Source organism: Homalodisca vitripennis, chromosome 6, assembly GCF_021130785.1.
Source record: "Homalodisca vitripennis isolate AUS2020 chromosome 6, UT_GWSS_2.1, whole genome shotgun sequence".
NCBI lineage: Eukaryota > Metazoa > Arthropoda > Insecta > Hemiptera > Cicadellidae > Homalodisca > Homalodisca vitripennis.
Genome location: NC_060212.1, coordinates 99,957,600 through 100,101,778, shown reverse-complemented (window position 1 = coordinate 100,101,778; position 144,179 = coordinate 99,957,600). Strand labels below are relative to the sequence as shown.

The 144,179-nt window shown below is 33.5% G+C and overlaps 1 protein-coding gene across 1 annotated transcript; it reads right to left on the bottom strand.

Moving 5' to 3' along the window:
* Positions 1 to 24,672: 24,672 nt before the first annotated feature.
* LOC124364644 (synaptotagmin-5) lies at positions 24,673 to 136,792 on the bottom strand. Its single transcript, XM_046820273.1, has 9 exons — positions 136,702 to 136,792; positions 65,997 to 66,176; positions 57,354 to 57,514; positions 56,161 to 56,333; positions 39,804 to 39,911; positions 34,038 to 34,158; positions 30,226 to 30,425; positions 27,562 to 27,679; positions 24,673 to 26,524 (listed from the first exon to the last, which is right to left on the bottom strand). Exons 1-9 carry the CDS (start codon positions 136,707 to 136,709, stop codon positions 26,226 to 26,228), a joined length of 1,368 nt encoding a protein of 455 aa, XP_046676229.1. The 5' UTR covers positions 136,710 to 136,792; the 3' UTR covers positions 24,673 to 26,225.
* Positions 136,793 to 144,179: the final 7,387 nt, after the last annotated feature.

Genomic DNA, 144,179 nt, shown 5'->3' with positions numbered 1-144,179 from the left:
TTATTTATAAAGCAGCTATGGTAGGAAGAGCTGATTTGATGTTAATGTTGATTTTAACTCCAGTTCACCTTCATCTTACGTGCAGCATCTGAAATATGATGCTGTTGCAGACTTGACTCCTGAAATCTGGAGTCATATACGTCTGAAGGGACCCAAAAATCCATGATCAGACAATGGGAATGCTTCTTCACCTGGAATTACACTACTCATTGTAGTCTGGGTGTCTCTGATGTAGAAAAGATGCGGGGAGTTCGTTTTGAGCGTCTTCGATCCTCGTCATCGACTATATTTGGATCCCTTCAGACGAACACAACTCCAGATTTCAGGAGTCAAGTCTGCAACAGCATCATATTTCAGATGCTGCACGTAAGAGGAAGGTGAACTGGAGCTAAATTTGCATATCATTCATATTATAAACTTACAGATGGACACACAGTAAATAAATACTTTTATTCCACTGACCAATATCCTAAGTGTTTGTGGTGAGAATTCTGAAACTCTCTATATAACTGATATATTATCAAACATAAATAATAACTTGTATATTACCTTTTATTGTATTAGATGCACAATAGACGACTCATTCAATGTTTTAAATCAAAACTCTATTTGTTCAGTGAGAGCATCAGGTCGCTCAGATAGGAGAGATTTTAACAGTCAAAGTTTGTGGCGCAGCCCTGGTGTTGGACCTCAAAAAACTAAATGAAATAATCTCCCGGACCTTTAGCACACCTCGTCCTGGTGATGAATGATTTATCCTGTGTAGTTAATACAATCAAAGCATTACTTACTTTGAAAGGATTTGTTTGGATTGATCATTCTAGAACTTACCTGTATAGGGTATAAGCTGTCAGTGTATTCCGTTTTCGTTACACATTTCGTGTTAACTATTAAATTAGACACATGCACTTAGTAAAAATAACCGAGACCTGCATGATTGTAATGCCGGAATAGTATAAATATGATGAGAACTCATAATCTGTGGTTACATATAGGAAGTCTAGTCATAACTTGTTTTGTGAGTTGAGTTAAACGTAGGAAGCGGTCGCTAAAGATATATCCATGTAACGCTGAACGTAGCCGGGGGATACGGTTAATTTATAATGTACTGTATACCAGATTTTATCTTGTGTGCTTTATTGTATACATTCAGATTGATAATAGTTTTAGTTTATACTATCAACCAAAAGTATAACAGCATTACTACTTTTGTTGCCTTGAGGCAACTCTCACATTCTCAACAATCATATCTAAGGTACTATTATTTATTTATTTATTCATCAAGGGTATCCACCATTTTTACAATAATAAATTAACAGTATTTGAATAACTAATACAATACACCAATATAGGCCTACTAATACTATATAAATACACAATAATACGTGCATTAAATATGTGGAAAACTAAGAAAAAAAAGTCAGGAGCTGGTGAGCAAAACAGTAAGTGTAACAATACTAGTGTCTAGACAAGAAAAGAGGGCAACAATTAAAATAAAATCTAAACTATTTGTCTATAATATTATATAGTCTATTCGCCTCATAACTTTATGTAATTTAAAAAATTGGAAAGCAATGCGGAAAATATATGAAAGTAGGAGAAATAAATTATACAAGAAGGTTTTGGAAAGCTTATTACTTGTGAAGCAGAAAAAGTTTAATTTCTGTCTGTCTCGTTAACTGTCCGCACAGTATCTTCTAAACGAACTAACTGACGAAATTGCAAGAAGCTTCTTTCTTTATAGGCAACGCTGAGTTTAGTGTATGTCACTGTATGGAATTTGAGCGTTAGCAAATATTTTTTCCTTGGAATAACCGGTAACCATGACAGCGAAAAAATAGCAGAATAAATAAATTTATAAATAAGCCGAATGAAGACCATCACATGAGATTTTTACATTTGTGACTTATTACCACTTGTAACCTTTTCATACAGTAAAAAGAAAAGTAATAAAGTAGGTAGTACTTGTTAAAATCTCGAGAATTGTTTCATATGTAAACCCAAAATTTTCTATTCAAATACATTTTACGTGTCTAGGTATGAGTTCTATATTGGTGCATTTCCAACCGTAGACTTTGGTTGAGCGTCATTAAAGCCTATCAACCAGTAGACCGACTCAACGTCTCTTTGAGTGCCGCAGTGTTGGTAACATTGCTGGTGTCCATCTGTCCGGACGGTGGATATCTCGAGAATGAAATGAGCTATAATGCAATCTATAAATAACGTAAATACTAAAATATTAATACTAAACCTTTAGAGGAATACTTTTCCACAGGATTTAATTGCTTCATAAATCAGTTCATTCAGAAAATCATTATTAAGCATCCGCTTTTTATTTGTACAATATTATTATCGGTTGTATAGATATCAGAAATAAAAATTGTCTATGAGCCAGTAATAAAAGAAATGTTTTTTTATCTAAATGTGTAAGATTATCATAAGATATTTTTAAGAACTTGATATTTAAGATTACTATTGTGTGTTAAAGTGTTTCTTTTGTTTTAGGTATTAAATCTAGAGTCATTAAAAACCCGTTTTTTTTTGCTGATCTGATATCTGGAAAGGTATCTAACTAGTTCATGGCCGTGCAAATACTTGAGTTGGCTTTATTGAACATTAGTAATAACACACATAATACACAGTAACACAATACTATCACAATATTCAGAAGTAAACAATATATTATTTCCACTGAATTCAAAATTTGGATACCTTGGCTGTTATACTATTTGAGCATTTCCAGTATTAATATGTTTTCAATACGTTCATGGTATTGACTCATAGTCTGACTATGAATCTGTTATTAGGTAAGCTAGTTTTTACATAAGACACAGACAATGTTTCTCAAGCCTAGATTCCACTTATAAATACACTTCATTTACATTATATTCATTTAACAATGGATTCGTATGAAATAAACTTTAAAACTTATGCACCTTTAGTATAATACTTCAGTGATAGGCGCTTATTACATTTTCTTTTCTTTTGAACTTTTCAGGAAAGGTTTAGTTATCAACTTCAAGATGGTGATGGAATAAGAAGTAAAAACGTGCAAAAATATAAATTTATATAAATCTATATTGCTTAATTTAATATAACGTTGGAAATCTAAGATTATTGAAATCTAAGAAATACTATTTATTTTGCCATAAAATGTATTGGTATGAGAATATAAGTATTAAATTGTAAGAGGAAAAACCTGAGTCAATCAGTATGATCGATAGCCATTATCAGAGTGAGGTCTCCATAACAACCGACTGGCGTCGCGCGGCTAGACAACCGGCTACTGTTAGTACATGTGACATACTTGTCATTGTCTGCCTGGCCGTCTTGATGTGACAGCAGAGGTCGTGACGCACCAACTCGGCCACCAACGCACTATATTTCTTATATTACTGTGGCACTTCTTTTGATTAAATCACAATTTCGGGCGTTGAAGTTTCTTATAACCTTTTTCTTAAAACGTTGTCTTTGAACTGCAGATTTTGACATTCCTTCCGGTACAATCAGCAGAATAGCAGTTTCCTTGCGTGACTGTCGTCTCAAAATATCAAACTGAAACGTATATCGTATACTTCCCAAATATGTCGCTGGAATCATGAGATCACACTAAATACCAAAATACTTACAATACCAATACCAAATTATCTAAATACCGGTATTCTAATAAGATTATTAGTTCTGCTCTAAGACGCCTAATAGCTAAAATATGAGTCTTTCCGAACTTTGTTCATTCATCGTCTTGAAATGTTAAGGCATATTAAAATGTTTAAGAATACAAGTTTTTCGATTGCTTAATACTTTATTTTTAATATGTGTAGTAGAAAAGGATAACAAATTTGCTAATTTTAAACGTCTGCAATCTTGAAACTGTTAATTGGATTAGACTCACGTACGTACTCATGCAAGTTAATACTATCTCAATCAATGTTTAGTGTAAGTCTATCAAGAATTACAACATTTAAATTTTACTCAAGGCCATCCGTACAATATAAATGTCTGTTAATAAAGGTTGTTTGTTCTGGTGGCAAAGTTTCTGTGAGAAGGGAAAACAATTTCTGAAGATTCGTCATAAGCACGATTATAAAAGAACTGATTTCTAAGAAATATATCTCAAACTATTGTTTATAAACACAAAATTGTAGTTCCGTCGGATATTTCACTTTGTATATACTAGTCGATTAATAAGCTTTCGCATTTCATTCGAAATGTTAATACGATACTTTAAAGGTTAATACTTATATAATTTATTCCAAAGTTTTGTGTATTTAAAAGCTCTAAGCACTCCTACACTGCCTTTATAACTGTCGAATTCGTACATCTCAAAGTCCTTATAAACTGCGTCTACTGTTATATTGTCCCTAAGTTTCTTTGGAACACTCCTCGTGCCACCACTTGATGACCTGATTGATAATTTCCAAGCTCTTAATGCGGATATTATGGTGGAAGTAATTAGATCATAAATCAGATTGTTTTTCTTTGAGAGTTAAAAACAGAAAGCAGCATTGTATAACTAAATAGTATAACTGCTTATTAGTTTAATAGGTCAATTTGTGAAAATAAACTCCAATCATAGTACTATTTCAATCATTACTATTTCTGTGACAGTTGGAGGGGGCTGCCCCACTCCTCCTCCTGAATAGCTGATTGGGTTCTATAGTGTTGTAGGAGTGTAAACCTACGAGAAAATGGAGGTGTTTACTACGAGAAAATGTTAACCGCGATTAATTAATTATGGCTCATAAGACAAATGTTTTAAAATAATCTTATAATTTTTTTTACTTTATTTAGTTTTCATATTAGAAAGAAATATATACTAAATATAGCCAAACCATACAAGTGAAAATTACATAAGGTTAGTACATAAGGAGCATCACAAACGAAATACAAATGTTATTTTTTCGACAAACCCTTGGAGACTCTCCTGTCCCGACTCCTAAACAAATTCAATTTATATTGTCGCTTTACAAGTCAAGAACAAACTTTCCATGCCCGCATACTCGGTTGCAAAATATGCAAAGTGTAAAGCTTACTTAGATTTATTTATTTCCATTTATTGTTAAAAAAATGATAGGGTAATACTGAATTTTTCAAATATAAAATACAGTTCAAAAGCTAAATGAATGGCAAAATATCTATCCAGGAATATGAAAGTGTAATTGGAAGAATATATACCACTTATAAATGTACCATAAATCACCAGGAAAATACAATTTGCACCATGTTAAAGGAAGGAGAAATAAGAGAGTTCGTTTTTGAAATTTTTAAGAAAAAGATCATTAAAGTGAGGCAAATAATGAACAATTGATTCTGAGAAATAGATTATATGTGATGTAACGGTTAGCATTGGCGTTTATTATTTAATGTAATAAGTATGGTTTTTGCTTGTAGAATTAAATATTTGTATATCTTGTGACAATCTAAGACATACAAAATTCTGTTAAATATGATTTATTACAGAAAGTCTCGTAATGCAGCGAGCAGGGAATCACAATTTAAGTAATAAATAAATTAGAAAACTAGAGGCGGAGAAGTTGAGCACTATAAACGTTAACTTCATGTTTTGACATTACATTATCAACTGCTTTCTTCTACTTAATCGAAACACGTTTGCGATTTCTCTTCAAATATACTTATCTTATTTCTTGAAATTGTGAAAATTGTTTTATGCTAATAATTCTAAGACATTTAAGTCGTAAAGACATTTTTATCTGTATTACATGATAATTGAAAGAGAATCTATCATTGGATATTATTATAACTTCGATTTTGTAGCACATGTACCCCACTAAAATAAACAGGATAACAAAACGAAGTGTCTATTTAAATGGCATTTAAATATGTGGAACACAGAGTTTGATTCTCGGTTATGTCACTCCACGTGTTTTGGCTGAGCGATCGTGAATATTTTTACATGGGACTTTATCTGAAATCATGATGGCAACGACAAATCACAGATAAATACGACAGATCTCAGTTTTAAATGTATAAAACACTGAGTACAATCTTATGCTATCTTAACACTAATACGAGACATTTTTACTCATAGAGTAAACGGAAAATAATAGAGTGCAAAGTCAATGTTAGAAGTCGGTTACGAGATTTGATTTTAAGGTACTCTTGCGGTGTACGTTGCAGCACCTTCCCTAGCTCAACGGAACGTTCATTATTTGAACACTGCCATTGAATATAACTTAATTAACATATGTGAAGGTATAATGTGGAAACATACCCTGAGAAAGAGTTTACCCGTAGACTTTAAATTTCTATGTAATTTGATTTCATAAATGTGTCAATACAAGAATGTTTTCTAGGATTGTGCATGCCCAACCATGACATTTGGAAGAGCAGAAGTATGTGAGAATGTCTGCTCCGTACGACTGTGTGTCTGACTACCTGCTGTAGGGCAGCTCGAGATGAAATGAGTTATAGATTAGAAATGCTGTATGTAACCTCAGCGATGCCTGTTACGTAACAAGTACTATTATTGGACCTGCTAATTATACGACGTTCCCCGGTTTAACATGAATATAACAAAACGATTAAATTAATATAACAGAATGGATGCAAACCGATATTCACAGCTCAGAGACAACAATCAATGTAATTATTGTTCCTGTATTAATGAGATCCCGTAGCACTGCCTGTCCTATACAGAAGTGTTTGTGTTAGCGGGTTACACTATTGAGGGGAGGGTGACTGTAGACTGTAACAGCTGAGTTCATAATCACTGTCGGTCACCGTTGTTACGGGTTGTGCCAAATTAGGTGAGTGCTTGAAATAATGCATCTGATTCTTTCTTGCATACATTAGATTAACCACCATGGTTTTTGACATTACATTCGAACAAAGAAATAAAAATTAATTACTTTTATAAAATATCTTTAATAACGTAGTGTATGTACAATTTGTGTAGGTAGTAAATATTAAATAATTTATGTTAGAACAGTATAGATACACGACTCTCCCTAGTATTAAAAGGGAAATATTCTATCATATTCTAAAATATTTTGAAGATTTGACTTACAACCTTATGGTAACATGTGTCCACTTAACCAAATGTGTGACGTTGGATTGCCAGTACATTTCATTTTTAGGTTTTTAAAGATAAATAGTGTTAATAAATAATTATAATACCCTACAAGAAAGGTGTACTTATGGTTGGTTTTACATTTTAATTAAACTTACAAGGGGTACACCAACAATTATTGTGTCACGTCTGGACAACCCTATTGCCAGGTTTTAAATCTATGTGTTCATTGATATAGGCACATAGGCTTCTGTGTGTTGTTGAATTGCCATTACATTTCATTCTTAGGTGTTTTAGATAAATAGTGTTAATGAATAATTATAATAAGGGTATTATAGAACTCTTATTAAACCAGAAAAAAATCAATTCTGGTTAGTTTTAATTTTCAGTTGAACTTACACTGGGTATACTTACTCTTACTCTTACTCTTACTCCCAGGGCCATTTATATCGGAGGTGATATTTAGCCGCACCAACAAAGCTCCTCCATCTTGAACGGTCCTCCGCATCTTCCTCTGAAGCGCCCACCTTCTCCATATCAGCCTTCACCTGGTTCCACCATCTCACTTTCGGTCTCCCACGGGGTCGTCTTCCTTCTGGGTTACCGTACATTACCCTCCTCAGTTTGCATTTCTCTTCTCTTCTCAAAACATGGCCTGCCCAACGGAGTCTTCTGCACTTTATTTCTCCTATTACATCCGTACTATTGTAGAGCTCCCTGATTTCTCTATTATGTTTTCTTCTCCATACCCCTTGTTCATATGATGGCCCATAAATTTTACGTAAAATTCTATTCTCGAAAACTAGAAGCTTTTTCTCATCCTTCTTATTTAGCCTCCACGTTTCGGATCCGTACAAAAGAACTGGACATATAATTGTTTTGTATATTCTAGTTTTAGTTTTGTGAGAGAGAGATTTGGTTGAAAGTATCCTATTGCATGCATATGCACATCTATTTGCTGAGTTGATCCTATTTTGTATCTCTGGTTCATCTGTGTTTTTATTTGATATTGTGACCCCAAGGTACTTAAAGTTCTCCACTTGTTCGAAAACATGCCCATCAATTTGTAGGGGTCCTCCTCTTTGATTTTGATTCCTTCTAAAGTGCATATATTTAGTTTTTGCATCATTCGTCTTCAACCCCACTTTCTCTGCCTCACTCATAAATAGTCCAGTTAGTGACCTCAAATCATCTACATTTTCTGCAAATATGACAACATCATCTGCAAAAGCCAGGATGTTTAGTTTAGCTCCAACTTCCACCCCTAAATCCCTCTCTGCTACACTCTGAAGTGCTTCTTCCATGGCAATGGAAGAAGCACTTTGGTATACACTGGGTATACCAAACATAAATGTGTGACTTACGTCTGGACAACCCTATGGGCAGATTTAAATCTGAATTATCATTGATATAGTCACCTAGGCATCTGTGTGTTGTTGGATTGCCAGCTCAATTCATTCTTATATGTTTTGAGATTAATTTAAAGTTAACTGTAATTCTAGATTATTTTATCATTATACAGCTTAGATCTTAAGTAAACATGGTCTACCCTATTTTTATATTATGAATTTAATTACATCTTTGAAATATATTGGATGTTTTAACAGGGAATTGTTTCTAATAAGTTGAGATTCTATGTTAGTATTTATTTACTTTTAAAATCTACTTCTGTAATTAATTATTTTTGTTAACCTATGATTACATTTTTTTATAAAAAAAGGAAAGGCCGATCCTCTTTTAAGCCTTATTCTGTCCGTCCTCATGGGCCACTGGCCTGTGCGAGGATCTTATCAAACAGAACAAGGGGGAGAGTCGATACAGTACAAGATCGAAGGTACTGATAAAAAGTGCAACGGCCACAGACAGGATTTGAACCTAACTCAGACCCAAAGTCCAATGTCTTAGACCACTCGGCCATTGTTACTCCCAAATGTGTTCTTTGTTTGTTGTATTGTTGATTGTTTGTAATTTGTTAGAATTATTTTGGAATTAATAAAACATAATAGATCATGTTTAAAAGCATGATACGTTTTAATTGTACGCACAAGGATGATACGTACAATGCTCTGCGACTTATGTGTAATTCAGCTAAGATAAGTCTACGTTGCCTAAAAGCCTATTTTCCGGCTGGAGCCAAAGTAACAGTTGTATTATCTACGTACTATTTTAACGAAAACAATCCATATTAATATTTCCACTCAATCACCGTTTGCATGGGATGACGCGACATTTCAGTGGAACATTCAAACAAATGACTGCAACCATTTGAGGCTTCCAAAAATTACGTTTGTAATCTGATCGACAACAAAACACCTTTGTGGTGAAGCGGGTGCTGACCATGTGGTAGATCTAAAAAAGCAAGAAGAGGAGGATAAGCTATGCATAAATAGTCTTTGAGAACCTGAAGAAGGCAATAAATGCAAATAGAAAGGGGAAAGTAGATTATAAGGCGAGGAAATGGATCCAGAGTATGGCACTGGACTATTTACATTGCTATAATTTAACAACAATATTTTTGATTCGATTTTGGATGAAAAATTGCATAGTTACTCATTTCAGTACTCCCAACAATAATAAGATATTTTTGAAAGTAAAAATAGTTTTTTTTTTCAAAGCGTTTTATGCATATTTGTATACATGTTTACAGAAATTTAAAAAATTTCCAATATTTTATTTTTGAACGTTTTAAAACTTCCTTCTTGTTATTGTTCTTAAGTTACAGGGCGTAAACTTATTGGATAGAATCTCACTTCAGTCTCATAATTTTAAAACAGTGCAGATGGGTATTCACCTTGAGTTCTATAATATATCTCAGATCAAAGAAGATAATTATATTCAATAATAAAACCAGACGTTCTAATATTATGGATGGTACAACATGTTTTTAACATAATAATAAATGTTCAACATTTCTAGACAAAAAAGGTAAATGAACTTCTGTTGCGATATTTTTGTATAAAGTAGGAATCGAATAGAAGGTTGTACATAGTATGACTAGAACAGAGTTTACCGCCTTGATAGTATCAGTTCAACTAATTAAAAGTTGTTTTGGTAACGAAGTAAGGCGGGAAGCTGCACAGAGCTATTACGGTTTCAGGCTCTGAGGTCTCATTAATTATTTCTTCTTTTAATGGCGCATTGCCCTTGCACACTTTGGTCCCTTCATCTCTAGCAGGTGGTTCTTTGTGTCTCACTGAACCATCTATAAACTGTCCTATTGGCTCTCTTAGGAACTGTCTTGTAATATTTTTTTATTGATATATATTCATATTCACTTGCTGCTGCTGATTCCAACTTGACCTTAGTGAGACGATTTTTACAGAATTGGAAAACTATATTATGAGATATATACAAGATAGGTTACGACGCCATACCAAGTGTCGTTTACAGGGTCCGCTAAAGATTTATGCAAAATTTCAAGTATTACGCTCAGCCAAATCATATGGTGTGATATGCTCCATCATAGAACTCGATACTTTATAAGGGTTCACTTCATATACAATTTCAAAGGTATAGGTCAGTTTGTTCTCGAGATATTGTGTGGGCTGACACACAAAAAGAAATGAATGAACTGTCCTTCTACTGGTACGCTTCACTGACGCTCAGCCAAATCCTATAGAGTGACATGCTCCATTATCGAACTCGATACTTTATAAGGGTTCACTTCATATACAATTTCAAGTATATAGGTCAGTTTGTTCTCGAGATATTGTGTGGGCCGACACACAAAAAGAAATGAATGAACTGTCCTTCTACTGGTAGGCTTCACTAACGCTCAGCCAAATCTTATAGAGTGACATGCTCCATCATCGAACTCGATACTTTATAAGGGTTCACTTCATATACAATTTCAAGTATATAGGTCAGTTTGTTCTCGAGATATTGTGTGGGCTGACACACAAAAAGAAATGAATGAACTGTCCTTCTACTGGTAGGCTTCACTGACGCTCAGCCAAATCCTATAGAGTGACATGCTCCATCATCGAACTCGATACTTTATAAGGGTTCACTTCATATACAATTTCAAGTATATAGGTCAGTTTGTTCTCGAGATATTGTGTGGACAAACACACAAATAGAAATGAATGAACTATCCTTCTACTGGTAGGCTTCACTAACGCTTAGCCAATTATAATCCTGTCAATATAAATATTTATTTGGATAAATGCATGTTTGGACTATTAGTAAAAGGCTACAACTCATTAAGCATCACGAAGGTCTAATACTGATATATACACTACCTTTTTATGCACATGCTTATACAGGGTGATTCATGAAGTTCTCCCCCCACTTCTACAGCACATTGTACTAGTAAAAATAATGAAAAAATGTTATATAAACATAGGTCCGAAAACGCTTCGTTAGCGAGTTACAGCTAGCGAAAGATTTCGCCTGAATTCCTGGGTAAAGAGTAAAATAAAGCCATACTGAACTTTTGGAAAGGTTAATTAAGTAAGAAATACCGTGGATTCTTATGTATTTTTACCTGATAAAGCTAATAAAATAGGCTTCAGAACTGTACCTGTAGTAGTTCTTGAGGGATTCAGGGTTAAATGCAAAAAATTGGGGCACGAAACAATGTTTTTTTAAGTTTGATGTACAATAACTTTGTTAAATTGGTAATAAATACATAAAATCAACAAACATTAATTGTAGAGAATTTAATTATGAGAAAATTGATATAATCAAAGTCTAAAATAAAACAGAAATAAGTACAAAAAAATCGATTTTATGCAGTATAATACATTACTAGTTTTAAGCAAAATTAATCAGGTTGGGCCAACCGTACGCACCTTTTTATAATAGATGTTCGAAAATGAGGCCATCATTATCAATACATTTTGCAGCACTTTTGTGTATTGCTTTTGTTGCGTTTCTTAATTTTTCAGGACTTCCCTGTATCTGCATAGCCGAATCCATAATACGGGCAATTAATTCATCACGAGAATTCACTTTTGTCTTGTATGAATACAATGTCTTTCATCCAACCCCAGATGCAATAATCCAATGGAGATAGATCTGGTGATCTTGGTGGCCAAGGGTGAGGCCTTCCAAGACCAATCCAGTGTCCAGGAAATTGATGATTTAAGTAAGCAGAAACGGCACGTGAAAAGTGGGGAGGTGCTCCGTCATGCTGGAAGTACAAATTTTGTCTGAGATGTAAAGGAACATTCTCTAACAGCTGCGGCAACTCTTCTTGAAGGAAATGCAAATAGAACTCAACATTTAGGCGTCCAGGTAATATGAAAGGTCCAATCAGCCGATTGTGCAAAAGGCCACACCAGACATTGACGCTAAATCGGTGTTGAAAGTTCTGTTCCACTGCCTCATGTGGCTTTTCTTCTGCCCATGAGTGTTCATTGTGCAAGTTATTGACACCATCCCGAGTGAATTGTGCCTCATCCGTAAACAAAATACGCTTGTAGAGTTGATTATTAATATTCAAAAAGTTGCAAAACTCCAAGCGAAGCGGACCATCCCCTAGCTGTAGATGTTGAACCTTTTGTTTATGAAACGGATAAAATTTGTTTCGATTAAGTGACCTCCACACCGTTGACTGCGAAACTCCTATCCGCCTAGAAATACGTCGTGTACTTACACCTGGACTGCATGAACAGCATTAATAACAATATCATCATCAAGTTGGACAGCTCGTTCATAATTGGTTCTAGTACTTGGTAGTGGTCCTGTTTCCTGAAGAGTACGAAAAGTTCCTGAAATTGTTTTGGTATCTGGAATCCTCCTATTAGGGTAACGTAGTTCATATTCTTCTACAGCAGCTCTAGCATTACCATTACAGTAACCCAAAATAAAAACCATATCAGCGTATTCCTCTGATGTAAATAAGTAAGGCATTTTTTCGCTGAATAAACAATCGAATTATAACTCACAGAAAAATTGCATTTAATAACAAGATTCACAGAACCCGATCTCCTGCTGTAGCTTGCAAAACACCACTAATACACAGTTCTAACGTAACAGTACAGAATACCATTGTTGATCAGCTGTTATTCGTGCGTTACCAACTTAGAAATTAATAAAACAAAAAACTGCATTTCGATGATTAGTAAACAATAATGGGAAAATGTTTGCTTCATTTATTTTTGAACATTTGATGTAAATTTTTATTTAAAAAAAATACAACGTAATAAAACATGATATTTTTATTTACAAACAAATTTATTTAACAGTTAATCTTGTTTTCTCAATTTATCTCATCATTAAGGAACAAACATTTTGTTTTTGTTTTATTTTAACTAAATTCCGTACGGTATTTCTTTACAGCTAGTAATGTATTATACTGCATAAAATCGATTTTTTTGTACTTATTTCTGTTTTATTTTAGACTTTGATTATATCAATTTTCTCATAATTAAATTCTCTACAATTAATGTTTGTTGATTTTATGTATTTATTACCAATTTAACAAAGTTATTGTACATCAAACTTAAAAAAACATTGTTTCGTGCCCCAATTTTTTGCATTTAACCCCGAATCCCTCAAAAACTACTACAGGTACAGTTCTGAAGCCTATTTTATTAGCTTTATCAGGTAAAAATACATAAGAATCCACGGTATTTCTTACTTAATTAACCTTTCCAAAAGTTCAGTATGGCTTTATTTTACTCTTTACCCAGGAATTCAGGCGAAATCTTTCGCTAGCTGTAACTCGCTAACGAAGCGTTTTCGGACCTATGTTTATATAACATTTTTTCATTATTTTTACTAGTACAATGTGCTGTAGAAGTGGGGGGAGAACTTCATGAATCACCCTGTATATTACACACATGTTATAATAGTACTACGTACAAAACACTAACATTATTGCAGACGATATTCTGGTAGTATTGCGGTTTTACGCAAAATTGTGTTTTTGCCAATAAATGCTATCCACACTGATGGCGGTATTAACCAGATTTATCATAATTCTGTCAATATTTGGATTGCGAGCAATATTACTTTCCTAGCTTAAACGTTTTTTGTTTGTGTGTTGTTTATTCAAGCTTATCTCACTGAACGGAATGTTAGTTTTTTACACTTTTCCTGCCCGGAACCCGGCCCACGAAGGTATTTTTCTCTGATCCTATCCCCTTTGCTACCGCAGAAAACAAATCTTTGAGTTGTCTCCCTTCACTGTGACTCTGAACTATGTGATAATACTCGGCCGACCAATGAAATTTACAATATAGATAAGTTATTCTATGTACTGTTGCTGTCCTATTAACGTTTTGATGTATACCCCTATACCAAGCCGCCTGGCCCCATCCAATAACACTGATGCCAACAGTTAGGACATGGGTCGGATAATTGCGGCAGGCCTGCCAGATGTATGCGATGTGGAGAAACGCATTCGCCCCGGTCTTGTAAAAATCCACTGGCGAAATAGGCCATTGTTGCAATTGTTTATACCCGTCAGATTCTCTGAGGACTTCCACAAGCAGATACGCAGTGATCAGTACGGCTTTCGTCGGGGGCACTCTACCACCCTCCAGCTGTCAAGGGTTGTCAACTTTTGTTGACAACCTCAATATCAGCCTGTTCATCGCTGCAGTTATCCTGGATATTAGTAAGACTTTTGACAGGGTGTGGCACGAAGATCTCCTTTACAAGTTGGCCCGCAGTCCCCTGCCGCGTCATTTGTTCCGACTGCTTTGCTCCTTCCGGACAGGACGCCGCTTCTTGTTCTTTGTCGGGACGTTCTCTTCCTCCGTATGACCAGTGACTGCTGGTGTACCACAGGGATCAGTTCTCGGGCCGATCCTCTTTCTGTAGTACATCAACGTCATCCTCAAGCTCCACCGTCCACGTACATCTTCGTCATTGTTTACCTAACAAATGACAAAGAATGTGAATGTGTGTGTGAATGTGTGTGGTAATTGACTTGACTCCATTAACTACACTTCAGCACTGTACCATTCTCCCTCAGCACTAAAGTGTATGCTGAAATACACTGATGCTTTGCTCTCCAGCAGTCAAATGTTTCAGAAGCTGCTCTGAGGGGAACCACCGTGTCTTCCACGGTTCAGTTAGCTTAAATAATAACATTTTTCCGTTAAAAATATTGGAAGAACAGACTTGCCTAAATTCAATTATAGATTAACTTAATAGTTTTTATACCATTTAAGTATAACAATCAAATTACTACTCAAATTACTCATTCCAATTTTCACTTATATGCAGATGACTTACAAATATACCGCCACTTTTCTATAAGGGACATACAAACTTGTGTGACTCTCATGAATTCCGATATTGACGCTGTTACTCACTGGACTTGGAAACATAGACTAAAATTAAACGTAGACAAAACTCAGTGTATTATGATAGGTCATTCAAAGCTTGTTCGTAAAAATTGACTTTACTACGGCTCCCAAATTAAAACTAAATGATCAAGATCTAGAATACTCTGAGAAAGTAAAGAATCTAGGACTTATTATTGACAAACACTTAAGATGGACTGAACAGGCTTCTTTGATATGTAATAGGGTCTTTGCCGGTGTTCACAGCCTCAAGCGGCTGGCTTCATATCTACACACCAAGTTAAAATAATGCTGATAAAGACTCTTGTACTGCCTCACTTCAACTACTGTGACATAGTCATTAATGACATGACTGTGGAGCTTTCAAATAAACTCCAGCGTGCTCAGAACTTTTGCATTAGGTTCATTTTCAATCTCAGACGTGATGATCACGTAACGCCCTTCTTCAAACAATTATCTATATTAAAATTACAAGATCTTCGAGACTATCACTCACTCATTCTGTTGCACGCTCTTTTAAATACAAATTGTCCCAGTTATCTTTCAAACAACTTTCAATTTATGTCTGAAATAAGTGAACGAAGTACAAGGAGGGGTACATCCTTATTATCTATACCAATTCATCGAACAACTACCTTTAGTAAGTCGTTTACAGTTTCTGCCTGCCGATTGTGGAATGCCTTGCCTATAAACATCAGAGCCATTGATAAGCGCGCTCGCTTTGGGGCGGAGGTCAGGGCCTTGATGCTGGGGGCTCAGGGGTTATAGCGAGCGGTTGGCGGCTTTGGAATGTGTTACTTAGGGCAACTGAATGCAAGTTGAATGAATGCATGCGTGTATGTCTTATTATAGTTTTGTAAATATTTATAAAGTCACATTAATTATAGATGTTGTTTTTTATTATTTTAAAGCTAAGATTCTTTTAATGTATAAGGTAAATAAATAGATTTATTTTTAGTTATACATGTATATGTATGTTAGTTTAATTTTTTACGAAGTTAAGTGGTACAGAGGACTTTATAGTCCTAACTTCGCCTCTAATAAAGACATTTTTCATTTCATTTCATTTCAAAGGGACCTACGCACTTCTTAATGATTGCTATATCAATTTAAATCCAATTTCACTAACTTTCTCAATCCATCATACCGGGTGGTTTCGAAAAGTGCGCAGCATTTTTCAGAGTCGATGGAGGATGTGAATACAAACATCTTTTGTCCAATACACTTGGAGTGGCAAATGTTTTTTTTTTCGATAAACTTGAGGATTTGTGAGGTAAAATTTTATTTCCTTTGTAAAAACTCACACCATAACCACATTATGTGAACAAGAGTGGAAAACACCTTTATTATTACGGAAAATGTTCAAATGTTCACCCGTTTGTATCGATACAAAGCTGAGTTCTTCGTAACATCGACTGTCTTACACTTCTGCTGCCTAGTAGTATTTTTTACATTCTTGTTTCCATGAAGTGGATCTTTTATGTGTTATTATAAGAAAACGCATTAAGTTTCAGGAGCTTGGCGTTTTTTTTTTTGTCGAATCTCAAAGGGACCACTACGCGTTGCCTATAAGGAGGCGTTTCACAAATCCTCAATTTTCACGAAAATAACACATTTGCGACAATAGATATTTTGTGCATTGGACAAAGAATATTTCTATTCACATCCTGCGCACTTTGATCGGAATTACCCGGTATAAATAACTCAATACATATGAAGAATACGTTACCTTTAATACAATATTCTAATTTGTCTAATACGGTGCGGAAGAACAGTATTCATTGTTTTGTAAACAATTTTACTTCCTTTTTTAATCAGTTTGGGTTAAAAACTGGAATGTGTCGTATTTTTAAGAATTAAAGTAGTTATAACAAACTATACTGGTACAAATTCGTACCACATAAAATGTTACGTAGTATGAATTAATGTAAACTATGTGATACTCATATAAAACGAGCTAATCTACTTTTAATGTTAATCTAGGAAATAATGCTTTTATATTGGCTTTCCTTAATCTATGGTCCGGTTCTTCGGGAAGTCCTGACTATCCAGGGTGCAGACCCCCGTGGACTTCATCTACGAATTGAAAATCGAACTATCATGCAAGGAATTTTTAATTACATTATGTCATTTGGTTCATTATGTCATCGCTCAGGAACAAATTGTAGATGTTTTATTTATAATAGACTAGTAGTTACCCGCGGTACATAAGTTTTGCACCTGTATGACCACCTATAGTTCGAGTGAATTTTATTTCCAAAGCCAAAGTTTGACATTTTTTGGGATAAACCCCAAGATCAAGAAAATATGTTATAAAGTGTACATTTATGGTATTATAATTTACTCCGTTCATAGTATCTTTTCCATAGCTAATATCTCCTCTTTCCATAATATATACATACACAGCTCTGAGCAGCCTACTTTTGTCAAATGACAACTAATTAATTTAGGTTTCATTTACTCGTAATTTTTAAATGTAAAGTAAAAGTTAAACTACACTGACCTTTATATCTACACTGCTAGCAGTTTCCAGCTGCTTTGCACGATATTTAGTAGGTATTGCACGTCTTTAACCACTGCTGTTTCGAGCGAATAATACGAGTGAGTGGTTCGAGTGATATTTCCGACGTCAATTTTGAGTTTTCCATATATGTGGGAAGAACCCCACAATCAAGAAAATATGTTAAAAAGTGTATACTTATGGTGATTGTAATTTACTTGTTCTTAGTATGATTTGTTCCATACTTGATTTTGCCTTGTTTCCAGAACAAGAAAATATATATCACAAATTAGAGAAGCCTACTTCTGTTAACTAGTTAACAAAAGTTAACTAAGATGAGTCAGTCTTTAAATTCATTGTAACAGTTGGACAGTAACATTGTCTTTTCGATATAATACTTAGTATCTAATACAACAACTGTATAGTTAAAAATACTACATTACTAACTACACTACGCGTTTGTTTCTTTATAAACCGAAAAATATTGTTTATATTTTAGTACATTTAATGCTATAATTGGTTCATTATTTCAAAAGCACAGTCCAGCGAACTTTCATCTAGCATAGTTCAAAGTCTACGGAGTCAAATTCTGACAATATTATGTTTTAGTACATTTTCTAAGGTAGATGAGTACTTACATGCTGATATTTAAAAAAGTTTAAAAAACATCATTCCTACCATTATTATAAATTACTCATATTAGTATGTACTCACTATAAATGTAAACCAATTGAAAATCATAAACAATGTTTACACAAAACAGTTGATTACATTAGACATGCTCATTTAATTAATATTTCACAAATTTAGGGCCCAAGATGGGCTTTTCCAATACTTTAAAATCCAGTGTGTTGGCTCAGAGGGATTTTTGAAATAAGAATAGGTCTATATTCATCCCAGGGACCGTAGGAATGTCCATTTGAAATTTCACTACCATTTGTTGAATAGTTTACACGTAAATGTAAAACAAACAAAAGCACTTTCGCATTTGTAATATTATTAGAATATACTAAGAACCAAGACACATGTGTCTGTGAGTACTAGTCTGAAAGATATACGGAATCAGAATTTGTTCTTAAGAAGTTGTTTGTGGACATAATGGACACGAGATTTGGAGGTCAAACTTTATTTAGAACACTTATAATTCAAATTAATGTAAAGCAGGTTAAGTTACCGGACCTTAATTCTGACCAAAATTTTGGCATGATTTTGGTGTGATTTAAGCCAAATTAGATTAAAACAACTTAAAAACAATGCTTGACGCCCTATATTGTCTCTTATTTCAATGAATCAATTAGAATTGTTATTTTATCCTAAAAATATCCGTTTAAATGTCAACAAAATGTTCAAGGTCCACATTTTTTTGGGGACGGTTCAGAATTCCCCCCTTCCTTTGTCCGTATTCTACACCTCCCAGGCTCTTTATTACCTTTCCAGTAATCGATGTCCCCTACTCACTCTATAATTGCTAAGGTCATTCGGTTGAATTTCAATGAGAGGGTGGCAAAACCATCGATTGTTAATATCGATATTACCAAATTTAACTAGTATTGCTATTTACATATGTTTAAGCATAACTTATTTACAAAATACCCCATTACCAGTCAATTTGTTAATGTCGCAGTTAATTTGGCTCTGCGAGCAGGTACTAATTCGGCGTAGTTATTAATCCGATTAGAGCTTTTGAACCTTATAAAAACATGTACCAGTTACTAATAGAACTAATAGAATAGTAATAATTGTTTTATGAACATTAATTAATTATAATTAACATTCATTATTTTATATATAATGAACCATATTATTAAAAACACATAAGAAGGCTTATTGGTATTCATATAAATTTGAACTGATTTACGGAAGCCATATTGTTTGAAAAGCTATATTGGTAAAAAAAGTATTTTGATTTATTAAAATAAAGCAGTCAATTTCTTATACAATGAAACACGAAACATCAAGTGATAGTTTTAAGTTATCAGTATTTAATTGAAATTATTAAATAGTTCCATAATAATAATCGCTTATATAATTTCAGCAAATGTTTGAATATCATTAAATGTATATTTAAACACAAATCAGATCTAACATCCCTTAACTATTTGTTTCGATAATGTTTTATCACAATATGAAATATGAATATCATTACTACAGGACTTTATTACGTTTATTAAAATACTTCTGTACATTTGAGGAAACTTTATTGAACATACAGAACGTCAAACACTGTCCCGGTAATACAACATTGAATAGTGCTGTCAATCTTGATTGGCGTCAAACGGAAACCAATTACAGGCTTAAGAAGACGTCAAGTACTGTCCCGGTAATACAACATTGAATAGTGCTGTCAATCTTGATTGGCGTCAAACGGAAACCAATTACAGGCTTAAGAAGACGTCAAGTACTGTCCCGGTAATACAACATTGAATAGTGCTGTCAATCTTGATTGGCGTCAAACGGAAACCAATTACAGGCTTAAGAAGACGTCAAGTACTGTCCCGGTAATACAACATTGAATAGTGCTGTCAATCTTGATTGGCGTCAAACGGAAACCAATTACAGGCTTAAGAAGACGTCAAGTACTGTCCCGGTAATACAACATTGAATAGTGCTGTCAATCTTGATTGGCGTCAAACGGAAACCAATTACAGGCTTAAGAAGACGTCAAGTACTGTCCCGGTAATACAACATTGAATAGTGCTGTCAATCTTGATTGGCGTCAAACGGAAACCAATTACAGGCTTAAGAAGACGTCAAGTACTGTCCCGGTAATACAACATTGAATAGTGCTGTCAATCTTGATTGGCGTCAAACGGAAACCAATTACAGGCTTAAGAAGACGTCAAGTACTGTCCCGGTAATACAACATTGAATAGTGCTGTCAATCTTGATTGGCGTCAAACGGAAACCAATTACAGGCTTAAGAAGACGTCAAGTACTGACCCGGTAATACAACATTGAATAGTGCTGTCAATCTTGATTGGCGTCAAACGGAAACCAATTACAGGCTTAAGAAGACGTCAAGTACTGACCGACAGTGTTATTGGTTTGTTGCAAACATTTCGAGTGTATATTTAAAACCTATCGCAATATATTTAGGAAGACATGAGATTACAATCCTAGATATGTGTCCAGTTTATCAGTGCTACGTAACACAAAACTATGTTCATTGCATTGTGTTTCTGTTCAATAGACCTTTAAAACGACATGTCACACGATAGGGGTAGCAATTTAAAATTTTAAAGTTACACCCCTACCCCTTTTTAAAAGGGGGAACATTTTTTATCATTTAAAAAATCCAAAAAGTATTTTAATAAGTATGGTGAAGGTTTAATATAAATATTTCAATCAGTTTGAAATATATCCAGGCGTATCAGGAATAAATGTACACTCTGTATTTTACATGTATTAAAACTTAAATTAAAGGGAAAGTTTTGTAGAAGATAGAGATTTTGTATGTGTTTATTGAATTTGAAAGTCTACTTCTGTAATTAATTATTTTTGTTTATCTATGATAAATTTGTTAGAATTATTTTTGACGTAAGAGAGCATCCTAATACTATTATAGGTACGAAGTGTCCTTGTTTTTTTGCATTTCCTACCGCAAATGTTAGTGAAGGCTGTTAGTAGCTTGTCCCCAGACCGCTTTAACTTGGAGAAGCTGCTGAAATATATCTGGGAATCCCTTCTTCCAAGGTGACATAATTGAGACATAGTTCCAGCCATACCTCCTTATGGAATTTCAACAGAAGGTTGATCTACGCTTCCTAAATATCCTGTCACTTCGAAAGCAAACATAAAAGTATTTTTAGAGCTAAGTGCAATGAGAACTGCATTCGAAGTAAATTAAACCAAATGATTTAATAGGTACCGTGTAGCATTTGACACATAGGCAATTCAAAATTGATATACTAAATATTTTATAATTGAATTAGTTCTGTCAAAATATAGGTAAAGTAAATAATGTAATTTCTCAAGAAAGGGTCCGCGCATGTAGGAATGGTACAGTAAAACTGCAGTTTTTTCTGGTAGTCTTCTTTGATAAAGCGATTTCAATAGGGGTTGACAATGAATCTCTCTGGCCTTGTTATTGGATAGACGGAGGCCAATCAAAGGCGTCGGTCTTAGCTGGTTAGGGGAAGAGGTCAGTATAAAAATCTCTGACACGCGCATTTCGGCAAGTTTTTTAGTTTCTTTTGCTTTTTAATTGTTGGTGATTATCGATTTCCTTATTATTCTATACGTATGCACGGGAATTTCCGCAAGTAACTCTTTTATAGTAAAATTACAATTTTAATATGGGAAATTTCTTGTTAACTAATGTTTGATATCTCTATCCTTATTATTGTATTATTTTTATACCGAAAGGAAATAAAAAGATTTGAATTTACTTAATAGTCAACTCAAGTATTCAAGAGAGTACATGTCGTTGCAAGTATTGTTCAAAGTAAAGTCTACAATTTTAATATAATTTAAAAGTTACTTGTAATAACCATTTAGTATACCACACTCAAAATAATTTTTACACATCAAGATATAAAGATTTAGTAAATATATTGTTGGTGAAACATATTTAAATTACAGTTTGAACTTTGAGTCTGTACCGACAGTGAAAGGTTGAGACTCAATGCGTTCGACATTATTTTCAGGAAGTTTTTATTTAATCTTTATTCAATCTCGTTTATAATAGAGAAAAGTAGATTTTATGTTGAATTAAATTAGAAATTTGGTTTTAGTTCACAGTTATAAGAAAGTTGAATTTTTAGTGCAAGTTGAATCTTTGAAGCAAGAAGTTAACTTTAATTTAATTTATTTTATTCTAAAGAAGAAAATCTTTTCTTGAGAAAAGTTTCACAACAAAGGTGGTTATGTAAGATTTTTTGAATTTAATTAGAAATTACTGAACTGTTAATTAATAAATAATTTTAACGTGATTTGAGAAAGTATTCCATGGATAATAGTAGTGAATTTTGGAAAGTACATTTGTTATAGTCTATTATTTCAAGATAATTGTGAACACATCTTTTGATGCGGAAAAGTTTGATGTTAAGCAGGTATTATACGTTATCAGTACAATAATATTTTATCATTAGGTATTATATTATAATGGAATATTATATTACTTTTAGAAGGTATTAATTAATATAAAATGCCTTATTGTGTATAATAATGTATAACATGTAAATATGTTTGTTACAAATACGTTCTTTATAACAATTTGTTTCGGGAGTTATTAATAATTAATTATAATTATTATAAATGCAAATTAGTTTAATTGTTTTAACTTAAAAAAATATCATTGTAACAATAATTTTAGTACTAATATCCTTATTACTTCTGCATACAGAATATTTCACAACCTAGATAGAAGATAGACAAAGATATTTCTCAGGAATTCCTAAGCGATTTCCAATATCACTTCCCAGAAACGGGGCAGCGTTGTAATACTGCTTCAATGGCTCGACACAAAATACGGCGGCGTGGCCTCCAATAAAACACAGACTAAAGATATTTTATTTTATTAAACAAATCTAGCTTCTTATATGAAATATGTATGTTAGCCTCCGATAAAACACAGACTAAAGATATTTTATTTTATTAAACAAATCTAGCTTCTTATATGAAATATGTATGTTAAATAACAGTTTTGTCTTCCTATTACATTTGTCCTACTTCAGGTATCAGTAATTGAGAAGGTTTATGAGTGGTACAAACATATGCATCTATGATTTGGTGGCTGATTAAGATCTTCTCACTGATTCATTGGTCTTGTACATGTTTAATATTTTGAGCACTTAAAAAACCAACGAAATAATAATTAATTTAATAAAGTAGACATTAGTAAACAAACATTTTATTTTCCTTCGGTGCAAATTTTGAATGTTATAGACCCCAATTTACCAAGGATTCAATTTTGATTGGTAGTGAAACTATCATTTTAGGTTTCTGGTTCACACAGCGTGAAATACAAGCAAATAATTAACACATCAAACATGAATTAAAAGCAATGTTTCAACGCGATGTGAGTAAGAATAGGCTACTTAGTCCATAGTCTCAACAACCTAACCTTAATTCTGTTAATCGGTTTTCAAAATTACTGCATTCGTAAATAAATTATAGCAATTTTGATTGGTAGTGAAACTATCATTTTAGGTTTCTGGTTCACACACAGCGTGAAATACAAGCAAATAATTAACACATCAAACATGAATTAAAAGCAATGTTTCAACGCGATGTGAGTAAGAATAGGCTACTTAGTCCATAGTCTCAACAACCTAACCTTAATTCTGTTAATCGGTTTTCAAAATTACTGCATTCGTAAATAAATTATAGAACTTTCAGCGATTCTGTAAGTAATTTCGAATTTCTGATGTACTGTGTTATAAGAAACTGGTTTCGCAAAACATACTAAGATTATCCGAGATTTAAATTTAACATTACTTTTTTAACAAGTTTTTATAAGTCGAATTCCAAAAGTTAAGCCCATTCCCAATATTGTCCATATACTTTTTCATTGCTTTTGGTGGGTTTTCAATAATTTACTAAATAAATTTTGATATAAATCCTCAATATTTTAGCCAACATTAAAGCAGATATAGGTAAAGTTTTTAACATATAAATATAATAGAATAATTGTATATGTAAAGTAAATTTAATTATTCATTTACGTTTGTTTTATATACAACTGCATATCTTTAGAGAAAAGGTCTAAAACCAAAAGAATGAATGCCATAAATTGTTGTTACTTAATGTAGTATTGAATTTTCGTCTTCGATTCAAGTTACATAGACATGTGGAAATAAACACACGTTAAAAAGAGCTGAAATTTCCGGAGTAGCCTTGAAATTGTAGGGAATAGAAAATAAATAATGCAACAGTTAAAATCTCCTTCAAAATAAATAGACATTTATTTATTGAAACATTAACAGACAACAGATAAAGTACTTCTGAGTTTATATATAATATCTGAGAATATTTTCTTGGTCACAATTAAAACTAAAATAAATAATTGATCATGTTAAGGCAATATTTTTCTTTTCGCGTTATGACATCTGAAATATGAACTAAAATGATGATAGAATAAATATATTTATATTACACGATACATAAAATAAATACTAATGTTGGATGTAATATCACTAATGATAAAACTGATTTCTCTACAGTAATAAAAACAATACTTGTAAATCATTGGTTCTTATGCATATTGGCTATATACATATTTATGCTCACAAACTTAGTTATAATACAAAACAATACTAATTAGCTCAAATTTATGAAAATGTATGTACACACACTCAAAATAATTAATGAGGATAAATGTAAAAATTATTGAAATTCAGCGATTTTAGGATCGAGACATCAATAAATATATGATTGCATTGGTAACATTAACTTACGCAAATAATGTCATTAAATATAATTTTAAGTTATGGTGTACATTTCGGTAAAATTATTTGTTACATTACAAGTGACTGCAATGTCTCTAGCTGTATTTTTTTGTGATATGAAGCACTTTTTACTTTTAGAAGCCAAGTAATACACATTTAAGGAAACATTTTAAAATTTAGTAATCAACATTAACTGACAAAGAACAAGAAACAATATTAGAGTAGTGTAGAGTTGGCAGCGTGTAACTGACCGCGTCACCAAGGTCTGGCTGGCTAACTAGCAGCGAGATAAGCGGCTCGGCGGCGATGTAACAGTAGTCGATGTTTATAGAAACGCACTTAGTTCACCCTCACAGGCCAAGGTTGCGCGTACAGCTACACGCAGCCTACTGTACACTTATTTTACAATCATATTCCCACAAAATACAACAAATGCTTAAACACTTTCACGAGAATATTAACCAAACTATATATGATGATTCTGATATATCTGTGAGTGGCTAATGTGGATAACGCATTGTTTGTCTTGTTTTCGTATAAAACTATGTATAAAATATATAATATACTATTTTCAATTTCAATTGATCCTACAGTTCATTCGGTCTAGTTGGACAGACTGTACTGCCATTGTGATCTTTAAATTTACAACAGTTCTCTCAAACGTTAAAATATTTGTTTGATTAACAATTACAACATTTTCCTGTTAACACTGTCAACTGTGTCAACTTATCCATTTGTTTACAGAACAATTCAGATCGATTTAGATCACAAGGGCAACAAAGCACTGTTCAAGAGTCATTGTTGATAGTTTTTCATTTTTTAGGAGTAAATAATTTCCTAGATATCAGAACACTAATGAGTCCTTACACCTCTCAAAAACATGCCTTTACACATTAAATCTCATGTGAGGAGTGATTCAAATCGTCGACAAATACATGGTACATACCTCCACTTCTGTAACCAAACTGATGGGTTACAGAAGTGTAACCTGATACTGGTTTGGGACAATAACAGTGTGCTGAACCTTCAGTCGATGATGTCATTGTTCACTCTGGGTCAGATAGAGCTAGCCACTGCGCTGTCGCCGTTTTGCTGTTCAACATCTGGCTGAAGAACTGTTTCTCCGTGTCCGCGCTGACCATGGCTCTCCCAAGGGACTCGCTGGGACCCAGGAGGCTGTCGTGCATCACGCAGAACTCCAGACGACTCTTGCTCAGCGCTTCCTTCACGATGTCGAAGGTCAGCGCCTCGTTAAACACCGGACTGACCGTGTTGCGGTGCACACTGGTCTTTTTTCTCTTCAGTCGGCGCCCGTTGTGTATTAGTGACACTTTCACGTAAGGATCTGTAAAATACATCACGAGTTATAACATTAGATTTATCGAACATTAGGATATACAAACGATCGGAGGGCAAAAGTGTTTCTTGGATGAATCAAAGCCCTTTATCGTTATTATATTTCCATGAAATGTGCAATAAATATTAGATTGCTCAAGATACTATTGGATGAAAGAATAAACTGACACAAAGGTCAATCGAAGAACGTAACAGAATAACGAAAGAGGTAGTGCATAGACGGGCAGACAGACGGGTGAACTTTGTCATGCCCTTAAAGTAAATAGAACTCTTATTTTGTCCACGAAGACCTTATGTTCCAAGTTTCAAGTCTCTAGAACCTTTCCAACGCACATACGAGCACATGGAAAGACAGACGGGTGAGCTTTGTCATGCCCTTAAAGTAAATAGAACTTTTCTTTTGTCCAAGAAGAACTTATGTTCCAAGTTTCAAGTCTCTAGAACCTTTCTACCGTACATAAAGGCACACTGACAATCAGACATACGGACTGCCCTTTGGGCTTTTGACCTTAAAATCAATAAGGCGCTTCCTTGGATCAGGATGACCTGTCTGTGCCCACTTTTAAATTTTCTAACAGACGAGCGGGCAGCAAGTCGGTTTCAAGAAGATTTTATTGGATTCTTAATAATTTAATTAATTGCCTGTTATTTAACTACACAATAATGTATTATAATATTAGAAGGCCTTATAGATTTTTTAAAAATATTTTAATTACCTTATACAATATTATTAAAAGCATCATAATAATAGTTTGTTAGATTTTGAAACACTGTGCTGTTACTATACTCTGACGAATAATATGGCAACGAAGAGTACGATTGTTAGTTAATTATTTCCGTACGTATAGATTTAGATGTAATATGGAAGTATTGTGTGAGGTCAATGGATGATGGAGAACTAATTCGTTGAAAGACAAGCTCATAAGTATTGAAGACGCCGTATGTCGGGCACGCTTGAATGAAGGCAACTAGAAAATAGAGTCTTATTTGAAAAAAACAAAACAATTATAACCAAACGAGGATTACCTGAGGAAGAGCGAGTATCATCCACCACTCTCAGGTTCCTAGCCTTAATGACAACCACTGTGAGTCTCTCCGCTGAAGACAAGTATGCCAGAGACACCATCAGCTCCCCCAGTTCAGCCTGGGATAATACAATGCTGTTATTCGTGACATTGCAGTCAATATAATAATTGGTTGAATAAAAGTGTAACATGATTATGAGTAAAATCAGATATTATGAGAAAACTTTTAATTATCAAGTTCAAAAACTAATTAATTATATTTGTTATAGTAGATAGAGAGGAGAATCTCAAATCAGCAGTTAGAAGTTCAGTAATTTCAAATTAAATTGGAATTAAAAGAACAATCCTTGTACTTGTTAGATATTTCGATTTAATTCACAAAAGCTTACATAACTACCTTCGTTGTAAAAAATTTTCTCATGTTCTTCTTTCAGTTTCATTTTTGATTCCGGTAAAAGCTGTTATACAGTGTCATTCATTGTCATCCATTGTCATTCATTGTTATACTTAAAACATCCGAAATCAAAAAAATTACCGAGATCATCTTAAAAATTGTTAACAAATTTTTATATAAGAATTTATAGATATAACTTTATTAATGATTCCTTTCATAGGTCGATAATTTTGTATGTATACGGTAATAATTTATCAAACGCCGTCTTTCGTAGTTCAATTGAATTGTTTCTAACAATATTATAATTTTCATTTTGCTTTAATTAGAACCCCACCGAATTCGTATTAGATAGAAAGCTATTTACAATGAACTAATACCAGTTAATAATTTGTCAACTTGTTTACATATCAATGTTTATTTAGAGAATTAAAAAAGTTTGATTGCTAATTATGACAAAAAATAAACAGTAATCTACATTACAAGTAACAGCACGCTAAGATTTTAAAATTAAAACTAGTTTTCCAATGATTGTATTTTATCACATATAAATTTAACCAAACCTTTTTGGTAACTCACTAACTCGAATTATTGAACATACATATTCAAACAATATTCTGTATGTAAAACAAAAACATAATGACAAAACACAAACAAAAACACTACAAAAACTATAAATTTTCCTGAGAGACAGAGGGGATGGTTAAGTCTGTAAAGTAAAGTTTCTCAATATAAACACAGCCATTGAAGCCAACCACAGCGTTCCCTTGAGTCACTCTTTGTTCTGGGGCTTCGAGTGTCTTTATTTGGAGCTCTTTAAACCCTCTTGTAACATTTGCTACAGTTTCATATCCACAGTGAAACTGCAAACACAACTGCTATGTCTTCTGTTTCAATACGTCTACTTATCTCAATATAAACACAGCTATTGAAGCCAACCACAGCGTTCCCTTGAGTCACTCTTTGTTCTGGGGCTTCGAGTGTCTTATTTGGAGCTCTTTAAACCCTCTTGAAACATTTGCTACAGTTTCATATCCACAGTGAAACTGCAAACACAACTGCTACGTCTTCTGTATCAATACGCCTACTTATGTTTAGCAGCTACATACTATTGAAATAGAAAAAAATACCCACTTCGCTCGTGTTGCTCGAAGGGCACAAAATGAAATATGTCTCTCGATTCAAAGTTTGATGATTTGGGATCATTCGAGCGACGTACATCGCTTCTCTCACTATTGTCAATTATCTATGAGGTATTATAGGGTGTTCCTCTGAAAAGCATCTGATTATAGGCATCTACCTTAATAAGATCGCCAGGACTTCTCAAATCTTGAAGCTAAAGCATGTATAACACGTGATATTTAAATTCTATCGAGAAAAGATATTTCCGTTAAGGGTTGGAGAGAGTAAAATGGATCGCAACTAAAGATGCTCTGAGTTACCTTATCGAATTTGTGCTCGCTGTTACCTTCTTGTGACAACTAGTCAACTCGCTTAGCTAGTGCTCTGTGTTGTCAAGTCGTAATAAGAAACTGGGTTATAGGTAATATACACTATTGAATAACTAGCATAACATACCCAGCTGGGATCACTTCTGGCTAGTCAACCTTCCAGTTGAGCCCACCACTAAGCACAGCAAAAACCGATGTGTCACTTCAATCTGGGCAACCTTATGGATGTCCAGGAGCGGCACATCACTAACCGCAAATGTCGAGATTCTGGGGTTCAAGGGAAATTTCGATAGGTTTAGTCTACTATGGGAGATGACTGTTGGAGTTGGTGGGTTTGTTCCCTAACCTCAGAGGTTCTTGCTAGCCTCAACAAGAGTGTGCTTCCCCTGCCTACTTTAACTGGAGAGCCTGATTCAGAGCTGGCTTTTCCTTCTTCCGAAGGGACATGACTAGAGATTAGTGCCATAATTCTTCTTCATGGATCTCGATAGTATGCGGCCCCTATCCCTAACCTTACCCACCCTGAATATCCTGTCCCTCCGGAAGCAGCGCAAAGGTTTTTACAGGACTAAGTGCAATTTATGAGCTTCTTGTACTAAGAGAACAAAAAAAAACTAGCATAACATTTATTTCAACCAAACATAACAGTATTAAATTCATATAAATAATATCTTCTTTAGTAAGAACCATTAATACATTGCTTTACTTTTATAACCAAATGTATCTTTAAAACCAAGGATATAAGGACAATCATTCTAGCATAAAATATCCTCCTTTTACACAAACACTTAATCTTGAAGTACTTTAATTCTTCTTATATTACCTTAGAGTCTTGCTCCGAGCACGGTCCCAGACCCTTCCACAGCGTCACCTTGTCCGAGAGGTCAATGTTGGCCAAGGGAAGTTTCACACCGCCTATGCTGTGGTGGCGAGAGTAGGCGTCGAAGTCGTACAGGATTATCTCTAGCGAGCGTCTGCCCAGCGCGGCCGGCCTCACTTCGAACACGAAGTCCTCGTCGAACACTGCAATGCCCCACATACGGTACATTCGTTAATCACATAGTAACAACACTGACTCAGATTTGTTGTCAAATTATCTCTCGTACATTACTTGTGTACAAGTGGGTATGTAGATTGAGGAGAACTAACCACCTGTTCGTGATACTAAATAAATATGCAACAGATAAAAGTAATGGAATATTATGGAATTAAGTAATAAATATAAAATTTAGACAAACTTAACAATAATAATTATCTTAACAATAAACTTAACAAATTGTACATATTTGGAAAATTTTTACAAACTTCAGGTATGGCATTCGATGTACCGGAAAGCCGCACCAGCGTCATCGAAGAAATTCGTCTACTGAGTAGAATATGCCATCCATGAAGAGCTCACGGAGCCTCTTTCTGAAGATTTTATTGGGGGTTCGCTTTTAAGGAATATTGGGAGTTTATTTTAAAGTTTTCTTTCCATATAGCCAGGTGTTTTTTCGTAAGAAGATGTGTTATGAAGTGGAAGGATCATATTATTTCTCTCTTTTAAGGTAGGATGATTGAGTGTGAAAGCTTTGGGGGAAACTGAGACGGTTCTGTTTTACAAATGATAGTGTTTGATAGATATATATGCATGGGAGCGGAAGTATGTTGAATTTTGAAAAAAGAGGTTTGCATGATGTGGCATTAGCAATTACACGAATTATTCTTTTTTGAATTTTAAAAATGGTGTGACTCTGGTGTGAAGACCCCAAAACATAATACCATGGAGAAGATGAGAATATACATAGGCATTATGAACCATCAAAATTAGGTCTGCGATTTTTGATAATGTGAGAATGGCATAATGGGCTCTATTTAAGGTGTTTGAAAGTTTTCTCACGTGAGCTCTCCAGGTGACACTGCCCTCAATCTGGAGGCCCAGAAACTTTGCTATCGGAGTATTGTTGGCCAGTGGCTGCAGGTAGGAATCATCCACTCTAGCACTTTGATAGTTGGAATGAAAATTTATTGCGAATGTCTTTTCTGTATTTAGAAGCAAGCCATTATTGCTGAACCACTCTTTCACTTCTGTAATTTCTGATGCAAGATGATGAAGTAGTTGCATCCTATTCGAAATCTTAATAAAGGTGGTGGTATCATCAGCGTATGAAATAAGAGTACAATTTGATAGACATTTTGGAAGGTAATTTACATAGATCGGAAATAAAAGTGGCCCTAATATAGACCCTTGTGGAACTCCATGTAGAACATTAAGATATTTTGAAGAAATAGGTTATTCTCCAATGGCGACCTTTTGTTGGCGGTTTTATAGATAAGAGGAGATCCATTCTTTTGCTTTGCTCTGCACACCACAGAAAGATAGCTTGTTTATAAGAAGAGAATGATTTACACACACGAAAGCCTTGGACAGGTCACAGAAGTGGTGACCTCATTGAGAAAGGTGTACAAGGCGGAATGTATGTTTTTATTTTCCCGGAATCCAAATTGAAAGTCATGAAGGAGAGTGTTAGAAATTTAAGACTAACATGATTATCACGCATTTTCTTACTGGTGATAAGTGCTTGAAAACCATAAAGACCATACTTAAAAAATAATGTTAGGGATAATTTGTTAAACCCCCCTAACTCTATAGACAAGGTACTGTACAACATTAAGTAAAATCTATTTATTTATTTTGAATAAAATGACAATCGTATTAATACATCCAATACTTTTGTGTCTGTATTTCCTGTCCAGTTTCATTTTTAGTACACTTCTGATTAAGGATGGGCTGTGTTGCTTATATCTTGGTAGCACAATAACAAAGTTTAATAAGGAACATGCTCTTAATAAAGTTTGATGATTGCATGTTTGAAAGTCTGATAAGAAAAGTTTTGCCCGATTTGCAGTACAAGAGTTTCAGGCAATGAACAAGAGTTAGTTTTAATCAAAGTTTTCTTCAGATATTTAATGTCATTAGGCTTTAAATAAAGCACGTTTGGTGAAGAAGATTGGCTCGATTTTTTCTTTCTTCTGTTTTCATTGCTGTTATTGACGCTAAAAGAAAAAGTTTTCCCATCCATGTTTGAGAGATAGACATTTCTTAACGAGCTATGATCCAACTGTTAATCTCTTGGTCATCAAAACAGTAACATAAATCTTCGATCTTAGATGTTTTTAGAACTTGTCGATGATTTTGACCGTAGTGGATTTCTTAGGACTAAGTATGTATGTATTTCTTCTGTAACTTGACAAAAAGTCAAACTCAGTTATGGCGCTGAATATATCTTAGACCGAAAGAAGATTGCAAGAGACGTAAGTAGGGCCTTTTTGACAGGAATAGGTTTCTCAGTCCTAAGTGTTTACATATATTCCATTCATCGTGGCAAATTTTAGTATGGCACTGTAAATATCTTAGAACGGATAACAACGCTTTTTGACAGGAGTAGGATTCATAATTTATACACACACTCTCACACACCCATATATCCTGTTTTATACTTGATCGAGTCAATAAATAAGAAGTCAAATTTGACACCGTAAGTACATTAGACTAGAAGTGAATTTAAACGCCCGGAAGTAGACGCTTTTTGACCGAGGCAGGCTTTTCATTCCTAAGTAGGTAATTATATTTCTTTCATCGGAACAAAGAGGCAAACTTAACTACGGCACTGGTAATATATTACACCGGAAGTAGATTACAGGAGTTGTAACAAAGTTGATTTTTTTTTTAATAAAGTAGGTTTTTAAAACCTATGTATAAATCTTCTTAAGCGGGGCAGCAATGAAAACTCAGTTGTAGCATCAGAAATATAATTCATTTGAACCAGAAATGCTCCTATACGCTCAAACGAGATATAAGGGTTAGTCCCCCAACCTCTGGTCATCTTATCATCAACGGTGAAATAATTCATACCTAATCGTCTGCCTACTTACGTTTAAAAAATTTCATAGGGGACCATTATATTACATTATAAGTGCTTTGACTAGATAAGCTACAGATTTTTATTTTAAGAATTGCGGGCGAAGCCGCGGGTAACGCCTAATATATAATAAATTGTACAAGAATGACGATTTCCCCTGTTTACGTCAGGTCCACCTGTAAACATGGACATATGGCATGAAGCCAGCAAGCAGAATAGTTGGCAGAGATGGAGTTCTCTTACAAAGACCTTCTCTTATCTCAATTATGCTAGGAGACGTTTCACTGTTGATGATGGTGTTACAAGCGACATCAAATGTTCGAAACAATCTTCCTGGCATCAGCCAGGCATAACGGAGTACAGAGACTGGAATTTCTATAATTACCATTCCAGATATCAGGTACTGTTACCACAATACTACATAAAGTGTATCAGTGTTCTGGAAGTTAAATAAAAACAGTTGTGGATAAACCACACAGAATTAGACAGATCTTAAATACGATTAACAATGATTGAGCTTGCAAAGCCTCCATTAAACCCAAATTAAACCGTGTGTTATTATTATTGGTATCATTAACACAGTAGTACTAAAATAAATTGTTAAAGTTAAATAATATTTAAACGAAATCCACAGTTTTAATTTAGATTACTTTACGTAATAATCCAAATAAAAGTTTCATCTTCGAGTTGTTACTGCAGAGTAGTAAGGTAAGACTAGTGATGTACAACGTACCAGGATTGAGAGTTCGCTTGTGTATCCGCGTCTGCCAAACATTACTTCGGTCAGGCAAGAGTCGAATCTTGGCGTAAGGGTCCGCTGTTCCACTGAAGTCTCGGGCTTGCAGATCATGAGCCTAGAAACACATTATGCTGATCACAACAGCGATTGCAATATTTGAAAGAAGACTATAAAAATTTGTAGTGCATTATTTACACAACAGATAACTCAATTAATGCTATAAATTGAGGCACGGCAAACATGAGCGTTCGGACTGCGATCTGTGGAGAGAGAGAGAGAGAGAGAGAGAGAGAGAGAGAGAGAGAGAGAGAGAGAGAGAGAGAGGTGAAGTAGCGAACAAGTGGCACAGCCCTAGCGTCGGACATCAGAACTAACTGTAAGAATCTCCAAACCTCACTCATTGAATGACTGATTCCCAGTATAACTAATAAGATCAAAGCTACAGTGTTAAATTCTTAGTTATAGTTATTTTAATGTTAATTGTTATGTTATTTCTAAGTTATTGTTATAATATCATTAAACATTTTAACTAAGGTATAAGTATGCTTAGAGCCTTTTCAAAACTTACTTTTAATACTGTTGTTCTATATTGTATTTCACCTTCTTTAGGGAAATTTACCTTGAAAATCGACAATACATTCCGAAAAAAAAAACCCGAAAAAGTTCACATGTTAGATGTCCGTTTTCCCAGACCAAAGTTTAACTAAGGACAGTCTTCACTAGTCTGTTTGTACAATGTTAGGACCTGGTATTCTTTTTAATGGTTAATACTCAACCGTTACTTCTAAAGGCAGCACCTGTCAGATGACATTAATTGTTGATCACTACTATGGAGCCGTGGTCACTAGATGAGCGCATATTTCTGTACGATTGTTCTTTGTGTCATATTACCCAAGCATAGAAATTACAAATCCTAATCATATTATAAATGCCAAAGTGAGTTTTTTCTTGATACGCTTTCACGTGTAAACTTTCAACCGACCATCATAAAATCTTACATTGACATTCATATGGTCTTTAGTTAACGTATCACTTCTGGCCATACTCCACTGGTCTCTAAAGTTGTGAAAGTCCCATCTTCTTCTCTAAAGTTGCATTACAGCAAAGAAACAATATTAATTGAAAGAGCCTTTGATAAATGCAATAAACTGTTCTGTGCTACAATATTGTGTATGACATCACATCTATGTGTGTAATTAATGTAATCATAATATTTAATTTGCGCACACTTTTAGAGTGCAAGCACAGTGTAAGCTTGATAGTAACAAAACCTTTACTATCAATCTTATCTAAACCTTTCCTGCAACCGCTGTTGAGCACAATGTAAAATAATATCCTGATAATAAAATTAAAATCTTAGTAAAAATGCGCTTTAGCTGTATATTTTAGCAAATATTAATTATGCTGTGCTTGATCAATACTGTAGTGCGGATATAAAATAAAAAGTTACCATCGAACTTTTACTGTAAATTTTATTATATATTCTTGATTGGGAAACAAGGCAAAAACAACTGTAGAACAAAATTAGTAAGACAAGAGCAAATTACAATGGACATAAATAGACACGTTTTGACAGATTTTCTTGGTCGTAGCAACAAAGCAAACTCAACATTGGCGTTTGAAATATTATTAGCCTGAACCAGAATTGCTCATACACGTCCGAAGTCTACAAAATTCCGTAGATAACTTCCGTAGGTATAATATACATATGTAAATCCCACCACGATCCCCTGACCTGACTACAAGTACCTTTTTCTGTACGGATTCCTCGCATTAAAAGTTTACAAATATTAACTCCACACGCTACATAAATTTGAAGGATGAAATTAGTGGCATCGTGAACAAAACAAATTAGGACGTACTAGAAATTGTTTCAGTGACTGGCTACAACAATGTGATACCCAACATTGACACCGCTGGATGGCCATTACTTCATATGGATGTTAATTTCCGTGTACATTAACATTAACAAATGCTAATGTTTAATATGTCGTTATGTAAATAAATTTCAATTGACAAAGTTTACAGTCATAAAAAATTAATCCCGTTGTTGTGCCACACACAATATCCTTGCAGGAAAGTCTGCGTAATTTTAAGATGTCCAAATTATGAATTCATTCCATCTGTAGCCTTCGTAATCTGAAGGACCATTGCCTTTTTTATCGTATCAGGTTCATTTACAAATACATTACATATTGAATTTATATAAAATATTGTCTCTTCAAAGAGTCTAAACTCTTGAAATAAGGATTTGTTTAGTTTAACAACACATTACTGTAGTATTGATCTCCCTCGCCAGGTTAGAAGTGACGTTACCGTTCTTATCTAATCGTTCTTGCCAAGATAATCGTTTTACAGCGGCGAGACTCTTGTTTACTACACCAAATAGTAACTGAAGTTTTCTACTTAAAATCGTTATTTGAACAAAAATGTTTTTTAGATGTTTTAAGTCTGAGTTACTGAAAAAACAAATGTTCCAAAAATAAATAAACGTTGTGTTACTTGTCTTTCATTTTCAGTTTTGGAAACTCTTTTAAGTTTTCTCTCAGTAATGGAATATTACACGAAATCTCTACGGGCCTTTTCTGTCAGACATAATTAGAGACGCGTTCTTAAATCTTCTAAAGACTGTCCAGGACAAGAATGATAATTAATTAAATATTAGTGCACCTTTTTACTTATAATATAAAGGTAAAACATAAATCTGAGAAATAATTAATACATGATTTCCAAGAATAATTTATGGTGCAGTTTTCGTTAGGTTAGTAGTTTTTACTATATTTGTACACTATTTCTCAACTATATGATTTCGTTGTTTTTATCTATCAATAAAACCACAGTTACCCTAATAACTCCACAACGATGTAAGATGTAATAATGGTGAAAATGTCGGTGTGAAATTATATCTAATTCGATAATGTATAACTATTAATAATGTATAGTATTAATGTATAACTGCTATAAAATCTAAACGAAGTACGTTTGCGCCACTAGGTCTCCGTTTATACATTCACTGCAAGTTACCCGCGGGTTTTCACACAATTTCTTGTTAAATAGATCCATTTTAGTTTTAAGTTTAAAGATCGGTGTTTTTGGACCCTAGAGTCCGAGAGTAAAAATATTTTTATAAGTACCTGTAAAATAAATCGAATTTCTCTCCAACACTCCATGAAATTTGGTTGAATGGCTGCACGAATTTAGTAACATTTGAACTATTTTAAGCGAGAGTGGACGAATCTTAAAGTCAAAGTCCTAAGTTTTTCAATTAACGCACTATTCATTATAGGTTTCTGTATAATTTTGAAACGGAAGTATTTAAGGTGCATATTATTCAGTTTCATGATTAAGAATTTCATATTTTTTAGCGAAATTGAGAATGGCTTTTATTTTAGCACCGTGTATGATCATTTCTGGTTCAAATTAATTATATTTTCGTCAAATTTATTGTTGCCCAGTTAATATACATGTAGATCAAAAAATCCTTCAAAGTTTAAAACGTGTATACTTCCGTCCGTTTAAATTTCCACTCTAAGGTGCCATAATTAATTATGCTTCGTTACCCCGATAGAAAACATATACTACGTACATACGCAATTCTGAGAAGCCCCCTGCTGTAAAAATGAACTAAGATAGGTTTTTAATGGTCTAAATCTGTAGCAAAAGATAGTCATTTTGGTTTTGATATTTGCATTACACTACGGATCAAACACTACATTTTAAATATTTGCTGAAATGTACAAATCAAATTATATATTTACTTAAACAATTTAATTTATTATATGAAAAACTTTGAGCACAACAGTGATTATGGAAAATTTTTTGTTATTTGTTACTTTCAAACTTACTCTATATGCTTTCAATTTCTAAAAAAGTGAAAACATTTCAAATGGCGATTAAGTAAGTAAACATTTTACAATGTTTTGATATTAGTATGTTTGTATACAAAAGTTTATGAGATTTTAGAGCCTTTATCAATTAATAATTTGTGATTGTTGCAATACATTTCTTATGGGAATTTAAACAACTTTATAGCCCAATGGATTGGAGGCATGAGGTCGGAGAGAACAATACTTGTATAGTGCGATTCTGTGTACCAAATTTTATGTTTCTATCTTTTATAGTTTTGCTCGGGGTTCACGCACGAATCACTCAAACAGTCAGGGTATTTCCTTATATACATACATACACAAATATATATATATATATATATCGTTTCAATAAAAAACTAATATAAATAGTAATTGCTCCGCCGCTGGGACTCGAACCCCGAGTGATCTTACAGCTCGCTCAGAGTTCGGGCATCTCCGCCACGCCTCGGCAGACCCGAACTGAGCAAGCACTTACCGCTCAGAGCCCTTACTTTTTATGATTAAATTATTTTTTATTTGGCCGTGTCTTTCACATACGCCTTTAAGTAACCAAACTAACATGTGATCGGAAGAACAAATACATTTCAAACGACTTTTATTTACATTCATTAAATTTATATAAATGGCAACAGTGTAACTGAATTACGATAAACATTGCATTAATAAAAGTTCTTGCTCCGCAGAGACTCGAACCCTGGTCTCTTACTTGTCGGATGAGTGCGCTACCACTACACAACAGAGCACTTACTTTTTACGATTCAATTATTTTGTATTGGCTGTTTCTTTCACATACGTAGTTAAATAACTAAAATAAAACATTATCGGAAGACCAGACACCTGTAAAATGACTTTTATTTACATTAATTAAGTTTGTATAGTAGCCCAGTTTAGTTTAGTTATATATCCAGAAATGTTAGATAAATTATTTTAGTAGATAAAGTTTATTACATGTACTAGTCATTGGACATGATCTCAGAATTCAATACCCTAAGTAGATACTATATTTATTGCATATTACTGATTATTACTGGTTTATTATTTTAGACTAAGTCAATATGTTTCTGAATCTAAATTAATGTTACTCTGTTGTGTATTAGACTAGTGAAAAAAATCCGAAAACATTATTTACCCACCGATTTGCTAGAGTTTATTGAGGTTTGTGAAAAAATATTCCTCCAATAATTGGTTTATAATAAATAAAACTATTTGTTTTTGATATGCATTAACTTTATTCAACTTGAGAATAAACCACATGAAAAATTACTTTTACTAGCATTTAAAATAATGGTTAAGTTGAACAAAGTAAAATAATTCGATTTGTGAGTCACAAGCTAGTTGTTAATGCTTTTAATTATTTCAAAACTAATTAGATTATTGTAGTCAGAAATGCTTCCTGAAGTACTCCATTTGTGACAGAAAAGTGATGATCTTCAATCGCATGTTGTGCTACTGTTTTTTAATGAAACGAACAAGTAAAATGCTTTCCTTTGAGGCATTGTTTAATGCATTTAATTACTCTAAAACCACCATAAAACGAGTATACAAACATTATTTTCATGTAATATAAAGAAGGCAGTATGCAAAAATAAACATTAAATAGGGAAACAGTCACTTTGAGAGAATTTGTTTGCTGTATTGTAAAAGGCAGATGGTAAACAATGAGCCCTTTGGAATGAAAAGTAATCCATTACTAAGCCATAAATAACGGATGTAAATTGCAAAATAGAAGCTGTCCATTAAGTAAATGATAGTTCAGCGCTGAAGCCGGAGGGACGACTGATCCGGCTTTGGTCTTTATAGCGTTCAGCGGCACGACGGCGCGGGAACAGCGTTATCAACCGAGTGAGGCATAACTTAGTTATTAACATTTTATATTAATTTAAGTCTTTACCTCGTTGAGCCTGACGGTGAGGATGCCAGCGGCGGGGTCATAGGTCAAGGTCAAGTGGACAGAGCCCCTCAGCTCCTCGGGCTCACTGGAGGACCGAGATGGTGCTGACTGCAACAATTCAATTCATTCAATTCAGTCCCAAAAACCTTATTTATTTTCAAATAAAGAAACTACATTTCCATAATAGATTAAATGATACTATAATATATTTTAAATACGATTAAAACATAAACAAGTTTTAAAATATAAGGAAAAAGTACACACATAGGCAAGTCTGTGCGTGTGTACGAGTCGTTGGAAAGAATTAGGTCGACCTACATTGCTGATAAGTTTTAATCATATATATGAGATATATAGCATACAAAAAGCACACACATACGCACATACATATATACACAAACCTTGATCCATGTACAGTAGAGTGAAAATAAAGTAAATTAACGGGCCTAGGTGGGTACAACGGACAAGGGCTTTAGGTAAAAAAATCTCTTATCTGTAATTGGACGCAATAACGTTCGCTGTTGCCTCCCCTCCCAAACCCGTAAGCCAATTAACCTGTAGCTTCTTATACATCCCAATTTTTATATTATAACATTCTTTTAATGGTCTCGGCAAATTTTCTAACCAAAATTTTCATTATATAATGAGAATTAGTTAATTTAAAGCTTGTTAGGATCTGTAATCTGTCTGTTAGGATATTTAATGAATCCGAGTTCTGTACCTATTAATTTAGTTTATCAAAAAATTGTGTTATTGTTTTTATACATATTCAAAACCAATGTTTTTACATAAAGCTGCCTTACACCCAAAACTCCCGTATCATTAAAAAGTACAGATGATGCACAACGTTTACCTTTTCACAGGGCAGCCTTAAGAATGGCTCTTTGGACAACATTAATAGGTTCTAATACGAATTTACAGGCTCCACCCCAAGCTATGATACCGGCCAATAACATTGATTGACAATAAGCAAGTTTCAATTCATTAAAATTTAAAACTTCACGTACCTGCCTAAATACAAATTTATTTACAAGTTTGAACACAAATCTATTTCCACAAACCGATTAAAAAAAACATCATTTTTATTGTAATAGACAATGTTATAACAATTACAAATTAATAACTCAATTTTTAAACCCATGGATTTTAACCTGTATAAATATAAAATGAATTTAACATAAATAACGAACAAAATTGAGTCTAAAGTTTGACAGGTGTTCATACTTTCACAAGTAAAAGGTGTAGGAAATTGATATTTTTACTGTAATTAGGTCTTTTAATCATAAAGGTATATACCAAGGTTCAACTTATTACAACCAGCCGGTCACAAATAAAAAATATAAGTGAAAAGAAAACATATTGGCAGATTTTATGGTATTTATTAGTTTTAGTCTGCTTGAATCCGATATTTTGGTTAGTCTTTGAAATAATACCTGAATAGATTGGTAAAGAGTTCTAGGACATCAACAACAGTACTGTGTTATACAGTATATGCACTAGAATATCTCACAAAACAGCTACTTTAACCAAAATTTCCTAGAGTTATTTAATAATACCGCGTAAAGTTTAAAACACAAAATATGCTATAGTTTAAACTATACATAATCTTTCTGCGAAAGGGTTCTTTAATGGTCCAAGATGTATGACATTTTTAATCTATGGCACTAATTATAGGCTATATAAAAATGTCTATGAAAATTTATCTCGCTACTAATTTAACTGGCCCTAATTTCCTTAAAATACTTATGGAATTTCAAGAAAGGGTTCTAGCTCAAGACTTTTTCTTCTATCACAGAAACAAGAATGTAGTGTGGTCGTGAAAGTTTGTATGGTTACATTGTTCTAAAAGAGCGTGGAAAATTACAAATAATATTAAACATTACAAAGTCTTACACAATGTTTTATGGCAAAATAAAAGTTTATAGCTCACACAGCTTGTCTATTTCAATTATTACACTATTAGTTTCAATATTCTTAAATTAAAATTATTATATTTTTAAGGGTGTGATTGAATGAAACCCTCAGCAAATATTGAATCCACTAAATATTTATTAATTTTTTAAATAAATCTAAATATGATAACTATTAAAAACTATACGGGCTTTAAATAATTCACTTGTTTACAAAACTCACTAACTGTCACTAATTTACTCGATCACTATCCACTATTAACTAAATTGACTATGTAAATACACACGAGTCTATTTGTTATCGGCGCTTCCAGAACATTCTAATGCCAGAACCTACTAGACAAGTGGAGAAGGGTCACAGCGTCCATCCACCGCTCATGTATGGAAGGGTGGCCGGCCGGATCTAAGAAACTGACCCAAACCAGTGAGCGCTCTCTTTCCAACGGCGCTATTCACCTATTATCCTTTTTTGTTAATATCAGGTGTCTGGAGTATTTGGTAATATTATCTTTCTATCGGGGGTTGATCCATCTATCTGGAACATTCTCCTATATTCTTGTAACAAAATCGTTTGATTATGTTATAAAATGGGGGATACTATGATGCTTATTCAAACAAAGTATACTTTGTATAATAAATACTTGTAATCTAAATTAATTCAAACCCTGTGTTAAACAATTATATCAGGATAATAAAATAACTGTTATTGAAGAATTACTTTAGAATGTTGTACGAATGTTTACTATTTGTTTACAAACCAAAAAATCCACAGAAGAGCTGTTCACTTATTGAATTTTCAGTTTTGTTGGTGTGATGTGGGCTGTGAAAGTAGACAAACTCAATAACGTGACTGGGATGGAATAACGATTTCATTACATATTAAACATTGGCGACTGATTACTACTGCATTTCATGACATTTTGCTGTTTCCAACGATACACATCCGATGTCGACCACAATGGTTGTATGAAATAAATTTATGTCGACAATAATTCTTCAGTACAGTTAATTATTGGATGTGTTTTATAACTATATTTCTTTAATACCATACATATCATAACATTTACTGATACAAAATATTTAATTATGAAATTTAAATGTATTGTAATGAAATTTTACTTTCGAGCAATGATTGTGGATTCACTAGTCAAACATGACATAAAGGCGTGCAAATTACAACTTGCGTTCTCCTCAGATCAAAAAGATAGTTCTTTTTTGAAGCAGAACATACTTATTTTTAGCTATAGAAATAAGTACTCGTATGTTAAGTATGGTCTTGCTTACTTTATTTTCAATCATGTATCTTACACTATTTGTTGTTGGTATTATGTTTAATGACTCATACCAACTGCTTCAGTGCCGATATATTATTTACCACATACTTCATCCTATTTATGAAAGTATGTCAATCAGAATGTTTCAAATTAATGTTAACAACAACAAAAAGCTAAAAAACTCCTTAAATAACTTCAACTTATCCAGAACTCCAAACGGTATTCTTAAAATTAGATATAAAATTTGGCACGGAAACTAGTTGGCTGAAAGTTCGTGAAAGTCAGGCTGGAAGGAATGGGAAAAAATTAATTGCCTTTCTATCTGTTTGTTTGTTCTCACTATATCTGAAGAACAAACTACCTTATGAAATGAAATTTTGCAGGGAGCTTTATTTGCATATAAAGCAACATTGAGTTCAAACACGGTGTATGTCACTCATGGGATTTGGCTGAGCGTTAACAAACATGTTTACACTGTTTGTCTGGGAGAACGTGATGGCGACGAGAAAGTCGCAGAGCGAATAAATCGGTTGTAAGCAAACCGACTACGCGACAGTGGTGTGGAATTTTTGAACTTGTACATAATTCTAACCGTATTTTCATCGTTAAAGTCACATTTCACCAGGACAAGTTAGGGATAATTAGCCCTCTGGGACCCTTCATCTGGGGACCAAGGACTTAAAGGGAACTTCTGAACCACCACCAATGTAACAAGCCACACTCAACGTTGAGTCGGTTATCTTGCGGTAACCCCGTCTAACTAAACTGCAACATTTGGCAAGCTCTTAGGCTGAAGCTGCTATTATCTTGCTATCAAACAAGATTGTTGTTCAAACAGCGTAAACATATATCTAGTGCCATTGCAATCTTGAGGCACTTCATCCTCACTGTGGTGATTCACCTGCAGTCAGCAGAAGATGAGCTGGTTGGTGTACTACGATGAGTTAACCAAAGATTGAGTAGCAGAAGGTTGATAAATAATAGTGATAATCAGTTGGAATTGTATTGAAAAAGGTTCCTTCATTAAACAATTCAAGAGAGGTCTGTTGCTTTGCTATACAGATCTGTTTTATTGATAGATCTGACAGTTCCACTGTAGAAACGTTCACATGGCTACACAAAGCGAACCACTCGTGGCTAGAGCTATGATAGTATGCCTACTCTAATGTTATCACTGAGTTCCTATATTGCTATATCAAGCAATTGCACCAATACTCACTCGACATATACTCAATTAATTACCTTTATTAACCACAAGAGTGGGTTCGAATCGCACTATCTATATCACCAACATTCGTAAATGTTGTTAAATTGTCTGCTCTTATATACAGGATTTTTTTTAACTTCTTCTGAATTCTTTTCCAAATTTAATCAGATGTTCAGTAGTAAATATTTAATTTTGAATAAATTCCTATTTTTAACCGTCATCTCAGATGTGCCATATTGGAATTGGATAACATGCTTTACATTTAAAGATGATGTTGTGATACATGATTCGATGTTTTTATATGTAGAGCAAGATGTCGGAATCTATTGCTTAATAACTTGATTCGTTCTTGAGACATTGGTACTTTTATGAACAATTAAAGATTTTTCCAGCACATTTATAATTAGCTCTATAAATATAATTATAACTTATTAATAGCTAATGGGTAAAGGTTATGGATCGTACCACCTTTACTTTGATTGATTGATTGATTTATTGATTTCCAAAATTTATGTACAGAGTAAAATAGAATAAATAACAAATATCTTATAGGAACTTATCCCCACATGGGCATCAGCCTGTGTGTGGGGAAACGAGTTCCTCAGTCTGCACTACCAATAACACACAAAAAACTTAAATTAAAATAAGGAAATGAATTGTCATTATTAAAAACATTTTCATTAACAAATGAAAAATGAAGATTTAACCTCTAAAATAAACCATACAAGGCCAGATCATGGAATACATGAGTAAATTTAGTTAATAAATAATCTAAAACTTGAAAGGAATATACTTATTTAGAAAATACAATTTGAAGACTTAAAAATGTAATTTATAAAAACTTGTAACTTACATAAAAAAGAGCAATCAGAAAGACTTAATTAAAAATTAGCCGATATAAGTAGAGAGAGACTTGGACCACACCTGCACACCCACGCACACACACTAAACACACACACACACACACACACACACACACACACACACACACACCAATCACGCACACGCACACATGCACGCACCACACGTCCTCGTTGGCCTGCAGTCAAAACGATTGTACAAACTCACCAAACACTCAGACTAACATTGATTGTAATACAAAAATATAACAAAATTTAATACATCAAAATATCATATCTAGGTGTAGATTGAGGAAAAATACTGACGAAATCCATCTCGCCCAGCATCTACTAACCATTTATTGACTAATTTTTTGTACGTACTAATAGTGCAAGGTCTTGGGTTTTTTATAAAGTATGGTAATTTTGAGAAAATTATATGAGCAATATAGTGAGATGATGTTGAATTAAAGGCTTTAACGAGTCTAGGAATAATAATTCCGCGTTATGAAGTGAAGAACGCGTAAAATGGCTGTGGTTACTGAGAATGAAAATTGAATCTCGATGGTGAAAAATGTACAAAACTAATGTTCGGATATATAATTGCGAGACGTTAAAAACTTTAAATTCTTCAAATAATAAATTGGTTGGATAAGTACGATTTCGCTTCACAGCTATTTTTATAATAGTTTTTTGAACGACTTCTAAGGGAGCAAGGTTATTTTGAAAACAGCCACCCCATGCTAAAGTACCATATTGAAGAATTGATTGCACATAAGCATAATATACAGTTTTTAAAAGATCTATTGTAAGTATATTACGCAGATTACAAAATATAAAGATAAATTTACGAAGTTTATTCCGCATGTAAGCTACGTGATTACACCACTTCAAACGATTATCAAAAACTACACCCAAGTATTTATACTCACTCACCCTATCAATACATTCACACAAAACGCATCCATCCTGGCCACCACAAGTATGCAACCGTAGCTTAAAAAGAAAAGGGTCGCCGTCAGCTCGTATAGAGATTGGCATACATTTAGTTTTGGCTATATTAACTGTGAGCCGACATTGATCAAACCAGCGCTTGACAGTGAGTAGACCGCGCTCAGCCACATCCCTCACTTCCTCCCAGCTTTCACCCTCAAATAACAAAGCGGTGTCGTCCGCATAAATAAATATCTGTCCTTTACACAAAGTCAATCTTCCTAGATTGTTAATAAAAATTAAGAAAAGCAAGGGTCCAAGAGTACTGCCTTGCAAAACCCCATACTCAATTTTTTGAGGAACGCTTGTATGGCCTAAAACAGAAACAACTTGATACCGATCGGACAAATAACTTTTGAACCATCTCCAAGAGTTCCCTTGTATTCCAATATATTTTAATTTTTGTAGTAATAATTGTCTATCACAACTGTATCAAAAGCTTTAGCTAAATCTTTAAAAATCAATAATGGTTTTTTATTACGGCTAATCGTGTCATGAACACTTTTAGTTAGCAAATATAAATCGTCATTCAAATTCTTATCTTTTCTGGAACCGAATTGATTTTGTACAAGAATATTATTGATGTTTAAATATTTTTCGAGTTGAATTCTAACACATTTTTCCAATAATTTAGATAAAACACTAGTTAAAGTTATTGGCCTGAAGCTAACACATCGATTTTTTGGGCCTCCCTTATAGATTGGGATTTCTTTACCTATTTTAAAAGATGGTGGGAAAATTCCCTGTGACATACTATTGTTTATAATATGTAGAAGTGGAAGCTTTAATAAATTAAAAAACATTTTGATAAGAGTAGCCGGGATTCCATCTTCTCCCGGAGCAGACCCGCCTCTAAGGTTTTGTACAACACGAGCAAGGACATCCTCGGATATCGGCTACAGCTGGAAGTAAGAATTCGCCCCGTAATCCTCGTCATTCATAACGACTTCAGTCACGGGAGGCACAGCACTGGCTAAGTTGGCACCACCCTAACATAGTACTCATTTAAAGTGTTAGCTACATTATTTATATCATTTGTCTCAATATTAATTTTGCCATCCAGAAACTGTTCAATAGGAAAGGAATCTTTTTTTTATTCGTGTCCATAATTTCAGCAATATATTTCCACAAGAGCTTATTATTATTTTTTGAGCCATTAATTTTATTTCTAAAATACATTTCTTTAGCCAATTTAATAGTTTTATTTAAAAGATTTCTATAGTGCTTGAAACTGGTTTTAAACATTGTATTAAAAGGCTTGGCCTTTGAGCTGCCTACTCATTCTATCTCTGATTGATTTAATTTGTCCAGCGGTAACCCACGGCTTTAGCTTGACGTGCTTAGAAGAAATTGGGTTCTTATTAATTAAGGATTGTGATAGAATATCTTTGAAAAACTGAAATATAATTTTAATGTAATACTTTCAATATGGCGGTCGAAAATATGTGCGTATTCAAAACTATATATTTGCAACTCAAAAATGATCAGCGTAAGTCGATACCTGAAGAATTGTGGAAGAAAGGATATATTAAACAATCGTCCTATATAAGCACTGTTGAGTAGAATGTACATAAGGAATTGTGTACATAAGGAATTCTGTTAGAACTGGATAAATTGGAACTAAGTTGAACATTAATTCTCATCTAATACTTTTATAAAAGTCCATTGTAAAAATTGAATTTTAATTTCAGGTTTCAAAAAATGATTAATAACTTATGGAAGTCTGTTTTTACTAGGCAATAGTGCGGTTTTGGTTGGGGCAGAAATAAGACTTGTTGGTTGAATGTAAGGGCTGAAGGGGCGAGGGGGTGGAGGGTGGGGGTTGAAGTAGTGGTAAGTGTTTCTGGTTCCTGTAGGGCTCTCTTACTCTCTCTCTTGTAATGTAACCCTTAGCCTACCACTACTTACAACCAAACATTAGGCCGGAGTTCTCTGTTGCATTTACTGCAAGACCAATTAATTTGCTATTTTTACATCTCGAATCCACTTGTCGAGAACCACCAAAGAAATGCTCGTAGTTAGCGAATAAAAGTTTTTATCCTCCCTATTCAGTTTTTATATAATTTATACTTTCAAACTGAAACATATTTTTGCTCTGTGCAGTTATTTCACAGTCTGAATTCATTCCTTGCAGAATCTTTAATCTTGTAATTACAATAGTTTTCTAATAAATAAAAAAGGACATTGTGCTAATATTAGCACAAAATGTGGAGAAGGTTATAGAATCGTGCATATAAAATTATAAATAGACTCAAAAACGAATTTAACACCGATCAATTATGATAGCATACACAAACAAGAAGATACTATTTATAACTACTAATATAAATCAAATCAGTACCAAACCGGTATTGTATTAATAACAAAGGACTGATATCAGTATTGATAACTAAATTCGTGATGATAATTAGGCAAGATACTGGCAAACGAGAAAACTGTTAAATGAAGATGGTATTATAACAGTATTATATGTACAAATTAGATGTTTTGATGTATAAATGTGAACAGATATATGAATGCAGAATGGACTAGAACAGTATTAATGAAGAGAGCTCTCTTTAATGAATTAAGTACTACATATTTTGAATGAAATATAAAAAAAGAAGGAAAATTGGTACATGATAGTTCTATAATAATAGTGAACAGATATATAAATGTAGAAGAGACTAGAACAATATTAATAAAGAGAGCTCGCTTTGATGAAGTAAGTACTGCATATTTTGAGTTCAAAATAAAGAAAGAAAGAGGGAATTGGTACATGAGTGTTCTATACTAATAGTGAACAGATATATAAATGTAGAAGAGATTAGAACAATATTAATAAAGAGAGCTCGCTTTGATGAGTTAAGTACTTCATATTTAGAATTAAAAATTAAGAAAGAAGGAATTGGTACATGAATGTTCTGTAATAACAGTGAACAGATATATAAATGCAGAATGGACTAGAACAGTATTAATGAAGAGAGCTCTCTTTAATGAATTAAGTACTACATATTTTGAATGAAATATAAAAAAAGAAGGAAAATTGGTACATGATAGTTTCTATAATAAAAGTGAACAGATATATAAATGTAGAAGAGACTAGAACAGTATTAATAAAGAGAGCTCGCTTTGATGAAGTAAGTATTGCATATTTTGAGTTCAAAATAAAGAAAGAGAGGGAATTTGTACATGAGTGTTCTATAATAATAGTGAACAGATATATAAATGTAGAAGAGACTAGAACAATATTAATAAAGAGAGCTCGCTTTGATGAATTAAGTACTTCATATTTAGAGTTAAAAATTAAGAAAGAAGGAATTGGTACATGAGTGTTCTGTAATAACAGTGAACAGATACATAAATGTAGAAGAGACTATAATAGTATTAATAAAGAGATCTCGCTTTGATGACTTAAGTACTACTTTGAGTGAAATATAAAAAAAGAAGGAAAATTGGTACATGATAGTTCTATAATAATAGTGAAGAGATATATCAATGTAGAAGAGACTAGAACAATATTAATAAAGAGAGCTCGCTTTGATGAATTAAGTACTTCATATTTAGAATTAAAAAATTAAGAAAGAATGAATTGGTACATGAGTGTTCTGTAATAACAGTGAACAGATACATAAATGTAGAAGAGACTATAACAATATTAATAAAGAGAGCTCGCTTTGATGACTTAAGTACTACATATTTTGAGTGAAATATAAAAAAGAAGGAAAATTGGTACATGATAGTTCTATAATAATAGTGAAGAGATACATAAATTTAGAAGAGACTAGAAAAAATTGATACCAGGGATAACAGAAAAAAACTGAGCATAGACAAGGAGTCAGAAGTTCTAGTGTTGAGAGAATATGGGTTTTGAAGATCGTGTACATTTATAATGAAAATATATACATTTTAAATTAGGAAAATGAAAACTGGCGTGTAATTTTTGTTTTTCTTCTTGTGACAAAAACTTTAATGTCTTTATATAAGCTACAATTACTTAGTTTGAAATATTAAAAACACCATAGAATTGTATTACAAACATGACATCATGTTTTTCTGTCGTACTAAATACTTTTTTGTTCGTTAGAAAAGTTGTGTTGTGTATGTCATTTATTCAACGAATCAATTAAATAATATTTAGCACTAAATTAATAATTAAACTCTGGTAATTTAATGTTGTAACGTGTAATAAAACAAAAGACTAGGGTTATTTCAGTGTAATATCACTCATTGGTATTTTTATGTTATACGTATTAATTAATTTGATTGTAATGTTGATGAATTAATTCAATTATATCGATGTTCCGTTAGAGGTAATCCTTGTTCATTTGTAATTGTAATTGGTTGGAGCTGTATCCTTTATATTTATCAAACTGATAAAAGATCGGCCTGCCAATACAGGTTATACAAATTAATTCCGGTTTGGACTGTTTTAATTAAAAACTGTACGCAGTAAATAATGGAAATTTACTGTTTGTAATATATGTAATCACATACTGACTGACTCGTCACGAATATCCGAAACCACAAAAAGGTTTTACTTGGAATTTGGTATATGTTTGTCTTACCTCTTTACAGGTGCTCGCTAAGAAATCCTTGCAGCCAATCCGTGGAAATGCGCTAATAACCACGAAGCTTTTAATGATAATTTTTTACGTTATCCCCATATGAGGCCTATAGATATGTTTAAGACCAGTGGTTTTCATAATAAATCGCGAGAAAAAATGGAAAACCACGATATCTTTTGAGTAAACAACGCTCCTCATTTTTTCTTTTGTGTTTTTAATTTTAGGAATATATATATATATATATATATATATATATATATGTATATAATAGTGTGTTATTATAATTGTAAGCAAAGTTCTATTGAATTATAACAAATAACAAAACTATAGTGAAAGAAAATTTTATTTTAAATGCTATATTCTGTTATTATTGATTTCACAAAGAGGCCAGTAATTTGATAACTCACAGAATTATTCCTCTTCGTTATTTGTTCGTCGCTTGAGCCTCCAGGTTCAAGATGGGGGATCAATTTTAAATTAGTAACCGAGTCTTCCTTAAAAATTATTTAAGGTGAGGGTTGTTTCTAATTAAAAGAATTATAAGTTGTAAGCCCTTTCCACATTCTCATTACTTTTTTCAGAAAAAAGCTAACGAAGAAAGTAAGTCAACTCTTTTTTCGTTGAAAGGTTTCCTTTGTGCTATTTATTACGTGATGTAGGCTTTCCTTCACGGGAGAAAGCAATTAAGTTGTGACTTTAAAAAGCTTGATTGGGATCTGGAAATTGGGTTGGCTACTCCGTCAACACAATAATGCACGGTCGCTGTACCTCATTATGTATTGAACACCGTGAATTGATTTTCCGTCCGTTCACGGTATTACACGCCCACTAGTTGATTGAAACGACGTACGCGTCGACGCAAGCTCTTAAACAAATTTATACACTAAAAACATTGAATACATTGACAGTTTTACCCCATCTTGCTTTAGTTATGGCAGAAAAGTAGGTATTATCTGTTTACCACCAAAAACTGTTCTTTTACAGTTGGAAATATCACAAGAATGTGCGATGTTACAAACTAATAATTTTCAAACGTGTTCTCGATCGTATACATATTCAATAAAAAGAATGTTCAGTATAAAAAATTATGGTTGCCTGTAAAGTCGGTTTTACGGGCGAAGATTTTACGTGACAACGTCTTTTTCTCGGTAGAATTTTATTGATATGAATATTATTAAATTGCACAATAGGAACAAGGAATTGAATGAAAATAAGAATTGCACAAATTTTAACTATAGAAATATATTTTGTTTACTAAAACATTGTACATAATTTGAAATTAATTAAAATTTGTTATTGTAAATGGTAAAGTTGAATAAAACATTTACTAAAATTGGAATTTGAAATTCTTGCTAAACACAGTTAAATTCTAACTTCGCGCGTGGTGATTGGTCGGTTTAGTTCGTTTGTTTGGTCGCACTGTTATGACATGTTAGAGGTTATAATTTGTTATTTTAAATGTTTGACTAGCAATACGCGCTGTTTCTTCTCAATCGACTGAATTACGATTGATTGCAGAGTGATTTAAACTAATAATTTACTTAACACTATCAACATTTGTCAATAGTATGACATAACCTATAAACTCAGTTTCTCAACTTTTGTGTCAATCTAACAATTAATCAATCAATCATAGTTTACGATAATGAAATATCAGTGTACAATTATTTACCTTTATTGTTGTAGTTGTTGTAAATGACGAATCTAAGCACTCCACATTTTCACGAATAAACATAGTTATCTGCTTTATCCCGTGCGGCGGACCCACAGTTATCTGCTTTATCCCGTGCGGATCCCGTGCGGCGGACCCACTGGACGGGCATCGTAACGTTACCGGGCGTTACACTTTTTCATGAGTGACTCCGAGCCGCAACCTAATTTAAGACGTTATCACGTCAAAAATTCCCACATAAAAAATGATCATTCTTGATTTTTAATTTCAAAGAATCACTACAAGATAAGAGTGCACCATACATTGTGTCGCGTAACAGGCTTCGCTAAGGTAAGATCCAAAGTTTTAAGCGTATAGGCTCATTTAATTCTCTATAAGTCCAGTGGATACATAGACAGACAGGCAAGTATACATACAAGAAATCTTTACATCTTGTTGCACACAAAAGAGAAATTGTATTCGTGTACTGAGTGATATGCTTCAATACCCCTCAGCCAAATTATATGGTTGGGCAGGCAGCATCATTTCTTGAGATTTCGTGCTAGGTGATACATTTACGTATTTATTTATTAAATTGAATCTTATAGCAGTGTTTAAGTAACAAAAAGTTGATGATGAGGTATGTGTTGAGTTGTTGAGGAAGTTAGGCAACATGGATGAATATGTCACGTGTTAAAATCTCATATTATTGTATTATATTGTAATTCTTCTCTATGTATAAATGAAGTTTCAAGCATAATACATTTAATTTCTTTCATTTAAAATTTCATATCAATGTTCAAAATACAATCACGTTGGATTACTGTTATAAGATATTTTTTTGGGGGATGCTATCCCAATCCTCCCACTGTAGCCTCATAGTTACGCCACTGTGTCTATCTGTCTGTCTATTTTCAACATGTCTCGAAAATGAACTAATATATAAACTTACAATGTTCCATGAAGCTCCATTTATATATTTATTTATATACAAACGGATAGACACAGTGGCGTAAACTATGGGGCTACAGTGGGAGGATTGGGATAGCATCCCCCAAAAAAATATCTTATAACAGTAATCCAAAGTGATTGAAACGAAGCAGTTAAAGTTTTTATTTTGAATTAGGATTATTTAATTTATTAAAACTTAGCTTTAATCAGATTTATTCCAAACCCCCCAATGTGAAGTGCCCTCTCAGAAACAATGTACTAGTAACGTCACTGGGTAAACTGAAAGAATATAATCTTTTCCATCTCCTCGACTTACGTGTGCGGTGTTACAAACTAATAATTTTCAAACGTGTTCTCGATCGTAACGCTAACGCTCAGCCAATAATTAAAATTATAATGAATAATTGGAAAAAATGTTTCCATAGGATGTCCCGGCTGTTAATACGAATATATGTTATAGTGGATACAAAACCTTTCTAGTTTTCATATATTAAAAATGTGTGTAGAATGAATGGCGAGACCTCGTCCATATTCATACCGTACGATTCACATATCACAATATACGTATTCAAATTATTGTAACCTAATAATGTCTCGAAATCCAACTGTGATATGGATGAAATGTATAACATCAATATGGATGGAATAGCAGTAATGTTTAACTGATGCAAATAGAAACCCTTCTGTTTCCGGAGACTCTTAGACTTTATCTGAGCTTTAAATCTTCTCCGAAACAAATTTGTATTCATCTCTGAATGTTATATGATAATTTAAAATCACACAAGGAAGTAAACTACACCATAAAATGCACACACCACACAGGGGCGTACTGACGCGGGAGGACGTACGTGACCGGTCCCCTCTCCAAGAACATTTTATTTCGAAATAATCGATTACCCGATGACCTTTTTTGCATAAATAAAAAAACCATTATATTGGAACTTCTTTTAAATCAGTAATAATAAAACATATAGATTTTTATATAATTTTTTTACAATTCAAAGTATTTTTTTTTCATTTGCGAAATACGGGGCACTACACATGTATAACTCAATTTCGTTCAACACACTAAATATATGAATTTTACCGTCACGCAGCAACTACGAAAGTGAGGTCAGTTCTTATTATATTTTGTGGTTTCTACATATACTCGATACTTTCAGTAACCGAGCACAAAAGGTACTCGCATTGATTTAGAAACACACGTAACAAAGTACTCCTAAAATGCAACAGTTACATGTCCGAACTACTGTTTCTGCTAAACGAGTCTGATGACTTTGTACCAGGAACGGCATTAAACGTGTAAAGTATCTGTATCGCAAAATTACCTTTAGCAGTAAGTAATCTGTACCGGACACTTTCGGTTTGAGGTAACTTGTACCTCACTTTCACTAGTACGGTATACATTAATTGGGACAAAAATGCTATCTATAACTATGGCACTTGAAATACCTTAGACAGAAAAAAATTAAAGGAGCCGAAAGTAGATGCTTCTTAGTCGAAGTTGGTTTTTTTATATATACTTTCTTACTCGGGAAACAAGACTTGTTTTTCAAGTGTATACTGAAAATACCGTAGTGGCAATTGAATTTACAACGGTTTTATCAGGTCTTCACGACTTATATAAATATACTTTTTTCATAAAAAAACATAAAATAGAACTAGTAGAACATTGTATAAAATAGAACATTAATTAGCTTTTGAATCGCTTGAAAAACATGATACAGCTCTACATTATTGCATCATAAACGCTTACATTAAGAAGGATAAGCCCTTAGATTTTGAGAATTGCGGTGAAGCCGCGGATCAATACTTAAATAGTTACTCTCAGGACAAACTAGTATCCTGTACAAAGTATCTGTTATAGTAGTCCCTACGTGATCATTTGTCACAGTAGTGACTGAACTTCCAGAGCTCAGAGAAGTTCTGTTCTGCGTTAGTTTGTTATCATCCGTCGTCACCACGAGGCAACACCGCCCTTGGCGCAGTCTGGCGATTTGAGCGTTAAAACGAGCAGTGACTGGTAAATTAACAAAACCTGCCATATGTAATATGTGTTAAAAATTAAACGTTTTAAAAAGTGGTTTACAACATTGCACAATCAAGATAATGACTCTTAGCTCCATAAAGTGACCAGTGACGAATGTTGTGAGCCACCTGGTCAATAATAAAAGAAAAGATGGTCATTTAATAAAAATTTTATTTTCATGCTGTCATAAATTAAAAATTAGGTATTCAATTACAGTACACTTGTATAAAAATTTGGTTTTAATCGGATCAGAAGCTTCCGAATTATGAATGTTCAAATTTGCTGTGTCGTTTAAAAGCACCAAAGCTGATATATTTTCGTTGTTAGCGATATAAAAACTGAAAGTTACTTTTAGAGAACAGATTTAGAAACATAGAAATGAACGAACTTAATTTTAAAAATCATTAGTCAACTCCCGTTATTGTAGCCTATTAGGTATCTTGTGGTCAACTTTCGAACTCGGATATCTATATTATTTGGTCCGAGAGTAGACATCAAGGTCCTTAAGGTGGTCTTGATTTATGATTTAAACGTAACTATTTTGAGCAATATTTTGTTATTGTTGTAAATCAATTTCGTTTTAGTTAAATATACTTCATATAAACTGTATTTGTTTCAGAATATTTTAATTATCACTGTATAAACTGCCTGATGATTGATAGTAGATTGGTTTTACTGTAAACTTGAAACACTCTGACCTGATCTTTGCACTCTCTTTATTAGTTCATAAGAACTATAAAATAACGATTCTAGAACCCAACATTTCAAACTTTTCTCGGGGGAGGGCCACCAAACCCCACTATTGATATCGGGGGGTTTCTATGCTCCCGACTCTCCGGTGTTCCGGACATCCCTTCCCCCCACAGAGAAGATTTTTGTGTGCGCCACATCAGAAGATGATATGAGTCTCGTTGTCAATATACCTTTACTCACAACCACCAGGTGTACCAACTGACCTGATAGAGTGTGGTGTCTATCTTGGTGTGGTCCAGCTTCGTGTGCATGCTGGATACTCTTGGTCTCGTAGTAGTTAGTACCACCTGTTTATCGTTGCGGACTAAGGGTTCCGCTTGGCCCTGTGAGAACTGAGAGGGTGTTGGCGATCTTGGAGATCCGGGCGGAGAATCTTCTGTGAACATTTATTAGGAATTGGAGAAGAATTTTAACACTTTAATTAAGTCAACACAGTTTTTGGATTTCAACTTCTAACTCTAAATCTGTTGGTGTAAGTGTCTGAAAACAAGTAAATGAATCTCAATTTTAATACTGCATCATAAAGTATAATATAATTATTTGATGTTTGATAGGAACTAAACCACAATTAATCGTAGAATACAATCGTGTAGTTTGGTTAGCAGTCCATCCAATTATATCCTTGCATTCACCAATAATTTTTATAATTTTCAGAATTAATGATAAGTAAGTTTTAAAATTAGTCCTTAAAGTTCGTAAATGTGCAACACTTAAAGAAAAATTAGATACTACAGCAGTTGTTGTAGTATCTTTGGTTAAAGTGAGCGTTTACGATTTTGTTGTAGAATATCAAAAACTCAAGACGAGGTTTTTGTTAGTGGTAAGTGTTCTCGAAACAAATAAGGGAATGTTTTTTAGAATCAAAACTCATCAACCGTACCGTTGAATAAAATATTTATATTTTGATTTATTTTCAAACATGTACAGTAATCTCGTACTTAATTACCACCATTAACATGTGGCTCTCCTTGTCTCCAGCTTTGATATTTGATAACTAAAGCTAAGATATCTTCTCTTTCTTCATAAAAGAAGAAAATGTATTGGTAATTCGATGACGACTTTTAGGTGTTTAAATTCATAATTTTATCCGTCTTAATATCCATGAAAAAAAGCTTAAGATGGGGATATTAATTTTGAAAATTCTGTATATGAAATATAACTCGGGGTAATGGTAAGTTTCTTATACATAAAACAGAAATTAACACCAGTCACTTTTTATATCACATGTCACGAAACACATGCCATTGCCTTTATTTATAACTCGTACATAAAGTGTAATTGCTCATATCCATATCTTCAGCAGTTTTTGCTTTAGCCAAAAACGACATTTCTCAAAATAATCGTTTTCAATTTGGTTAGAGAAGCTATGTGACAGATAACGGAAGGTGAGTGTTACCATTTGACGAGGCCTCGCTTTGACACACGCTGGACTGTCTCTTTAGATTAGGAGGTACCCAGAACTTGTCCTGGCTGGGAGAACGATTCAGAGATCTCCTGCTGCCGCTCTCCTGAGACGCCATGGCCTCAACGGACCCAGCGACCAACGCTTCTTGACTACTGTAAACACAAAATATATTTTAAATCTCTCTGAGATTACTTTCAATATAGCATCTGATGGATTGTTCCATACAAACTGCGCATACATTAGAATTCTTTATCTATAGTTGTAAATCTATGGTTGAATTATCTGTTAAAATTCTTTTTACTTTTCTTGAAATAATTGAGTTCTTTCAGAAAACGACTTTTAGAATGTACTTTTCTAATATATCCCCCATCAGTTTCTTGGAGATTTGGAAATTTGGTAGCTATCGAGCTTCGATTAATGATGTAAGAAAGACAACCGCCCAGATTTATTGTGAACGTTGAGTAAAGCTCCAGTTCATCTGCCTGTTAAAGCAGCTTCCTTAATCCTCCTTTAATGTTCATGTGAAGACATCATGTACTTCAATAGAGGTAAACATTCCGTTAGATTCCAGACGCTGCACTGGAGGAAGACGAGCTGTAGCTAAACTCAACATTCACATTTAATCAAGCCTGTTCACCATAGGCTACATTACGTGTAGCCAGTTGCTAATACAATGTAAATTTGGCCAAGGCTACTGGACTAGCAGGCTTCAGTTACACTTTAGAACACCAGAGGCGAGTGTACGATATAAAACCTAATCTACTTAAACACGGTTTTTTTATTTCTTACTCCCTTTTTATTTATTTATATTATATTTTACGTATATGATTACTTAGCAATCCGTTTCTAAAATTAAAATGGTTTTGATTTCACGTACAAGCAACCATCAAGCTTTGTATACAATTCTAGTGAAAATTTAAAAAGTATTATTTTTGTACGATATATTAAAAACCGTATAACGATAATATAATATATTTTATATATGTTGATGAGCAGTCTCACTCCCTCTCAAATTCAATCCATTTATATTTTCATCAATATGCAATGCGACATTATTGATGCCTTTTAATGTACATCAATTTTCAATTAATTTTGTCCTGGTTATGTTCCCCTGAATGTTCTTGCGAGGGGCTTGTCATCTCTATGAACAATATTATAAAGGCGACCTGTAATACAGATACGAAGAAGGTTAGAGGTTTGGACAATATATTGTTTATTAAACAATTACAATTTAGCAAATACTGCGAGGTATTTTTTCACTGTTTATTATTCAATGACAGTTCTTTTTTCTATTTTATTTCTAGTTAGTTTAAATGATTCAATTTTGTAAATATTTATACAATGTAACGTATGAGGAAACATGATGAGGCGTACGAAAATTTATAAAGAGTTTACCAATATTTGGTTTTTTATTTTTGTGTGGAGAGAATCCATGTGAATATATACACCGGCTGACCCGGTAAACGTTGTTTTACCTTGTAAATTCTTTTTAAAGATTATTTTTTGTAGAAATAAATGAATAGACTAATTAAAGTATGTGAGAATCTAGTGTATAAGTGGAAGAAGCATCGGGTGCTGTAAACGATAATTGAATATAAAAATAACAAAATACTAAACATTCATATTTTCTCATTCATTAAAATTTATTCTGTATAGATAATTATATTGATATGTGATACTTATGATAATTTTACTAATTCCAACATCAATCCCTTACCACGATGGAGTGTACAATACTTTTTGTTAGCCCATCTTTAGCTAACAGAAACAAACTGGATGGTTTGCCCACTCGAGAGCATGCAACGTATAATTGTGTAAAAAGCATGGTGTGCTCAAATTTAAACCACAAACAGACCATTTTTGGCCTTTAAATTTGTTGATATTCATTGCAAATGCCAATATAATTGGAGATTGAAAACTTTGAAATAGAATTGACACATCTGTGAGTATAATAGGAAACCATAGTAGTAATATACTTTCACTTTGGAATTTCTTATTTAAAATTACGAGCGGCTTCGATAATGCCATTTAAAGGTTTAGGGCTGTATGTTTAAAAAAGAAAAGAAGAATTGAGTGGTCTTCCCTTATCACTTAGGATGATGAAAAACAGATAACAACCTATTCGCAAACCTACCAAGTGTACACATAAACTTCCATCAAATTAGTTAGCCCGTTTCGGAGGGGTATGGAAACTAACACTTCACACAAAATTTATAAATATATATATTTGTATATATAATAAGAACACAATTTTTTAAACTGCAAATGTATAATTGTCGGCCTTACTTTCAAAGGGCTGAGTACGGAGCTACTTAAAACATTTAAACTGAATATTCATGAGTTCCAGTGCTCAAGTGCTCCAAGTCTTGGGATTAAAGCGAGTGTCTCTCTTGTACAATTTCAAGTACATAACACATAAAGTAATAATATAGTCAAGCTAAGGACGTTTTACACGAGTCCCATTAGTACCTATCAGCCACCCAACTAAGGTGGTACGATACCGTTCTTTGGCAACTCTAGTCTTAAACTAAACCTTATAATCTGACTATTCTACGAACATCATACAACTTCATTCAGAGTATGGTGCAGAAAAGCTAAACTGCAGATAATGGAATCAGACTTTGCAAAGCTCCAGACAACTGCTCCGTGCAAAATAAAAATCAGATGTTGCTATTTTCGTAGATTTATTTCACATTTAACAGAAATTTTTTTCCGATTGTGACAGAGGTTTTCACCTATAAAAAAAGTAAAAAAGAATGTAATGTATATTTTTACAACAACAAAAAACTTAAGTGTATAATCTTTGTAATCTTTCCGGGAGACCATTCTGTAGTGAATGATGGAGGAGGAATTTTGCAACTTCAAAGTTTGATTCAGCAGTTATTTAAACACTACTAAACTGAACATATCACAGGTAGTAGGGATACAAATATCCATATTATCTCACTCCAGGTAAAACAACTTTTAGTAATCTAGAACAAAAGACTCAGATCAATGTTTTCCGAAAATAAATTACTAAAATAAAAAAAAAACAACTGTGCGCTTTTAAATATTGAAAATGAACTTTGACCTTAACCCTTCAGTTACGATTTATTTATGACTTATTAAACACATACAAACAGATAGGGCCTAGTCAAAGCGATCATAATATTATTGGAACTGTTAGTTTATTTTCATCCAATGATCTACATGCCAAATATTTTCCTCAGTTTTGAAACTCTGCCTATTTTAAACCTTTTTCTGCTTCTACTGAGCGTTTTTAATATTTTATAGATGTAATATCTCATTGAAAATACAAAAATTAAACAAATCCCAATTCTACTTTTGGTCAAGGTAACGATAGAGATATTTTTTTGAATTTAGCTTGCTGAAATTATCATTATTTTGTTTGTATATGTTAATTTATTATTTACATTGATACATAGTGTGTGCAAAATAGTAAAGAAGAAACAACACATACCAACATTTGAGTTTTTATAAAACAAAGTCCGGTTTGAATTTATAATTCAATGATAATATGAACTATGAAGCAAATATTGCAAATAAGTTTGAAATTCACTAATTTTTGTTATACTTTTTTTGCTTTCTTTTTACTTGTATTATATATATATATATATATATATATATATATATATATATATATATATATATACGTAAATATCCCATAAAACCAAAATATAATGATACAAGACCAAGAACAATCAATATAAATTGCAGAGACTAAAAGTTTTTCAGTTTATATTTAAATGATATTTATTTTCCAACCAAGCCTTTTCATATGTGATCGATAAGTTATAATTTACAGAAGTAAACCACAATTAGCAAACTACATGTAGTTCACAACACATTACTCTACAGACTATTTAATATTTCGGTACAGGTTTGTGTCCCTCGTGGGTCAACGCTCACCACATCCTTTATTATGTATTCAGGATTTACCCGCTGTCTCTGGTATTACTGAGTAAAATCTGTTCCATAGTCAAGGGAAAACTGTATTAACGATTAAGGTTGAACGGTCATTTGTCTAGTGTTACATAAGTTATTGTTAAACACTAAATTTGCTGGTTTCAAATGTTTGCTTCTAACATATTAAAAGTAACATTTCAGACAATAAATACACAAAAATAATCACATATGTCACACTTTATTATGAGTAAAGTAGTACTAATTACAAGTCGTATTTAGCATCAGATAAAAACATGACAGTAAAGTATAATAATATTTATATAGGACACCCCATTTATAATAGGCCTAATTTAATAATTGCAGTTGCTTTGATTACTCAAAAAATCTTCACTTCTGTTTTTATCCACTTGCAAAACACGTTAATAGTGTTATATAACTTTAGATCCAATTAGCTTTCCTCTTTGAGCAGTGTCTGGAATCTGACGCTGTCACAGACTTCTCTACTGAAATCTGGAGTCATCTTCGTCTGAAAAGGTTCAAAAAGTGCCGGCAACGAAGAAGCACGAATTAACACACATCTTTTTGACATCAGAAACACATAGACTACCTAGGAAACGAAGTATGGATCTCTTCAGACGAACTTGACTCCTGACTCCACGACACAAGTCTGTGAAACTGTCAGATTACAGGCGCTGCACTAAGAGAAAACTGAACTGGAACTTCACATTCAATCAACCCTTTCCAACCATACTTATGTGTTGGGCTTGATGTTGCCTGAACTGACTGCTTGAAACACACATATAAGTTTGGTGAACATTGTCATGACTACTATGCTTGTTTAAATTCACGCGATTAGTCGTGCTATCGTGCAGCAAGTGGCGAAGAATTTTTATGTAATGAGTTTGGTTAAAGATGTTATATTTTATAAATTATAAATAATTTTTCCTTCATACGTTTTGCCCTGGGTTTCATTTGTGTCACATCCAGGTTAATCGAAACTTTATGCAAATTCCCTTCGCTTTCTCTGATCCACAATAACACATACTTTCTAATTAGTTTCAAAAATTATTTGTAATTTTTTATAATGCATTTATTAGTTCAGCAGTATACCTTAGGAATTTTTATATATTAATAAGAATAACAAACAATTTGGGAAAATCAAAATAATTTTGCCACTTGGAATACAACACTTTAGATTTAAAACAGCAACCAACTAGAGAACTAGTTAAAAGAATTTTTTTCAAAAAAAGTGTTTTATTTTGAAGGATATTTATATTATGTACGTATATTGAAGGTGAGAAGAAATAGATGTTATTAAGCCTCACAATGATTGCACCATTAACAATAAAATACAATAAGATTTCTTATATATAATAACAATTTCTCGAAACAAGAAAGGAGTACACGACACTACGAGTCGCGTAACTGGGTGTTAAAATGCCATATGATTGTACTCAGTTTATCTTCAATATTTTCTAACGCTGATACAACAAGTAAAGGATTGATTTGAAATTTGAATCCTGTAACTACTTTGGTCAATAATATGTTGAGCGCTACATTTATAATATTCTATATTTAGGTTAAATTAAAGTAACGAAGCCAATGTGTAAAAACATTTTGGAGCTAGTGAAGATGTTAATTTTTGTAGGATGTCAAAACCGTTTCATTATTTATAACGTTAAGATATGAAATTTTGAACAAATAAACCAATTGTGTTAAGCACTGTTTTGCATATCCCGTATCATCATTGCAAACAATACTTTTAATTGAATTTCAAGTATATTTTTTAAGTTGCCTTCATTTACATATCATGCATTTTTCTAGAAGGAGTTCGACTTGCTTTTTACATAATAGCTGGAACCTATTAAAAAATTTTGATACTTATGACAATGTCCTTATGATACAGACTCATAAAAGAATTAATTCTTTAATGACACTTAACTAAATCAAAAGATGGGACAATAAAGTTCTCTTTGACACACTGCCTTAACACATAATATGCCGACAGGTTTTTGGTGAGTGCTTTATTATAATAATTGCAGATAGCTACTACTATGAACGAGTTCCTGACACGTTATACGTTTCTTTATAACAGCGCTGAAATTTAACGAGCCTCTTACTACTTACGCGTTTATTCCTGGTAAAGATTACAAATTTGTAAAAAAACAACTCAATGACAGTAAATGGCACCCCTTTCGGTAAATATAAAAGTTTTTTAGAAGTAATAAGTTAAATATACACAATCAAGATATTAAAATAATTTAGTAATGTGGAACTTCAAATTCATTCAAAAATATATTAATCAAGATTCAGTTAAAACTGGTATTGAATTTCATTCTCGATTCAAGAGGGTTGTATTTTTAGGGACGCCATAATTAGTACATTTTTCTGCTGATTAGTTGATATTTTTCCACAAAAAAATCTCATAAATTGAGAGTACAATAGTCAAACGTAGAAGTATGATGGTTTTTTGAGGAAAATAAATTGTACATTCAGTTTCATGAGTCACACAGTGCTCGTCTACCCGTAATAACAGTAGCTATTATATAGAACATTCTTTACTCCAGTACTCTTGTATGATGATTGACCACACCATGCTGAAATAATCCAAAAGTTTGCATGAAGCTTCAATATCAAAATTTCTTTACCAATATAAATATGTTAATATAGATTTGACAATAATAGGTAATGTTAATAATTTATAAAATGGTATTAGAAACAAAATAACTAGTTATTACCTCATACCTGTTACTTAGAGGCAAAGGAGAGCTAAGAAACCGTGTAAGAGCGAAGCGATCTGGCGCTCACACTGAAAGAACTTGTCTGCTTTCACAAGTAGTTCCAATTATCTATTCAAGTGATATTTTACTTCAACAGTGTTACTGCTGAATCAATAGAGATTAATTATAAATTTCTATTTCATGAGATGAAGAAGAATTTGTTAAAATCACTATAATTGAAGTATTATTGTAATTACACTCATCACCCTAACCCAACCCAAAATTACTCATTCAATTTATTAGGAATTCCACCAAAAGTTGACCATTTTCATTGAGCAGCTATACAGAAACGTTGTGTACCTTTTGAACACATATAGTAGCCGTTGTATTTCAGAAGTACACATACAGCCATGAAATATCAGGCTCTTTCCCTACACAGTGAGTAACAGTGTTTAAAATAAATTAGGCTTAAAATATATTCCGTAGATAAGAATGTATCGATATGAATACTATATTGCAATGGCCGTCATCAAGTTTCTCTATTAGTAGGTATATTGAATTGAAACTCTATTAACAGGCCACAGTTTCCTTACAAGTGGTTTTAAAGCACGTATTCAGTAACTAGACGTAGTACACGTCCGTACACACTGTAGAATAGAAATAACTGTGTACACCAGCTCAGCTGTGCTAATGACAATAGCCGGCCAGCCTAATTAGAGAGGGCCATACCACGTGGTCGTGCGTGCTTAATTCAACGTGAGACCCTTGTTGAGTTGTTCAGCCAGGCAAATTGCAGCCGATTACTTTCCACCTGAACCACGGCGTGGACTGTTCACCAACAAAATGTAATGGCCGAGGGCATGCACTAGTTTTACAACTATTGGCCTACGTCACTAGAAAGCAACACTATTATTGTATTGTTTATGCTTAATTAGCTGAGCGTAAGCAAAGGCTAAAGAGGTCAAGGGGCTCAAGTTTGAAATTCTTTATTTAGGTCTAGTTGCATTGATATGCATCATAAACACAAAGACATTACGTGAGGAATTACTAATTTTAAACATTTAATAATTTAGTTTATAAAATACATAATAGTACCTTGGCTGAACGTTAGTGAGTATTCTTACTATGGTCTTACGTACAACAATGATGGCAACGGGTAAATAAATAAAGTAACTTTTTAACATGTGACAAACCTATTAAGATAAGATTGATAAGACAGACTTTGAAACTGTAGCGACGCCTGTTACACGACAGTGGTGAGGCAACCTCCTTCCCTTTTATTTTGTAATTACGCTTTTTAATACTGAACCAACTCTTTAAAGGTAACAATGTATGGGTTTATTGGGTATAAGATGAACTGAAGTCGTTTTTCCCCAATTTGGACTTGGATTAAATTGACTCTAAGAACAGATTTTTTATTCTCTTAGGACAAGAAGCTTATAAATTGCAATTAGTCTTATAAGGGGGACAGGATATTCTGGATGGGTAAAGTTAGGGGTTGGGGTCCGACTCCTATCGAGATAAGCGAGGAAGAATTAGGGCACTAATCTCAAAGTCATGTCTCCCCGGAAGAAGGGGAGGTCAGTTCTGAACCAGCCTCACCAGTCAAAGCAGGCAGAGGGTGGCACACCCTTGTTGAGGCTAGCAAGAACCTCTGAGGTTAGGGAACAAACACCACCAACTCCAACAGTCAACTCCGGCAGTAGACTAGACCTATCGAATTGCCCTTGAACTCCAGAATCTCGACATTTGCTGTTAGTAATGTTCCGTTCCTGGACGTCCATAAGGTTTCCCAGATTTAAGTGACACGTCGTTTTTGCTATACCCTGTGGTAGGTTCAACTTGAAGATATAAAACAGCCAGGAATGATCCCTGCTGGGTTCTAGAAACAGATTATTATCAGCTAAAAACCAAGAGCAGAATCACCATGGCTCGAAATTTAGTACATTGTCTGGTAATTGGTACAACGGTAATCTAAAACTAAATAAGAACTGAACTACGGGCAAACCTTCTGTTAAACTCCACATCGGCCGACTCCAACAAGTTCTTCTCGAACCAGTTGAGGCGGTAACGCTTGGAGCAGGCGACGTACATGAGCATGACTCCCAGCAGTACCAGCACGAAGGACACGACCCCGTACAGCGCCATGTAGTAGCCCGCTTGAGGGTCACTGCCAGTCCCGTCCATTCTGCAACACATTTACATGTAATATACCGTATAAACCTAGTTATAGTGGCGTAGGAAGACCACCTTCCTGTTAGTGCAGCGTCTGAAATTTGGCGCTGTCCATTCTTCATTTAATTCAAGATTTTTATTGTTGAATACTGTATTGAAGACTGTACAGCATAACAATGGTCAAAGATCACTAAGGCTAGAACATTTTGCAATTAAAATTAGTTTTAATTACGTCAAAATACTCACAGACCTCGTATAGACAGTTTTCGACTAGGAAGATCTTCACTGCTGAATTCAATTTATTCTACGGCAATTTCTTGACATTTTTTGGTAAAACATTATACATTTTTATACCCATATATTCAAAACTATTCTGTGTACTAGTATACAAACATCTTTTCGTGTTTAAATTATCTTCATATCTTGTGTTAAATCTGTGAGTACTGGTTGATTTATTAAATTTATTAATATTTTTTTTAATATACAACAGGGTTGAGAAGACGTACAGTGATGGCAATGCAATTACTCCTAGGTATATGAATAAAGGTTTACAATGGGTTTGATCCGGAGCTCTTTTGTAATGTAAACACTTTTTTACACCATCCGGAATTACCCCATAAGGAGATACCGTAGCTAAGATTGCTGTGAATGAAAGCGTAGTATATGCTTAAAAGGATGTCAGGAATAACACTGCTTTTTAGAGATCTCATCTGGTGTCATGTACATGAACGCAAAGAGTTCGTTTTGAAACTTCTCGTCACTGAACTTTTTGGATCTCTTCAGACGTACAAGAGTTTTTATGAGTAAAGTAAAGAGAAAGCGTCAGATTACAAATGCTTCATTAAGCCGAAGGTGACCTGGAGCCAAACATTCAAATTGAACCAACACTTTCCACTTTAACTGCGTTATGTGAATAATTTATTGTATAGTAAATAATCTTAAAAAATCCCCTTTTTGACAAAACAACGAACCAAGATCGTAAACTATCAATATTTTAAAGTTATAAAACCCGAACCCATATTTTTAAGTGATAGAATCCAAGATCATACGAGAATAATATTCATATCTAAAAATATTTACTCCCACAATATTTTCAAATAACACAAACGCAACTCCCTGAAAGTTCTTATACAATGCGTAGAAATAACAACTGTTCATTAGCTTTATATATAACGTGTAAAGCCCTCACTCACTCATCTCTAAATATTCAGCATGATGATATCTCAGACAGTACAACTTTGGTTTACGTATTCCACCTATTTACACGTAGGTAAACCTCACAATTTAAATGTATCACAAAACGGAATTAACTCTGATTTATAGGAATTTTAAAAGATTTTCTTTCCCTTAAAAGAACTATTTTTTTCAATTTCCAATATTACCAAATCGTAGAAGTTAAAATTAGGCCGACCTCGACTTGTGGAACGTTTCTTACGATATAATGTTGCGTTTGCAGATACCTCGAGAGGCTTTCCTGGTGGGATATGCAGATGACATTGCTGCAGTCGTTGATACTCGTAGCACAGAAGATGCCCAGTTGGTGCTGAACATTGTAATGCGATGCGTGAGCTTAGGGCTCCGAGAACATGGGTTAACACTAGCAACTGAAAAGACTGAGTTGGTTCTGCACACCCCAAAAAGAACTCTATAAATTCTAAAGAAGATCCAAAAATAGTTGGTGAAGAAGCCAAAAATGTACTCCTTTATATAAATTCTTTTGAAGTTTTTCGTCACCGACTTCAGACGAACCCTTTTAATCCCCCCTGGATGGGGGATGTTCCATGTGATGTTGAGTTGACCAACCCTCCCCACCATAGCTTCTTTATGTGTAACAAACTCGGTTGCTCCACCGTGCTTATAGATCGTGTATATCACATCGTAGTGCACTCAATTGTGTACCTGGTGAGAATGTCTCTGCACCTACCTGTATAATATTACAGTATATCTTGTGATCTATGTATCTCTGATGTCGAAAAGATGTAACACGTTAACTTTGAGCTTTTTCGTCGGCGGCTTTTTGAATCTTTTCAGACGAACATGGCTCCAGATTTGAGGAATGAAATCTGTAGCAGCGGTAGATTCCAGACTGTATTTGTCCTAGCTATATATTATGTTTTACTACATTAAAACTACCTATTACTTTAGATTAATACTCCATTGGTTTTAATTTTTACTTTTTACTTTTTCTAAAAACTCTCAGCTGACTGCTGATTGGCTAAGAGGGGGGTCTGTTGCAGTATTGTTTTTTCTGGACAGCTGGTCTATTCAGTTGGTCGCTCTGTTTTCGACTCTTGTTCACATTAGTAGATGATTTTTTTAGTTTTTTTTTTAAAAACAGTTTTTGTCTCGTGCGAGATTTATGTATAATATTGATAAGCAAGTGACTTAATTAGTGAAGTGGCTTGTGTGCCACTATCTTTCTTACTTCATACAACATAACATTTAGCTTGTGATAGGTTTATAGGTTAGGACAAAGTAGAAGAAAGGAGAAGAAAAGATAAAGAAGGAAGGTGTTACATTAAAAATTAATGTTTAATTTCCCTAATTCAATGTAAGTAGGCTGTATTGAGTAATGAGTACATAGTTTTGTTTTATGGCCGTTTTCAGAAAGTTTACGTTTTTCGAGAAGGTAAATTTTTCAAGTTCTATAATAGATTTATGAATGGGGTTTTTGCTTTGCTTATCCAACTAGGGTTCATAAACTGTTGTATGGGTTTTTAATGCAACAGGATATTTAAATAATAATTTTAATAATGTTAAAACAAATACTGTAACTATAATTTATAATATTTTGTAAAATCAGTAATACAGAAAGCACAATATCCTTAGGAACAAATTTGAAAAAATCATACCTCTGTCAGTTACTCAATTTGAAAAATATTATTCCTCATAAACCCAAAAATACTAAATGCTTAAAATCCCCCCTCCCCTAACAAACCATCGATGTTATGATAAACATTCAACTTTCTCTAAACATGGTATCGAAAAATATACATTAGAAAATAGTTTCAAAAAATTATACTGTAAATAACAAAATGTACTTTTCATTTTACTTTTCCCCTAATTCAACTGTCGTATTTTGGGTAATGTTGCCAAAATATTTCTAAAATATTAATATTAACAGTAGAAAAATTTATAAGTTGCAGAAATATAAAATATTAACTTTTGGACAATGATCTGTTTATACTTAATACATACGATGCTGTAACTGCAAGGTTAGTTTTAAATCATCTTAAATAATTACATCTTTTTTGTAGGAAAATATTAATCTCTTGAAATGATTCTTTGTATTTATCATTCGTAAATAATACAATAATTTTACACAAACAAATCGTAAGGAGAGATTTACATTTATTACTATAATCTAGAAGTAAAGAAAAAACAGCGTAGCATTTTATTCTCCTACGTTAAATTGTAAGCATACATTTTTCGGAGTTAAAAAAAGTATTTAAGATTTTTACAATCCTCATTTTAAAATGGTTCATTAGTAATTTCCAATTATTTTATATTAACTTTTCAAGTATTTTCAGCCTAAAGGAAGGTGTTAAGGTAGAAAGGAGGATTGTTGCTGTGTATTGTGTGGAAAGAGTGAACAGTATTGTACATGGAACAAGCTAAAAAAACATAAATTTAAATTATGGGCATTACAAGTAACTGACACAACAATAATGGAGGTTTTACTCATAATATTTTTGAACCAAATATTAGTAAAACAAGAAAAACGTTACGATCATTACACTTGTAGACTAATTCATTGCCTTAGTCTATTTATTATCTTACAGGGTTTTCCAATAATCTTAACAAAGCGAAAAAGTCGAGCTAATAAAAAGTTATCTGGGAGTAGAGGGAAGAGTAACTGGCTACCCGAGAATGGCATCACGATATTACAGGGAATCTTGTTACTTCGTCCCTCCATGTACAACCTCTACTGTGTGGCCTCTATATTATTCTGCCCCGTATTACCTCCTTTCACACAGCAACTTCAGCACATGTGGAGCGTTGAATAAATAACTATACAGGAGAATCATGATAATTTTGTAAGGGAACTTTGTTAACTCACCTGTACATGTATATTTTCAATAATAAACCGGACAATATAATACATACCTCCCTATTAGGAGTCAGCACTTTTAGACATTCTATACAGAGGTAAGTTTTCAAGTGAATGACTTGAAAATCGCAACAGCAATGTTAATGAGACATTAAAATACGTGCTAGTGAAGGCGTTAAGAGCAGAGGTTACCGCGCACATGTTCCCCTACAGACCATATTGTATTCAGACGTGCGTGATCCCAGTTCGTAGTTGTTACAACGCACAGTAGCATGTCACGGCCAGCTTTCCTTTACCCGCGAGACAGACACGCCATTGAACTGTTACGTGTGGCTTACTCAAATAACCAGGCTATGTGGCTTTAGTAGACATGTGAAGCTTCTCACATGGCGTGAAAACTGCATGAGTTTTGTGATACTGTATAAATTCTACAAAATTATTCTTGGTGTCGATCAGCGGTGCCAAAACCTGCTTCCCCAATATTTGTTCCCAATATAACCTGCATTGGAAAAACTACTGAAATTATACTTTAAAACTGATTGCTCCTATGTTTCTTCAATTGAGTAACCTGCGTAACAATTGAGACAGACACGCCATTGAACTGTTACGTGTGGCTCGCTCAAATAACCAGGCTATGTGGTTTTAGTAGACATGTGAAGCTTCTTACATGGCGTGTGAACTGCATGAGTTTTGTGATCCTGTATACATTCTACATCATGATACTTGGTATTGATCAGCGATGCCCTGTGTAGCTTCTCACGTGACGTGTGAAATAGCATTAGTTTTGTGATTCTGAATACATTCTTCACCATGATTCTTGGTATCGATCAGCGTTACCATGTGTAGCTTCTCACATGATGTGTGAACTGAATGAGTTTTGTGATTGTATATGCATTCTACATCATGATTCTTGATATCGATACAGTGATATCAAGAATATTTATACTTTAACAATATTTGCTTCACTCTCCGATTTCAATAATGAAATTATTTTAGTGAATCAGGCAATGGCTATATCATCCAAAGATTATTACTTATTACAAACTATTTTGGAGTGCAATAACCTCCATTGAAAAACCGACAGATAATACGCTTTAAAACTGATTATTCATAAAAGAAATTTACATTGCACCTACATTTCTTCAATCGATTGATTTGCGAGGTAATATAGTTAATGACTTTTATCTCGTAATTTATTATTTATAAGGCTAATTTATTACTAGATATAAGTTAGCTTTTGTAATACTTGGAGGTAATTACCACATATTAAATGGGAACTAACAAGCATGAGAAATTAATTTTTCTTACCATATGAATTATGGATAGAAGCTGAAGAAAATTTGCTGTACACCTGAACCTTTAAGCTTTTTAGCGAAATTTCCAAAGTAACACAACAGTCAAGATGTGTAAGAGTGAAAACTGGGGCCGCCCCCTGCAATGTCCTGTGTTACAGCCATCATGATCAGACACAGAAACATTAATTAAATCATTCTTACTACAGATGAAGAATTGGTCAGAGGACCGGTAATCCCCGCATTTAAATACCTCCCTCTCGCTAATATATCTGAACGTCATGAAAGTATGTCTCCAAAAGTGGTAGGTAACGATGAATATTTGGAAAAACGTTGTTCGTTGCAGACCATTAAAAGACAGCGAAATATAAAGCAGAAGAGAAATTTTAATATATCTGTATCATTGTACAGTGATAGCCACGGGAGAGGTCTAAATCAACTTCTTGATAAAAAGTTCAATTCTAAAACAACTTTACTAAAACCTAGTTCAGTTCTACCAGGTGCCCCCATTGAAGAAATTGTCAAATCGGTCAGTGCCGACAAGGAATACATAAAGGAAAACGAATTTTTGATTTGCATTGCTGGGACTAACAACATGGACCGGCCCGACAAAAATATTCGTTGAGGCATACGAAACTATGTTGGAAACCTTCCCCAAAGTGAATTTCCTCGTCTCTACAGTCCCCACAAGATTTGACCTTAGTCCTTATTGTAGAGAAAATATCAATATAAGAACAGTCAACAAACATTTTAAGGAACTAGCAATTAATTTCCCAAACATGAAGCTATTGAACTTGGGTTCCAAACACCGTCACTTATTCCGAGGCATGCATTTTAATCACGCAGGTAAAAAGAACATAGCCAACGATATATTTCATATTATTGAAAAATGGGCAGTTCAGAAAAGAAATAAGGCAACAACACCATCCAGGGCTCCTGATCCAGTTTTACTGTCAGTGTCTGGTCCTTCTGGCCTCCAGACTGGCGATTCGTCATTCTCAAGTTTGACCGATTTCCCGCCTCTGCCTGGTCGTAATGACGTTGCATTGCTTCATCAACATCAACCTGTTGTTCCATCGTCTCCTATATCTTTAGTCTTTTCAACTTATTCGCTCACGCCTGAATCTCTTCTGACTGCAGGGGAACCTTTTTTTGTCCCATCCGATTCCAGCCAGTGGAGAAACTTAAATAAGTCTCTATGCGATAAAAACAGCACTAATAATTTAAATCCACTTCCCATAAATACTTTTACTCCTCATACTGGATATAGTGGAGGGTCTCCTAAGGACCCTTTGCCTCTCAACTTTTCGGGCATGGGTACTCCTGATCCTAATGGCCAGCATTCTACTCTAAGGATCCTATACGGTAACGTGCAATGTCTCACGAACAAAGTGTTAGACATTGAAATGCTTTGCTCGTATGACAGCTTCTCCGTTTTTTGCTTCGTGGAACATTGGCTAGACTTAAATAATTATGAGTTATATAATTTTTGTGGTTTCACCCTAGCGTCAATTTTTGTCAGAGAGCACGCAACACATGGTGGTGCTGCTATTTATGTTAAGGACTCTGTTAGCTTTCGTGTAATTAATGTGAAGCAATTCTGTATTGAGAAGAATTTTGAAGTCTGTGCGATTAAACTATTGAACCATAAAATGATAATTGTATCTATCTACAAGCCAAGTGGTAGTAATGACAAAATATTCCTTGAACAACTTGACTTGCTTCTAGATTTCTTTGTTCATTTTGGTTGTGACCTGGTATTGACCGGCGATTTCAACATTGAAGTTCATAGTTCTGGGAACATTGCTTCTAGTTGGCACAATGTACTACGGTCTGCAGGATTATACTGCACTAATTTTAAACCTACCAGAGGCAAAGCTTGCATCGACAACATTGCTACCAACCTGGATCCTTCTTCTTACAAAGTAGAAGTTCATGACTGGTCCATATCGGATCACAGTTTTCTGAGTATGGAGATAACTGAGGCATACTCAAAATTGAACACATGAACAAATGAAAATCGTTCCATTGAATATCGACTGACTTCCCAAACTCTGTTGGCCGATTTTTCACGCACCTTAAGTTTAATAGATTGGGACTCTGCTCTTAGTGGTTTGGAATCTGAGGCTATGTATGATAAATTTCACGATATCTTTATCTGTTGGATGAATGTCCATCTACCAGTCAAGCGGAAAACTTTTAAGCCCAGACGAAAGCGCAACTCATGGTATTCTCCTCATCTAAAACTCATGAAAGACCGTGTCATGGCACTGCTTTATCGTTCGCGTCTATCTGGACAAAATGCTGACATAGAAGCATATAAAGCAGCCAAGAGGACCTACAGACAAGCTTTACAAGTTGCGAGAAGGGAGTCAAATGAAGAATTCATTAATACAGCGGATAACAAGTGTAAGGCTGCTTGGACTATTGTGAATCGGGAAACCGGCAGAGATAGACCATCACATCATGTGCAACCCGATGCTGAGGACTTCAGTAAGTACTGCATCAGTGCTGTGGACGAGATTCGACAGAGCCTCTCTCTTCCATCATCTTCTGCTGTCGATCTGCTGCAACGCAGTACCCCGGCAGCCCATTCCCGGCTCTTCAATTGGCATCCAGTGACTGGTGGTGAAGTGAGTCGTTTGGTTTCAGGGTTTAAATCCTCGGGAAGCTGTGACGTATATGGCATATCGTCAGTAATTGTGAAAGGTGTAATCGATGCAATAGCTCATCCACTGGCTAAATGTATAAATGCTTGTCTACTGGAGGGAAGTTTTCCCGCTAAGTTAAAAATGTCTAAGGTAGTACCTATTTTTAAGAAAGGTAACTACGGTGAAATAAACAGCTACAGAGCGATCTCTCTGGTCCCCTGATTTTCCAAAGTGTTCGAAAAAGTCCTGAAAACTCAATTAACTTCTTTTTTCGAAATTAACAGTCTTTTCAGTAAGAGTCAGTTCGGATTTAGGTGTGGAATGTCCACGATCGACGCGGTCGAGGGACTTGTGTCCCACATACTTTCCAAGCTTGAGCTAGGTTTACCTACAGGAGCCACATTATGTGATATTTCTAGGGCGTTTGACTGCGTCGACCGGGGAATTTTGTTGAAGAAGTTGGAGTATTATGGAATAACTGGTATTGAAAATTCCCTTTTTAATTCCTATCTCAGTAATCGTTTTCAAACAGTATTCAGCAATAATACCTACTCTAATTATGCTGAGGTTTGTCATGGGGTACCACAGGGATCTGTTCTGGGCCCACTTTTGTTTTTAGTCTTAGTTAATGATTTAGATGTTAATGTCAATTTCAGATCGGTTATGTTTGCTGATGACGTTACTTTTTTTACAACTCAACCTTCATTAGACTTAATTTTTAATGATTTTAAAATTATTTTAAATCAAGCCGATAACTGGTATAAAGCCAATATGTTATTTATGAACACAGAGAAGACCCAACACTTGGTATTTACTCTTAATAGAGCAATTTTGAATGAAACAACAATTGAGAGTGTAAAACTATTAGGAATTTTTCTAGATCCTACGCTGTCTTGGCACATACATGTTGGTTATGTTCATAAAAAAGTGAGCAGGGTGGTATATTTATTGCGAAAACTAAAACTTTATGTTTCCAAAGATACGCTAAGAATGGTTTACTTTGCACTGTTTCAGAGCATCATTAGTTATGGTCTGCTCTTGTGGGGCAATGCATCTGGTATTGATAAAATTTTATTGACTCAGAAAAAAGCCATGAGAGTTATAGCGGATGCTAATTTCAAAGATCATTGTAAGCCGATTTTTAAAAAAGAAGCCATTTTGACAGTTATAAATCTTTACATTTTTTACTGCTTGATCCATGTCAAAAATAATTTTCAAAACCTGACACTGAATAAGCACATGCATATTCACAATACCCGAGGCGCTAACCTGATCAACAAACCTTTCACAAGACTTTCAAAAATTCAAACTTCATATGAGGCCGTTGGAATAGATCTATTCAATAAACTACCACTGAATGCTCAGAGTGTTACATTCAATAAATTTAAAACTGTTATTTATAAGTGGCTGGTAGAGAGGCCGTTTTATGACTTATCAGAGTTTTATTCATCTGACATCAGTGAGATAGTTTTTTAGTGTATTGTCTGCTAAATAGTACACCTTTGTCTCACTAACATTATTGTATTAAATTAATGTAAAAACTATTGTGTCTTCTATAATGAGTGTTTAATTTAAATTGTTAATTTTACTGTTAGTATAAGTATTCTGACGTGATCTATTGCATGTATTGTCTAATGATCAATAAAAATCTTATCTTATCTTATCTTATCTATAATGCTTGAAAACCTCTGTAACACTGAGGGAATCTCATTCAATCTAACAATCATCCTAACTGTGTATCACCTTGTGTCCCTGTCCAACACGTGTTTGTCGATTATAAACTCACTACCCCAAAGGATTAGAGTAATTGATAAAAGCGCCCATTCAGCTCGGCTGTTATGAAGCTGTTTCTGCGGGATCATTAGAGGTGATAGGATGTCGGGACTCTATCTTTGGACCATATACCTTTATTTGTGAGCGATTGAGTGTATATGAATTTAATTTATTACTGCGTTTTTGAGTAATTTCTTAAGTTTATTAATTATTTATTAAACTTTTAAAGAATTATATGAATTTTAATCATGTACATGAATTATATTACAATACAATAATTACTTTACTTGTATTGTATTATTTATTACAATTGTCATAAGTTGGTTTTAAATCATGAAATTGTCTGTAATCTTTTTAAGATTATATTTTGGGAGGTTAAATGGAAGAGAGGGCAATGCAGCCCTCTTGTTTAGATTTCACCTAGTCCTATAAAGGACCTTAGCGCTGCTTCCGGAGTAACAGGATATTCTGGATGGGTGTAGGGACCGCTCATGTTGATATCTCATGTCTCCTCGGAAGAAAGGAAGGCCAGTTCTAAACCGGCTTCTCCAGTCAAAGAAGCCAGGGGGTGGCACACCCTTACGGCTTAGGTTAGCCAGAAACTTTGACACTTAGGAATGAACCCCACCAACTCCAACAGTCATTTCCCACATTAGACTAGATCTATCGAATTAGTTTTGCGCACCAGAAACTTGACGTTTGCGGTTAGAGATGTGCCGCTCCTGGACATCCGTAAGGTTGACCAGATTGATGTGTCACACTGGTTTTTGCTGTGCACAGTGTGGGTTCAACTGGAAGCCAGAAGGACTGTGGAATATGCAGCCCTTACGTCGCCTCAGATATAAATACAATTTTCATTTAATTTTTTTCGTCTAATTTCTCCGTTTAGAGATTCTCATTGGGTTGTTCAAATATAAGTGACAGCTGTTGAAAGTTATAAATTAGACAGAAGAGTGACCTCCTGGGGAAGTGTTATAGATTTGCATAATACTAAAAGATCGATATTTGTTATACAATCCTTTCATACTAACCCGAAAACATTGTATTCCTCACAAATAAAAATTACCAGCCAGTGATATATTTTTAGATTATTCTCTTACACACGAGAATGAGATATAATATAAACATTAATATGTGTAAGGTTATATTTATAAGCAAGACAGTGTGTTGTGTGTTTTCTTTGTTGAATATAAACAATGCGCTAAAATACGAGTACAGAGATGAAACTAAAAGTGTTACATAACATGCCTTTCCCAATGATATATGTGATTGTTTTAATATCTGATTGTTAATGAAAATTGTTGATTCTATATTGAGCTCCTTAAACCCTGAATACCTTTACAAGCTATTTTACAGAAATTAATAATTATTTATTTTTACAATACTATCAGAATAAAGTTAGTAATATTCCCACTAGTAAGGGTATAGCGAAAAATCTCCTTATAGTTACATTCATCTATTGCTACGGATCTTTCTATTCTTTGGCTTTTGCTTTAATATTTATATTATTATTCTAACACCTTTGTTTTTGAATAGCATTTTTTTGTTCTGAAATAAATTACACAATATTAATAATCATAGTACTTATTTGTGATGTAGTATCATGAAGAATAGTTTGAACACTCGTCGAACAATGTATCTTTCTAGCGCACGCCTTTTTACACGAATCGAATCTAGTGAGAAAACTTCCTTTTCCCCACTAGGTGTAAAGTATACTACGAGTACAACTTCATAACAATTAATCACGATTTTTATTGCCCTACATAGTGGTATATTTGCAATTACCGAAGGTATTCTTATAAATGCGTAGTTTAACACGATATCATACGTAATACTTGCTGATCACATTATGTACTCGGTGTAACAAGAATAATTCTTTTAATATCTATAATTAAAATTTTATATTATTAATGAGTATTAACGATTGACATTATAAAGGGGAATGAAAAAATCAGATTTAATGAGAAATTCCTCACCAGTGATAAAGTAATGAGATTTGTTACACTTAAATGACTTTTCATTTAGCTGAAGAAACTTTGCTGTTCGCATTGAGAGCTCGCAAGCTTTCACTTGTAGAGTGACGTAATTCAACTTTCCAAATTGCTTGCTCTTCATACTGGACCGGCGATGACGTCAGACTTTACGTCAAAAGCTATTGACGTAGATAAGCATTATGTGACTTTTTGTTAACGGTATAATTTTAACACTAGGTGGAATATGTGCTTTCTAAATCAACAGAAGCTTGTTTATCCAGAAGCAATTCCTTGCCTTGTAAATTCATTAATGTTGTGGTTTACTTTAGTCTAAGTTTTTGCAAAATATTATAAAAAATAAATTAATACATCTGTAATTATTAGATGCAGAAGAGTATTTTTTTAAGGCAAGGGATAACAAAAAATATTTTCAAAATTGAGGATGTTTCAAATTTGACTCCATGAAACTCATTACAAAAACATATATATATATATATATATATATATATATATATATATATATATATATATATATATATATATAAACATATTTAAAAAATCATAATAACAGCAAAGCATTGTTAATACCATGCCTAGTTAATAGGGTCCTAAAGAAAAAAAAAACTCAGGACGGGTGTTTTACTGCTAAATGAAATGTGTATCCTATTACAAGAAATGCAATTTGTTAAAAAAATTTTAATTTTGAAAACAAAAAGCTTCTTTCAGTCAATGTAAATAAATACTACAACCAGACATAATTATGTATAATAACTACATTTTCAATATAAACACGGACCCTGACCTTGTTGTTATGTATGTCAGTTGAACAATACCTACTAATACTAAATTTGTACTTATTTCCGCCTATGAACAAGAAGATAAAAACCATGTGCATACAATTGCAATAAATAATTTCGTGGAATTAAGTATATAAGTCGTGATAAAAACATGAACTGCCATTAAAAATATGCCATGTAAAATATTATAAGAAATAATAATGACGACAAAGAAGATTGTGATTTAAACACAACAGTGGTCTCTAAAAGACTTTTACGCCAGCTATTGTGACATGATATTGTTTTCAAGTAAAATAGATACCAAATTAGTGTACTACTTATTATGAAAATTAAATATTCATATTTAAAACAAAAATATATTACTCAATGCAGAGACTAACAATAATTTTATCAAATAAAATGTATTAAGTATTAATGAGTAATACCAAATTATAATTAATTTGGCATATCAGCCACAGGTGTAGAAAGCAATCTACATCTCTGACATGACATAAACCTAGACAATGACCTCAGGACCAAGACGTTTATAGCTACAATGCGGTAGATGTAATAGAGTAACACCGCGCCGCCACCAGAATTAATAGCTCTTGTGTAGATTTCCTGTCGGCTGACACTGAAATCGTGGCTCGGAACATGTCTTTCCTGAACTAACACAGCAACTGGTCTTCCATGCTTGTAGGAAATATTTTACCCATTCGATTTCAACACCACATTTGCTATACATGTAGTACATCCGGTTTTAATTTTAGTACAAAATTATGTATATGTAAACGTCGGGCTTACCCTTCCTCTTAGTATCATCTTCACCTACATTACACTATATTTTGTAGCCCAGTTGTCTCTGATGTCGAAACTACGAAAAGAGTTCATTTTGAGCTTTTTCGCCGCCGATTTGTTTAGGATTTTTTTATACAAACATGACTCCAGATTCCAGGAGTCAAGCCTGTGACAGCGTCAGATTCTAGATCCTGCACTAATACGAAAATGAACTATATATATATTCACACTAACATTGAATGAACCCTTCCCATCATACCTATGTTAAGTGTAGTATTTATATTAAGGGAAATAAAATGTCTTTGCCTTTAATTTGTTGGTGTTCATTTAAAAATATTTTAATAAAAAGCGTCATAACAAAGCTATTACGCGACAGTGGTAATAAGTTACTAATCAGTTTCTGGACAAAAATTACAACTGTATCAAATACGGATATAACGCGATCTTATGAACATAACAAATGCTATACTATAATCCAACGAAAGTTGTATTTTTTCTCATTTATTATTTACTGACTAGTTTCTAAACATTGAGGCAGTTTATGTTACCATCTTAATCTGTTAATACAAAAAGTTGCGTAAGGCAGTGTTAAAATAAAGTATTAGTTTCGATTATTTTATGACATTAGGAAAACAATATATTGACTTATTACAAGACTTATTACAAGACAGTTTCTAAGTTCTCGACTAAATATGGTTAAATCGATAAATTTAAGTATAAGTCAAACCATTTGTGTTGCATTAGGCCCCGGGCACGATACGAGCGGTGAGCGTTGAGCGTCGAGCGACGAGCGTCAGAGCGGCACCGCTCTGCCACTGCTTTGCAATCGGGCCCCATATGCCATATGTTGTCGTGCAAATGTGAAGAGGGGTGTCACGATAAGACTTGAGCGGTGAGCGACAGTGAGCGGCGCCGCTTAGCGTCGAAGGCACCGCCAAACCCTGCCCGATTACTTTTTGTACGACGCTCGACGCTCAGATGAGTCATGCTTCTTCCCACGGTTTTCAGTCTAGTTCAAGATTGCAGAGGAGCAAGAACCACGTGAGCCTCCGGCAAAACTTAAGAAAAAGGACATTGTTGCTTTGAAGAAGCTTTGTGATACTCAAATTGAAAGTTTGATATGTGAAGTTCTGTGTCGTTACCTTACCTTAAAGTTACTACAAGCCTTTCTTCTGGCTTCACCTACTGAAGTAAACCGATTCTTTTCTTCTCCAGTCTGCCCTTTAGTCTATTTAGAATAAAATCAAACGTCGGTACGCTCATCCGAGTGTACTAGAAAAAACGTTCTGGATCTTCTTTCAACTGTTTGATGAGATGGTGGTACTCTCCATAAACCCCTCTTCTCCTGTTAATTGGATGAACTCCCCATCGTTTTATCCCACGCTTGCAACCCCGAACTACACGCCTTTTCAATATTGAATTTTCCTATAACAACAGAAGATGTACTAGGTCCTCACTCGAAGGCATATTGCAACACGCTTGCGCCGCTTGTATCGTGACCTCGCCGCTCTGGTGACGCTCGAGTGCCGCTCGACGCTCAACGCTCGTATCGTGCCCAGGGCCTTAAATAACCGAAACATATGCCAGAAGTTGCGCAAGTCTAGACTAGTGAGATTATTTATAGGAATCTAGTTTACGTTATGTAAGGACTACACTCATACATTATTTATGAGTAAGGTCAAATTCAATCTAACTACTTAGTAAAGCGGTGAAAAAATGGGCAAAGAAAATATACTCGCCTGTTTGAGGTAGTAGTAGGACTAATAATTCGCTAGCGTTCCGCGGTAAATGGTCTACCACATTACGGCTGGAGAATGGTGCTGTAATTTTCTTCCTCTGTGACTTCTGTATTTTATTTTTCCATTGTCTAAAGTCCTCCTGAATACTAAAATAATTTGCCACGCCTTAGTTGCAAACAGTTTTGTGATACCAAACTGTTGTAGGAATTCATCTTAAAAATAGTAAAATTATTAAACCTAAAGTGTAACTGGCTCTCGTTGTGAGTATTATCCAGCCCCTACTGCTGCTATAAAATTGGCCTTGGCATTTCGAGTTATTACATTACATGAAATTCCAAGTAGGTATAGAAGTATTTACCTACCGTTAAGATGTGTCACTGTCAATAAAATAACGCAGCTATGGCGGAAAGAGTTTATTAAATTCTCATTGTCTATTGTTCTAAGAGGTATTGTCATTGTATCAATGATTACATTGTTCACCTAGATTACACTATATTTTCTAGTCTAGGTGTCTGTGATGTCGAAACGATGTAAAGAGCTTCTTCATCGCCGACTTTTTTCCAGATTGCCGGAGACAAATCTGTGACAGCGTCAGATTCCAGACGCTGCACTAAGAGGAAGGTGAACTGGAGCTTAACACAACACAGAGTATCTTGTCCAATAATACTTTCAAAGTAAAAGAGCACTATTATTATAAAGTATCGATGTTTGCTGAAAATTGCAATTAAAAATATAGTTTAAATAAGAACTCAACAAAGCACACATGACGTAACGAAGTGTACTCATTTTAAACCGGTAAATAGGGTTGACAAACATTAGTAATTCAAATCAAACACAATTAAAATCACCTATTTAGTAAGCTATTCTTTTGTTTACATAATAGATTAACTCTGAGATGATGGAAACGCCAATAAACTCGCTATAGTAGGACGCGACGTGTTGGGCTGGCTTTATTGCTTGAGAGGACGTCAAACTTGTGAAAACTTTCTTTACGTATGCTATCTCTAACACATAAGGGTTAAGTAGGATTTTATATTTTATCGTACTTTAATGATGGTCGTAATCAACTAATAATCTTTCAGAAAGAAGTGCCTTTAGTTTCATATGTAGTTTGATCTTATTGCTGCCATACAGTGAACCTAAAAAAGATGCTAGTACTTTTAGCAGGTCAAATAAAAAGTTTTGTCAAATATAATACTAGGTTGATTCAAATTTTAATGTAAATACAGGACAAATGTATACCTCCACTGAATAATAAAAGGTGGATGAATGTGCGGGGATATCCATAACGAGCATTCCTGTTAAAATGTCATTACTATTGGTGAAGATATGAATGGATGAATGTACCACTTGTCGGTTAAAAGTTATTCCAAGGATTATACTAGGATTTTGTTTCCTCGTGATAGAGAGTCACCTCATTACGTGGTAGAAGTACGTAATTTGTTGAACCAAACATTTCGAACTCTATTAATAGGTCGAAGAGATCCACTTGAATTGCGTTCAAAGTCACTTGATCTGGTATATTTGGAATGTTGTTTGGGAATGGACATTTGTTTGTAAAGTTTAAAAACCAAGCCCATTGACAACTTAACTAAGATACTACAGAATGCGTCCGAAATGTCTGATAAGAAGCTGAAACATTGTGAATGATTGCTACAAAAGCCAAGCTCACTGTGAAACTGAAAAGGAAAATCGATTTGAGCATTAAATTTCAATAAAGTTTGCTCTAACCACATCTATAATTATTTTGCAACACATAATTGCTGACCAGGTACAGTTGTTCTGCCGTTTCTGGTACATTTTTTGTAATCAAATAGCACATTTAATTAGTGAAATTTTGTTTTTAAATCAAAATTTTAAAATTTCTGTGATGTCCCCCAACAGTCTACACTGTTACAAATCTACAGTAAAAAGTCATTTATCCTTGAGAGCCCTTCTCCTATACGATGAAAAATGAAATATGCTCTGCCAATAGTAGACATTTGGAAACGGTATCATACCTAATTGTCTATTGCTTTGTCTGTAACAGTTCAAAGCAAAATAACGCCGACCCTTTACTTATACCAAACACTGTATAAAGGGGTTTGTATGCGTATTAGTTACATCTTCAAAATTAGATATCTCCCACAACTCCCATGTGGTTTTTATGAAGCTTTTAAAATTTAACAATGTCCTTTTGAGGCTAAAACCTAGAAGGCCGCTAATACACCCGGCATTGAAGACCTGTGAATAAATATTACAAACCCCTTCATCTTTGACTATTTTTAGTTACGTGTTTGGCGCAGTAATGATATCCATCTGTTTATGTTTATCAAACTGAACATTGATTTGAACTTTCTTTTGGTAAAGTAATCAATAAACACACACAGACACAGACACATTTTATTTAAATTATATCGTACTAATAATCTTACTAGCAAAAAAGTTGGAATGAAGGCCAGTAAAATGTTGCAGGATAGGAGTTATAGTGGAGTGGGTGGCTGGACGGGAATGTCATGTTAATGCTACAAGGAAATCTTGTTATCTCCCCCTCTCATGTATAACTTCCACCTTGCGGCCTCCATATTAAACCGACCCCCACTTTATCTCCTCCTTTCATTCAGTAACGTCAGCTCTCCTGGAGATTGTAGTGTATAGAGCTGAAATTTGTTTGTTATAAAGTATCACATTATTAAGTTATATAGTACGTGTTTTGCTTGCATTATATATTCTTCTATAAATGTCAGATAGTTACATTAAAGATTTTTGGTTTATTTATTACTTTACACATTTATAGGAACATATTAGTACATTTAGAATAAGTTTAATTTTAAATGTTTTCTTACAGGCATATGAAAAATATATAACACAAATCGTGTATAAAAAAAACTTTAGTTGTTTCACAGTATATACATACTGATGTAAATCTATATCTTAGCTTATTAGTATCTTTTTTACCAATAAAGTAATTCAGTTGTTTCATTTAATTTCAGTGTATTATTATTATCTCTCAACCATTTTAGACGATATATTCTATATTTTATAATTTTTATTTGTTTTTTATGGTAATATTTAAAAGAACTGCAAAAGTAAACATTCAATTTTCTGACACAATGTAGTTTTAAAAACTTCATAAATATTTACGGACGTGAAAATTTAAAATATTACAACATTGTGTAATTCATATTTCCATACATTTTTGAGAAGTTTCGATGGAGCCGTTCCAGGAAAGCAAGACCTCAGACCAAGAGTTTGACGGAAGATCACTTGTTTGCCCCACATCTTCTTTAAGGAAGCGGGCAGGGAATATTTTTTATAATATTGCTAAAGAAGCAAGTGAAGGGGTTCAACAATTTTCTATTCATGATCTTTTCAGTAGCCTGAGCTATTTTTTGCATCCTGGTATCTTTTATGTTATATTTTATTTACCTTATAACTTTTCAGATTGGTACTCTAATTCCCACAAAAATCTTCCAAAAGATGATAAAAGTAATAACAGAAAAAAGAAAAATAATTCTTTACTTTTATTGGCCAAATTTATATTCGTGTCTTACATTGACTGACTGCCTTACATATTATAGAGAGATTTGATTACCGATAACTTAATTACTAATTACCACCATAACTTAGCATCTAATTAGTAACACTACACGTCGTGTTCTGGTCTATGAACGTCTTTATCTGTAACTGACATCAAAGTGTTACGTTTCATACAGTGCCGTAACATTGCTTATACAATTAACTTCTTGAGATATTTAAGTCTCACTTTGAAGAGCCATTCAGTCGACAGTTGTGTTCAAACCGAAACTGCCAATAATAACTAGTCGTGTGTGTGGAGTTGGAGTGTGGATCTTTCTCGTATTGGCTGACGCCTAACTATTCACCTAACACAGTTTGCCAACTTTTAGTGAATTTTATGAGTTTCCCACTAATTCCTATGTTGGAGTTATTTTCGTCTTTGAAAATTTATAAAGTTTCTCTTATTACTCTTTTAATATGGAATGTTCTCGAGCTCGCTCCTTCAACCCGTCTATTCACACGACTACTTATAATTAATTGGCAGTTTTAGTTTAATATTTATCGACTAAGGGTGGCTCCCCAGAACAAGTTACTTGTGCAAGTAATGTTTTGGCGCGTTGCGGACATAAGACTTTGAGGTTAGTCATGAATTCTAGCCGCGCAAACTGAAGAAATAAAAACATGCATCCGTAGACCTAATTACAAGATACAAAACATTAGGCAAAAATCTGTTTTACAAAAAATTTTAAAGGAGACTCTAAATTTTAAGAAACATTTTTTGTCAAAAAATGTATCTCAAAGTTATTAGTTATGTATCAACGTATCACATATTACACTATTTACAATGAATACGAGATTATATATAAGCAGTAAAATAAAACCGATGTACGGCCTAGTAAAATTAGATTAAAAGAAAAGCCAAAGTTAAAGATCGATAGTGCAACGTTCAAACAAATCCAGGACCAGTAACATGGCGAATCTCAAAGCCTGAGGAAGACTTAAATCTGTTTTATAGCTCTATAACTCGTCTGCAAGGCTCTCCAAACACAAGCGTAAAGGTTGACACATGAAAAGTACTACCACCAAAACGCCTTTTGTGAGCTTTCACTTTATTAGTTTTCCGCCATATTTTCATTAAGTCTCTTTGTCGCTCACGTGCTCTATTCGTAAAAATAGACCATGCTAAGATAGTTTGCAGTTGTAAACAAATACGGATAAAATAATACCGATACTAATAAAACTTTCTGTTATTCTAATTATGAATTATTATAAGCTAATTCAATATTATTCAGATTTTAAAACAATACTTCAATACAACATAACAATATTTTAGTAGGATATTTTCAAAACAATCCCCAACTTATAATACTAAGATTTATATTATATATTAATGAGTCCAACCGAGAATCTCCGCCAAACGTCTTAACAGCACCATCATCGTGTAGTTCTACAAGGTTGACTTAAAAACGGGTTAAGATTAAAATGTTTTAAATATTTAACACTACAAAACCCTAAATTTGTGATTAAAATTCCATTGGAAATACGTATGGTAAAAGTTTATCTCCTATCTAAACCAAACAAAGGATACGTTAGCACAGTACCTTTACAGTATTAAAGTTTACACGCTTTTCTAAATGTCCAGTGGTACAAACTATATCAAATTTTAAAAATCCTATCACCTTCAAAAACATTAAATATCATAAAAAAACAACAGAATATTATTACAATTTTCATTTGATACTAATTACTATCAACTAATCAAAAGCCAAAACAATTTAAACAGAAAGTGTACATTTTTTATTGTAAAGAGTAGACCGTTTGTACTAGAGAATTGGCGGCCTAATAAAAGTTTAATACATTCCCTTGTACTTAATTAAAATTTCCCTAAACACCGAGCTTTCCGAAATATTCCATTAATGATTCCCACCTAGGTTGAAAATGGACATGAATACTATTGTAACTAATACATATAGACAATGAATCAAACTAAGATTGTAAATAACAATAAAATGTAAGTCACTATGTAACTCAGTTTTTGTAGACTTAATTATCGCTGTATTAGGGTTTAATTGTTATCGCATGGACACGAATCACCATTAACAACGTATTTCTAATGAGTCATTAAAAGAGACGGCATGCAAGTCATTAAACTTTGTTTGCTCCAAGTTGGCAAACCTGGTTGTAATTTAGCAATAAGACGAAGGAAACACAAACACAATTTACGTCCTCTGTTTACTCTTGCACTTAATTAATTAGATAATGGATTCATTCCCTGATATAGAGGAACAATAGTATGTAATTTGCAGTATCACCGCACTGTGGCAGATTCAAGCCACATGGGTAAAGAAAGCATTACACGATTTATTCGAATTACGTTTAAGCATCGGGTTACGATGTTAGTTTAAGTTTAATACTTGTTTTATTCAACAAAATGATGTTGTCACAGAGAGTAAACGGCAGATTCCATATTTTAAACAAAGTTTAATACGTTAAAACTAGAAGACTTTTATGGTTGTCAGTAGATAATATTATTGCAGTTAGGGAGGAGAGTTGAATTTATACCTTTCAAACTAGAAAATACATTTTTTTTACTTTACATCTGAGATAAAACAAATTTAAAACAATCATATAAAAATGGTATCTATTAAATAAAATATAAAAATAGTTATAATACAAACATTGTTGTTAGTTATGCTCATGATATTTGGTGATATTCCTCAGATATACACCCTTTGATTGAGAATCCTAAAATTAATTTAAGAGCTCCATTAACAGTAAGTAATTAACAGCTCCATTAAGTAATCTTCGATTACTTCCGCCATCAAACAATAGCAAACCAAACTTCTAAAATAATGCTCTTTAGTTGGTTGATTCGTGATCTAATTCTGTTTACAAATAATATAGACCGGCTCAATGTTGAAACACATTCTAAAACTAGGACATACATAGAATATAGTGTAAAACCGTTTAGAATTGATAATAACCGAGTTACAATATCGTACAGTAAAAACATTAGTTTAAAAGGTTGCTTTAAGTTTGGCTAATGAGAGTGGGACATTGTGTATATTTAATATATACCACAAGCACTGTAAGTAAAATTGGAAATACCTGTATGGTGCTACAATAGCAGTAGCACGTTAAAGACACGTTGTGAGCCACAATTTCAGTGTCAGCCGACAGGAAATCTACTCGAGGGCGAGATTAATTCTACGGGAGGCGAGGCGTTAGTTTGATTCGTTTAAGCCCTTGGAGCCATAAACTGTCTGGATCACGAGGTTATTGTCTAGATTTATGTCATGCCAGACACATTTCATTTTATAAATTAATCAGATGAAAGCCAGAGACAAACTAACTACCAATATTTTTTATTCATAATTTAAAACTTTGAATATTGTATCGTGCTTTGTGTGACATTGCAACCATACAGTATGCAAGGTATCCATTTTATTTGTGCCCCCCCCCCCCCCAATAGGTATCTTAAAATAAACTGAATTAACAGAAACATTTAAAAGGGGGACTTCATCTCAATTTTACTGACAGTTAAAACCATGATTTTCTACGAGGTTTCAAAATGTTGACACTACTTTTTGATATGGCGACCAACTTTAAAATTTCTCATTGAGCCTCTTATATTTTCTTATAACTTTGGATGTAAACGTGTTAGAAATTTGTTATACTTATTTGTAACTTACTCGTTTTGATCCAATAAACCGTTATGGTGTTTTGACTTAATAAAGGTTTGTAAATGACGTGTTTTTTAACATATTTGGAAGAAACTTTGTGTGAGTAATTTTAAACGTAATTAAAGAGGACATTAAACCTATTCTTTAATGGAATATTAGTATCGAGAGTTCTTTTATTTATAATAGATAGAACTGTAACTATGATTTATAATATTGTGTAAAACCAGGAGGTTACTACAGAAAGCACAATATCCTAAGGAACAAATTTAAAAAAATCATACCTTTGTCACTTACTCAATTTGAAAAATATTATTCCTCAACCCCCTTAGAAACGCTTTAAACCACCCCTCCCCCCCCCCATCATTGTGATGATAAAACATTAAACTTTCTTTAAACAAGGTGTCGGAAAATACACATTAGAGTATGGTTTATAATAACTGGTCAGTAAATAGAGATTTCCCCCCTAATTTAACTGTCGTAATTTGGGAAGATGGGAGATTATTCTAAATTATAAATATAAACTGGAGAAACATTTATAAGTTGTAGAATTGTTAAATATTTTAATTTCGAATTATACTCTCTTTATACTTAATACGTATAATGCTGTAACTACAAGGTTTGTTTTAAATCATCTTAAATTATTACACCTCCACTTGTAGGTAAAAAATTATCTCTTGAAAGTTTTCTTTAAATTTATCATTCGTAAGTTATTAAATAATTTTACAAAAACAACCGTACAGAGAGAGATTGACATTGATTACTATTATCTAGAAGTAAAGAAAAAATAGCGTAACATTTTATTCTCATACTTTAAATTGTATGAATAGATTTTTCAGAGTTCAAAAGGTTCTTTAAAAATTTTACAATCAACAATTAAAAAGGATCCATTAGTGAATGCCAGTTTTATGAAATTACCTTTTCAAGTATTTTCAGCCAAAAGGGGAGGCGGTTAGCTACAAAAGGAGGGTTATTTCTGTGTATTTTATGGACAGAGTAAACTGTAATGAACATGGAACAAGCTACAAAAACATAAATTTAATTTATGGGCATTATAAGTAACTGACACAACAATAATCGAGGTTTTACTCGTAATATATTTTGAAACAAATATTACTAAAACATAAAAAAACGTTACGATCATCATACTTGTAGGCCAATTCACTGCCTTAGTGTATTTATTATCTTACAAGCTTTTCCAATAATCTTAACAAAGCGAAAAAGTCGCGCCAAAGGGAAGCTAATAAAAAGTTATCTGGGAGTAGAGGGAAGAGTAACTGGCTACCCGAGAATGGCATCACGATATTACAGGGAATCTTGTTACTTCGTCCCTCCATGTACAACCTCTACTGTGTGGCCTCTATATTATACTGCCCCGTATTACCTCCTTTCACACAGCAACGTCGTCAGCACATGTGGAGCGTTGAATAAATAACTATACAGGAGAATCATGATAATTATGTAAGGGAACTTTGTTATAACTCACCTGTACAAGTATATTTTCAATAATAAACCGGACAATATAATACATACCTCCCTACTAAGAGTCAGCACTTTTAGAGATTCTATACAGAGGTAAGTTTTCAAGTGAATGACTTGAAAAGCACTTGAAAATCGCAACAGCAATGTTAATGAGACATTAAAATACGTGCTAGAGAAGGCGTTAAGAGCAGAGGTTACCGCGCACATGTTCCCCTACAGACCATATTTTATTCAGACGTGCGTGATCTCAGTACATAGTTGTTACAACGCACAGTAGCATGTCACGGCCAGCTTTCCTTTACCCGCGAGACAGACACGCCATTGAACTGTTACGTGTGGCTTACTCAAATAACCAGGCTATGTGGCTTTAGTAGACATGTGAAGCTTCTCACATGGCGTGTAAACTGCATGAGTTTTGTGATACTGTATAAATTCTACAAAATTATTTCTTGGTGTCGATCAGCGGTGCCAAAACCTGCTTCCCCAATATTTGTTCCCAATATAACCTGCATTGGAAAAAACTACTGAAATTACACTTTAAAACTGATTGCTCCTATGTTTCTTCAATTGAGTAACCTGCGAGCTAATATAGTTGGAAATATAGTTAATTACTTATATCTCGTAAGGTATTACTTATCAACCTAATTTATTATGAGATATAAGTTAGCTTTTGTAATACTTGGAGGTAATGACCACATATGAAATTGGAACTAACAAGTATAAGAAATTAATTTTTCTTACCTTATGAATTATGGCTATAAGCTGAAGAAAACTTATTGTACACCTGTACCTATAAGGCTTTTAGCGAAGCTTCCAAATAACACAACAGTCAAGATGTGTAAGAGTGAAGAACTGGGGCCGCCCCCAGCAATGTCCTGTGTTATACAGCCATCATGATCAGACACAGAAGCATTAATTAAATCATTCTTACTACAGATGAAGAATTGGTCAGACCGGACCGGTAATCCCCGCATTTTATTCTTGGAAACCTCTGTAACACTGAGGGAATCTCATTCTCTCTAGCAATCATCCTAACTGTGTATCACTTTGTGTCCCTAGTCCCTGTCCAACACGTTTTTTCTCGATTATGAACTCACTACGCCCAAAGGATTAGAGTAATTGATAAAAGCGCACAGTTCAGCTCGGCTGTTATGAAGTTGTTTCTGCGGGATCATTAGAGGTGATATGGTTTTGGGACTTAACAGTGGAGCTTATCCTGTGTTTGTGAGCGTGTGAGTACAAATATATTTTTTTAATATTACCTGAATTTTTTGTAAGTTTACTGATTTTGTATTAAGCTATTTAAGAATGATATGAATTTTAATTTTGTACATGAATCGTATTACAAGACAATTAGTTTACTTATATTTTATTATTTATTACAGTGGTCACAAGTTTGTTTTTAAATAATGAAAGTAAGTGTCTGTAGCCTTTTTAAGGTTATATTTTGGAAGGTTAAGTGGAAGAGCGGCCCTCTTTTTTGGTCTCTTACGACAACAAGCTTAGATTGCACCTAGTCCTATAAGGGACCTTTGCGCTGCTTCCGGAGTGACAGAATATTCTGGATGGGTAAGGTTGGAGGTAGGGGCCTCCTACTGTCGAGATCCGACAGAAGGAAAGAATTTAGGGCACTAATCTCTAGTCATGTCCCCCGGAAGAAAGGGAGACCAGCTCTGAACCTGCCTCTCCAGTAAAAGCAGGCAGGAGGTGGCACACCCTTATATCTTAGGTTAGCAAGAAGCTTAGGCACTTAGGGATTGAACCCCACCAACTCCAACAGTTATCTCTCGCATTAGATTAGATCTATCTAATTATCTTCGCCCCAGAATCTTGACATTTGCGGTTAGAAATGATTTGCCACTCCTAGAAATCCATACGTTTGTCCAGATTGATGTGTCACATTGGTTTTTGCTGTGCACGTTGTGGGTTCAACTGGAAGGTTGGGGGGCTGGAGAATATGCAGATATAAAGAAAATGTTTACATATCTTTTTTAAAAATTTTTTCTCCGTTTAGGGATTTTTATTAGGTTGTCCAAATTTAAGTGACAGCTATTGAAAGTTATATATTAGCCAGAAGATTGACCTCATTGGGAAGTGTTATAGACTTGCATAATACCACAAGATATATATTTGTTATACAATCTAGTAAGGCTAACCCGAAAATATTTCATTCGTCACAAATAAATATTACCATCCACTGATATATTTTTCAGATTATTTTCTTAAACACGATAATGAGAAGTAATAAAATCATTAATTTGTGTAAGGTTATATTTATAAATAAGACAGTGTTTCGTGTGTTTTCTTTGTTTAATATAAACAATGCGCTAAATCCATGGATGGAACTAATAAATGTTTACATAGCATGCCTTTCCCAATGACAGATGTGATTGTTTTAATAACTATTTATTTTTACAATACTTTTAGAATAAAGTTAGTGATACAGCCACTAGTAAAGTTATGGCGAAAAATCTTATGGATAAAATTTATCTATTGCAACAGCTTCTTCTATTCTTTGGTCTTTGCTTTAATATCTATGGTATTATCCTAATAACTTTGTTTTTGTTATAACATCGAACTTTTTGTGTTTAAAATAAATTATATAAAATTAATAATCATAGTACTTACTTTGTGATGTAGTATCGTAAAAATAGTGTTCAAACTTTTCGAACAATGTATTTTTCTAGCGCACGTCTTTATACACGAATCGAATGTAGTGAGGAAACTTCCTTTTCCCCACTAGATGTAAAGTATACTACGAGTACAACTTTATAACAATTAATCACGATTTTTATTACCATACAAAAGTAAGTGCAATTGCCGAAAGTGTTCGATAAGTACGTAGTTCACACTATGTCATGCGTCATACGGGTCACGTTAAATACTCGGTATTACAAAACTAATTTTTAATATCAATATTGATAATTTAATATTATTAATTGGTATTAAAAATTGAAATTATAAAGGGGAATGAAAAAATCAGATTTAATGAGAAATTCCTCACCAGTGATAAAGTAATGAGATTTGTTACACTTAAATGACTTTTCATTTAGCTGAAGAAACTTTGCTGTTCGCATTGAGAGCTCGCAAGCTTTCACTTGTAGAGTGACGTAATTCAACTTTCCAAATTGCTTGCCCTTCATACTGGACCGACGATGACGTCAAACTTTACGTTAAGCTATTGACGTAGATGACGTTATGACGTTTTGTTAGCAATATAATTGTAACAATAATTAGGTCCAATATGTGCTCATTAAAATCAACAGAAGCTTGTATATCCAGAAGACGCCTTACCTTGTAAATTTATTAGTGTTGTGTATTACTTTAGTATGGATTTTACAAAATATTCTAAAAATTCATGAATACATTAGTAGTTTGATGTTGCAGAGTTATTTGTCTTTTTATCGCAAGGCGTAATAAAAAATGTTTTGAATTTTTTTGTAATCTAGATGAAGACATATCATGCGTGGTAAGATGATGAACTTCCCATCATGCCTACTTTAGGTCTAGTATTTATATTATGAGGAAGAGCATGATTTTACCTTTAATTTGATGGTGTTCTTTTAAGAATGAACTAATAAAAAGACTCATTACAAACCTTTTACGCGACAGTAATACTAGTAAGTTACTAAATAATTTAATTACATGTATCTAAAAAAATAACGGTTATATAAGTCAAACCATTAATTGTGTTTATGCATTAAAAACAGAAACTTATGCCAGACGTTGTGCAAGTCTAGACTAGTGAGATTATTTTATAGGAATCTAGTTTACGTTTATGTAAGGACTACACTCATACATTATTTATAAGTAAAGTCATATTCAATCTAACTACTTAGTAAAGCGGTGAAAAAATGAACAAAGAAAATATACTCGCCTCTTTGAGGTAGTAGTAGGGCTAGTAATTCGCTAGCGTTGCGTGGTAAATGGTCTACTATATTACTGCCGAAGAATGGTTCTGTCATTTTCTTCCTCTGTAACTTCTATATTTTATTTTTCTGTAATCTAAAGTGCTCCTAAATACATAAATAATTTGCCACGCCTTAGTTGCAAACAGTTTTGTGATACCAAACTGTTGTAGGAATTCATATTAAAAATAGTAAAATTATTTCATCTTAAAAATAGTAAAATTATTAAACCTAAAGTGTAACTGGCTCTCGTTATGAGTATTATCCAGTCTCTACTGCTCCTATAAATTTGGCCTTGCCATTTCAAATTATTACAATAACCTAATTTCTATTACATGAAATTCCAAGTTGGTATAGAAGTATTTACCTACCGTTAAGATGTGTCACTGTTAATAAGATAGCGCAGTTATGACGGAAACAGTTTATTAAATTCTCATTATCTATTGTTCTAAGAGGTATTTTCATTGTATCAATGATTACATTGTTCACCTAGATTACACTATATTTTCTAATCTAGGTGTCTCTGATGTCGAAACGATGTAAAGAGCCTCTTGAGCTTCTTCATCGCCAACTTTTTCCAGATTGCCGGAGACAAATCTGTGACAGCGTCAGATTCCAGACGCTGCACTAAGAGGAACTGGAGCTTAACACAACACTCATACCAATAATTCATTTAATGAACAGTACGATAATAGAAGATTTGGGCTAAATTCAGAAGAGAATATATTTTCATTTGACTTGTAAGTAATCATGGTGTGGTATCCTATCTCGTCCAATATAACTTTCAAAGTAAAAGAGCACTGTTATTATAACGTATCGATTTCTGCTGAAAATTGTAATCAAAAATATAGTTTAATAAGAACTCAAAAACGCGCTCATGGCGTAACGAAGTGTACTCATTTTACACCGGTAAAAATAGTTGACAAACACTTGTAATTCAAATCAAATACAAACACAATTAAAATCACCTATTTAGTAAACTATTCTCTCGTTTAATAATGGATTAACTCTGAGATGATGGAATCTGCAGTAAACTTGCTGAAGTAGGACGCGACGACGTGTCGGGCTGGCTTTACTGCTTGAGAGGACGTCAAACATGTGAAAACATTCATTACGTATGCTATCTCTAACACATAAGGGTTAAGTAGGATTTTATATTTCATCGTACTTTAATGATGGTCGTAATAAACTAATGATCTTCCAGAAAGAAGTGCCTTTAGTTTCATATGTAGGTTAATCTTACTGCTGCCATACCGTGAACCTAAAAAAGGTGCTAGTACTTTTAGCAGTTCAAATGAAAAGTTTTGTTCAAATATAATACTAGGTTGATTCAAATTTTACTGTAAATACAGGACAAATGTATACCTCCACTGAATGATAAAAGGTGGATGAATGAGTGAGGACAGCCATAACGAGCATTGCTGTTGAAAATTTCATTACTATTGGTGGAGATATGAATGGATGAATGTACCACATGTCGGTTAACAGTTATTCCAAGGTTTGTACTGGGAGTTTGTTCCATCGTGATAGAGAGCCACCTGATTTCGTGGTACGTAGTGAGTACGTAACTTATTGAACCAAACATTTCGAGGACTATTAATAGATCTAAGGGATCCACTTGGATTGCGTGCAGTCACTTTATCTCATACATTAAGAATTGTTTTGAGGCAACATTTGTTTGTTAAGTTTAACAAACCAAGCCCATTGACATAAAGGACTTAACCAGAATACTACAGGATGCATCAGAAATGTCTGCTGAGAAGCTAAAATATATATTGAATGATTGCTGCAAAGCCACGCTCACAGTAAAACTTAAAATGAAAATCTATGTGAACATCAAATTTAAATAAATTGAGCCGTAAAAATAACCACGTCTACAATTATTATGTATTTTGTAACACACAATTGCTGACCAAGTACAGTTTTTGTGTGGTGTCTGGTAAATTTTGTGATAAATAGCACATTTAATTAGTGTAATTTTGTTTTTAAATCAAAATTTTAAAAGTTTTTTTGATGTCCCCAACAGTCTATACTGTTACAAATCTGCGGTAAAAAGTCACTTATCCTTAAGTACTGTTCTCTGATACGATGAAAAATAAAATATGCTCTTCCAATAGTAGGCAATTTGAAACGGCATCATGTCTAACTTTTGATTGTTTTGTTTGTAACAGTTCAAAACAAATATCGACGACCCTTTACAATTTACAAAACACTGTTTAAAGGAGTTTGGTTGCGAATTAGTTACATCTTCAAAGTTAGACACCTCCCACAACTGCCATGTGGTTTTTATTTAGCTTTTAAAGTTTAACAAGTTCTTTTGAGGCTAAAACCAGGAAAGCCGCTAATACACCCGGCAATTAAGAGCTACGAATAAATATTACGTACCCCTTCATCTTTGACTATTTGTAGTTACGTGTTAGCGCAGTAATGATATCCGTCAAACTAAACATTAATTTAAACTTTCTTTTGGTAAAGTAATAAATAAACACACACACGCATTTTATTTAAATTATATCGTACTAATACTCTTACTAGAAAAAAAGTTGGAATGAAGGCTACTAAAAAGTTATAGGATAGGAGTTATAGTGGAGTGGGTGGCTGGACGGGAATGCCATGTTAATGTTACAAGGAAATCTTGTTATCTCCCCCTCTCATGTATAACTTCCACCTTGCGGCCTCCATATTAAACCGACCCCCACTTTATCTCCTACTTTCATTCGGTGACGTCAGCTCTCCTGGAAATTGTAGTGTATGGTGCTGAAATTTGTTTTGTCAGAACATCACACTATATATTCTTCTTTATTTTATAATTTGTATTTGTTTTGTACAGCAATATTTAAAAGAGCTACCAAAGTAAATACTCAATCTTCTGACACATGGTTTTTTTTTAATTTTCAAGAATATTTACGGACGAGAAAATGAATAATATTACAACTTCGTGTAATTAATATCTCCATATCTGTTTAAAAAGTTTTAATAGAGGCATAAGTTTCAGGAAAGCAAGACCCTCAGACCCAGAGTTTGAGGAAAGATCACTTGTTTGTCCACATCTTCTTTAAGAAGGCGGGCAGGGAATATTTTTCATAATATTGCTAAAGAAGCAAGTGAAGGGGTTCAACAATTTTCTATTCATGATCTTTTCAGTAGCCACAAGAGCTATTTCTTTGCATCCTGCTATCTTTTATGTTATATTTTATTTACCTTTTCAGATTGTTATCTAATTCCCACAAAAATCTTCCGAAAGATTATAAAAGTAATAACAGAATAATGAAAAATAATTCTTTACTTTTATTGGCCAAATTTATATTCGTGTCTTACATTGACTGACTGCCTTACATATTATAGAGGGATATGATTACCGATAACTTAATTATTAATTACCACCATAACTTAGCATCTAATTAGTAACACTACACGTCGTGTTCTGGTCTATGAACGTCTTTATTTGTAACTGACATCAAAGTGTTACGTTTCATACAGTGCCGTAACATTGCTTATACAATTAACTTCTTGAGATGTTTAAGTCTCACTTTGAAGAGCCATTCAGTCGACAGTTGTGTTCAACCGAAACTGCCAATAATAACTAGTCGTGTGTGTGGAGTTGGAGTGTGGATCTTTCTCGTATTGGCTGACGCCTAACTATTCAACTAACACAGTTTGCCAACTTTTAGTGAATTTTATGAGTTTCCCACTAATTCCTATGATGGAGTTATTTTCGTCTTTGAAAATGAATAAAGTTTCTCTTATTACTCTTTAATATGGAATGTTCTGGAGCTCGCTCCTTCAACCCGTCTATTCACACGGCTACTTAAAATTGGCACTTTCGGTTTAATATTTGTCGACTAAGGGTGGTACTCTAGAACAAGTTACTTGTGTAAGTAACGTTTTGGCGCGTTGCGGACATAAGACTTTGAGGTTAGTCATGAATTCCACCCGCGCAAACTTAAGAAATAAAATATGCATCCGTAGACCTAATTACAAGATACAAAACATTAGGCAAAAATCTGTTTTACAAAAAATTTTAAAGGAGACTCTAAATTTTAAGAAACATTTTTTGTCAAAAAATGTATCTCAAAGTTATTAGTTATGTATCAACGTTTCTCATATTACACTATTTACAATGAATACGAGATTATATATAAGCAGTAAAATAAAACCGATGTACGGCCTAGTAAAATTAGATTAAAAGAAAAGCCAAAGTTAAAGATCGATAGTGCAACGTTCAAACAAATCCAGGACCAGTAACATGGCGAATCTCAAAGCCTGAAGAAGACTTAAATCTGTTTTATAGCTCTATACGCTCGTTTTTTAGGCTCTCCAAACACAAGCGTAAAGGTTGACACATGAAAAGTACTACCTTAAGTTACGATGCTTAAACGTAATTCGAATAAATCATGTAATGCTGTCTTTAATCATAAAAAGCTGAATCTGCCACAGTGCGGTGCTACTGCAAATTACATACTCTTGTACCCCTCTATCAGGGAATGAATCCATTATCTAATTAATTAAGTAAACAGGGAACGTAAATTGTGTTTGTGTTTCCTTCGTCTAGCCTACATTTTATTGTTTTTTACAATTGTTTGATTCATTATCTGTATGTTTGGGCTACAGTAATATTTATGTCCACTTTCTACCTAGATGGCAATCATGAATGGAATTTTAGGAAAGTTCGGTGTTTAGAGGAATGTTATTAAGTACAATGGAATTTATTTAAATACAATTTTATTATGCCACCAATTCTTTGTTAGAAACGTTATTAATTGTAAAAGTTCTCTTTACAATAAGAAATGTACGCTTTTGGTTAGTAAATAGTTATTAGTATAAATATCAAATTATAATAATATCCTGTTTTATGTTTGCTTTTGAAATTTAAGGTTTTTGAAGTTAAGACGATTATTTTGACATTTGAAATATTTTAGTTTCTTGTACTAATGAATATTTTGAAAACCTTGTAAGCTTTAATACTGCAAAGGAAATGTACTAACGTATGCTTTGTTTGGTTTCGATACTATATACACTTTATCATACGTATGTTTAATGGAATAACAATCACAAGTTTAGAAGTTTGTGGTGCTCAATATTTAAAACATTTTAAACTTAACCCGTTTTTAAGTCAACGTTGTAGAATTACGCGATGGCGGTGCAGTTAATACATTTGGCGGAGATTCTCAGTTTGCAATCATTAATTTAATTAATAGGATAAAGTAGGGGGTTGTTTTGAAAATATCCTGCTAAAAATATTGTTAGGTTGTATTGAAGTATTATTTTAAAATCTGAATAATATTGAATTAGCTTATAATAATTCATAATTAGAATAACAGAATGGTTTATTAGTATCGTATTATTTCATCGTATTTGTTTACAACTGCAAACTATCTCAACATGGTCTATTTTTACGATTAGAGCACGTGAGCGACAAAGAGACTTAATGAAAATATGGCGGAAAACTAATAAAGTGAAAGCTCACAAAGGCGTTTTGGTGGTAGTACTTTTCATGTGTCAACCTTTACGCTTGTGTTTGGAGAGCCTTGCAGACGAGTTATAGAGCTATAAAACAGATTTAAGTCTTCCTCAGGCTTTGAGATTCGCCATGTTACTGGTCCTGGATTTGTTTGAACGTTGCACTATCGATCTTTAACTTTGGCTTTTCTTTTAATCTAATTTTACTAGGCCGTACATCGGTTTTATTTTACTGCTTATATATAATCTCGTATTCATTGTAAATAGTGTAATATGAGAAACGTTGATACATAACTAATAACTTTGAGATACATTTTTTGACAAAAAAGTTTCTTAAAATTTAGAGTCTCCTTTAAAATTTTTTGTAAAACAGATTTTTGCCTAATGTTTTGTATCTTGTAATTAGGTCTACGGATGCATGTTTTTATTTCTTCAGTTTGCGCGGCTAGAATTCATGACTATCCTCAAAGTCTTCAACGCGCCAAAACATTACTTACACAAGTAACTTGTTCTAGAGTACCACCCTTAGTCGACAAATATTAAACCGAAAGTGCCAATTTTAAGTAGCCGTGTGAATAGACGGGTTGAAGGAGCGAGCTCCAGAACATTCCATATTAAAGAGTAATAAGAGAAACTTTATACATTTTCAAAGACGAAAATAACTCCATCATAGGAATTAGTGGGAAACTCATAAAATTCACTAAAAGTTGGCAAACTGTGTTAGTTGAATAGTTAGGCGTCAGCCAATACGAGAAAGATCCACACTCCAACTCCACACACACGACTAGTTATTATTGGCAGTTTCGGTTGAACACAACTGTCGACTGAATGGCTCTTCAAAGTGAGACTTAAACATCTCAAGAAGTTAATTGTATAAGCAATGTTACGGCACTGTATGAAACGTAGCTAGTAATAATATGATGCTGTAGAAAAAAGTTTACCAGATTTAATATAGGCCTAAAACACCATATAAATATTTCCTGTTAATGACGTATAATAGTAATACTGAGAGTGTCGTGGAGGACTTTAGAGAGGTTGCACGGCAGCCGGAGATATTGTGCGGGTTGATTATTTTGGGAGTTTGAAAGTTCTATAGCACCTGTTGCTATGGCAACGCGATTAAAGCTAAGAATATTACCAAGCGGTATGAGCAGTACAGTAGCTATTAAAAATTCTTAGAAAACTGTTGTAAATAATTCAATACACTTTTCAGTTTACCACTTCTATACGCAGTTTTAAATATCAGGACGTACTTATAGCCAAGATTAAAAATTCTTAGAATAAATTAGTGCGTTGTCTGATTAATTGTAATAATTCTACGGTACAAGTTATAACATTTGAAAAACACACCATAATATCGTAATAAAAAATGTGGAGCAGAAATGTTAAACAAATTATTTTTGTAACAGTAAAATTGCGTGGAATTATTTAAAACGAAATAGATAACAGTTATGTCTTATGCTGTTCCAAGAGTTAAACTACATTGCATAATTGTTATAGTTTATGTTTAAATATTTATATGTAAAAGACAAAGCCTTCTCACTCACTCACTAATCACCAATTCTCTAACAACCCGATATCAATGAAAGTTTAAATTTGGTACATATATAACTCGTGACTCAAACAGAAAAAACTAAATAATTTTCATAAAAATCTATATGACTTGAAATGGGGTTACAACCCCTAAAAGAACTATATTTTGTTTTCATCTTCCCTATGTCCTAGAAACACTTCCCTGTGTCTCTTGACTACTTACAAAGAAAACTAAATGTATTTTCATGAAGATCAACCATTAAAGGGCTTTAAAATTGCAATTTAAAATGTTTCAATCTATAGAAAACCACACTTTGTAACATTTCGATGGTCTAAAGTGATGGAATTTAAAATATGCGTGGCTTAAGCTCTTAGACATGAAGATTAACTAGCCGTAGGGTTTGATTTTGAGTTGAAACCCCAAGAAGATCAATAATAGATTTTTAGTCTTCCTCTGTCCTAGAAAAGTAAAATTTCATGTATTGGTATCAATTGGAAAGTTGGATACATTAAGATTACAGTTATCGGAAAACCCCCTTGGAACGGTTGTAGATAACGGAGACTGGAATTAGACGCTTTTTCACAGAAAAATCTTTCGACACCGGTGTATTTATATATTTTCTTGATCAAGGCAATCATGCAAATGCTACTATGTCTTCCGATATACCTTAGACCGGGAGTGGATGGGGGTGGCTAGAAGCAGACGCCTTTTACTGAAGAAGACTTTCTTGACCGAGGAACGAATTTATGTATTTTATTGATCAAGGCAATCATGCAAATGCTACTACGTGTTTGGACATAACTTAGACCGGAAGTGGATGGGGGTGGCTAGAAGCAGACGTCTTTTACTGAAGAAGACTTTCTTGACCGAGGAACGAATTTATGTATTTTATTGATCAAGGCAATCTTGCAAATGCTACTACGTCTTTGGAAATACCTTAGACCGGGAGTGGATGGGGGTGGCTAGAAGCAGTCGATTTTTACTGAAGAAGACTTTCAAGACCGAGGAATGAATTTATGTATTTTATTGATCAAGGCAATCATGCAAATGCTACTATGACTATGAAATACCTTAGACCAGAAATGGATGGTGATGGCCGGAAGCAGACTCTTGTTACCGAAAAAGACTTTCTAGACCGATGTATTTTTATATTTTCTTGACCAAGGCAACAGTAAAATCGCAACTGGTGCGTGAGGAATAATTTGGACGGAAAACGGCCGAAGACAGACAATTTTTAACTGGAGTAGGCTTGGGGTGTGAGGTTTTAATTATTTGTCTGCAATTAATAAAAAATATAAACTTTACCTATATAACCTAACTTGGTTGTTGGTTATAAGCTAGTGATAATTATTTCGTTGTATTAACTGTCCTACTGATGTAAGCAATTTACTAATTACGCTAATGTGTTATAACTAAAAGAACTCTCGATACTAATAATCCACTAAAGAATAGTTTAATGTCCTTTTTAATTACGTTTAAAATTACTCACACAACGTTCCTTCCAAACATGTTTTTCCAAAATACGTCATTTAAAAAACTGTATTTAAAAAAAGTCAAAACACCATAACGGTGTATTGGATCCAAACGAGTAAGTAACAAACAAATACAAACTTTTTATCACGTTTACATCCAAAGTTATAAGAAAGTATAAGAGGCTCTTTGAGAAATTTTCAAGTAACATTTAGAAAGTCAATAGGCTTTAATAGTCAGTAAAATTGATATAAAGTCCCCTTTCAAATATTCCTATGGATCCAGTTCATTTTGAGATACCAATGGGGGGAGGGGGTTACAGATAAAATGGATACCCTCTACACTATATGGTTGCAATGGTAAAAAAGTACAATATTTTAACTTTTAAATTATGAAAAAAACGTATTTGTATTTATATTAAGTCTTTGGGTTACAACTATTAATTTATAAATCGCAATGTGTCTGGTATGACATAAACCTAGACAATAACCTCGTGATCCAGACAGTTTATGGCTACAAGGGCTTAAACGTATCAAACTAACGCCTCGCCTCCCGTAGAATTAATCTCGCCCTCGTGTAGATTTCCTGTCGGCTGACACTGAAATTGTGGCTCACAACGTGTCTTTAACGTATTACTGCTATTGTAGCACCATACAGACATTACCAATATTACTTACAGTGCTTGTGGTATATATTAAATATACAAAATGTCCCACTCTCATTAGCCAAACTTAAAGCAACCTTTTAAACTAATGTTTTTACTGTACGATATTGTAACTCGGTTATTATCAATTCTAAACGGTTTTACACTATATTCTATGTATGGCCTAGTTTTAGAATGAGTTTCAACATTCAAACATGCTCGAGAATTGATAGTACTTAAGTTCCCCGTGGTACAAAGAGGAATCGTATTGATATTCAGGTCAAAAGGCAGTCAGTCTGTGTGTATGTCTGTCCGTCCATCCCCGTCTGCGCGATAACTCTTAATAAAAACATGCTCGAGAATTGATAGTACTTAAGTTCCCCGTGGTACAAAGAGGAATCGTATTGATATTCAGGTCAAAAGGCAGTCAGTCTGTGTGTATGTCTGTCCGTCCATCCCCGTCTGCGCGATAACTCTTAATAAAAACATGCTCGAGAATTGATAGTACTTAAGTTCCCCGTGGTACAAAGAGGAATCGTATTGATATTCAGGTCAAAAGGCAGTCAGTCTGTGTGTATGTCTGTCCGTCCATCCCCGTCTGCGCGATAACTCTTTAAAAAACATGCTCGAGAATTGATAGTACTTAAGTTCCCTGTGGTACAAAGAGGAATCGTATTGATATTCAGGTCAAAAGGCAGTCAGTCTGTGTGTATGTCTGTCCTTCCACTCCCGTCTGCGCGATAACTCTTAATAGAAACATCCTCGAGAATTGATAGTACTTAAGTTCCCTGTGGTACAAAGAGGAACCGTATGGATATTGAAGTCAAAAGGCAGTCAGTCTGTGTGTATATCTTTCTATCCAACTAGGCCTCTCTGTGCGATACCTCTAGATAGAAACATGTTACAGACATTAAACATGAGACATAGAGTAGGTTCCCCTTGATCCAATAAAAATCCTGTTGATTTAAAAGAAAATAAATACAGGTAAGTCCGTCCGTGTCTGTGTGTCAGCTACCTCTTTAGTTACTTTCTGTTAGGTCTTTTGATTTCCCGTTCTATCAAGTTTATCTCTCAAACATTTTGTTTGAACCCGATATCGTTGTTTTGGTGAACTCATTCATATGCATGGCTAATAGAATTAGGCCAATTTCTGTACGGTGCTTAAATATGTATATTATTAAATGGCGTTTGCATTAATTTTTTATAATTTGTTAATACATTTAAAATATCAACAAAAGCACAATGTGGCTGTTATTAAATGTTGATATCTCCGAACGAAGCGATAGTTGAAATTACAATTCAACATTTTCCCACACAGTTTAACGACGTGTATGTTGATAAGACCCATTGATAATTTATAATAAATCGAATTAAACACAAACATTCTTTAAGTTCTCTGAAGTACGTAGGTGATGAAGAAGAGCAGTAAACTAGCTGCAGTACCACGTGACGTGCCATTACGTGTCGAGCTGCTTTACTGTTCAACAGAACGTCAAACTTGTGAAAACATTCATTACGTATGCTATCTCTAACACATAAGAGTTTAAGTTGGATTTTATGTTTTATTTTAATGATCGTCGTATTCAACGAATGCTCTTCCTAGAGGAAATGTCTCTCAGTTTAAAATGTACTTTGATCTTACTGCAACACAGACACTTGTGTATCTCATGTGCAAATTCCTGAAATAATTATATCTCAACAAAAAATTAGTTTCAAACCTTGAACATGTAGCCTTAGAAAGACAGCTCAGTTCATGTTTATTTTGGAAACATGTTATTGCAACTGCAAACAACGAGTAGGTATTCAATTTTATTTTTCTACGAAATTACATAACTTTTGCATTTAAGTAAATTGTATACAGCTAAACGTATCAATCTTTCCGTACCTATCTATCTATATCATACATGATAGAATTAATAACAGAAAAAGCCCTCACTTATTCACTAGCTCTCTATTTTTTTCGATATCCCACAAAGGTGAAATTTTGAGCATGTATGCCCCATGACCAAGTAGAAAAACTATAATATTTTTATAAAGACCAAACACTCATAGTAGTCGAAATGTGGTTGTAAGTCCAAGAAGAACTATATTTTTTCAAATTTCTGTGCTAGAAAGGCGTACTTCCAGCACTGAAAATATCTTAGACTGCAGGATTAAAATGACCGGAAGTAGTTGTTTTTTATGGAAGTCGAATTTTCACATTTATTTGTATATATATATATATATATATATATATATATATATATATATATATATACATATTGTACTGGGACAACAAGGCAAACGATAGTACTGCACCGGAAGTACTTTAGACCGGATGTGGATTACTACGAATGGAAGTAGGTTTCTTTTACTAAAGATTACTTTCTAAACTTATGTATGTATAATTATATTTTCTTGTTCGGGCCAACAATTCAAATGGTACTGTAGCATCGTAAATATCAAACCAGAAGTAGATAACAGAGGCCGAAAAGAGAGAGATGCCCAAAAATATTGTTCAGACCTTCATGTAAGAAAACAAAATAAATGAACAGAAGCATTTCGGAGTCTAAGCCTGATTAGGTTAGATATAATCAGCATTAACTGTGGTAGGTAGATAGTTGAACTCCCCTTTAGAGCTGTTTATTTCAATAATTATAGATGCAAAACAAAAACGAAATAAATTGTTTAATAAGGTTGATAAGGCAATGATACTTGTCATGATGTACTTTAATCTTTGTGTCATGGATTCCTAATTTAACACTTTATTGGTCAGTGGATAAATAACTAACCACCAATAAAGTGCTCTGGGTAGGCAGCATTCAGTGATTTTTTTTCTTAACGGTTAGTAGTGAGTAAACGAACTACGTAACATAAAGTTCAATATGGTTCATGTAAGGCAATACATAACCTTATTAACTCTAGGGTTTATTCGAACCAATAGGAGGACTGGACATTTATATTTCATGTCTCGCAAACACGGGTTGCCTCAGGCTACATACCAAGGGAAAAGTGGTTAATTAAGTGACCACTGCCCACAGGAGGACTTGGAAAACCCAGTTACATGTTACATTCATCAGAAGTGGATCATTTTGTCAACAAAGGTAAGTTAACAGAGAACACACAAGTTAACACACACACATTCGCACACTCATATGTACACAAAACTAATACTCGCGCACACTTATTATACCGGGTGTCCAACGAAGAAGTTTAAACGTTTGATTTTATATTACTTGCCCATTTATGCACCGAACATTTTCAAACTCTACACAATTCATTAAATAAATTTTTACAATGTTCTGTGAAAATTTCAGCTCTCTAGAAATTGTTGATACAAAATGGTGGCATTTTGAAAAACTATACTTTAAAAACAGTAAAAAAACAGTATTTTTGGTATCTTAAAATTATAATTGTCATATTCTAGAGAAATAAAGAATGTCAACCAGAAAATTAGAACATAGCCTATTAAAAAACCTACAATTACAGTCCACAATTTTTCGAACAGTAATCAATCCACAGTGACACACTGATAACAGTGCTTAATAAATGCATCCTAAATGACAGTCCTCCTGGCCATTGGATTGGTCGTGGAAGTGATTTTTTAGATTGGCCACCCCGATCCCCAGATTTAAATGTGTGTGATTTCTTTTTATGGGGTAACTTAAAGAAACAAGTTCATACTCGTAGCTTCAATAATGATGAGGAATTAAAACAATCAATGGAAGAGGAACTCCTCCGGATACCGGAAACCTCTTCGTGAGGACACCAGGTATATATTACTTCTTCACACTCACTATATTACTTCCATCCTTATACATACTTATTCGAGCCAAAATATATACAGTCATAATATACCTGTCCAAACATAATCCATATGCCAAGTCCAAGTCGCTGTGACTGTGGGGAGGGTGGATCCCCCACATCTTTCAAGGCCTCTGCCGGTTAGGCTTTTGCCTTGTGTCTCGAGGGTCAAAGCCCTAGTAGCTTTCGCTACCTGTCAGTGGGGTGAAGTGTCGTGGTGCAGTCGAAGTTGTAGTCGATGCCATCAGTCATCCATGGGAAGACGCAGTTGGGGGACCTCCTGGGCGCCCACGGTGATCCCACGGTGAGGACTCTGCAGCTTCCTCAAGGCTCGATGTCAGGCCTTCTACGAAGCTCCTAACGGTAGGGACGTTGGACGAAGCCCTGACTGCGATGTTCCTCACGAACCAGGGTGACCCAGTGGCCCGCCGGAGACGCACGCTCTGGACAGCGAGCAACTGCCTCCTTGCGGTCTTGCAGGTGAGGTGGTACCATGCTGGGGCCGCATATGTGAGCACTGGTCTTATCAGAGCCGTGTAGAGCAGGACCTTCGTCCTGGTCGGTAGCTTCGTGGAGTTGAGCAGGGGGCCGATGCTGCCGAAGCCCTTCCTCGCTTGGCCACAGATCCTCTTGACGTGGGGTGTGAAGGTCAGCTTGGAGTCCAGGAGTACCCCCAGGTACTTGACTGAAATCTTCCACGGTATGTCGTCGCCGTTGAGTGACAGTTGACGGCCGTCCGCTTGTCTCCTTGTCCTTGTGAAGTTTATGGCTTCACATTTGTCAACGTTGACCTTGATCCTCCACTTGGTCAACCAGGGCTCCAGTAGGTGCAGCTGCCGCTGGATGTAGAACCCAGCCATCCTTAGGTTGGCAGAAGTGGCCGTGAGGAGCGCATCGTCCGCGTACAGGGAGAGCTGCACTCTCAGAGCGACCGGAAAGTCGTTTGTGTACCACAGGTACAGGATCGGGCCGAGGACTGATCCCTGTGGCACACCAGATGTCACTGGGCGGGTCGTGGAGGTGGATCGGGCAACGCTGACGGAGAAGGTCCGGAGGTGGAGATAGCTGCGGAGCAGCCGGAAAATCCTGCCAGGCAATGGAGACGATGACAGCTTGAAGAGCAGTCCCTCGTGCCACACCTTGTCGAAGGCTTTGCTCACGTCTATCAGGACCGAAGTGGAGTGGTGCTTCCTTCCTACAGCTCCGGTGATGTTGTTCAGGACTCTGCGAAGCTGAAGGGTGGTGAAGTGGCCTGTGCGGAAGCCGAATTGTTCTGTCCTGATAGACGTGAAGAACTCCTCAGGGAATCTCGCCAAGACGATCTTCTCCAGAATCTTGGAGAGCACAGGCAGGAGGGAGATCGGCCTGTGGTTCTCCGGGAAGAGAGGGTCCTTGCCGGGCTTGGGTATCATGATCACCTTGGCATCCTTCCAGGTGGTCGGGAAGTGAGCCAGGCGTAGGCATGAGTTGAAGATGCAGGTGATCGTGACGATCACCCAAGCCGGCAGGTTCTTCAATGCTGGAGTTCCTAAGGAGTCCGGGCCAGGGGCCTTCTTCGGGCGAAGGCGGCGAATGTGGTCTTGCACTTCAAGTGTATTCACAGTGGGCAGTAGGTCGTCTTCGTCAGGTTGGTATTCCTCCAGGAAGTTTTCAATCATTTCGCACGTGTCCTCGTCGTAGACATCCGCGTGTGGGGAGAATTAGTCTTCCATGGTGTCGGCGAAGGCCTCTGCTCGATCTCCAGGGGAGTAGACAATACCAAGCTGTCCATGAAGTGGTCGGTTGGTCTTCTTCTCCCCTCGAAGTGCCCTGGAGATTTTCCAGATGCCGCCGACACCACCGTCAGCTTGATGTTCCACAAAGTCATCCCACGCAGCCGCTCTGTGTTCAGCCAGGAGACGAGAGCACTTCCTGGCCTGGCGGTTGAAGGTCTGCTTGACGTGGGGACATTGGGACTGCTGATACTCACTTCGCAGTCTGCGACGAAGGCGAATCTCCTCTCTCAACTCCTCGGGTAGAGGTGGAGTGATGTCAGTCCGGGAGAGAGGAGATGACGAGGCCGTCATAGCTTCTTGGAGGATGGAAGTCAAGTCGTGTACTTGTCGGTCTAGCTGGTCCGGTGACTCGGCAGGAGTTAAGCCATATGCTTACAATGTATATCCAAAATACGCACGCAACAAACACGCACTCACGCGTACATACATATAAAGATACATGTTTTGTATGCCTGTTATAAAAACACACAATAAAAAGGTTTGCTAACCAAAAAGACTTTCACTAACTGTTTAAAGCTGTTCTCAGATAGTTTTCTCGTGCCTACTGGAAGAACATTGTAAAATGTTAGTGCCATGACCTCAAAGCTCATCAGTTTTTTAAATATTTATTATATTTAATAAATAGGTTATTTATCACCTTGCCTGGTGGTATATTCATGTATATTACTACAATGTATAGACCTGCTAGTATACACATGCTTTCTTAACATAGATTAAACAATTTAATAAGTAGAGAGAGTTACAGTGAGCATACTTAACCTAACAAATAAAGGCTTACAATGGTCTCTAGGCTTGGCTACACATATCAAACAAACCGCATTTTTCTGAAGTACTAATTCTTATTAACAGAATGACAGTTACTCCCCCCCTCCCCAGCATTATGCCATAAGATATATGGCTAAACATGTGACCATAGTATACAGTGATAAGGGCATTTTGAGATACGCACATGCTAAGCGTGGAGACAGCGACGCGGACGATTACCACACCTAATTAAATACTTCTTACAATATAAGAAATTCTTCTTCGGTAATGTCCCGGCTTCTACTACTCCTGACAGACAACGCGTAACAGCACTAGGTATTGGGGTGGAAAGATTTCTGTCCAGCTCCACAACTGTTTCAAAGTGATTTGGACTACATTTTAACAGTGATGGCAGCCATGAAGATCCCACGTTCATGCCATCTCCAGAACAAACACAGTAAATCATTATTTTGAAGACTTTGTAATGGATTCAGAAGGCCCATTTTCAGAGTCTAAATGATGAAGCAGAAGATGCCGTGTCAGAACAACCACGTAATGCCAAAGCAAAAATGCCTCAAATTGAAGTTTTACTTGATCTGTACTCCCCAGATTTGCTTTGTATCTCTGAGCATTTTTTTTAATAAAGCGGACCTAGACTCTTTCAGCATGCCTGGCTACTGTATTGCTTCGGGGTACTGTCGTTCTATCTTAAAAAGAGGAGGCGTTTGTATTTTACTTAAGGAACTACTTAAGTTTTATGAAATTGATATGTCTGAGTTCTCGATTGAGGGTGTTTGTGAGTTGTGTGGTGTTAGAGTTGAGTCTGAAGCAAATAGTATTATTTTTATATGTGTCTATAGACCACCTAATCAGAGCATTTCTGAAATAAATGATTTTTTTCTATCGATTCAGCATTTGCTTGGAAACCTGTATCCATCTTGACAGATGGATTGTTTTGTCTGGTGATTTCAATATAGATTTTTCCACCATTAGTCAGTCATCTAAAATTTTTATCGATCTGATGAATTTCGTTCGGCTTGGTGAGCACAATAGACACTTTCACTCGAGAATTTAATGGTTCCAGTTCACTCATTGACAACATATTTAGCAATATTCCAAAGAATATGTTTTCACCTCAGGTTCTAATTACTGGAATTTCCGATCATCATGCGCAAATTTTGGAGACATTGCCTCATTTGTTCCTTCAACCCACAATATTATTAAATTTTACATTCAAGCGGTGCTTCACCCCAGACGGCATTCGGGTCTTGAGGAGTCTTCTGGAGGGTGAATCATGGCATGAGCTTTTTGGAACCGCTGATTTCGATGAAATTTTTGACTTATTTCTTGCAATTTTGTCATTTTATATTGATTGTGTTTTTCCTACAAAAAAGATTAAGTTCGGTACATGGGGCACTCAGATGAGGATTCCTTTGGACGAAGATCTAAAAAAACTTCATTAATCGCCTTTTGTTTCTCTACTCGCTGTCTAAGCATCTTGACTCTTCTCATCCTTTGAGAGTTTCTTTTATTCAAACCAAGAAGGAGTTTAGGAATCGCATCCATTCCGCCAAAGCGAAAAAAGTATTGACCTACATCAGCGGGGCTCAGAATAAACAGCGAGCTGCTTGGAATGTGGTTAAGGATCTCATTCCTGATAAGAAAGCTAATGCCTTCACACATATTACGCTTAATGACGAGAATGGCGATCTGATGAACAATCCTAGGATGATTTCAGAGAAATTCAACATCCATTTTGCAGAAATAAGCCAGAGTTTGAGAGATTCTGAGGGTAATTCTTCATTTGTTTCTCCAAGATCATTGTCTTCATCAAGTATGAGTTCCTCTATATTTTTTACTCCAACTGATAAGAATGAATCATCTCAGTCGTAAAGTCCTTGAAAACAAGCAATTCATCAGGATTTGATGGAGTTTCATCCAGGATTTTGTTGAGCTGTATAGATATATTGGCTGATCCTCTTGCACAGATTACGAACTCGTCATTTGAATCTGGGAAGTTCCCATTACACTTGAAGCTCTCAATTGTAAAACCTATATTTAAGAAAAAAGGAAGTCCAAATGAACTTAGCAATTACCGCCTCAATTTCGATCCTTTCTACATTTTCAAAAGTTCTTGAAAGGCTTGTGCTAACCAGACTTTCCAATTACCTGTCTGTCAATGGAATTTTACATGACCATCAATATGGCTTTCGTGAGGGGTTGTCTACAGTCAATGCAATTTTTAGTCTTCTAACTGAGGTATCAAACTCATTGGATAACAGGAATCACGTGTTTGGCCTATTTTTGGATCTTACGAAGGCTTTCGACGTTGTGGATCACGGGTTGTTGCTCGGAAAACTTGAAAACTTGGGTAATTAGAGGGAAAGCTTTTGATTGGATTGCTTCTTATCTCCTGAACCGTAGACAGATTGTTGAAATTCCTTTTATTGATGATACAGGGTGGCTTAAGAAAACAATTTTCTCTCTGAGGAGCGAGAATTACACACTGGAGTTCCCCAAGGCTCCGTACTTGGTCCTTTATTATTTTTACTATTTATAAATGACATCCATCGAAGCGTGAAAGGTTCCAAGTTGTTTTTGTTTGCTGATGATACCTCCTTGGTCATCTCTGGTTGCAATCGAGCCGAGCTTGAAATCCAAACCTTTGTTCAGGCCAGTAATTTTGCTGCAGTGGTTGGGTGAAAACTCTCTGATTGTAAATACATCTAAAACCAATTTTCTTGATTTTGGAATTAGAAAGTCTGCTAAAAACGTTGATTGAATCTCAAAACATTATGATTGGAGAGTCAGAAATGTGTCCTTCTTTGAATGTTTAATTATCTTGGAATTGTTTTGGATGATCAGCTAAACTTTTTTAGTCACATTGATAAAGTCACGAAAAAAACTAAGCAGCTGCACATTTTTGATGTATAGACTATCCTGTTTTGCTAGTGAGGAAAATTCTTTTGCTTACTTACTATGGCTGTTTTTATTCCTTACCTTTGCTATGGGGTCTCTATATGGGGGATACGAGAGTAAAAAAACTCAAATATGTTTTTCGTCTCCAGAAAAGAGCTATAAGGATTATTTTCAAGTTGAGTCGTTCCCAGTCTTGTAGAGGTTTCTTTCGCAGTAATAATATCCTTACGTTCCCATCCCATTTATATCCTTCATTGTCTTTCTTTTTACAAAAAGTATCCCCACCTTTTTTCAGTCAATGTCAATCCAGCCCATAATTAATCCTTAAGAAAAAGAAGACAACCTAATCCTACCCTGCCATAAAACATCTTTTTTTGAAAAACAAAGTCTTTACTCCTGCATCCGCCTTTTTAACTCTTTGCCATCCTGCTTGAAATTGTTGTGGACGATAGGGAATTTCAAAATCGTCTGAAAAATTTCTTATTTCGAGAGAATATTACAGTGTCCGGGAATACGTTGAGGATAATAAATGTAGATTATATGTGTATGTGTATATATGTAGATTAAATGTAGATCACTCCTGTTATATTGATTTGGTCTTGTTGTGTTTGATCTGTCAGTAGTCTATACTTTAAGTTAGGATATTATAATTTTCTTGACGAATGCCTATGCATGTTATGTTTTTTTGGCAATAAATGAATTGATTGATTGATTGATTAATTTATTTAGAAAAACTCCATCAAACTCCAAAGTGTTTGATTCTTTTTAATTCGAACGATCATAAGGCCCTAAAGTACATGTAGATATTAGTTCATCATTAAGCACTTTGCTTCTATTTATTGGATATTTTCTATAAAAAATATTGAATCAATCAAATCTATTTGCCACACAACATAATGTTGCCTTGGAACTTATGATGAACTTTGTTTTGAAAAATTGGTGATTATGGGCTTTTACTCATTAACAAGTATAATATTTTAATGGTCAAATGACCCTATGTTTCGTGTTGAAACAGTGTCTAGAGTTATGCCATTAAAACGCTTTTTTAAGATATTAAGACATTTGCGCGTTAATGATAATACAGAAATGGTCTCAAGGGGGACAGCCCGGTTTTATAAACTTTTTAAAATAAGACCATTTGTTAATCTTTTAAAATGTAAATTTAATGAAGTCAACAATTTATTTATAATAATTTAACCACTAGAATTTAAACATATAAATTCTAAACGGTCTATGGTCAATTTATTTACCACCACTTATCCACTAATCTAATTATGTTAAAAATTATCTAAATGCAGTTTTCACTTCGGACCAACGTATAAAGTTTAGTTTTTATTATGTTCAAAATAGTACACCGAACAAAAAGTGAGTTACACACCTAGGGCACTTTTTGGGTGACCAGTTATCTAACCAAGGACTATTAACGTAAAATCATCAAAATTACTTTTAACCTGTAAAGGGTTAAGTACTTGAATTTCAGACTTTGCCTCTTAAAACAAATAGCCTACAATTTTTATTGAACAGAATATTTATTTAGAGCTTTGTAAACTAATAACACATACAAGTCTATGTAATTTTTTTTTTTTATTTACTGGTCACAAATAGCTATGTTAGGTTAAATGAGTCAATTGAAATTAATCCTGATTTTTCAAGGGTAAAACCTGAATGAAGGCTAGTACAAAAATTTGCGGGATACGAGTATAGTGGAGTGGGTGGCTGGACGGGAATGCCATGTTAATGTTACAAGGAAATCTTGTTATCCCCTCCCTCTCATGTATAACCTCCACTTGCGGCCTCCATATTAAACCGGCCCCCACGTTATCTCTTTTCATATTGTAACGTCAGCACTCTTAGAGATTGTGGTTATTAGTGCTGAAATTTGTTGAAAAATCAAAATTATTTCTATTCCTCGAGTCAGAACTAATCGTTTTATATTGCGTAGTGTATTTTGTAGTTTCATTGAAAATGCTAAATTTATTTATGATATAACACACTTACGCAAATGTATTCCTACATTTTTTATGTTCAATCTCAAATTGTACGATGTAATTGAGTTATTATTTAGTAAATATAACATATGCATTGTACGTTTAACCGTACCTTAGCGAGACTTTCGTGTCTGTTATCACTGTACTTTTAAAGTAAAGAGACGTTTTGTACATTTTAATTTTGATTTGTTTGGGAATAATTAACAACACATTTAAGTTGGAAAATTTTATTTACAATATTTGGCATTACTTGTTTCTTTTTTTCATTATCAATGTTTATAAAATCGAACGAAAATAAGTTTAAATTTTTGTGACTCTTGAGGTTTTAAAAATGAATTATATATTTATCGACGTTAATAATATAAAGTATTACAATATAGTTATATCATATTTTACTGCAATTAATATAATATCAAGATGTTCTAAACAGTTTTAGAATGTATTTTATTAATTATCAATGGAAAACCATTAGCAACAAGGTAAGAGTACTCACGCCTGCCAATGATGGTAGCGAGCTGCAGGCTTCACCACAAGGTGTGTACGAGCTATGCTCACTCGGTCGAAGGCTTTAGAAACGTCTAAATAAATAACAACAAGCTGTCTACTCCCACTAAATGCAGATATTATATGATTCTGAAAGGTGCGAAAGCTTGTCTCAGTCGACTTTCGAGGCGTAAACCCATGCTAGCTGGGAACTATAATTCTTTAGGAAAAAGAAGTGAGAATATTGAGAACCAGATTTTTAAACAGTTTAGCCAGAAAAGGTATAATTTAGGGCGATAATTTCTAACATTCTCCCTTGGGTCACTCTTATTAGTGGAAACAACAAAATTGGTACAGTCGGAGTATTTTTTTTTATGCAAGTCTTATTAGATTGAGAGAAGCCAAAGCTGAATATTGAGAACCAGATTTTTAAACAGTATAGCCAGAAAAGGTATAATTTAGGGCGATAATTTCTAACATTCTCCCTTGGGTCACTCTTATTAGTGGAAACAACAAAATTGGTACAGTCGGAATATTTTTTTTGTATGTAAGTCTTATTAGATTGAGAGAAGCCAAAGCTGAATATTATAACTCTTGGAGCAATGAAACATTGTTTATTTGTCTACATCTATTTTGTACTCATACAAAGGGCCGAGTTGTTTTAGAGTATTCCTAACGTAATTTCTTTGTATCAAATAGGCGACTTAAAGGAGTAAAACAATCTAGGGGCTCTGTAACCACAGCTATTTTGTCTATGTTTTATAACTAAGAAAAAAGGCGAGACTCTTCTTACCTTCTTACCAACAATTAAAAACTTTACCCGTAAAATATATTTTTATTTATAAAGTATTAAGATTATCTTTTATAAGAAGTGAAGATGGAAATAATATCGAACAGCAAAAACAGTACATCACTAGAAGTTTGCAAAAAGGTCTTATCCACAAACCCAAAGTTAATAAACTAGCTTTCAGGCGTTCGTTTTCCTACAAAGGCCACATTTATTTAATCAAATTCCAAAAAAATTTTAAAAACCTTTAATTCTTTTTGCAATGCTATAACTTATTGACTAATTAGTCAAATTGAACAGATAGATATCATACACAACAGATTACTCTAAAATATTTTTAACTCATTTTTTTCTTTTTCTTATTTGCAAACTAAAATTCGTCTTCTTTATAAACACTAAATTATATATTTTATTTCAATGTACTTTTCTTTTAATTAGTAACCAATATAACATAAAGTTTTATAGAATCTTAATACTATTCCATTAGTCTAAAATGTCAAGATATATTGTCATTATATAAATATTATTCGTAAAATAGATGACTGATAGTCTTCAATATATTAAGATTTTATATCTTTTATGTATATTTAACATTGACTAGTAATTAAAAAAAGATTGACAACAGTTTGAATTGATTAAGTTATGCTCTTATCATTGTTAATTTATTTTTCTTTAAGATGTGTTTTTAGTTAAATGTAGTGAGAAACTTTCAATATTACCGCAGTGATCTGCACATCAAGTCCTTATCAGAGAAGACCGGACTGTTATCAGACCTTTCCTTGTCTATTGTTTAGTTTATCTAACCACGCAACTTGTTAATGTGGTTTAATTATATTCCATAATAATCTTGTTTATTAAGTCCGTATTTTTTCGGAATACATTTATTTATTTCATTTCTTCTTTCTCACCACTATTAGCTTCGATGATCGTATTCTACAAGACGTTCTTTGGCTGTAAATATGACACACCATTTATGAACATTCTCCATTTCAACTCGGATTTAAATGTTGCTCGTTTTCATATCTAACTGTATTAACCCCTTTCTTTCCTTGAAGGAATTTATACAAGAAACAACTGATGAAATAAAAAGTATACAATAAGGACACACATCTTCTTTGATATGCTTTATACGGATTCCATAATTGTTTGAGACTAGTGAAGGAAGCGATCCCACCGCGTACGCTTGGAGTGTATGAAACTCCATGGATCTGTGACTCGGTCTACGTTTGGGAACCAAAATCTCAACATCTACACGAGCTTAAGAACGCATGGGGCACTCGAAACGTCAGTCAGGATACTGGAAATCAGCAAAAGCTGAACACAGTTATAAATCCAAACAACAATAACATTTGACAAAACAAAAGTATTTGCATAGATTCCTCGCTATTATCTATGAATTATATGAGAAACTTTCAAGAAAAAGAATAACTTGTATAAAGTAGGAGGATAATTGTACAAAAGCGGACAGCGTGTAATAATGACGTCATATTGATTGAGCATCAACCAATCACGATACACCTTCACTTCTTTCAACTCATTTGCACAGACAGATATGTATTATTGGCATTTTCGGTTAAACATTTCTTGAATGAAGACCGCTTTCCTCAGCGAGGATGAATACTTCACTAATTCAGTTGTGTGATAAATGTTATTACACGATATTAACCGGTTACTGGTCGTTAATGGTGGCCGTGTGTTTTAAACATATTTTGTACCAAAATATATAGATTATTTTAGTTATTGCTATATTGGTTTTCAGAATTGTATTGTGATGTAAGTTATTTTGGTCAAAACAGCTATTGTAGACCTGTTATTAAAGAATTTGACACTGCATCACTAAAATTCACAACAAATAAAATTCGCAACAAAACAAAAATGTTGCCATCTTGACTTGTTAAACTCTCAGAAAATTTCTAGTACATAACATCAACGAAGTATTATTATTATTATTATTACATGTTATTTGTTATAAATACAAATATTATTATTGTTTATCTGTTAACTATCTCGGAAAGTTTAATAGAAACATCCATGGAATTAAAGAAAACCTCTTTGTCAGTGATGGAATAAACACGAATTCTTACACTTGAATAACTCGGCATTCAGTTTAACAAACTTTGCCATTTACACAGAATGTTCGCATGCTTTCACTTGTAAATTAACTCAAGTTAACTTTCTAAATTACTATCTCTTTATTACTGGTATGGTTTAACACGTTACTCGAGGCTATGTTACTTTGTGTTTGTGAATTCACGTAACTTATTTCATTTCAAAGTGTTTTTTATACAAAGAAAAATACATCTTGGATAACAGAACAAAGAAGCGTACTTTTTCTGTAGGGTACAAAGAGAATGTTTAGGAGACACAGTATGAATATAAAAAAGTACATATTGATCATTATGACTGGTACGGAGTTACAGAAACGTGTAATCTGCAAGGTTAGCGATAAGTATCTTAATCAACCTGAATTTGCCCATGCATCTGTCCATCTAGTTCATCGGGAATTCTGAAACGGTAAATTTGGATAAATCTCAAGTAAGGTACATTGGATGATTCACTCATTGGATGAAATGTAACTCAGAAACGTTTATTGAGAAAATTGTTAATATATTTTCAAAGAGATGTTCTCTGTGCAATCGAGATACGCCATAAAACTGTCATGACGTAACACTAGACAGTTTATTGCCTGGCCATGACAAGGTTATATGCGACACACAATGAGGTACATATTTCTAATACAGCGACGCTGCTCTAACGATTAATTTATTTTATTTATTTATTTATTTATTCTTCCAACGGAATTACACCAGTAGTACATATAATAAGTTAAAAAGAGTATAAATTATTAATAGCACTAATATAATGTATACATATATAATTAAATAACAAACCGTGTTAAAATAAATAATCAACAAAACAGCAAATTAGTAATACATAAAAGTTAACAAATAATCAACAAAAGGGTAAAAAAAACTAAAACATAATAATAAATAGTTAAATATAAAAACGAAGCAACAGTAATAAATGTGTGGTGTATGATAAGAACTAAATAACAACTAAGTGATAACAAAATTTGACAAATGCAAAAGTAACAATATATAACTAGCAACATGCAAGAAAAGATAAATGAGAGAGGTTCGTGCAGATCTACAATCTTTTAACACTGAAATGTATCTATTATATTTTTGTTTTTTGTTTTTTTTTTGTATCCTGTTTGTTCGAAGTAAACTATCCTTTTATTCGAGTTATGATTGGCAATACATACATTTTCCCATGCCTACAGTTCTTACATATAAATATGTTGGCATATAGCCCATGTTTTAAAACTATTTATCCTAACAAGTTTAATAAATTAAACAATAATGTAATATGTTTGATGAAATGCACTCATATATTCTTTTTCTTAAGGGATATGATTACATAAGAGCAATCATAACAATTTATGTTGGTGTGTCAGTCATTTTAGGTTTAAAACAAACCCAGCAAAAGTTTGATGTGGCAGTTCACAAAGCCTGAAGGAGTCTTAAATCAGTTTTATAGCCCAATAACTCCTTTGTGTAACCCTCCAGACTAGAGCCACGTGTTGATACATGAAAGTCCTGCTACCGAAATGTCCCTGTGAGCTTTCATTTTATTGAACTTTTCCGACGTGAAAATGAGGTTAAGTTCGTTATTCGTTCAGGTTTATAAAAAGTACCGTATTAAGAAAGTTGAAACCATTAAAATGTCACGTGTAAACTCAAATTTTAGATATGTGTAAAACATTTTTTAATAAAAATCACCGACTTTAACAACCTGTTATAAAATCAAGGAACTAGAAAATAAATAATAATTTTCGATTGAAAAACAAACGTTACTTAACATGCGTTAAAATGGAGTTACAAACTGAATTTCAAACCTCCAAGTTAACTCATTTGAAATGTATTGTTTATACAGGCGGAAACACAAAGGCAAAAATCTGTTTTCGTTATCAACTGTCAACTGGTGAAAGGGACTGCGCTAAACTCTTTGTGAATAACCTATAATAAACAAACTAATATTAAATAAGTGAATACGTTTTTAAGTGCACAACCGTAGATTTTACAATTATTTAATTTATTTTATTTCTATTATTATACAATCATACGTACACCAGTTCTCTTTCGCCTGCAAAACCATGTAAATAAATAAAACCTGTATTTATTATCAAGTAGAAGAAAGCAATACCTCTGTTTTAAGGCCAACATCCTAGGAATAAGCAAACACGTATTGGTAAACTATTTAAATCAGTAAATTGCAAACCAACTCATTACTATCCAGTTATGAGTTATGTTCTAAATGTTTTCAAGACGCTTGGTAATCAAAAGGTTAGGTTAAAATCGATATAATACTTGTACGTAAATGTAGACAAGAGTTAAGAGATACTTTTGGACTACCATACGTGAGATCCATGCTCCATACACCTTAGTTTACATCAGAAATCCCAGTAAACACGCATGATTTGTTCTTACATCCGTACAGACAAACAGAAATTAAACTTTGTTTAGCAGCAACAGAACGCTCAGCCAAATTAGCAACTCAGACGGAAGGAATGCAGACAATAAGTTTGCAAACAGGGTCGTTATTTAGCAATAAGACGAAGTAAACACAAACACAATTTATGTTCTCTGTTTACTCTTCCATTTAATTAATTAGATAATGGATTAGTTCCGCGATAGAGGGGAACAACAGTATGTAACTTGCAGTATCACCGTACTGTGGCAGATTCAGCTTTACTGCTAAAGAGAGAATTATGTGGTTTATTCCTGTCTCTATTAAATCTTAACCGGTTTTATATTTATATTTTATATTTCCAAAGAAGGTTAGTCTCGAATTTTCATATATACTTTTAAATATTAAGGTTGTTTTGTTAAAATTAGTGGAATATGGTGGTTACGAACAGACCTGTAAGAACAAATAAATTTATAGATCCTTATTGAGTAACCAATCTTTTGAGAGTTCCTGTTACAAAATGAAAGTGTAATTTCTTTCACTCTCTACCGTTAATTATTACAAATAAGTTAACTTAACACGATGTTCCGAGAATTGTATCTGCTCTCTTCTTCAACTAAAATATGAAGTAAGCTCACAAAAGTGTACGAATGAAGAAACACAGCAATGAATACGTCAGTGTCATTCTTGACGACAGAAAGGTTATACAAAAGATAGAATCGAGTCTTTGAAAGTAATTACCCCCTAGAAACCACGGCTTATGAAAGCCCCTGGTCTCAGAATCCTTGTTGTGTATATACCTATCTCTCTAACCTCGCAGACATTGGAAGATCCACATCTACTGATCTGTTCGTTATCTAAGTTGATTAAAGATCTGAATTCCGTGTATTTTGATATAACCCCGTTTCAAATTTTTGCTATTTCTACAGCTTTCAATCGATTCCTAATTTTTGGCACTACAAATGCTTTTTCAAAAGCAATGTCTCAGACTTCCCCTTAGAATAATTGTGCATTGTAAATGCATTGACATGTCAAATAATAAAATAAAAATAAAATAAAACACGTTACGTTACGTTACGTTACGTTAGCTAAACCTTGTTATTTATCGAATTCAACTAGCTTTGGGGTAATATCCAGATATCATCATCCTCAATGTGGCCGAATTAAAATTAAGTTAATTAAACTTTATACCCATAAAATACAAATACAGGTTATGTTAAAATACATTTCAAACTCTCATTAGTCACTACAAATATTATTTTAGAGCTCAATGTTTTTAAATCCAGCTTTACGCAATTTATATGGCATAGTTAGCTGAAAGCAGGTTAACCTCGAATTAAGTTAATGCAATCTGGTATCGGGGACATTACTGCTATAGTTAAAGGTTGGTACCTTGAACTCATTCAAAACATTGTAACATATTCCAGTTGTAATGGAAATTAATTTCATTTATTTGCATTCACTCTAAATAAGTAGAAAAAGACCATAAAGTAAAAGATATGAGCATTAACTGTTTGATTGTTTGACCAGTATATCGAGTTAAACCTATACTGCACTACTGCAGCTTCGAGATAAAATGAATGCAAAGTGAATGAGTCGGTGACATTTGGTTTATCTAATGATATATAATAGAATATTTTTAATTTATAAGAGTATAGACAGAGAGTGTTATAGATTGTTTTGTTCATTGTGAAAGATAAATGGAAGTAAATCCCTTGCCATAAGATAAGTAAACAATGGTACAGCAGAAAGATGAATGTTACCGAGATTCTTGATGCAGTAAACACAGACACATATTACAAATCGGTACTTTATAAATAATTGAACGAGATAAAAGATACGAGTGTTTCACTCCAGGGCTGCAAAATGCTATTTCGGTATTTATATATGCACGCTCGCACGATATCTCAAAAATAACTGCTTCATATCTTTAGAAGATACATAGATTTCAATGATTGTGCATGTCATTCCATGGAATTTGGCTGAGCGTTAACGAATATTTTCACATTGGTCTTACAGGTAATGTAACATTTGCTACACATGCAATTTAAAATTAAATTGCTAAATTAATATACGAGAAAATATATACTAAACTATTGTAGAATTTAAGTAGATTTGTCTAAACATTTGTGTAATTAATAATGTAATTTCTCAAAAGAGGGTTTGTGAGTGTAGGAATGGTGCATTGATACAGCAGTTTATTTTGAAGTCGACTTTGATAATGGGTTACACTAGGGGTTGTTCAGTTGACAATTAATTTCTGTAGCCTTGTGATTGGATGCTAGGAGGCTAATCAAGAGCGTCGGTGATGAGGTACTTTTGGTTAGGGAAGGGGTTGGTATAAAAACCTCCGACCCGCGCATCTCGGCGTTTTTTCGAGTGTTTATCGGTGTTAATTTAGTGTTTTTCAGGTTTGTATTTTTTTCTAAAACTTTACGCGGGAATTTTCGTATCAATTTTATAATCGATTTTCATATGAGAGATTTGATGTCAACTAAATGTTAGCTCTCCTTAACAGGAATTATTGTATTGTTTTTATAGGCAGGGAAATTAAGAAGGTTTGGAGATCACTAAATCACAAGTTTACAAAAATAATTAAAGCATCTTTCAAGAGAGTACATGCATTTTTCAAGTAATTTTTCAATTTCAATGTTAGTTAAAGGTTACTTCCAATAGATATTTAGTCCACAACAGTCAGAATTAAGATATCAAACCTGTAGTAAATATTTTTTGTGAAATATAGTTAAATTATTGTTTTAACTTTGGATCTGAACCAACAGTAACAGGAACTGACACACGTGGTAGAGAGCAGTTTTAAGCTAGTTTTTAGTACAGTTTTATATAGTTTCGATTATAATATATAAAAATACATTTTATTTTCAATTAAATTAAACATTTTTATTTACATTGAATTTGATATGAAAGTTAAATTTAGTTAGTTATACGAATGTTTAATTTTTTTAATTAAGAAGTTAACTATATTTTAATTTATTTTACTTAAAACAAGAAAGCCTTTTTTTAAACAAGTGGTCGTGTAAGCTTTTGGTGATTAAATCTAAATATTTAACTAGTACAAAGTTCATAAACTGAATGTCGAGAAGGTATTCTCCTGTCCATCTGTCCTAATAAATATAATTAATTATTATTGGAAGTGGAAAATAAGTGCAGATAAACTAATACAAAATTATGTAAAGTTTTTGTTGGTTTTGCGGATCTGTCTTCAGGTAACCTTAATGGAAAAAGAACATTGCAGAAAGAATAAATTTGTAAACCGAGTATAATTATCTTCCCGCATAACCCAACGAAATGAGCTTTATACTTGAAATGTTGCTTTTAACACAAAGAAGCCTGTAGCGTGACACGAAGTGTGGTAAACTCCTACATTGTTTTAATTGAGGGTAGTATTAAAACTGAAATGGGAAAACATACCATTTTAATTTGGTTCATTTGTGAGGGTTTTTCAGAAGTGGATTAAATAAGTGTCACTGGTATTTAGTAGTTGGGATAAATACCAGTGTAAATATGTTTCTCAAAATAATATATATGAGTCCGCAAAAAATGGTCACGTAGATCAACAATCGAACACAAAAGGTAAGCAAGAACAGTGCGATAGCAAACAATGATTACGACACGTTTTTGCTTGAAAAGCCGACAGTTTCCGTTTCAAAGCTATTACTGTCAACGCTAAATTGTTCTACAGTTCTTGTACTCTCAGAGTTGTGTCGACAATGGGATATAGTTTCCACTAATAGCTGATTAACTTGTAAGGTTAGAAGTTGTAGAGGTATTACTTGTTCTTATCAACATCAAGGGCTGTTGTGTTACAAATAAATATCACTTGTTCTGTTACAAAGAGATATGAAATGGTTGGAATAATAATTGGCAATCCCATTCAATCTAGGTTTAAAATATTGTTTTCTACGTCTTTAAGTATGTTTGTCGGAAAAATTTTTAAATAAAGTTAAAAAAAAAAGAAAAGGCTTTATAACAAGTTAAATAAAAGACCTTATGATAGCATTTTTAAAAGTTATTACAAGTTTTCTTTTAATTTAAAACAAGAAATCGACTTTGCAAAAATAGTTTTATTATAGTAATAAGTTTAAAGATGTGATTCAGCTAGCCAATGGAAATTAATCAATAGTTTAATAGGAACGCAGAGAATATTAGTTTTGATAAGATTGAATTAGAATACGGGTCAATTTCCATTGAGCCACATTCTGTAGCAGATAAGTTAAATAGATATCTCGTCAATGTGGTCCAAACTTATACAGATCTACCCGACTTCCGAGCGCTGCAGAACACCCACTACAGTCTTTTTTCATATTATCCGTCGACAAAGCCATAAATAATCTAAAGAATTTATAAATCATCCGAATACGATTGCTTTAAAGTTCATTTTGTTAAAATAATTCCTGAAAACATAGTACCAGTCTTAATTCATTAAAAAATTTAAGTTTTACAAGCGGTGTTTTTCCAGAAATATTGAAATTAACAGTAGTTGTTAGGAAAACATCTATAAAACAATATAAGACCGATTAGCCTTTTGTCAATTTTTTTAAAATACCAAAGAGAAATTAATGGAAAAGAGACTTGTATTTTTTCTTAATAAACAAAAAATAATAATTTCTAATCAATTTGGCTTTCAATAGGGGAAATCGACGGAAGGCGCACTGCTTAGTTTAACAAACAAAATCTATAATAGCTTTAACGACTCCAGAAAAGCTTTTGCGCTTTTCATAGATTTTAAATAAGCTTTCGATGTAGTAAATCACAATACTTTATTGAAAAAGTTAGAGGCTGTAGGTGTTCGAGGAGTTGCGCTTGATTGGTTCAGCAGTGTTCTTGGAGACAGGGAGCAGGTGTTGAGGGTCAGGGATTATCTCAGCCTCAGCTCGCCTCTTCCTGTCACTGTCGGAGTCCCGCAGGGTTCTGTGACTTCCGCAACACTTTTTCTTGTTTTTATAAATTACCTTTTATTAAAAAAATTTCACGGACTCATTCAAGTATTCGCTGGTGTCTAGAATAGTCTTACTTTATTCACACTCTAGCGTTTTTAAGAATTTTATCTTAAATTTTTCTATAGTTTTTTTCCAAATTTGAATTCCTTATATAGTAATTGTTATTACGAGCTTATAGAAAAAGTTGATAGTTTTAAATATTTAGGAGTGACTGTGGATTAAAAACTCACCTGGGCAAAGCACATTTCAAATCTATAAAACCAAGTGAGACAGTCCATAAGAAAATGTTATTTATATGCGAAATTATTGTGATGAAAGTTTACTCAAAATTTTATTTTTTTTTCATTAATCCATTCACGTTTGCAATATGCTATATTGTGTTGGGTGGGACTTTTTAAAGTTCACATTAATAAATTAAGAACAACTCAAAATTTTTATTATGAAAATTATATTAAATAAAACTACAAATGAGAGCTCTTCTTCTAGGTTTAGATTGTTTTTAAAGTCTTAAGAATCTTTTACATTTCCAATGGTAATAATAGTACTCAAAATTTATTTTACAACACAAGAAAGGCAAGTACTATTTTTTTAGAACACAACATTTTCACTAAAAGATCGTAACAGTTTTTTTGGGACCACATTTTTTTAACAACTTACCAAGTTATATGAAGATTTGAGCTAATAAAGGTTCCTTTTTTTTAGATCATTAAAACTTGGTTGTTGAATTGCGAAGCTGTCTTAAATTATTTATATAAGGTATTAAGTTAATTTATTTTGTACAAATTTATTTTATTTTATAACAGGGTTTTTGTTTGTTTTATCCATTGTATTTATTTAAGTTTTCCTCTCACGCCATGTTTTAATTATTTATGCTAATTGTAAAAGAAGTAATTTAAGTTTTATTTACCACTGCAAACGTCGCTGAGTACAATGTTTGTTTTTTTTTTTAACTAAGCTCAATATTTTGTTGTTTATTTTTTGTGTATTTTGTATCCCGTGACCTCACTACTTGAAAAAGTGATCAGGTAATTTTCCTAATTATTATTTTGTATTATATCTGTAAGTGTGGAAATAAATTCATTATTCATTTTATCATGAACTTTTGAATATACTTATAAAATATCGATAAACTCAATGGTCTTGCTTGTAAAATATTTAAAAATTATAATATGAGAAATATGAACAATGAGCTCAACAAATGCATTAATGTTATGTTTTAAAGAATATACAGAGAACTATGAATTATTAAGCTTTTGATTTTTTCATTTTTGTAATACATTAACTTGTAAATTGGTTGCTCGCCAAAAGTTCTTTTAACAAATAACATTAAGTTGCTAAATTAGGTTGCTTGTGATCTATATTACTAAACTTTTCAAAATAAAACCCGAGATTATATACGGGTATAACGCAAAACCTATGACCTATTTAATATAAAATGGCATATGTAAAGAACGATTCAAAGAACTACTTCAGAATATTGAAATTAAATCCAAAAAAACAAAATTGTAAACATTTAAAACAACTTAAATAAAAATATAACAACAATAAAATACTAACAGTTTTTGTTCAAAAAATTGTCTCTAAAATAATTTTAAATAGATTATGTATGTAATTTCGAACTAATGAATTCGATTTAAATTTCCATGATAAAAGAAATGCGAAATTTCTTTAGTAATGTATTGAATTTAAAGATTTAAAGATTTATTGAATTTTGAAACTAACATTCCATAATTCAGGAAATATTAATTGTTCATACAAACCACAAAAAGATGGTTACTTTAAAACAGACAAAAGCTATAAAACAGTGATCTTGTATAAGATGTTTATTTTCATAAAATAAACAGAAGTTTTACACAATGGACTCCTATAAGTTTTTTTCTAAAAACAAGCTTCAATTTGCACTTCTTTTCAAAAGTCCTCAAACCGTAAAAATATAGTCGTTTATGAATATAATAATGATATGAGATACACAGTTCAGAGGATATTCAATTATAGGTACGCATAAACTAACAAAAGAAAATAAACAAAACATTTTGAAGTATTTCATACAAACTAATATTAATTAAATTTTATTTTTTTAATATTTAGATCCGTATTAATTTCCAAAATGTATACGGAAATTTCCTCCAGATAAATCACAAGTGTAATAGAGAGAATGGGAAAGTTATTATTGACATATTTAAATAATAATTAGTTATTAGTCATAATTAATATAACTTTCAGTACCTTTTGTATAATTCTTTTTGTCCCTATCGATTCAGTCACAACATCCTACAACTGTAGCGATGGCTGGAAGCTGTTATATATATTTTCAATATGAGCACATAATTTAAATTATAAGCCAACCCTCCAATGAAAACTTAATATTGTAGTTTGTACAGCTTCAACAACTTCCAAACGAATATATAAATAACGTAAGGCTACAAATCCTTATGCCGCCCCTTTATAGTCCACAAGCCGAGAGAAAATCTGTGTTATAGAAGCACATAACCTATTTTCTCTTGAAAACGATAGAGGACTTTTCTTAAGAAAGAAATCAATCTTCAACCATGCTGGTGATAGTGAAGGTAAAAGCAGGAGAATATCGAAAGGGTTAAACATATGGAACTGTTGTTTTTCTCAGATTATAGTTTTCCTGGCTTGATACACTTAAATCCGACCGTCTAACATGTAAAAGATAGTCAAATAACTAGAGAGACAGAAAGTCACCTCTTTAAGAGTCTGTAACGGTTAGCCGGTGCTGGTTTAACACATCAGACACGTTGTGTTACATCAGCATCAGCGTCAGACATGTTATGTTAAATCAGCATTAGCGTCCGACACGTTATGTTGAATCAGCATCAGCATCAGACACGTTGTGTTGAATCAGCATCAGCGTCAGCCGTGTTATGTTAAATCAGCATTAGCGTCCGACACGTTATGTTGAATCAGCATCAGACACGTTATGTTAAATCAGCATTAGCGTCCGACAGGTTATGTTGAATCAGCATCAGACGCGTTATGTTAAATCAGCATTAGCGTCAGCCGTGTTATGTTAAATCAGCATTAGCGTCCGACACGTTATGTTGAATCAGCCTCAGCCGTGTTATGTTAAAACAGCATTAGCGTCCGACACGTTATGTTGAATCAGCGTCAGCCGTGTTATGTTAAATCAGCATTAGCGTCCGACAGGTTATGTTGAATCAGCATCAGCGTCAGCCGTGTTATGTTAAGTCAGCATTAGCGTCCGACACGTTATGTTGAATCAGCATCAGCGTCAGCCGTGCTATGTTAAATCAGCATTAGCGTCCGACACGTTATGTTGAATCAGCGTCAGCCGTGTTATGTTAAATCAGCATTAGCGTCCGACAGGTTATGTTGAATCAGCATCAGACGCGTTATGTTAAATCAGCGTCAGCCGTGTTATGTTAAATCAGCATTAGCGTCCGACACGTTATGTTGAATCAGCATCAGCGTCAGCCGTGTTATGTTAAATCAGCATTAGCGTCCGACACGTTATGTTGAATCAGCATCAGCGTCAGCCGTGTTATGTTAAATCAGCATTAGCGTCCGACACGTTATGTTGAATCAGCATCAGACACGTTATGTTAAATCAGCATTAGCGTCCGACACGTTATATTGGATCAGCATAAGTATCAAACATAATATGTTAAATCAGCATCAACTAACCGTATACACACCCTTGAAGTTGCGAATTTCAGTCTCTTTATCTGGTTGTCTGACGGTTATTTAAATATTATTTACGCGTATGACGGTTGGTTTTAAGTGTACCATACTATGACTCCATAAAATGTGAGGAAAAATATAATTTTATATTTTTAATCTTTTTTTAATATTCTCTCATTACGACCTCCACCAAAACTAGCGATTTTCACCTGATCCTGACGACAGAGTTTTGTCTTTTAGGGGAAATTTGTCTACCTGTTTCAAGAAAATGCAGGTTGTTAGCTTATGCAATGCAAATAGTTCTCGGCGTATAGGCTTTTAAGCTGGCTTTGCCCGAGCGTATCCAAAACGGCTAAATTAGTTCCCAGAATGGCGAGCCTTAAATATGTTAACTTTGGGAAAAAAGTATATATATCCAAAAATATCCCTACAGATAAATTTAAGAAAGTACAGACATTTAAATTATTTCAATGTCAAACACAAAATAAGATACAATAATTTTAATTATTACCGTAATGCGAATTCATAGCCTCCATAGAGGATTGTTACAAGTTATACGCCCAGAAATACAAGTTACAGAAACTGTAGAAGTGTTGTTTCGAGTTGTTCTGACACACAACTTCCCACCCGTCACATGTGTTTGTGCTACAGGCAGTTTAATTCTCTTTGTTCTGTTTTGACGTGAACGCGAACACGTGTGTTGAATAAATGTCACTTTTACGTTTTACTGATATGTTCTTATATTTTTTTCAGTATTGAAATAACGATAAAATATACTTTTAAACTATTATACCTATTCTCTCATTTATGAATAATGTACTTGAAATAACATCATTCATACTTCTGATACTTATATAATTCAAGTATATATTATTTGTACTTCAAAGAATATCATTTATACGTATGATACATATATAATTCTAGTATATACTTTTTTATGTACTTAAAAATGAGAATAGTGGATGAAATAGAAAGTAATAAATAGTTTGCGTAATAAAAAGCTAATTAATTTGGAATGCAAGACACGCAATCAAGTGATATGATCAGTAAAATCAATTTTGAGATAATTATCTCTATATACAAAAAGCAAAAAGCGTCTCACTCACTCATCACTAATTCTCGAACTTTACACTATCCCAGAAAGTATAAATTTAAGATTCGTATCCCCCATGATTTTAAATACAAAAACTGAAGCATTTTCATAACGATTCAAACATCTAAAAGTGTTGAAATAAGGTTACAACCCTAAACATAGCTATTTTGGTTTTTACCTTCCCGATGTCCTAATACGATGAAATTTTACACACATGTCCCTAATTCTCTTAACAGAAACAAACAAGATTTTTCATGCAAACCAACTACCCAATGGGGTTGAAATAGAGTTTCAACCCCTAGAAGAACTCAACTCTTTGTTTTTAGACTTTCCGATTGCCTAGAACGATGAAGTTTCAAATGCGCTTCCACGATCCTCCCGAAGGACAAAGTGAAACCCAATTCTTCATGACAATCACCTACCCACAGTAGTAGGCTGAAATAGATTTTCAACATACAGAAGGACTATATTATTGTCTTTCAACTTCCCAATATCCTATAAAGATGGAATTTGACATACATAAGTATTTCACCCTCAAAATATTACCAAATTGTTATTATTATTATAACGTTTCAATTGTATACATCTATAAATTTTAACAGCCTCAATCTTCTAACCTGGAAAGATATCAAGAAATTAGTAAGAATAAATATTGCTTGAAATTACATGAATATTTTATGAAAGTTAAATTTTTTACATATTTAGTGAAATACTCGTAATAACAATTATGTCCAATTGTCATCACGAATGTCTCACTAAATATATAACAACTGAAACGTTACATAAAATATCCATGTCACTCCAAGAAATATGTATACCTACTTATTTTTGACGTGACAACGTCTTAAATTGGGTTGCGGCTCGGAGTCACTCATGAAAAAGTGTAACGCCCGGTAACGTTACGATGCCCGTCCAGTGGGTCCGCCGCACGGGATCCGCACGGGATAAAGCAGATAACTGTGGGTCCGCCGCACGAGATAAAGCAGATAACTATGTTTATTCGTGAAAATGTGGAGTGCTTAGATTCGTCATTTACAACAACTACAACAATAAAGGTAAATAATTGTACACTGATATTTCATTATCGTAAACTATGATTGATTGATTAATTGTTAGATTGACACAAAAGTTGAGAAACTGAGTTTATAGGTTATGTCATACTATTGACAAATGTTGATAGTGTTAAGTAAATTATTAGTTTAAAATCACTCTGCAATCAATCGTAATTCAGTCGATTGAGAAGAAACAGCGCGTATTGATAGTCAAACATTTAAAATAACAAATTATAACCTCTAACCTGTCATAACAGTGCGACCAAACAAACGAACTAAACCGACCAATCACCACGCGTGGAGTTAGAATTTAACTGTGTTTAGCAAGAATTTCAAATTCCAATTTTAGTAAATGTTTTATTCAACTTTACCATTTACAATAACAAATTTTAATTAATTTCAAATTATGTACAATGTTTTAGTAAACAAAATATATTTTTTCTATAGTTAAAATTTGTGCAATTCTTATTTTCATTCAATTCCTTGTTCCTATTGTGCAATTTAATAATATTCATATCAATAAATATTCTACCGAGAAAAAGACGTTGTCACGTAAAATCTTCGCCCGTAAAACCGACTTTACAGGCAACCATAATTTTTTAATATCTTTCCAGGTTAAAAGATTGTGGCTGTTTAAAGTTATAGGATTATACAGTTGAAACGTTATAAATAAACACAATTTTGAATAAATTGGAACTATAATCAAGTCCAAGTTTTTACAAAACGTATCGTTGTAATAGTTTTTATAGCAAGTTTTTAACATTATAGACTTTCTGAATGTTTAAAGGAATTACAATTATAATAACTTGATAACATTGAGGGTTATTATCCTATCAGTGTTGAGCTAATCAAACATCTAAACTAATGTATTAGTTTACATGTAATGTGAAATCTGAGTTTCTTCTGACATAATCAATCGTAAAATCTAGGAAGGTTGCATTTCTTGTATCACTTATATTTTATGAGCATGCAGAAATAAACTGTTATATGTATTTCAATAAATTATATACAATATAGAATTATACAAGTAAAAAGTTCCACTGAACTTTCCTATTATTGTGTTACGTGGCATAGTTAGACGTTCACTTCCGATATAAACTGTGAGTTCCGTGAGGAAAACTTTGCCACTAAGACAAATCCCGAGAGCTCTGTTCGTAATTATTTAATTTTGCTTATTAGAATAGTAATAATGCCAAGGGCCCTTTGAAGGTAGAAAAACTGTAATGTTTTATACAACCAATAGGGTTCTTCATTGATTAAAACCAGTAGTGGAATTTGTGCGCCCTTAACTAATCAGGTGAAGCTGTTTATTGTATTAATTAATAAATATAATTAGTTTGGGGTTATTATAGACGGTTTCGTGGAGCCAACAGTCGTGGTCAATATTTCTACGCGGTGCCAAACATTTATCCCAACTCTTCAACGTTAGCTTATTCTGGTAGAAGAGGAACCACATCACGGCCCCGTGATCCAGAAGAATGATTTAAATTATCCAGAACTATCCAGTTAAAGAAAGAGATTTTTTCAATTATTGGGGAAGTTAGCGATATTTGAGACGGAATGTTCATGGTAAGAAATAAGGTTAGGATTAATAAAGTCCTGAAAGTCTAAGACTTTTTATTAGTGTAGACCCCTGTACTCTGGTTTACTTTTGTGCAAAACGTTTCCGATCTTACTTTTCGGTATACTATAGCAGTACGCACCAAAATAGTCCGATGACGTTCAAGGCGGTGTTGCCATATCGCTGCTGACCTCCAGCTGTTCCCGCTATGACGTGGCTTTGGTCGTATATTGACTGCTTGATAGCATATATTTATATGCAGTTAAACTCTCGCGAAGAAAAATAGTTTAGAACATTATAAAGGTATTGAATTTTAAATGATTTTTTCCCTACTGTGTTAGTTGCGGTTTTATTTAAATGCAACCAACCTATTTCGATGACGCTATATAATACTATCATACAAATTGGTTTAATTTATCTCTTATATGTAGTCATTGATATTATTTTCAAACTTTTACCTAAGATGTAAACAAATAAGATTATCAAACCTACAAGTTTCAACTTGATACCTCAAACAGTTTTATAGGTACAAATTATTTTCTAAAAAAACGTACAGTCAGACAAAAACTAAGCAAGATAGGATTATACATTGTATGTTGAAATTTGTTTTTTTTCACCTATATTATACCTTGGTAAAGTTTTGGTAATTAATTACAGGATAACCCGTATATATTTGAGCCTTATATGGATGATATATGTATATATTATATAAGGGCTAAATATGTTGAGATAAATCTTACACCTTAATTTTCGTCAAGAAAAAGTTCCTTCTTCCATACGTTATAGGTATTCTCGTTCGTAAAAATATCCATATCAACAAAATATACAAAATGATATTTTATATTTTGCAGTAAAGTGTATCACTAAGTTCGTATATGAACGAGAAACGTTCATTCGCCACATTCAATGTGCACCTGTAACTCACGTGTGAGATATGCGCTATCAGGGATATGATTATGGTATATACATGCTCTCTGTGCCGCTACATTGGTGTTTGCAACGCAGCTTCCTTAGCTTTCATATAATTTCCTAGAAAATTGAAGTAAATTATTTCATTGATTCCCCGTTTCAAGTTTATTATTGACGATGGATGGTTTGAAAGAATAATGGAATTTCGGATATTTACCATCGTTATATGTTAGAAAAAGTATAACACCAAGTTTTGAGGATAGAAAAAAACTCTCTTTTTCAAAATCCCTAATATTTAAACATACTCACGAAATACCTAAAAACCAAACAATGTGATATTAATTAACCTTCCCATGAATTAATATTTTTACTTAAAACACATTGATCAGTAATGTATAAGTACCTAAGAACTATATCATTAGGTTAAAACTATTAAGTATTTTAAAACTAAAATAGATCAACAATAATTCATATTTCAATTCCAATTCATTCAAATTCATATTTGCGACGATGTAACACACAGACACATTTGTTTTTATCATTAAATACTCGTATATATCAGCTATACCATTTTACAACATATTTAGCCATTTCTACATCTAACTTAGAGCAAAAACTATAAATAATTCTAGAATTCTCAATTTTTTAATAGATATTTTGTGGTTTTTTCATGATGGCGGCCGTAAAATGATTTTATAAGTGTACCGCTGGACAGTCGCATAAGATGAAACACTATCACTAACTAAGTTTTAACTAAATAGAAACAAAACAACCACGACTGCATTTACCAATCCCTGAACTAGTTTGTAAGCCAAGTCCTTTCAATTAAAAGTTTCATTATGGTGGCCATTTCAATTAATTTTCTGTTGTTTCACAATTTGTACCTTTATATATAATATATATATATATATATATATATATATATTACATTATATATATATATATATATATATATATAAAATGGTGGACTATTTTTAATACAACATTTTATATCAATATTGTGTTAGAACTCATACAGAGTCTAATTAGTTAGAGACTAATTTTCTACTTACAAGTGTTTAAATAACTTAAGTAATAAATTAAGTGGTATATTAATATTCCAGCCATTTCAGAATCATCTTAGAAATAGCATGATAAAAATCAAATAGCAATGCTCTGAAAGACATAATAGAAGTACCAGTAGCATTACAATACGTTTCACAACGCAGACTCTTGCACACAAGATATATTTTATTAGCCATTACCCGCACTTCACGCTTTACCCCTTAGCTGACAAAGACAGCGCCTCTTTAAATGGATTCTCAAGTATTCTCGAGTTGTGGTGGTATTTGGAGACCTCACCGTCTTCGAAAGTATTCCCAAATCATTAAACCCTGTAGGCCACACCTTTTGCCAGTGATGATCAGTGGTGTAGATTAGATATGTAGGCTATACAAAACTTAACGGCAATTTGTTAAGTACGAATTAACAAAGTTCTCTGACGTCAATGAAACGTAGGCTTAAAGTTAGAAACCATATATGCGTTTCTTACTTTGTAGCATCTGTGCAAAACGCTGTTACTTTTAATTTACTTATTCATGAGATAACGGTAAATAGAGATACCTGATAAGTTAAGATGTTCGTTGCTCAAATTGTAACTTTTATTGTCAATAACCTAATATCTAAATCAAATCATTTCCAGTATCCCCTCCCATCAAACATAGATCTAAGTATTGTTTTTAAAACCATAACTAAACATAAGTTTGAACTTAAAACTTACTATTATTACTTGTTTGACACATAGTGCAACACCATCATATTCAGATGTACAATTAGTGTTTTTGCATTTATAGAAGTAAGTTTGTTGTTTGTAATTCGACATTTTGTACAGTATTATTCACATATCATGAAAACCTTTAAAAAAAGGTGATTATTTTCTACTTAGTTTTGAATTTCAGATCCTGAAGAGTTATCAAAGTAAAAGTATGCAAAGTACTTAAAAACATGTAAGTTACGTATCTCACCAAGAAATCACTAAAACATTTTAAAATCTAGGATAATACTGTTTGAAATTAATAAAACGTGTTCACCATAAATGAAACAGTATTTCACTATAAACAATTCAAAAATAAAGGTTTTTAACGAAGGTAATTTAACGAATCTATACAAATTCAACAAATTTCGTTGAATTTGTAGGTAGCAATAGCCTAATTTTATTTCAATAAATATTGAATCATAAAAAGTAGTTGCTCCACCGGGACTAGAATCCGGATCTCTCACTTGCCGGGTGAGTGCGCTACCACTACACTTTAGAGCTCGTACTTTGTACAATTCAATTATTTTGTATTTGGGCATTTCTGTCACATATGTGTTTAAATAACCAAACAAGAATATGATCGGACGACTAAATGCCTGTCAAATGACTTAGATATACAATCGTTAAATTTGTATATGTGGCAGTAAACTAATTTAATTTAAATAAATATTGAATCACAAACAGTACTTGCTCCGCTGGGATCTTCCGTGGTTGAAGAGTTTACAAATTTACAATGCGTATGTGTTCATGCTAACACATTGTTTGTCAATTACCTCTTCTAGATTATTGTATAAACACGGTACTCCTCTCATGGCGACTGCATATCAGACTGATCTGGATGTCATGATAAATTGGTAACAAAATATATTCCATACTTTGTGGCAAGGATCGCGTAGACGTGTCTAGGACACTACTGTACCAGATGGAAGGCCTTTACTGAACCAGTGATTAAAATATTAATATACGGTTATTAAACTAGACAGACATCGGTTACACTGTAAGTAATTACGAACTTGGTTATCATGCAGTTAACTTAAATTGTTATTTTACATCGCACATATCTCGGTAATAATATTGAAGAAACCGTTCATGTGAGGATCTAATTGGAAATTGAAAAGATGAAAATTTTAACAGTACCTACTTCATAAATATAATAGAAAATTCGAATGTTTGTTGTCTTTAATACAAGTAACTGAAATCACAACACAAGTTTAAAGTCACAACTCAGTGTTTGGACTTTAAACATAACCACATGTTACACTATATTTCATTATATTTAGTAATATTTCATTTTCTTGTATTACCTATTTACATAAATAACATTTTTGTAGTTTTATAGTGTTACAGTTTCTTAAAATAACAAATATTTATTACGTTCAATAACAGGTGGAAAGTTTAATTATGTTGCCAATTTCAATCTTATCAACAAACCCTGTTTATATTTTCTTTCTTCTGAACCCCATAAAAAATTAAAAGGGAGGCAAAATAATACTTAGAACTTTAATATAAAAACCAAAATAAACACTTTTACAAATACTTATATTAACTTCGAATCAAAACAATAATTTTATACTCTCTTCAGTTAAACATTTTCTCTAAAATTGTTTGTAACTAAACTAAACCTTAAGTACGGTAACAATAGCGATATTTAAAATGCAAATTTTCAGTCCTTTAAACACTTTTTTCTGCGCAATTCACTCTGTTGACCTGTAACGCGTCCGTTCCTAAACATTGAGAGTCAAAACAGTTTTTCATGAAGTCTTTACCTATTAAAATAGAAATTGAATTACTTAAAGTACCACAATTATTTTCATAAAATTTACTTACACTTTCATCAGGTTGATTTTCAAAAACTGGTAGGCTACAGTGTCATAGTACGAGAGACCGGATTCCACCGACCAACCTGCACCTTCAACTGCCGAGATGCGACTGACGGGTCGAACTGGACACCAGAGCCCCTAGCGGCCGCGACGGCAACCCTCGTCACGTGTGCCTTATCTCGCAATATACCCTGCTCAAGATTAATAAGTTTCCTACTCACATAATCTGTGCATATTATTAAACTTACCATTTAAATATCGGTTTTCAAGCAATTAATGGAATATGGATTCCAGAATATTTCCTTCGTTTCTAAATTGAATGTGAAAATATTGATTCATTTTCTACAAATCATAGAAAGAAATAGTGATCCCAAGATTAATACGTAGGTAATTCCAATTTGATAGATTTGATCGACCACACATGTGATTATGTTTGCATTCATCGGAATGGCCGAATAAAATCATTTAATTAGCATTACATATGAAGCATCGTACATTTATTATGGGTAAGAACTACATTTTGATATATGGAGGAACTACAACTATACAGGAAAGGAGTACAAGGGTAAATAGTGTCCAATGGTTTCGTAAACTACGTCATTCTGAACAATAGGGAATACAAATTGCTGGATCGGGTTGAGTGGTTAGTGGGAATTTCATCAACAGAAATATAACAATGCTCATTAAAGACAGATGACAGAGAAACTAGTAAAGACAGCGTTAAAGATAGTTCAATACTAACGTCAAAGGACAGAACAATACAGTTTGGTACTATGATCAAGCGATTTAGTTATCCAGAAACCCAGATACACGAATACGACCACCACTTGCGGAAATGTGATAATTAGGTACATGCATTGCTGTAGAATACAGTTTTTATTATCATCACAATACGTTTAGGGTGGTGCTCTTTACTTCAGGTAGACAAATACCGAGATACATGAATACGGTCACTATGTCCAGAATAGTGATGATTAGGAACATGCATTGCTGTAGAATACAGTTTTTATTATCATCACAATACGTTTAGGGTGGTGCTCTTTACTTCAGGTAGACAAATACCGAGATACATGAATACGGTCACTATGTCCGGAATAGTGATGATTAGGAACATGCATTGCTGTAGAATACAGTTTTTATTATCATCACAATACGTTTAGGGTGGTGCTCTTTACTTCAGGTAGACAAATACCGAGATACATGAATACGGTCACTATGTCCGGAATAGTGATGATTAGGAACATGCATTGCTGTAGAATACAGTTTTTATTATCATCACAATACGTTTAGGGTGGTGCTCTTTACTTCAGGTAGACAAATACCGAGATACATGAATACGGTCACTATGAAGGAAACAGGATTTTTCCGGACATGCCATCGTTCAGTGAAACAAGAAAACAGTAACACTACGTTTCGAGATCTGCAATCTGATCTCTTCTTCAGGTAAAGAACTAACCGAGATAATACATAATGTCCAGAATAGTGATGATTAGGGAACATGCATTGCTGTAGAATACAGTTTTTATTATCATCACAATACGTTTAGGGTGGTGCTCTTTACTTCAGGTAGACAAATACCGAGATACATGAATACGGTCACTATGTCTGGAGTAGTGATGATTAGGAACATGCATTGCTGTAGCATACAGTTTTATAGGAATAATCATCATAATATGTTTAGTGTGGTGCTCTTTACTTCAGCTACTACGTTAATATGCAAAATATTTATGCTAAAACGAATTAATAAAAAAATTAATAAAAGTTTCCTTAAACTTGTTTAAAATTATTTACAATTGCTCCTAGCTTTTTCAATGTTTCAATGAGCACCACTTATTTATAAAATTTATCTCCCTGTACATTTATCCTATGTATATATATATATATATATATATATATATATATATATATATATATATATATATATATATATATATGCTATATATATATATATATGCTATATATATATATATATATACATTAAATTGTATGAATGGCAGTAGCCTTATTTAATTTCAATGAACATTCAATCGCAAAAAGTACTTGCTCCGCCGGGAGTCGAATCCGGATCTCTCACTTGCCGGATGAATGTGCTACCATTACACCACAATCAGATCCGGGTTCGACTCCCGGTGGAGCAAGTACTTTATATATATATATATATATATATATATATATATATATATATATATATATATAATGTTTTATGTTTATTATACAGTACTGAGATCCAACAAATACACCATTTTCAGATCACTGCTCTTAATGGTTGGAAATTATAAAACTTTATTTGTACACCAACAGTCGTTTTCAGATATAAGTTTCACAGTCAATTTCCTAATGACAACATGCTTTAACTTCGTAAAATATTTACATCTTCATATTTTCATTGTTTACATCAGGCTAACATACATCAGGCTAACATACTTTGAAATATGAAAAACCCCGACTGTTTCAAATAACTTTAACTCCGTTTTGTATATTTGAAAATATTAAATCATAGATAGGCTGTTTAGTTTAGCATAACTATTATTAGCAAATTCACATAGAATAATAAATAGACATTCATGACGTATTACTGTTTCATTAAACCTATAACAAGAAACTTAGCATGTAGGACTTTGTTGTGTATAAAAATATTAAATACTTTTAGTTTTAATATAACGTGCATTCTCAACGGAGATGAAGGTGGTGAGGATAGGAAGAAGAAGGAATAACAGAAATGGATGTTTCAATACACAATACTAACCTCTGTTTAATGTACCAGATTGACCTATCGGAAATTATTCGCAGCATTAGCACTAATGTTTCAACCACAAATCAAAGGAAGAGCTAGACTGGTCGTAGGCGAGCAGCAAGTGAAGTCAGAGAGAGCACAAATACACAGCGGCTGTGGGGAGGCCATATACTGTACATTACCAAGCGTCGAAACTCGACAGTTCAATAATTTCACTACCATGAATTATTACAACATATAACGTGTTCACTTCAACAAACTTTATGTACTATAGTTGTTTTGTAAAATAATAATACTGTAATGAGTTTGTTTTACTTACAATATTTTATGAAAATAACAGCTAACAATATTTGTTTATGGGGCAGCTTTATAACATTGTAAATACGGAGCGATAGAGAGGGGGGGCGCGGAGTTATCTGGAGCAGATTTAATATTTTCACCGTGTCGGACGGTAAGTTTGGTAAAGCATAGAAGAAAAATCTGTAAATTTCCATAGATTTCAAGAAAAACCTAGATTTTGACCTTAGGAACTACAAGTTATCTTTTGACGTTGGACTGTCAATACAGTTTATAAAAATGGACATAATCTGACTCAGTTTTAAATATAATTTTTAGGACAGCGAATGTGAATGTAGAAAGTAAACCATTCATTCATTAAACTACAATTGAGAGCCTCCATATGTCAACATTGTCTTGGAGCTCATACCCGTGGCGGGGGCGGAGGTGTTAAATGAGATTATCAAGCAGCTTAATTAATTCTCCTCTATTTACAACGTAATTAGCTTCCCGAGAGAGTTTTATATATAATTTATTAGGACAGCGAATGTGAATGTAGGAAGTAAACCATTCATTCATTAAACTACAATTGAGAGCCTCCATGTGTCAACCTTGTCTTGGAGCTCATACCCGTGGCGGAGGCGGAGGTGTTAAATGAGATTATCAAGCAGTTTAATTAATTCTTCCCAATTTACAACGTAATTAGCTTCCAGAGAGCGTTAAGCATCGCAGTTTTACAGATCCGTGAAGCTGTTCACAGAGTGCGTTGTGCAACACGACAACGACACAGTTTTTTGTTAATATTTCAAACGTCGTTGCTGAACTCTTGAATATTTCTAAAATTAAACTATGTCATCTACATAGCTTTAAAATATCACATTTTTATTCATTCCTCAATTGTTGCTTTTTGGTATATTCCTTCAATTTTTGGTAATTAAAAAAAATGCAATCATATTTTAACCATGCTTATTAACGTTATATTTACCATTGCAGAATATAAATGTTCTTATGACTCAGAAATTGTGTCATTAAACATACAAATGTATATCAATAGTTATATTTAATTATTTATACATAATTCATTCTAAACGTTTGAATTTCATCTCTATTAGATTTGAAAAAATACAATCTAAGTCAAACTATAATATATTGCAATCCCTATAATGTTAAAGTTGAATAAAACTAGTAATGCAATTTAAAATTCCCTTTATCAGTGGTTTCTGCTGTACAAAGCATAACACAAATTAACAGTTTAGTGTAAATAACACTTAAAATTTACAAATATGTTATGTTAACACGCACTTATTTATATCCGCGTTGGCAATTTCCTCACATCTTGATCAATTTTTTTCATTCTTACTATATAATTCCTTTAAAAGGATATTTGTATACTATATTAACTGCTTTGTTTGGTATCTTACCTGAAAATATGTGTTGGTATTCTTTAAAAATATACATTAAATATCATTGTACAAACTTTATTCTGGCATAGTTTGATCTAACTTTGCCGTAAATGTTCTCTATTGACGTGAGAATATTATATTTTGATGAAACAAACTAAACACTGGCAATAAGCTGTGCAATACAACAAATTTCCGAATCACAAAATATCGAATGGTGTTGAATGGAAAAAGAAATTAAGCAAAAGCACGCACATGATTCTTAAGGTCAAAGCGTGACGTTAGCATATTGTTCACAATCGAGTTGGTGTTTAAGGTTAAGGAGGAACTGCATCCCTCTTCGGTCCAAGGTCCCGCTGAGGGTTAGCTGACGAGGGATTAAAACCTAACCTTCTATGAGGTAAAACCTGCGTGAGGCAGAATATTATAAAAATGCAGCGTAGGTGTGCTTAATTGAATTTCTTACTTTAATATTTGGCATTCAACGCCTAATTATGGTGTTTTTGGTATTCTGCTGTTAATTATTTACAACAAAAGATTTTAATTGAAACAGCTGATTATATCTTACAGTTTCATTCAACTGTTTTATTTTAGAAAGTAAATAAATTTAAACCTGTTGAGTTTTTATTCAAGTAGTATTCATCAATTTGACCAAGAACACTTTGTTCTTAAACAATATTTTATTTTATTTTATGTTTGTAAGGATTATTAATTTTCGTTTCCATACAAATCATTAAGGAAGGTGAATAGGAAAGGTTATTCCTGTATTATTTATTTTAAATAAATATGGTATTTTTTATGTATATGATTAGTAATTGAGTTACAAGTCTACTTACTATATCTCAATTGAGTTGCAGGTCTACTTACTATATCTCAATTGAGTTACACGTCTGCTTACTACATCTCAATTTTTCCTTTATTACAAACGAAAGTATCGAAAATCCTTATACGTAATACAAAACAAGGCTGAGTGTTCACCACGGTCAATTTCGTTCGAAAGACCATGAAGGTGTTTTACAAGTTGTTACTTGTAAGCATCTGACGTACTATATGTATTTATAGGAATATAAAGCATTATAGGATTAATTAGAAAACTTAAGCACAGACAGTAACTCCCAACCTTCTTATAAAGTGAATTTAGTTGGACAAACAATGTAGCTAGTAAATGAAATCGTGAAATCTAAATCAATCTACTTAGACATAAAAGTAATGTCCTAGAATCCTATATTACAACTTCCGATTAGTACACATGTCTTACATTCTGGTGTCATTGGGATAAAGTGTGCTGCCGCTGAATAGAATGTAAAAATGTAAATCAGACCTTGTAAAAAAATAAAATAATAGTAAATTTAAAAATATTTGTAAACGCTCTTATGTTTACGTTTTATTTAAGGATTAGCAATATAGTTAAACGAAAAGTGGTTTAAAATTAGTTTCGATAATTGCAATAAATACAATATATGTGTGAGTTAATTCGTTACTGGACATACAACATTTTTCATAAGCCATTTAATATAATTATTTTTTCTGGTCTGAAATTGATTGTTATCATTCAGGAGTTAAACTTAATAAAAACTTAATAATATTTGGATAGTTTACGTTTAATCAGAAATGCGATTTAATTTTAGGAGAATGCGATTTTCGACAGCATCACAAGGCTGTAAAAGTGAAATGTTAAACTCTCACAAGAAGCTAATTACGATCTAACCTGGAAAGAATTAATTAAGCTGCTTGTTAATCTAAGCTACCCACTTCATCCCGCCCGCGGGTCTGTGTCACGAGTCAGGGTTAGAACATGGAAGCTTTCTGGTGGGGTTGAATGAATAACTGGGTCCATTCATCTCCAAACGTTAAAATACTGCTTCATACTATAAAAATTTTTATTTTTTACTAGGCTTGAAGTATAATTAGGTTCATCCTATTAGTATAGGACTTATTAATGGAAACTTATCTTAAATAATAACAAATTATCTTTATCCTCAATAACAAATTAGCAATCATCCCTTGCAAATACCTTTAGAGTTAAAAATATAATTTAATATTTTATTATATACAACGGAACACCGTTACCTTACGAACGGTATCGATATTTATTGCTTGAATTATGTAGTTTCTTCCCAGGTTATCTACTGAACAACGTGTTTCTATTTAATTACTATGTGTCTCTGAAGAAAGCATCATTCCAACTCTAAAAAGAGATTGCTAAACTGGGCACGAGTGTTTCGGAGCCCTCAAAGGCAATTCTAGCTTGCTAGTAAATGTTAAAAGAATGGGAAAGTTCCAACTGAGGTTATTTCACGCACAACCAAACAAATAAACGATTAATATTTGCGAAAAACATCAAAAAACAGATGGATCACAAAAGGTATTTTGGTTTCGAGAGAGAAAGTGAAATTTTTTTCCGAAATTAACAAACGTACTTGTAATGAAAATTTCAAAACATTCTTCAAAAAATACAAAAAAATTACAGGAAAGTGATCCAAGCTGCGAAGCATACGATGTCTCCAAATCTATTCTTTCTTCTAAAAATATTTCAAAAACAACTTGGGACATCATCTATATATATAAATGCGAATGTTTGTTTGTATGTTCCGTTATAACTCTGGAACCAATGGACGAAACATCGTGAAATTTTGTACAGTGATTCTACACGTTCCTGGAAGTAACATAGGCATACATACTAGAGTAAATTTGGTCCAATTTAAATAGTTTATTTAATTAATTTTTTAATTATAAATCGTTGTTGATGTTAGAGTGTTTTATATTGGATCCGACAGACTGCGCTACGACACATAATACAAAGTGAACTGATACTTAACAGCTGCTGCTGTTAATACTTTCAGCTGAAGTTCATCAAATAGGCAGAAACATTTGTTTACATTTAAAATTTAGAAAATTTTTATTGTAAAGTGCTTGATCAGTAGTGTAATGCAGGTTGCATAGAAGACGTCATTGCCTAATTTTAAATTCAGATTACACCAATGATCAATAATCTATATATATAAAAATGAATGTTTGTATGTTTGTCCTTTATGGAATCGTGAACTATTGGACCGATCATGATGAAAATTTGTA

Excerpts from the sequence above, each read along its gene's own strand:
- LOC124364644 (XM_046820273.1), bottom strand. Across the intron at positions 39,912-56,160 it reads TAGACACCACACTCTATCAG|TCAGCACCATCTCGGTCCTC; the intron begins GTCAGTTGGTAC and ends GAATTGTTGCAG. Across the intron at positions 34,159-39,803 it reads TCACCGTCAGGCTCAACGAG|GCTCATGATCTGCAAGCCCG; the intron begins GTAAAGACTTAA and ends ATGTGTTTCTAG.